This window comes from Polyodon spathula, chromosome 10 (assembly GCF_017654505.1).
Source record: "Polyodon spathula isolate WHYD16114869_AA chromosome 10, ASM1765450v1, whole genome shotgun sequence".
Classification (NCBI taxonomy): Eukaryota; Metazoa; Chordata; class Actinopteri; order Acipenseriformes; family Polyodontidae; genus Polyodon; species Polyodon spathula.
The window spans coordinates 31915767-32059945 of NC_054543.1; the positions used below are offsets into that span (position 1 = coordinate 31915767).

The 144179-nt window shown below is 38.9% G+C and overlaps 5 protein-coding genes across 11 annotated transcripts in view; 3 read left to right on the top strand and 2 right to left on the bottom strand.

The window, feature by feature from the left end:
- Window positions 1-592: 592 nt before the first annotated feature.
- LOC121322515 (cyclin-dependent kinase 15-like) lies at window positions 593-57476 on the bottom strand. 6 transcript variants are annotated; one of them, XM_041262619.1, is made up of 14 exons: window positions 57280-57476; window positions 52626-52657; window positions 47511-47660; window positions 46884-46978; window positions 46030-46109; window positions 45218-45312; window positions 43789-43851; window positions 42871-42994; window positions 42490-42610; window positions 41786-41879; window positions 39551-39614; window positions 24154-24202; window positions 16588-16730; window positions 593-1722 (listed from the first exon to the last, which is right to left on the bottom strand). In XM_041262619.1, exons 1-14 carry the CDS (start codon window positions 57323-57325, stop codon window positions 1610-1612), a joined length of 1269 nt encoding a protein of 422 aa, XP_041118553.1. In that variant the 5' UTR covers window positions 57326-57476; the 3' UTR covers window positions 593-1609. The 6 variants fall into 6 exon arrangements, with proteins under 6 accessions (XP_041118553.1, XP_041118551.1, XP_041118554.1 ...); XM_041262617.1 differs by lacking the exons at window positions 52626-52657; window positions 57280-57476 and adding an exon at window positions 49632-49850; XM_041262620.1 differs by lacking the exons at window positions 593-1722; window positions 52626-52657; window positions 57280-57476 and adding exons at window positions 13245-13284; window positions 49632-49851.
- Window positions 57477-61384: 3908 nt separating this feature from the next.
- On the top strand, window positions 61385-103889 carry LOC121322117 (alsin-like). The gene is made up of 34 exons (XM_041261645.1): window positions 61385-61545; window positions 65283-65355; window positions 67027-67181; window positions 68458-69425; window positions 70794-71127; window positions 73423-73591; window positions 74722-74818; window positions 76911-76988; window positions 77525-77710; window positions 78267-78438; window positions 79242-79431; window positions 80332-80397; window positions 80875-81037; window positions 82143-82274; window positions 82794-82922; window positions 85854-85924; window positions 88659-88725; window positions 89346-89545; window positions 89978-90043; window positions 90301-90399; window positions 91272-91436; window positions 91593-91704; window positions 91963-92040; window positions 92245-92378; window positions 92498-92662; window positions 93292-93409; window positions 93499-93656; window positions 93955-94077; window positions 98326-98502; window positions 98977-99022; window positions 99656-99717; window positions 102214-102363; window positions 102764-102860; window positions 103181-103889. The coding sequence occupies exons 2-34, from the start codon at window positions 65336-65338 to the stop codon at window positions 103217-103219; spliced, it is 4986 nt and encodes a 1661-aa protein (XP_041117579.1). The 5' UTR covers window positions 61385-61545; window positions 65283-65335; the 3' UTR covers window positions 103220-103889.
- Window positions 103890-109944: 6055 nt separating this feature from the next.
- Window positions 109945-111186, bottom strand: LOC121321937 (RING finger protein nhl-1-like). The gene has a single exon (XM_041261327.1). It carries the CDS (start codon window positions 111184-111186, stop codon window positions 110476-110478), a length of 711 nt encoding a protein of 236 aa, XP_041117261.1. The 3' UTR covers window positions 109945-110475.
- Window positions 111187-118929: 7743 nt separating this feature from the next.
- On the top strand, window positions 118930-138069 carry LOC121322119 (MAGUK p55 subfamily member 4-like). Its single transcript, XM_041261657.1, has 18 exons — window positions 118930-119036; window positions 119501-119578; window positions 119793-119873; window positions 121286-121417; window positions 127167-127248; window positions 127387-127472; window positions 128148-128219; window positions 128546-128742; window positions 129048-129112; window positions 129653-129670; window positions 130125-130166; window positions 134241-134282; window positions 134986-135132; window positions 135430-135510; window positions 135720-135813; window positions 136276-136384; window positions 136867-137001; window positions 137488-138069. The coding sequence occupies exons 1-18, from the start codon at window positions 118935-118937 to the stop codon at window positions 137677-137679; spliced, it is 1755 nt and encodes a 584-aa protein (XP_041117591.1). The 5' UTR covers window positions 118930-118934; the 3' UTR covers window positions 137680-138069.
- Window positions 138070-140145: 2076 nt separating this feature from the next.
- Window positions 140146-144179, top strand: part of tmem237a (transmembrane protein 237a) — a 15407-nt gene continuing 11373 nt past the window's right edge. Inside the window, exon 1 of one of the 2 annotated variants that reach the window (XM_041261660.1) lies at window positions 140146-140456. In XM_041261660.1, the coding sequence (XP_041117594.1) occupies window positions 140433-140456 (24 nt within the window). In that variant the 5' untranslated portion in view covers window positions 140146-140432. The remainder of the gene's footprint in view (window positions 140457-144179) is intronic. The other variant, XM_041261659.1, reaches the window with a different exon arrangement.

The window sequence follows — 144179 nt, forward strand, 5'->3', positions numbered from 1 at the left end:
CTTTGACTCTTCTGTCCAGTTCATCCCATACAAGTTCTATGGGATTGAGGTCTGGAGACTGGACAGGCCAGATCATTAGATTGAGTTGTCCTTCACTTTCCTTCTTTGCCAGATCTTGCACAACTTTGAGGTGTGATTCGGGTCATTATCTTGCTGAAGAATGAAGGACTGCCCAACTAGCTGTAATCCTGATGGAATGGCATGCCTCTGAATTATGCTATGATAGCCATGCTGGTTGAGCTTGCTATGGACTTGGTAAAGATCACCAACTCTGTTACCAGCAAAGCAACCCCAGACCATGACACTGCCTCCTCCATGCTTGACAGTGGGAACCACACACGCAGAACTCATGCACTCACCCTCTCTGTGTCTTACAAATATTCAGCAGTTGGACCCAAATATTTCAAATTTTGACTCATATTTATAGTACTCACGGACCCTCGCCTTTTAACAATAATTGGTGACAAAAGGTTAATTAGGTAACATGCTAGTTAACTCAGAGAACATCTAACAAAGACACTTTTATACTTAGGCCAGTGTTCTAACACTGTGTTATGCACATTTCAGACTTTTAACTGACAAGGGCTTCAGACTGAAATCTTCTTGCTTTGGGTGACCATTTCATTGAAATTGACAAGATTTACATTTTCATTTAAAAATTAAATTTACGAGCGATTATATTGTCAATGGTGCGGAAACTTGCAAGCTGATTGGCTAAGAAATTATTATGGAAGTAATATCCCTAGTGCCTCAAAGAGTTAAAAAAATATATTTTCAATGAACCACTTTCCCTAAAATGCATAAAGGAGAAATGTGCGTTCTCTCCACAAAAAGGTCGGTAAAAGGTCTATACATTTTTAGCTGTACCTGCATATAGAGGCAGGCACTGTTAAAAATGATCCCACAAAGAAAGAAAGAAACATATACTTTAACAGCCTCAATATCCTTCATTTGAACAGAACAGTAGTGCAGTATGTCCACTAATTTCACTGTACAATAAACAAAATCATACATAGACATCAACTGTAAAAGTTAACATACACATGATAGCTTTACTTACTGTACTACTGAAAGTGACCAGGTGAACTCTACTGGTCATAGTTCACTTTAGGATGAGCTGCCCTGAAACTGCCAGTGACACATGGCAAGTATCAAAGTGGGGAAAAGGGTAGCACAGCTAGCTCTGGGTGTTATAAGGTGCTCCCTATGATCCAAGGTGTCCCTACTATCCCTTTCCCCAAGATCTACTGGTGATACCTAAGCATGAATATGCGTTTTCTGTACAGGTATATACTGTATATAGGGAAATGGAGTAGTGTGACTGTGACCACATGGAGCAATTTACTGTTTCTTCAAAGTACCTATGCCATTCACTTGCTTTAAAAAAAAAAATCCTTCCCTGGGGTTTATTACCGGTTTCACTGACCTCATGATGTATGCGTCTGAAAAGCATGTGAAATTCTCTTTCATTTCAGCTGTTGTCCATCCCCTCAAAGCTTCTTATTCAAAAGTGTCTCCCTTGAAGTGTACTCTGGCTTTGTTTCTGAATGGATGTCTGTGTGCATGACGAAACTGGGCTTTTAATCCAGGCCTCTAGGGGTCCTCGGAGTCACCAGCACTTGGTGAGGGGGACTGCAGTGGGGCTGCACTTCCTGCTAGGGCTGAAAATATCTCGGACCTCAGGTTCCAGCCTCACCCCGGGAACCTTGAAGATGGATGTAGCTGTAGATACAAAAACAATCACGTTACACCCTCCTATTGCCGCTACTAAGGCTCTTTGGCTGATTTAGCCAGTGTTACTAATGTATTTGGCAACTGGAATTTAAGATCTGCTTCTAAATCCCAAATTATCTTATTAACTTGCTAACTAACACTAGTAGTGCTTATTGCAGACTCTTCTAAGTTTCTCAGTTCCTAAAGTTCGTACAGAGTTTGGAAAAAAGCATTCTGTTTTCTTGCTCCTTTGGAATAAACTTCAAGAAGAACCAAAACTTACTTTCCTGATACCTTGAAAGCAGTTCAAACAAAATAATGGACATATATGTAGTTGAGGGGCATGTTTTTGCTTTGGACGTGTCTCCTAAATGGTTTCTTGTAATTTGATTAACTTGTTTGTATTGGTTGTGTTCGTTTGAATTTGTGTTTTTCTTTTTTTTTTTTTTAAATGAAATGCTACCTTCTTGATCAGGTCTCCCTTGAAAAAGAGATTTTATTGTCAATGCAACTTTCCTGGTTACATGTTTAATAAAATAAATATATAAATCAAGTAAGCACAGGCTATATCGAAAACTAATTGCAATATTAACTCCTCAGAATGATTAAAATCAAAAAAGGTAAAGTAGAAAGTCATTTAATCTTCTTACTCTTTCATTCACACTTTGTACTGACTATTTTTATTTGAAACAAGAAAATAAACTCCAAATAAGGCGGCCTTACAACCCTTTTTTTTTATCAAAACAAAGGGCTTTAAACAAAATGTGCAGTAATGGCCTGATTAAAGTAATAGCAAGCTTGGTAAATACATAATATAAACACAGTGCTCTCATTTACTACAGAAAGTGTTTATAAATAGATACAAGGGATCCCAAAGAGTCAGAAGTATTAAAGGCTAGGAAGTCAAAGTTTAAGCCTCAAATCGTTTGTATCAGTTCAGTGGTAGAGGGATGCTACATACAGAAAATAACTTATATACTTACATATATACAGTATATTACTTGCATTAATATCTGTAACTTTGTAGACTGTATATGTTCACTAGAAAATATCAAAAAAGAGCTGTAAATTTCAAGAGATGTTAATTCTGACTTTGGGGCACAGCCTGCAGCTGTGATAATGCAATACTAATTATCTTGCTTTCCCAATTCCATTACATCCACAAGTCTCAAGCCTGCCATGGAGGGACCACCCTCTTTGTATAAACTAAATCAGCTTACTGTTCTGATACTTCTAAGCATTTCTTACCATGTTCTTTCCATCACTTTAGCTATTATTCCACAATGGACACAAGTTCAGTATTAGTCAGACAGTGCATTGTGAACCTGCATAACAAGAAAACATTTTATTCATTTTATTATGGTTAGGGAGGTCACATTCTTGTTGCGTTGGTTTGACATCATCCACCAAATCTCCTTTCCCTGGAGTATCACTCTCCCACTGTAATAGTCTTTCCATCTGGGACTTGCATTCCAAAACAATTGAACATAGTCTGTCACCTCAATAAGGAGAAATATAGCTGTGGCGATGCAAAATTTCTCTTCTTCTTCTTCCTTTCTCTCTCCTACACTCCCCTCCCCTGTGTGGTTAATACCTCTCTCTTTTTATTACCAAGTATTACTGTGAACGGTGATTCATCCATTAGAGCCTTGTCATGCACATTATTCCTTATATTATTTGGCTTGTATATAAAACGTTTGTATGCAAACTTCTAAAAGAATTGTATTGTTTTAGTTCCTCTGAGGAATTGCATTCTATATTAAAACAACGTAACCATGTAATGCTTATTCAGTAAGCATCCCCTCAGGACGCTTGGCACTTTTCCAGAGCTCTTTATTTGCAGGTGTTGAAGGGGCTTGCGGAGTGCGAAAAGATAAACTGTATATCCAGACAATGGTTAAAATGGTACGGTTTCCTTTGTTATTGTAAATTAATTATAAACAAAGATACATGGTGAATTGATGAACATAATCCAGATCCACCAGACACAAAATGCAGGTAACGTCATAGAAATGTTTTAATTATTGACAAACAGAACAAAACACCCACGGAAACCAAATGAAATGCTAACTGGTACTCATCCCGTAATCACAGAAAGAGCACCAGAGACAACGATTTCATTTGTGTTCTCGGTGGAGCTTTTCAGACTCTGCTGTCAATTAGGATTCAGACTGCAATTATATGATCTGACTGCTTATCGGGCGGCCTCAAGTACCCATCTAAACAGCAGAAGAGGACTTTTATGAAATACCAGAACAAGGCACTCAATTGGCTTTTTGGATATTTAAAAAACAAAAAGCAAAAAAAAAAAAAAAAACCCACATACCCATTGTGGCCATTTACCAAAAGTTTGAAAAATGAATACAGAAACAAACCTGAATATGGTGTTCATCTGCAGTATCATTTATGAAAGATATGTAGCGTTTCAGCAGAATGATGTTTGTAGTTGTTCACACGTGAAAGAGAAGCACAGCAATGAAGACAGCTCAGTGTATGTAGACTTTACATACAGTTTATAATAAGCACTGTCCCAGAGGCTTTTGCAAGCCCTTTGGATTCAGTGAGTTAATGATGCCTTGGATGCTTCACTGAAAACATCCCAATATCAGCACATAAGCAGAGCACGGCTGCCACAGACCACATTTGATTTTGAGTTTATGCAGCATAGAGGCAATTGTCTTTGCGTAGAACACTGGCCTTCACCTTCTTTCTTTAACAAGTGTTATTGCAGAGTGCGGAGTGTGATTGAGAACAACTTTATAAAAGTAAAAATGTAAGACTATTAAAACCAAGGTTTATTAGAAACCATGAAAGTTATAATGAAATCCACTGTTAGAGGCAGAGAGTGTCATGGTTTATAATAGTAATAATTACCAGTAATAATGGCAAAATTAAAACATTTATTTATGTATAAAACCAATCATAATCACTGGTAGTTATTATTAACAAACAGTATTGCAGTGCACTGACGTGGTTGAAAGGACTTTTCACAAGGAGCTTCTGGAATTATAGGATGTAATCACAGTCCCCTATCCCTCCAGAACAACTTAAACGCTTTGTAGTCATGTCATACATTATCAGCACCATCCTGTAGGTTTACATGCTGCTGTTATAGCGGGAGGTTTCTACTTTTTTGACAGAACCTCTTTAAATCTAGCGCTAAATGATATGTGTGGATAATAAATAGTGAACTGAATTGAACTACACAAAATAGCAACAAGGTGCCAGAAACAGCACGAAACCTTTGAGGACACAGAGAGTTTTGCATGACAGGTACGGCAGACTTTCGCATGCCAGCTCCACTTGGATCCCTACAGCCTTTAACAAGCGCGAGAGAGAAGAAGAAGAAAAAAAAATATCCGGCAGTCCAAAGCTAGCTGTCACTAGACTGTTCTCCCTGAAATAAACAGCGGCTCTAATGAGGCCTCATTACTTTCTAGGGTTTTTTGTTGTCTTTTTTATTATCATAATTAAGCCCAAGTTTCACCTTCTGAATAATAATTAAAAAAAAGGTGCAGTCATGCGTTGGCAGAATTAAAATGAGTTTAATCACCTTGTTTTTGTCACTGGTGAGATTTTTCATATCCTGTTCTTTTTTACTTTGAAATATAATGAGCTCCAGAGCCGTAACGATCATTCATTATACAGATTTAATTGAGTCTCGGGCAATTGACAAGCACTGACACATTAAAGGAGCATTATAGTTGAGCTACATCTTAAGGAATATTTTGCCTGCCATTTATTTATTTTTATTTACATTTTTGTAACTGTTCGTCGAGATGAGAGGTGGCATTGCTGTACAGTAGATGGGAGAATTCAAGTTTCTTTTGATCCCAGCCCAGTGCTAAAGGCTTTTGCTAGCAGGGGTATTTTATTTAGGGGGTGGTAGAGGAGTAGGTAGTACACACAGAGATCCAGCCAGGTTTAAAGAATGTTTCTCGGTGAGAATCGTTGAAAGGTCTTCAATTTGTGAATCTGAGAAACAGCTATTGAAATGCCGTTTTTTTTTTTTTTACTCACCTGTCTGGTGGTCTTCTAGCCAGGATTCATACTGTGAACAATTTTGCTGCTTGTGCTTGCTCCCTCCTCCACCCCATCTGTCCTCCTTCCACTCAGCTTCATCTCCCATTCTTCCCACCTCTCTCTGAGGAAGATGCCTTGCTCTCTTTTCTATCCTAGCTGCTGGCTGCACTGTCGTGCGTATCCTGGCTGAGGTAGCCAAGCCCCAGTGGAGTGAGATAGTGCCAAACCTTCACCTCAAACTCATTCCAGGGGTCTTGATCTTACTAACTGGGGCTGGGACCAATGCTCCCACTCCCTGCCTCACCGTTGGTAATGCAGTACTGGTGCTTGTGTGCACCACATCTATGCCGTGGTGTATGCGTTATGTATATGTATGCTCATTACTGTCCTGGAACCTATTGATAAGCGTATCAATAAATTGTATTTGCTACTTGATTTATCTAGCCACCGAAGGAGTATGTTTTGGTTCTCAAGTTAGTTCTCAGTCAAGCTTTATGAACCATCTCAGACTCTGAGCAGAGCTGTCATTATCCCTCTCGGAAAGGAAGCAGGATTTTAAAATCTTGAGACTTAAAATGGTAACATGAATCCTCTTCTACGTTCCTTTCCTGTAGATAATCTTTCATTAAGTGTCATTGTCCCCGCAGCCATTTACAGTATCTAACAATAATGACCTCTGGGTTGGACACTAATGCTTAAATACAGTGCCGCTATATGATTAGGATAATTTTCCCATGTCACGGAACTGTAACTTTTTAGTCCAAAGATAATGTTCTCAACAGCATCACTGCATTAGCAGAAGAGTCAAATGCTTTAACATTCTCGAGGACCTTTGCATCCAAATTGAACGTGGAGTTAAACAGGGAAATAGCACAGGCTCTGCATCTTCCCCAGAGTGAATAAAACAAAATATTAACAAGAGATTGCAGACATAAAGCCACCAGGGAACTATGTTCTGTCAAGAATGGATTTCTGTTTATCCTACTCAGAAATCAACACCTATTTTTTTAAACAGAACCTTGATCTGCTTAAATCTGCTACAGTGGTTACAAAAAACATACTAGTTGGTGCATTACAATATTTTGACTCAGGTGAGTTCAGGGTCTATTAGACCCCAATATCTAGAAGGGTTAAGAAAAAATAAGAAAATAAAATTAATACATTAATAAATAACCAAGGCTCTTTATTTTTACCCCCAAAATGTGGCCTGTTAAAATTGTGACTTATATAAAGATCCAGACAATCAGTAGCTATTTTTATGTAATTCATTAAATTAGTTTTTGTGCCATTTAGTGAGGCTGTCTGTTTGATGTACTGTAGTACTGATACAGGTTCACCAGCTGTACTCTTCAGACAGTATTCCAGAAAATAGTAGCAACTGGGTTGGTTTATGTTCGTCCTCCAATATAAACTCAGAAAACTGGTACATTTTGAGGATTTGCACTGATTTATTTATTTATTTATTTATTTAAGAAACACGGTGGCTGTAGATTCCTGGCTAATTTCATATAAACAAAAAAATGTAAACAAAGAGCCTTGGATAAAATCCATTATGGATCTTTGTGGTTGAGCAGATGTGAGCAGCCTAAAAAACCTTTTAGCTTCTAGGAGAAGGTTTTTTTTTTTTAACACAGATAATGCACTAGCTATTAGCAAAATGTTTTGCTTCCACAGGAGTTCTAATTCTGGAATTCATCAACTCCAAACTGTCGCACCTCTAAACATTCTTCCATTAGCATCTGGCTGGGATTTCAAACCCACTTTGCTTGATGCGAACCAAGGGGATCCTGCCTTTTCAAAGGAGTGTTGAATAACAGCCGGTGGGAATCGCCTGATGACTTTAATCTCTGGCTCGTTTGGAAATTAGAGCCTGGGTGCCCTGGTGGAAAGCTGAAGCAGGAGCTTTGTAAGAGCTGCTCTCAGGCTTCCAGATAACGAGAGAAAGGGAAATAAAAAACAAATGTTTCGTGAACTGCATTGCTCCACACACGGGAGCTGATTTTATAGGAACTTTTACAGGAGTTTTTTTTTTTTTTATTATTATTTTTCTGATGGAAAATGTACTATTTCAAAACGTGAATGCATACAGTACCATTATAGAGATATAGTACTGTAGTGCAACTGTAGCAGGGCGAGGTCTGTGCTGGCTATCGGATGCATGCATGCACCTGCAGAGGGGAGTCGATGGCCCTGTTGAACTCGTCTGGCAATCATGGCAATGGCACAGAGCAGTTGAGTGAGGGTGTGTCGCCTGGCTCTCTCTGAGTGGTCAGGAGACGGATCTTTGGGGGACGGTTGGCCAATAAAAATAACGTGCTGTGATTCCCTCTGTCTTGCCCGTGTAGGAGAGAAGCCAGCTGGAGGCAAGGAAAAGACACCCAGGAACCAGAGAAAGATGGGCAGTTTTCTAACAACACCAGGGCACGACTTAAAAAGGGAAAGGGCAAGATGGATAACGGAGAAATACAGCCGAAAGGCAGCATCATTTTACAGACCCAGACCAACAGCCAGACAGTGGCTGGGAGGTACAATCCATAGGTAGCAAGGGGGTAAACCCCATTCCAGTTTAGTGAGGGGATACCAGACCGTCTTTAATGCTTGTGCCTTGCGGAATAATGGAGGCTGCGGGCAGTGCTGGTAGCAGAACATTTGTTTGCAGTATTATTGTCAGTGTTTATTTTCTCTTTTGCTTTTTCCTTTTGTTTTTGGAATATTATTTTCAACCAATATGGTGTTAGAGGTGGGATTCACTGGTTCTGCTCAAACACGGCAGTACCATACACAGAGTGGCAGAATGGACTTGGAATGGTTTGCCGCAATGATGGACCTCCTGCACCAAACCTTGATAGTGGTCGTGCAGGGAGGTGCAAGAGCTGCGGGACCCAACTCTAGATTACAGCGGCCGACTAAGATGACAGCAGAGGATCGTCCAGAAGATTATCTGGACATCTTTGAGGCCCTGGCTCTCAGCTTGGCGGCCCCAGGCCCAATGGGTTAGTTACCTCCTGCCACAGCTGACAGGGAAGGAGCAGGTAGCAGTGAGAACTCTGACCCCGGCTGGGATGATGGACTACCCTTACTCGAGTGGGGGCTATTCCCAAGGGCTTCTGAAAAAAATTCTGGTAAGAGGTTTTTTCAGTGGAGGAACATCCCCTGACCATAGCCCATAGCCTTAACGATTATGCCATGGGCTGGCTTAACCTGGATGTAACCACCAAAGCCAGGCTGGTCGAGATAATTGTAGTCGAGAGTTTAATGGAATGCTTGGCGCTGGGTCCCCACCTCTGGGTGCAACAACAGGCACCTGAGACCTTGGACCAGGCAATGCAGTTGGCGGAATGGTACCAGGCAGAGGAACCGACACAAGCTCAGCCACCTGGAAAACCGGGTACTCCAGCATCACCCCTATGACTGGCCCAAGAAATGGCGAAGGGACTGGGGGGGAGGGGTAGCCAGGTGCTTTGGATGGGGTGTGGTGGCGGGAGCTCCCAGCCCAAGAACTGGGGCAGTGTGGGGTTAATCATGGGCTGCTGCAGTGTTGGCCCGGGGTCTCGCTCGGCCACCCTACCATCAACTCCCTTTAATGGCTCCTATTTTCCAACCTCCTGGTAAAGCTTCAGGGTGAGAAACCAGTCTACTGAAATGTTGAAGGTAGGCCACATCTCTTGGAATTGCCCCACTATGGAATGTGACCTCATTCGTCCAGGTAATTACCTCAGTGAGTCTAGCTGAGGGGTTTTGTCATTCCTGTGACAGTGCATGGTAAAGAAACCCAAACTCTCTTGGATTCAGGATGTAGTCAGTTCCTAATACAAGAAGGCTTAATCTCATCAGGGCATAGACAAGTAACAGGACAGGTTAATATTAAATACATTCATAGCAATATGCACATTTATCCAAAAGTTACTGTAAATTAAGAAATTGGCCAGCAGGTGAGGCGCATACAAGTGGGTTTGTGTCCTCGCTTGTCAGTGCCTGCCGTGGTCTTGTCATAAATTTAAACCCAGAAAAACTAAACAGGAATACCAGGCTGCTAAGAATGAGGGCTGGCAATGGAGGTAGTTCGAGAAGTTTCAGGTGTGGGCGATCGATAAACATTCTGAGGGGGTGCCATGGAGCCAGTGCAGGGGTCTAGCGTAGGTGTCTCCGCTCAGGACCAACCTGGTCCTAAGTTGAAAGCCATGGGTGCTGATTTTTTGGCTCACTCCTGTGACTTCTGCTTCGAGCAAGGGTGTGACGATGTACTGAACAGGTTCTTTGACCAAGCTGCGTGATTAATGGTTGGGTGGTTGAGCCCAAACGCTCCGCCATATACCCTCATTTTGAAATTAATCAAGATCTTTTGTATCGCATTGAACAAATACTCCAGGTGTGGGAAGTGCGTCACCAGTTGTTCATTACTCAGCCTTTTAGGGAGGACTTACTGCAGTTGGCTCACGCTATTCCCTTATCCAGAGGCCACCCCTCTCCGCTCTGCGTCTGCTAGATCTGTTGTCAATGACTAGTGAAGGTTTTCTCCCGAGTGGGAATCTTCAAAGAAATGCTGACTGACTAAGACACCAACTTTGTCTTGGCTGGTCTGCGAAACTTAACAATCTTTTGGGGATTAAGATTATCAGGACTTTGGTTTACCACACCCAGACTGATGGGCTTGTGGAATGTTTTAATAAAACCCTGAAAAGCATGTTGCATAGAGTTAGTATGAGTGACGTGCACTAGTGAGACCAGTTGATGCCTCCCCTTCTCTTTGCTGTCAGAGAAGTTCCTCAGGCTTCCACAGGGTTTTCTCCATTTGAGCTGCTGTATGGGCAGAGACCCCGAGTGTGCTTGATCTGCTCAGAGAGGGATGGGAGGAGCAGCAGGATAATTTGACTAATACTGTACGGTATGTGTTGGACCTGCGCAAATGTCTTGAGTCTGTCAGTCGGTGGGCGCATGAGAATTTGTAGCAGGTTCAATGCAGACAGGAGACCTAATATAACAGGGGGGCCCGGTTGCGCACGTTTTAGCCGGGAGATAAAGTGCTTCTATTATTACCCAGTTCGGAGTCGAAATTACTGGTGAAGTGGCAAGGATCTTTGAGGTTACACACCAGGCTGGAATTGTGGACTATGAGATCTGCCAACCAGGGCAGTGATTAGAAAAGCACATTTATCATGTAACTTTCTTAAAGCTTTGGTTGCAGCACGAAGCCTTGTTAGTGGCGTAAACAGTTGATGTCACGGACCTTGGGTCTGATCTTTCTGTTTGGTGAAAACAGGGTCGGTACAGATTGCAGTCAAGCAGAAATGTCAGGTCTAGGCGCTGGTGGTGGAATTTCCTGATGTGTTTTCTCCAGTCCCCGAGCAGACTCAACTAGCCCATCATCACATTGCAGTAGAACCGGGGGTGCAAGTTCGTCAGAGGCTGTACCGTATACGTGAACGTAAACGACAGGTGGTAAAAGCAGCGATGGATGAAATGCTTAAGCTGGGGGTAATAGAGGAGTCCCAAAGTGACTGTAGTAGTCCAATTGTTTAAGTGGATAAGCCAGATGGATCATCTTGGTTTTGCATTGACTTCAGTCGAGTCAATAAAAAATTGAAGTTTGATGCTTATCCCATGCCACAGGTAGATGAGTTGCTGGAATGACTAGGCATGGCTCACTTTATGAATTTAACAAAGTGGTACTGGCAGATACCCCTGACCCCAGAATCCTGAGAGAAGACAGCATGCGACTCCCTTTGGGCTGTACCAGTTTGGTACTATGCCCTTTGGGCTGCATGGAGCACCAGCCACTTTCCAGCGGATGATAGATTGCATTTTGTGACCCCATCAGCAGTATATCACTGCTTACATTGATGACGTGGTCATCCACAGCGAGGATTGGGCTAGTCATCTGTGTAAAATAGCGGCAGTACTGTAATCCTTGTGGGAGGCTGGGCTCACTGCTAAGCCAAAGAAGTGTGCAATTGGGAAGAGTGAGTTAGAGTATTTGGGGTATCGAGTAGTGAGTGGCCAGATCAGACCGCTGACTGCAAAGGTGAAAGCCTTGGCTGACTGGTCGATTCCTACAACTAAAACCCAGGTGTGCTTCTTCTTGGGATTAGCGGGTTACTATTGGAAGTTCATCCCGAACTTCTCCACACTCGCTGCTCCCTTGATGGACCTCACCCTGAAGGTTGCCCCAAATATGGTCCGGTAGACAGAGTTGCGTCAGAGGGCCTTTCTCGCTTTGAAGCAGAGACTGTGTAGCATTCCAGTGCTGTGCAGTCCCAATTTCAGTAGGTGGTTCACCCTGCAGACAGATGCATCAGAGACAAGTCTCAGTACATTGTTGTCACAGGAGGTACGAGGAAGTGAGGACCCGGTCCTGTATATCAGCAGGAAGCTCCTTCCCCCCGTGAAAAATTATACTACCATCGAGAAGGAGTGCTTGGCAGTAAAATGGGCAGCTGAGTGACTCTGGTACTACCTCCTGGGGCGACACTTCACCCTGGTTACGGATCATGCCCCCTTAGCATGGCTTCACTGTATAAAAGACAACAACACCAGGATCACATGGTAATATTTGCGTTGCAACCCTATGCCTTCAGGTTAGTCCACCGAGCAGGAAAACTGCATCAAAAAGCAAATTTTTTCGGGAAGGCATGGGGGTGTAGGATTTTCGAATGGACCAGTGGTGCCATTTTGAGGGGGGGGTATGTAGCAGGACGAGATCTGCATGCTCTTGCAGGGGGGAGTTGATGGCCCTGTTAGACCTGACTGCCAATCATGGCAATGACACAATGAGACTGTGTGAGGGTGTGTCGTCTAGCTCTCTCTGAGTGGTCGGGAGGTGAGACTTTGGGGGACAGTTGGCCAATAAAAATAACATGCTGTGATTACCTGTCTTGCCCATGTAGGAGAGAAGCCAACGAGGCAGGTTTGGAGAGCTGGAGTAAAGGAAAAAACACCCAGAGACAAGAGAAAGAAAGCGAGGACAGTTTTCTAACAACACTGGGGCATAGCTCAAAAAGGGAAAAAGCAAGATGGGTAGCAGAGGAATACAACCGCGAGGCAGCGCCATTTTACGGACCCAGAATGACAGCGGAATGGTGGCTGGGATATACAAACCATAGGTAGCAAGGGGGACCCTTGTAGAACTCTGTTCCGGTTTAGTGAGGGGAGATCAGACTGTCATTAATGCTCATGCCTTATGGAACAGCGGAGCCTGTGGGCATTGCTGATATTAGAACTTTTGTTTGTAGTTTTATTATCAGTGTTTAGTTTCTTTTTTGATTTCGCCTTTAGTTTTTGGAATGTTATTTTCAGCACCTGTGAGTGCAACCCGGACTGTGTTCATCCCTACCATTAATGGTAACTGTGGCGGAGTGTCCCGCCCTGTGAGGCAAGAATGTATTAAATGGAATGTCCAGACAGTAATTTATGTGTACAGAAATAAAATAATTTATTTTTATTATCTATACACAACAAAATAATTAAATAACAAAAGAAAACAAAATGGTGTGAGGGAAGGAGTGCAGGGGTGAAATCCAAAACAAACCGTGATGACTCGTCTTTAATTGTCTTCGTGGCGAACCATACATAAACAAAAGACAAAAGAAATGTTAGTGTTTTTTTGTTTTAAAAATCCCGCTGCACCAAACCAGTCTCTCCCTCCACCCGTTACTCCTCCTATTTTACTTTCGGACCAACCCCGAACACAGTAGTACGTTCCCTTTAGTATGTAATGTCCCGCCTCTGTAGTCAGTGGAACATCAATCCCCAACTGACAAGTGTCCTTATCCTTCACTTGACTCCAGTGGCTGGAATTTACATACTCGTACTTCCGCCCCTCACCAAGGTGCCGCCCCTCAAAAGATGACTTTTGCCATGGTCAAGAGATCTTGGTAAGGGAAGTCCCGAGTTGGTTTGATGCCATCTACTGTCGGGAGGCTGAATCACAGACCGAAATCCCTTTGACTCATCACACGCCCCTTTATGTTTATTAAGTGTTTTATGTTGTCTGTAGTGTGTTAATGTTGGTGGTTATGTATAAAATGCACGGTATATAAATATGAGTTACGAGCACAAGTGTTTAAAATGTATATTTGTATTTAGGCACAAGGTTTGTACAGCACTTCATGTGCAGGTAAAATAATATGTGAGCACGGGAAATTGCACTTTTATTAATTCACGTGCAGTTGTACCAAGACTCCAATTAGCAATCTAGTCTTGGCACAGCTGCATAACAGCTGCACGTTTTCACGCACTCTGGGTTGTGTGTTTGGGAAGTGGAGAACGGGTGAGAGAGAGGAGAGTTAATTTAAAAATATAGCAATTGCTACAGCGTGTTGGCTAAAACCAACACGGTACATGTTTGTTGGGTTCGTCCACTTTGTTTGTTTGTCTGTTTATTTACTTTGGCCAACGCGCCCGTTATTTTCAGTTGTGTGTTTTGTTTAAATCTTTTGTTTGTTATTATTATTTTACAATAAAACCCTGGATGCCGTAGCGTCTCAGATTCACTTACCATTCCTCATTGTTTGGGGTCTGCATTTTTGGTCTGACATCACCCCTGCAAAGCTATCTTGTTCACAGTAACACACCATTATTGATATATATGCCGTGGCTCTGCTGAAATTAATAAAGCAGCGCTGCTCAGGAATCATTTAGCAATGTACAATAACAGTGTAGGATATTTGTGCAGTCAGCCATGATCTATTTTTGTACTGAAAAATGGTGAATATACTCTCACAACTTGCTTTTGCTGCCTCCTGTGTTCTGTATATTACAGCGATTTTTTTTTTTTTTCATTGAACTGCAAATTCTGGGGGTATTTTTATCCAGATAACCAACTGATGCCTTGTGGCAGGGTGCCCCGCCCCTGTGCATTTTGTGTTTTATGTTGTCTGTTTTCTGTATTATTGTATTGGTGCAGAGAGTATGCATTATGTAGCACAGGTGATGTAAAATGTATAATTGTATTTAGGCACAATCACTTCACATGCAGATTAAAATGGCTATTTGTATGGGGGCTCATGAAGTGCACATTTAGTCCACGTGCAGACTGTGGTGAGATTCAAGTGAATGATTGATTAGCAATCGAGTCTCAGCACAGCTGTATAAAAGAATGAATGTTTCACGCACACGGGGTTGGGTGTCTTTGCTGAGGAGAGAACGAGAGTCTGGAGGTAATTTAATAAGAATTACAGTTGCTATACGTGCTGAATTAAAGCAGCATGGTACTTGTTTTGAGTTTGTCTCGCCGTGTCTATCTGCTTTGACCAATGAGCCATTTTGTTTGTGTTTGTGTTTTGTGAAAAGCGTTTAGTTTTGTTCAACCTTTTTATTTTGTTCATTTTAATAAACTCGCAAGCAGCGCATTTATCATTCCCCCAATGTGCTGTGGGTGTCTCTTCAGTACTGTGTGTGTTCTTCCGGGTCTGACTTCACCACCATCTGCCAGCCTGTTCACATGCCTGCTGAAGGAATTGGGCTCACCCACCACTCTATTTGATCAAAGATACTATCAGAAGATCCTGAATCAAAATTCCAGGATCTTTCAAAAGCGCAGCTGCATTTGTTATCCTGGAGTCTATGGCACCTTGTTTTGTGGTCCCAGAATTTCATATCACTCTTATTCTGTCTAGTCTAGCTACGTCTTACTGTCTGTAAAGATCTCAGGAAAGCGTGGAAAAAGAAACAGGAACCTTTTGATCAAACAAAGTCATTTAATGGAAAGTCATACCCTAAAATAATTAACTATAAATAGATTATTTCAAAAACAAGTACCTGGCTGGAACTTAGACTCTCTGCTAATAAAAATGAACCAGCAGAGATGTGAGTATTGCTTCAGTCATCCACGTTAACAATAGGTGATGCCATATATCGTGAAAATCACTTGGTCAGTGCATTCATGTGACGTGGTGCCAAATAATTATTGCTTGGTCCCTTTAGACAAGTTAAAACAATCTTGATAGAGAAAGACAGGTCGATCCAGGTTCTTTCAAAGATCAAACCTCAAACATCAAAGGTGGCATCCACTCCCTGTCCGGTTTTGTTTGCCCAAGTCAATGTGATCAACCAAGGTGTAGGACCGTGTGCGCTGCCCCTTGTAAGTATGTTTCTGTGGCTCAGATTCCGTTATATTAAAATATAGATGGGCTCCGGGACTTATATTATTCACAAAAGGACTTACAAAAGCAAAGGGGGTAATGTAAGAGAATTTGCATATTGCATACGATGTATGTTTCAATCAGACGTTTCAAAATCAGAAGAGGAAACTGTGGATGAATGTACTGAAAGAGAAAGTGCACCTAATTGCTGCCTGCAAACACTAGGCCAAATCAGGTTTGTAACTTGCGGGAAAGCAAATAAACTACTTAGGCTTGTAAAGAAACAAAGAAAAAAGAAGTTATAATATAAATCTAGATAATTGTGACCTATTTAAAATTGGACAGGATACCACAGTTATCACCCCTGCCCAGTCCTGTTTCTGTAATCTTTGTATTTTGGGGACTCAAACCCCACAACTCCAATTCCTGTTCTCCTTCTCTGTCCCACAAACATAATGAGCATGAGTCACTCTACCAGACAGACGATAGAGAGCAAAATAAATACATATATACATACTTAAATAAATAAATAAATCAATGAACCATCCGATACTCTGGCAGTTTTTTCTTCTTGTAGTGCTCCAGCTTTCATCATCTCCCCAGAGAAGCATACACTAACTACAGCGACTTCTTGTCATTATCTCAGGCAGCTGGCGAGGCCCCCGCTGCTTTGACAAATGTGATTTAATTGGACGGATGGTAGGTGGATTTGAGAATGAGGGGAGGATGAGCGGCAGGGAGACAGGCAGGGAGTCAGGGGAACAGTACGTACTGTCAGACAGTTGAAGCAGTGCAGAAGGCAGGCTGTTGAAACACTCGTGGCGGAGGGCCTCGTCGGCAGCTAGCCGGTCTCGCGGGACACATTGCAGCAGCTTCTTTACCAGGTCCTCAGCTTTATAGGGCAGCTGCCCGAGTCTATGAAAAAAAAAGCGGGAAATGTAAATTTTTAATCTTTATTAAAGATCTCTGTTACTCTGCCTTGAGTGACGAGTTCAGTAAGACACTCTCCTGGGACATGGGTGTGCCTAGTAAGGCAAGGTTTGCAGAAATCCACATCCGGAGAACAGAACTCTGGGTTGCAAGTGGGTCACGTGTGCATCATATTATGATAAGCAACAGAAATGCTACAATGACCAAAACCACAGAAACCTTCAACACTGGACAAGACTAACCCGCTTTTCATTTGAACAAGTCCCTTTCTAAATCAGTAATACCAGACACTGAGTAAATAAATAACTCTTTCTCCTGGGCTCTTAATTTCAGTTTCAGAAACTCACTGCAGACATCTTTTAATCATTTAAATTCCACAGCTCTCTGGTGGCTGACACTTTATCTTTGCAGACATTCTGGCTTGGCGCTTACTGGTGCTAATCTTTAAGTGTTACCTTAATTTCATTAAGCTACAAAAATAGCATAGGATCAGCAATGTATTTTTTTAAGAAGTGTGGACTAGACTGTTGAATCTCAGTCATACACAATAGAATTGGGGTAATACAGTACTTCAGTCCTTTTTATGAAGCTTCAGGGTTTTTAGTGTGCTGCCATATCTTTCTTAACCCATTAAGTGCCATTGTCCTCATTTGAAGACAGGCTACTTTGTAACATTTTAGAGCGTTTTTAGCTGGCATCTACCTGTTGTTTGAATTTTCTCTTTAACTATATTGTTATGATAACTTACTCCAGTTTTATTAACCACAAAATTTAAGTCCACAAATATAACCCTTCAGATGTTTTTATAACACTTCAATATAACATAAGAAACTGAAACCTAATCAACTTCTTGGTGTTTTCCTCCACACAATAATGATAAAGCTACATTTGTATGTGTTGAGTTTCATACCCAGCCTGATATTTCACTGGTCTGATTACGGAAATGTCTAACCTGATTGTCCTCAAAATAGGACATTGGGAATATATGACGTAAACATGCTTGCCATTTTACACATGTTTGAACATTTTTAGAATGTATCACAAGCACAGCTTGTGTTCTGATTTTTTTCCAAAGAAATGTATTTTTTACTGTGAACTAATTGACTGTTTTTTTTCTTGCAAATCAAAGACCAGAGTGGCATTTGTTCAATTGAACACCAGGGGGCAGGTTTTTTACAGGGATAAATCAAAACAAACATTCATAAAGAAAGTAAAAGTCTAACCCACTCTTTGGGGCACTAACTCACTTCTTGCATCCCTAACTAATATTTTGTGTGACTAAGCCGTACAATAAGAAACTAAACTGACAGACTTTTCTTCTTTAGGTCTCTTGACCTCAGTGTACAGGTTTGTATCTTCTCTGGATAGCTTTCCAAGGTAAGTTGCATTTAAAAAGTCCATCTAATTGCTTTTAGTATTCTGGTGTTATTTTTCCATGTTAATTCTCTTCTTTTCCAAAGGTCCTTCACTGCCTCATTCGCATCATCAGGGTTATTGTCGATATTGCAGGTAAGTGTTCCAGTTCTCTCATTCCACCCTCCGAGGACCTCTGCTGGTGGAACCTGGAATCGCACTCCTTTTGTATTCAGCTGTTAATAAAAACAATCCCAAAAGTACTGTTCACTGCGTTGTCTCCTTCTTAAATAACTGTTGCTGGTGTATTTATCACACATTCACAGGGAAGTATAATGATTCTCTATCCAGCTGTAGTCTTCTGAAACGTATCCTTTGTTTTATTTGTTTACAGTTTTTGTATTTACACACTGCTATCCCTTGTCTTTGATGCAGATACAGGTTTTTGGTCAGCTGTTTAACACCTGTATTAATCCCCACATAGGATTTCCCAGCAGGTTATGTGTACTCATGGTCTTGCTCTGTAGATTTTAGAGTCCTGCCCCTCTCCATATGTGTGGATACTCTGTGCTGTTTTCGGTATCTGTTGCAGTAATGTTGTCAGCAATGCACAGCAGCTACTTTGACATCTTTAGAAAATGACTTGTTAAAAGAAAGCAAAGTGAAAACGGTCTCCTGCCCACAGTTGCTCAAACTCGTCCTTTGCTTCTTCAGTCACGTGTACACAGTTTGTTTACCTTTCCTCCTTTTCTTTTTCTCCTCCCCTTTCCGTACCAGTTACTGGTTTATATGTCCCAGAATTCCCGCCATTCCTGTCATGTGACACCCTGAACTTCTGGGTGTTGTAGTTTTTCTTAGGCTTACACACTTCCATTAAAACCCCCTATTTTAATACATCAATTCCTGAAAACCCAGACTATTTGTCACATGTCCTCTTTCCCAGTTCAAACCTACTGGTTAGAGTGGCCTTAATACCTAACAATGTACTCTGGACAGGCCATCAGCATTAGCATTTTTTAAACCACTGCTGTGTTTTGTTTTAAACTTGTATGGCTTTAGTGCCATAACCCACCTAGTTACTTTTGTGTTCTTTTCTTTATTTTCCATCATCCATTTTGAAGATGAATGATCTGTAACTAAGGTAAATTCCCTTCCTAACAAGTAATGCTTTAGAGTTTCCAAGGCCAACCAGACTGCCAGACACTCCTTCTCAACCACTACATATCGTACCTCCCCTCGGTAGCAGTTTTCGACTTGGTTACATTATAGAGTGTTCCTCATCGTTAACTTTTGAGACAACACTGCACCTACCCCCACATCTGATACGTCTGCCTGCACGATAAAAGCTTTGGAAAAGCCAGGCACCCTTAACACTGGATCACTGCACAATATGTCTTTCATTTTTCTAAATGCCTTTTCTGTCGCAACACTCCACTTTACTGTATTTGAGGCAGCTTTATTAAATCTGTCAGGGGGGCTGCATTGATGAAAACCATCTATAATAACCAGCCAACCCAAAAAAATCCTTTACTTAAAACCTGTACCGGACAGTTATTTATTGCATCAATCTTATTTTAATTTGGTTTTACTACACCACCTCCAACCACCTATCCTAAGTATTTGGCATCTGTTAATCCTACAAAACAGTTTTCCAGATCTGTTGTTAATGATGCTTCCTTCAAACTTGTAAGACAGCTTCACCTTTCCTTAAGTGATCCGCCCATTCGTGGGAAAAAATGACCGTCATTTATATATGCAGAAGCATACTCTGCATGCGGTCTTAATGCTTTATCCATTAATCTCTGAAATGAAGCTGGAGCTCCATGTAAACAGATTGGCATAACTTTATATTGGTACAAACCATTAGGTGTTGAAAACATTGTCTTTTCTTTGGACTCGGGACTTAATGGAATTTGCCAATAACCTTTTGTCAAATCTAACATGATCAAATAGCTGTGCCTAACCTCTCAATTAGTTCATGAACCCGAGGCATCCGGTAACCATCAAATTTAGACACCAAATGTATCTGCCTAACAATAGGGCTGCTCCAGGGACTTGAAGATTCCTCAATGGCGTCTATCTTCAACATATTTTCTTTTTGCATGTCTTCCCGTTTTGCCTCTGAGATACTGTACTCCAGATGGGGTCACTATTTCATGTTGTATGACTGTCATTCTTCCTGGCACACTGGAAAACATCTTGATTATTAATAACCAAGTTATCAACATTCTCCCCCAGTTCCTTAGTTAAGTTGAGACCTACAATCACGGAGTGCTTCCTCAGTTGACTCTGCTGTACTATCAAAGCTTCTTGGTCTACCCAGGGCTTCAACAAGTAGATATGATAAATTTGTTCTTATTTTATAATTCACAAGCCCTATTGCCTCTATCACCTGTTTGATTCTTTCCTGTAGTTGTATGACGTAGTTGACCACATTTTTCCCCATAGGTTGCCCCCCCCATTTTCCTTTGCCATATCTTAGATGCCTCCTGGTTGCCTTCCATATAGCAACTCAAATGGGGAAAACCCTATGGACGACTGAGGTACTTCTCTTACAGCAAACATTAGATCGGGGAATCAATAAAGCTCAATCTTTACCATTGTTATTATTGACTTTTTGTAACATCATTTTATTAACCCTTTGAGTAGTACGAACGTACCGGTACGTTCACTGCTCTCTTGTCCCAGGAAATATGAATGTACTGGTACGTTCTGCAACTTTAAACTTAAATTACTGAGCCTACAAAATACCTGATAACATGATAATGTAACACTAGGTTTTATTAAAATTACTCGGTGAGAAAGAAGTATTTGAAATTATACTGAATTCAGATTCTGATTCAAATTCAAGTACATACAAATCTTCCACTGAATTGGATGTCAGCACGTGTGTCAGTGAAGACGTAAGTGAAGAATATTTACCATCAACATCAAGTGACAGATGTCCAGCGAAGAAGCGGTGCCAAGCTCTGCGTTGTTCCATGCTTCAAGGAGTATCGTACGCTGAAGCATTAGACACCCTCACTCCCTCCGCCCCCACCACCTGTTTACCCGGATATGATTTATTCTCTCTCTCTCTCTCTCTCTCTCTCTCTCTCTCTCTCTCTCTCTCTCTCTCTCTGTCTCATTCACCCTATTTTGTTAGGATGTGTTGTTGTGGTTGTTCCACCCCATTGTTTATTCTTTATTGCCTAGCTGTTAACCTTTCCCTATGACAAAATCAAAATCATATTTATTTGTTTTATTTATTTACGGGAAAAATGTTTGTATTTCATCAGTATTCATTACATATATACAAACATATACCTTTCAGCTTGTTTGTAAGCTGTACTTGTAATAATCAAGTGCATGCAGAAGACAGAAAAAAACCTCACTCCCGTAGGGCCGGCAGAGCATTTTAGAACTCACTAGTCAAAGGGTTAAACCATTCAACAAGACCGTCTGTTTGAGGATGGTAAACAGATGTACTATTGGTTTAATTCTCAACATAGCACACAGAAGAATGATTGATTATTTTGAGAAGAAAACAAACCTTACAGGCTTTTACACCTGCAGATCTTTGTGGTGTATTTTCTGTCCTTGCAATTGTCTGCCTGCAGGTCTTGCATTGTGTCATGAAATCTAATACCAAGTATTAGTAAGACTACTTTCTTTTGGCTATTCTGGTGCTGGCATAAAGTCTGACTGCACATCAGTACACAGCCACCTGGCACAATACTTTTAGACATTTTAATGTCATTTAGTGACATTTTAGACTTTTTTAAAAGCAATCTTGAAATTTTTTAGGTTGGGTTTAGAATACACTCAATAATGAAACAACAAAGAAGCACAGTTAAGGTGCACAGTAGACTATTATTATCCAAAGGCAGCAGTTGTCTCATTGTTGTTTACTGAGAATGTATACAGAACCCTAAGTTCATTGTGTTAACAAGCACAGGATTAATTTATGTTTGCGTAATGTATTTATACTGTATAATGTAGAATAAAGTCAGCAACCACCTTAAATCAATCACTCCTATTTAAGGGATTGCCATTGTTGGAAAAGATTGCAGAAATGCATCACACTTTCTCACACATTATTATTAAAAAAATACAATAATTAGCAACACTGCCACTGTTTTGTTGCCTCGCAACCCACTTTATAGCACAGGTTTTGCCAAACTGAATTTTAATTTAACAAAACCATAACACTTAATTAAATTTTTATGGCCTTATCCTGAATGTGATCTACTACTGTGATGTGTGTCTGTTAAATGGTTACCTGATACAGCACTGTACGAAATGACCAGCCTTATTTTTTTAGCTGTCAAAGCCACCTGGTTCTTCCTCAATTCTAGATTAAAAGTGTCGATGTAGAAACCTCTCCATCTCTCTCTACAGCATGTAAACACACACTGGCCACTTTATCAAGACTGTATGTCATAGACACGATGCCAGACAGTTTTGTGCCAGATTGTGGCACATTTCTCCAGGAGTATGGCCCGCAACTGGGTCAGTGAGGTGGATAGAGCATTTTGGCCATAGCGTTCAGCCCACAGTTCCTCAATTGGATTTAGATCAGGGGTAAGCTTGCATTGCTGAAGTCTTTCAACAGTCAGTCAAAGAAACAGTCTTTCAAATGACAAGGAGGTTTCCATTCATGAATTTTACAAATGCTATAAAGCAAACAATTTGTCTGTCCGGTTGTCAATTAAGCAACCCACCTTGTCTGTCTCCCTGCCAATATAGTCACATTATTATCCACTGACTGCCTTGTCTGCTTATCTTTATTGGAATTATCCCCCACTCTCCACATCTAAGTGCTCATATATGATTCCCTTCATTATACAGATTTATTTTTGGACAAAAGCAGCATTTGGCTTTGTTGGTTCGGGAAGTTGAGATCCGCACTCGTGTGGAATTTTGATTTGCATGCAGCAGTCCCTGGAGGACAAGAATGAACCAATTGTGTTCTCTGAAGTGTTAATAAGAATCCTCATATAGAGGACAGGTAAGGTCGGAATTCTTTTTCCTGGTGGCTCTGTCATTGAATCTCAGGAGAGAGTTACTCCGCGTCACACCAGTTAAGCAGTTTGCTGGTCCAGTAACTTAACTCAGTGCCAAATCTGGTAATGGAACGTGAGAGTTACATAGTTTTGCCAACAGAAGTAACTTTTTTTTGGGTGAGCTTAAAGGCGCCCCATTGTGAGGGGTTTGATGTCACTGCTATGGGCCTAAAGGACCAGTCGTTTTCACAAAGACCTCTCTGTTTCCATCTGCTTCTACTGTGGTTTGGGAGCTGTTCTGAAAACAGTGACTAAATGACAGATTTGTTCCATAGTGGGTCTGTGGTTTACCTTCTTGATCACAGAACCCTTTGGAGTCTGTGATATCTGGGCACACAGACACGTTCTGCAAAGATGAAGTGGTTACTGATGGCCAGAAAGGCTCAATGCAAAGTACTGCAGCGTAGAGCTCCTTGCATATTTTTCTTTTTAAAAGGGTATTATAATCCTGTGTTGAACATATCAGCTCCATAGTTAGGGTTAGGAGTAGGGTTAATTGTTTTCAGCATTTTTTTTTTTTAAACAGTATAACAAAACACCATTGGGACAATGGAGATCCCCTTTTTGCATTTACTTACTTTTTTGTTTTGCTTTGAATTAGCAAGGTCTGGTTTATGGTGAACCAGGGAGCACAGAAGGGTAATGTGGTAAATATCTGCTAAAGAATAATAGTCTTCTATAATGCTATACATTACTGTGGGACTCTGAGGCTTTACCCAGTATAACCCCATGCATCTACTGTATTAGTAAGGTTATTGGTAATTAGTTATTGGTAAGGCTGCCTAGAACCCTGTATGCAACTGCTGTTGAGCTCTTATGGCACATGCAAATAGTTGATTGTTGATAACAATGAATCACATTATTGATTCAGCAACACTATTTAAATTAGTTGCAAATATCAAGCCTACATTTTACATTGTTTGGGAAACACCAGGAGTAAATTAAAGGTTAGAGGTCATTTTACTGGACATGCCCATACCGGGTCATTTTGTTAAATACCGTTCACCTACCTTTTCCAGACATTTCGAAGTATTCTAGGCTGACAGGGCAGAAACCATTCTAGAAAGAAAGAAAATAAATATCTGAGTCTTAAAAATGTCCAACCGGTTAGACTGGCTGTCAGTTGCAGGTTGACACACTAAAGGCATGTTCTTAGACAGCACAAGGCCGCTTTGTTCCAGTTTTACCACAGAAGGAAAAAGGCGATGTCATTGAAATTCATACTTTTTAATGAAAGATAATTACTGTTTTCCAAGTCTTTTTTTTAATAACTTAAAGAAGCACACCTAGACTTCCCGTGTTACAGCGTTTCAAAGTGTAACTGTATGCCACAATGCACTTACTCATAAATGCCATGTACTGTAAATCTGAGGGCTGAAGATCGTCAAGCTCAAGCTCTGTGAAGTCTAAGTGAATTCTGGGGCTGAGTGTGAATGTTTAGATACTTGTCAAGTTGAGCTGCTGCAGGTCTGGGAATGCCTCTTGGAGGTTATTTTCGCTCCAAGCCAAACAAACAAACCTTTTAAAAAGGGTGACTTCTTTAATCTGATATGGGTAATTTTATAATAAAGTCACTACAAGCCTAAGCTTTTCTCTCTAATGCATGGCATATTTGAGATTCATTTTTTTCAGAGTTTTTTAGACATGACACTCCATTGAGGACCTCCCCATCTGATTAATCTGACTTGTGACTAATGAGACTTAATGTCTTTCACTTTAATTTACTAGAAAAGAATTCACACCAGTGGAGGAAAACACCCTAAAATGCACCAACAAACAAACATGCAATGTATTTTATGACTGATAAACATGAAACTTTACAAGATAGAAGCTGTACTGCGTTCATGTAGTATTTAGTATATAGAACAAGAAATATATAGGGGTTATTTAATGAATCATCAATATGTACCAAGAATACTCCCATGACTGAGCCGACAAGATGGTATTGTGCTGCTTACATTATTATAGAAAAATAGCCTTGTGTGTTATGCTTCCTAAATACTGATGCTGTTATGTTCATCGACTGTTAGAATCAAGTAGTTTCACAATCGGACAATGTCTCTCAGCCTCGCAGTAAAACAAATTGGAATGTTATGATGAAACAGTTAAAAGCAGTTCTGCTTCTTTTTAGTTATGCCATGTGGCAATACAGAGAATAATGCAATGGTTTTTTTTTTTTTAAAGGGGAATTTCTCAATTGTGGTATAAGAAAAATGTATTCAGTGCCAGAAATGTCTACACTTGTATGATACCCTTACAAAAATGTATCATGTTTACTACTATTTATAAAGGAACAATACTAGTAAAAAACAAAGTGGTCTGCAACTTGCTGTATTGTTGTTAATGGTAGTACATGAATGGTATTTCTTGTTTTAATTATATACCATTAGAATAGCACTTAGCACTTTCTTCCCATTGAAAATATACAGACCATTACTATGGCTTACTATTCAATGCTTACCATTCATGGTTCAGTGGTTTCCATTGGAATATCTTTGTAACAGAGGAGACAGTCTCCATTAGCAGTATAAAACCTAGCAACTTAGTTTGTGAAAAAGGTGAGTGATCCCCTATGTGGTCACATCGGGGAAAACACAAGGAGGGAATAATGTTGCATTAGCAAGGAATGTAGAGCTCCTTAGCAGACTTGAGCCCACAATGACTCAGGGAACACAGCAGAAACCAGAGGCAGGGCTAAATAGATGAGTGTAATTAAATAATCCAGTATTTAATGTTGTTAACAAAGTGGTGTGTTCAGAGTATGTCTACTTTTAAGTTTAATTGAACTGAGCCATGGAAACCAATAGCAGGTTAACTTTCAGCTACAGAGCACATTCTGATACAGTACATTGCCATGTAGGCGAGAAATGTTCTATTTACTACATTATTACACATGCTAGCACACTGTGAATATAATGAATCACTATATAATTAATCAAATATAAATAAAACAACAACACTCTTTACATCTGAATCACACTGTGTATAATCACTCTAAATAAAATCACTATGATTTTACAACAGGGATGCTTTACTGAAGTGACCAATCAGTTTAATAACTTCTGTTTTTGACATTTAATAAGTAGATTTTAATAACAGCCTTTTATTTATTATTATATATCAACTAACCAGTAACAAAAAAGCATGACTTTTGTTAATAAGTTACAAAGCCAGTTATTAACAGTGCATAAAAAATCTTGACCAAATATTTATTTATGCTGTAGAAATTGGGCTATATTGGGTGAAACATCTACAAATAAGAACGTCAACAAAACGAAATAAATAGGGTTAATTAAATATCATATTCACATGCAGAATTTACAACATTTTCCCTTAAATACTGTATGTCCTACCCTGGCCTGAAAAACCTGACTTTAATCATAATTAAATCGTGTTAAATATTTCAATACAAGCACATCATGTTTAACTATGCTTTATGAAAAACGGACTTCAAGCTGTAATAGGTCCCTAAAGGAATTTGAGTTGCTGAAGTGCTGATATGTAATATCTAATTCTTTATATTTGAGAGGGTTCAGGCCCCTGTCTTCCACATCCCTTCTACCTCCTCCATAATGATCTCACAGCATTTTGTTCTTGTGACATACAGAACTCAAGAAGGCATTTTAACATATTTCTGTTATAATATTGCAGTTAAACTATTCTGTTTCATACAAACACTAACTGGATTCAAAAACTACAAAATAAAGGAGGCTATGGTGTAGCAGATTAATGCACTTCATCCTGATTCGAAAATATTCAGTTAATTGACGACTGAAGTATATATTTTGCACTGTAGATCTGAAATATATATTTAAATATATCTATTTATATATGCATAAAATATATGCTACAATATAATTCGATATATATATTTAAATATATTTGACAATATATTTCAGTTTTTTTTTTTTAAATGGGAAACACACAATTATGATGTTCTGTATGTTCACTACACCAAGTTAGGTGAAGTTGAAAAAAAAAACAGTCTTTAAATAACTAATAAGTAGGGCTATGATTTGGCACAGTGATTTTTTTTAGTACATTTCACGGGTTCACAAACCCTAGAATTCATGGAAAGGTCACCCAGTAATGTAGCTTTAACAACATCAACATATACAAGAGTTTTTAAATAGTACACCGAAGCCAATAATATAAAAACTATTGACTTTGACTGCTAGCAAGTTTAAATGTTACTTTAGAGTACACAACTTAAAGGTCCTTCGCACCAATGTAACATTTTGTTTGTTTGTTAGTTTTTCAAATGTTGTATGATGCAGTGTTCACACCGTCCGTGTAGCGAAACAGACGTTGTCTTAAATAAACTGAGTTCCTATTTCTCTGTGAGCGTCCGGCGTAAATGTACATATATGTACAAAGTCAGCATGTCAAATAATTGTTTTTATTACTGTGTTCAAAATGAAACGGTATATATGTTTTCTTCAATAATAAAAACAAGACGTTTAAATTAGTTGTTTCTCAGTAGCCTACAGAGCACACAAAAAACAGAGAACTGAAAAGTCAAATCACACAGGCAGGCACCGTGCCCAAGAAACAGGGCAGCACAAAGATCAGAAATAAAGATGACAAAACAGATAAACCTCTCATTTTAGCTACAGTTTGCAGGAAATAAAAAAAAAAAGATGTTCAACGGCAGTCTGAAGTATTTTGTTTAGCAATGTTTAGTTTTACAGAAAGTGAGGATTTGTTTTCAACAGACTACTTGGGTACACTACATTGTATGAAACAAAGTTTCAAGAAAAGCAAGAATTCATGTTTTTTTGAAGACGCACATGTTCATGCTTGCTCAGCTACAAAATCTCATTCGCTGACCTACACGGCTACACGTAAATGCTGCATGCATACACAACCAAACAATTACAGATACTTGCAGATTTGTATTTTCAGTGCATGACATACATTTTAAAGGAAATAAAGGCAGTGCCAAACCAAATGTGTTTTTACATCGATTTCCTAGATTTCACTGACTTTTGTTCAAATTCACAATTTCCGTCACCTCTGTGACAAAATCGTAGCCTTACTAATGAGGGAAACTCTTGAGAATAGGGCTGGTATTGAGTTTACCCACCTTGGTCTATGTGAAAGTTCTCTATTTATCCTACTGTAACCTATGTGGAATGTTCTGTTTACTGTGTTCGGTGTGGAATGTATTCTAGTTATCCCACTGTGCTTTATGTGAAAGTATTCTGTTTAGCCTACTGTCTCTGAGGAATCTCTTCTGTTTATCCCCAATACACGTGACACTAGACTCTGGTTCATTGCTTCTTTAAACAATGACAGTTTCCAAGGGCGGGCATCATTATGAAGCAGCAGTTTCTAATTGGAACGAGGTGCTAGGATTGACCCATCATGACATCTGGTTAACCTAGTGGTGGTGTCACCGAACTTTACACTATAAACATGCACACACTAATTATTACACTGATCTGAAACATATGAAATGGATTCATCATATTATTTATAATAAAGAACTAAAGCACGGCGACAGAATGCCGACGATAATCTAATGTTTGTGAACTTATGAAGCACAGAGAATGTTTATTGTTCTTTTCCGGTCTCTAAAAGTTTGGCTTTTCAAGTCAGTTTAATCAAAGAAACAGTGACAGGATGACTACAGAACCATGTCAGGCTGTACATATATAAGATGCACACTTTTATAAAACACTGTTACTGCAGACTTACAGGATGATAACTAACCATTAACCACTGGGATGACTCAAAATGACCCGCACATGAGTTTAAAAACCTGTTATTTCCTTCTATTTTATTCAGTTGATAGAGTTGCTCTATTGATACCACTCTCTGTGATAACTTAAAAATGGCCAAATTCTTGTCTGTTGCTGTTATTTACCTCATTTAAAGATTGTGCAGTACAGATTGGTATTTCTTGCCCTTAGAACTGTAATGCACACCTGTCAACCGGTGCCATGCAGAGTGGTAGCCAGCCAGCACATTTTATGTACTTTTTCATTATTATCATTCAATGTTGTGGATTTAGTGCTCATAGTAAAGGAAGGACAATGGTACTGGCTACAGTACAGCATGGTGCAGGTAGGTGCCCCAAACCTCACCTGAACAATATGAGCCTGCCGATTGTGTGTGGTGGTTTTGGAATGTTGAGATTTAAACATAGGTGAAAGGTAAGAGAAGCTGGTGCATTAGCCCGCTGCACCACCTAGCAACCCAAATTCTCAGGAATAACATCTCAAAAGCTTGTATTTTAATGGGTTTTCTAGTGATAACAGTAAAACACCAGCCACAAATGTATACTGCATACCAAACAAGTATCATAAAAATATATTGCTATGGCACAGGAATTCATATGGGCTTTCTGCCCATTGTTTTTACAGTCTCAGTAACTGTAGAACTGATAACAAGCAGGACAAGATGGAGCCCTGTGTGAGACGTAAATTGTAAATGTCCAATGGAATGCACCAATACAAATGAAACCTAGAGCCTACAAATGTACATTTCTTGCCTTCAGTGATGCAAAGTCATTGATGACATGGTCATAGTTCAGAGAGTTCATAGTTCATAGTTCATGGTCATAGTTGCAAATTCAGAGGATATAATGGCTAGATTGGAGGTTCAGAGATCATTTTTAATCAATTTCAGCTTACTGAAACTACACTCACATGAAGCAACAATAACAGGTAGTGTGAGAAAGATGCGAAGTGCAATTTCAATGTTGGGATAGATGTCTTTAGTTGTAAAAGGTCTATTGGGCTTGCTTTGGCTAAGTTTGACGTCAATGAATCCGTCTGGAATTTGAAGCTCTACTTCTGAAAAAAAAATACACTGCATGAAAATAATTTGGATATTTCAATGCAAGATCAGCTGCACATTTCTTGAGATGTTCCAAAGATACAGATGACAGAGAATTCCCACTAAGAAATTCAAAGTCAGATGACAACTCAAAACACCACTTCATTTGGGTAAGAATGCTGTCAAACACAGAGCTGCATTGCCTTCCAAAAGCATCTTCAGGTATTAGCAGATGACCTTCATCTTCAGCCATTTTTGAGACCATACGCTTCACCTTTCACTTCCTTTTCTCAGGGAAGCCTGGTTTGATGCCAAGATTCCAAGCTGTTTTCTTTGCGCTCTTCAGTATGTCTCCTACTACCCTGTCACACAAAGCTATGATGGACGCCACCAATCCTTTCAGCATTTTTGTTGCTCCATCAATGGAACGGTTTTGAATTTGCAGACTGCAGTTCACTCTATCAATCAAGGTAATTATCTTACACCACAGATCAACCAGGCAGAGGAATTAAAAATCAATTTGTTTGAGAAGGTTTCAGCATTCAGACTTGGGTCATTGGAAATCTCTTCCAAAACGTGGTGAAAGTCTTCAATTTGCTGATGTGGGGTAACTGCCTGTTTCTCGGGGGACCATCAAGTTCCACAATGCCCTTTCACAGTGGTTTTCAACACTGCCATAACTTTCTCCCATCTCGTTGTTGAGACTGAGAACTATGAAGATTCTTTGGCGTATACCACAGAACGTAACCATGATTGTGGACACTTCAGCTGCATCCAACCAGATTGAGAGTGTGGGCTGCACATGGCACAAACCTTGCCAAATCCTTCAGTAGGCTAATATGTGCTTGCACTCCGTTGTACTTGCCTGCCATACTGGCACTGTTGTCGTAACCTTGTCCTCTGCAATTTTCTATTTGTAAGCCATTGTATTTCAGTTTTTCTGTGCTCTCCATGGCAAGTCCCTGGCCTGTTTTTGTGTGACTTTCAATGAAATCAATGAAACTTTCTTTGATCCTTCCATTCTATATCCTAACATACCTAATGATTTCGCTCATTTGTTCCCTGTGGGACACATCAGGAGTACAATCAAAGAAAATAGAGTAATATTTGGCTTATTTTACCCTAGAGGTGATTTCTCGCTTCACATGGCCTCCAGTAATCACAATAGCTTCGTGACAAGTAAGTTGTTGACATTTTGTTTGCTTTGATGTCTTCAATGTGTTCTGCAAGTTGAGGATGATAGTGGCTGATTAGCTCTACTGTGCTTAAGAATATTCCACAGTTAGGCTCACCAGTGACGTCAGTGGTACCTCTCAGAGTAAGGTTATTCTTTGCACAGAACATGATAGCATCAACCACTACCTTGAGAATGATTCACCACTTCTTTTTCATCACTGTTATAGCTTTCTGGAGCTCATTGTCGATGGTTTTTCCTTCTTTCAAGCATTTTTCAAGGTCTCCCGTCATGTTGTTTTTCTTTTGAATTGTTTTTGCACAAAAAAATAAAAATAATAATAATTAAAAAAAACAAACAATAAAAAAACACTTTTTGTTCATCAGCCAATTGGCGCCCCCCCCTCAGGTCAGCGCCCAGTGTGGCCGCACTGCTTGCAGCCCCCTTGGTATGGCCCTACTTGCTGTTAATGAGAAGAATTCCAGTTGGGCTCTCGAGGGAGGATAATTGTTACTGGATACTGTGCACTGGATTGGAGTAACTGTTTCAGCAGGTACACATTTACAAAGAGGCCCATTTCCTATGCCTTGATCTGCTGTTTTAAGAGTTGACAAGCACCATCCGAGACACCCCTACAATCTCAGGCCATCATAATTATCCATGCCACAACCACTTACATTATGCTTAGTATCTACAGATAACATTGGGTATTTTCAAAGAATCGAAACAGTCAGCAATAAAAACCCTGCTGTGGAATAGATCATTCAAATAGAAGCCTTTGTATTTCAAGACTCTTAATAGTCCATGGAGGTCCTTTGATGTACCTGTTGCAGAAATATTCATCTCTGTTTATCTAATCATATACAGCAGAACTTTAATTCAAGTTTCTGGCATTACGTTGTTCTTGAAGCTATCCCGCATGCATTGTCTTGCCCCACATTTTATAATATTAAAACCCGGGATTTATTTTGTGCTCTGGGAAGGCAGACCACAGAACACCAACCCTGAAACCGTGCTAGCCAGGGAACATCGACTCTCTATAGATGTGTCTCCATCACTGCCATTCTGTGTGTATGTCTGTAAGGGGGGAGTGGGAGTGAGATCCAACTGGCAGTAAATAAACGGCATTGCTAGCCGAGCGGGTTCTTTAAGCTGGTCTGCCAGACGTCTCCATTAGACGTCAAATATATAAACACCCACATACCCACATGGCCAGGTGGATCACAAGCCCTGAATCTCACATAATGGGCAGCAATACCTTTAAAAGCCTAGCCAGCCATCACACGATGCCTGGGGTGTTAGCAGTTCTGGCATATCCAGGAAATATTCTTAGTAAGAGTCAGAAGACCTGGGCTCCAGGCCAAAGTTGAATGTGTGCTACTTTAAAAGCCAAACATTCCTTCCAAATGCGTTCTTCTCCTTCTCAAAATGAGTTCCAGATTCCACTGCTTATAATGTCTCCTGTAAAAGTTGCCTAAGCCCCCCTTTCACCCCCTCCAAAAAAGTCTGACCACCCCACACACTAAACAGTTATATAACCTTGCACATAGTATTGACCAACATCCTGTTTTGCAAAAGTATGGAAAATGTTACTCCCAGTATTATAATGAAAAGTGACAAAAAAACTAATGGTTTCTGTAGCTCACACTAAAGGTAATTGGTATTGTCTTTGTAGAGAGCCCATCTTGATTATAGGCCAGAATTTCAAAGCTTTTGTTCCCACACTGGGCACAACTTTTATATTCTAAAAAGGAAAAACAAACTATTGATGCTACGGACCTAAAAAAAAAATAAAATAAAACTAGATTCAATCAAAACATTTAACTCTCGTTATTTACCTGCTCAATGATTGCTTGAAAAAGTTTCTTCTAGAGACAGCAAAGGTATCAACACCTTGTATTCATTTCAATGTTATTCTCCTTTGAGTAGCAAGAAATATTGTTTTGATTAACACTGTGTTTGATGCATCACGTTCTTGGTCAATAGCCCAGAATGCTGGATCTAGTTGAAAGGTTTGGTGAAAGCAGTATTGATCTAAGGGAGAAGAGAAGGCCAAAGAGTGACATCCCCCAGGCTTGAACATGCTATGGCTTCTAGAAACTAGAGGTCATACCAAATTTTAATAAAGAAATGCTGAACAGCGTAGTTCCCCACCCAGCCCAATCCAGACAACAGCCATGCTGAGCCATCAGGGAGGCCGCAAATAGGCTGATCCTTGAAGACTTCAGCCATCAACACAGAGTCAATAGCAAATCCACATTACCTGGAGGAAAAGTGCTGAAAGCTCATATATTACAGCAAAGCGATGTCTTGGTTGGTCCCCACTACTATTATGTAATTTTATCTTAGTGAAAGCCAAGTCCAATGTCAGCATGATATAAATTAGAGCTACTATCATACAATAAAAATCAGCAATGATGAAGACTTTTTGTTACTGTATTATTGTTTATTTGTATTTTGGACTTGATTTTTGGACAAAAAAAACAAAAAAAACAAAAAACAAAACAAAACTAGAACTAAACTTTGTATTGTGGTTGAAAGCTAATTAAGTATTTAAAGATCTAGTAGCAGCACAATTCGACAGCTAAATGATTGATTGTTTGGAAAGTGTCCCTCTGTGTCTGGAAGCTGTGTTAATAGCAGAAAAATAGCACCGGTCCTAACCGCCACTAAGTTTTTGATTTGAATCCAACCCTTCGCTGCATGTAGGGACTCTTATCCCTCCAGTTGTGAATTTGGCTACATCTGTCATACTGCCTCAAAACATAATGTTTGTGTACATAATCAGACCAAGGAAACACCAAACATGGCCGCATTCTGGTTGTCTGTGTTTATGTTCATTACCCCAAGTTTGGAAAAAAGTCCTAACATGACACGATGAAAAAATTGTAATTAAAATGTTTAGTAGGAACCTTCTGTCAGGTTAAATAGACTCGAAACATAATAGGACCAAGTTAGTGGTTTATTTATCTCTTTCAAATGTTAAACAGTGCTAACATTGCACAGATGCAGAAGCTTTGTAAATTTGGCATGTACTTAAAATATTCTAACTGCGTGTAATAAATGTATTTATTTCTCTTATGCAAGAATATTTTTTTTCTTAAATAGATTTTTCTGTCTAGAATGGAACTTGGACATCTTTATCCACAGCAATAAATTACACCATAAAGGTCATCATATCAACAGTACAAGAATATAAAGGGGATCTGTCTCTCTGTTTAAAAGAGTCCAGGTTTTCCAGAGAGACTCAAAGCTTAGTTTACTTGTTTTAATTATTGAATGGGGTGAATTAGTTAGTTTTTTTGTTTCTAAAGGCCTTTTTCTCTTCTTTTTTGTTTTGTTGTGTTTTGTACGGGCAAGTCTCAGCATCCCCAGTATGTTTTGCTCAATCAGACCACCCTCTCCCAACACTGAAACTCCAGTCCCAGTGCTTTCAAATGCAGGAGATTCCAAATCAGTATTCTCAGTCGATTTGAACCAGAACAAGACAGACTGAGCAACAGAACATGTGTTGTTACGGGATGGCCCATGGCTTCCCTCTTTCCTAATTCTGACAGAATGTAACTACTGCACATCATTTTAAATAACCTGTCCTTCCTCCAGTCTGCACTAAACAATTTCACCTGTCACTGGAATAAGGCTAGACATGAATTGACCTACACTTCCCTGGAGGTCACATTTAATGACCAGAGCAGATGCTGGAACACCCAAAACATGTTTTTAATGGCTTGTTCAGACAAGTAATGGCCAGAGATGGCAGGAGTGGCTGACATGACAAGTCTGAGAAGGTCCTAGGCAGTAAAAATGCAGCCTGACACTCCCCAGGTTAATAATGTACCCGTCCAGGTCCATCTGAGATTAGCACAGTATAATTCAGACATTAATGTGTGTTTACCACGGTTTTATTGGGGCACAGTCATTCTGAAGTTTTAACTCCCATGCTTATACTATGTTTTTGCCATGGCTTATCATAGTCAATTGTTTTTACCAAACCATATTTCTCAGTTATTTACAGCACATTAACTATGTGCAGGAATCAAAAAGAAACCAAAAGTAAATATGGACTATTTGTAAACTACATGGGACAACACACCTTCCAGGTGACACATAGAATTTTGGATTTGATGGATATACTTACAGGTACATTAACTGCACGCAGTTACACTGTATTTATTAATATTTACTACATGCACTTCTCACACAAGACATTGCTTGTTGCTGTAACAAAGACTTTTTATTGAAGGTTCAAAGCTTACTAAAAATCTTCAGCCCAAAAAGGGTTACCAGCTTGTTCTTACACATTTAAGCTATCCTACCTTGTATACACACCTTCATGCACAAACCTAAGCAGTGCCTGACCAGTGTTCTGGACGACAGATGCTGTTGTGTTTAAAGCTATCATTTTCTGCCCTCTGTTGGCCATAAATATAAAGCATGGGAAAAAATGCAAACTGCAGAAATAAATAACTGACACTAATGAACAGCTGTGTCAAGTTTCAACTGTAAGGTACGTCTGATATACAGAATTACAGACATATGACTATGGTTGCTCTAGGGATGTTTACCATGCAGGCATATGCACATTTATAAACTGTTGAAATTAGTTCTGAAGCCTACAATGTTGTGAACTGAATTGCACGCCTTAGTTGAGAGAGGTTGTATTTCCCTTTGCAAAGCACCCTCTGTTTGGCCCTCCAAAATTTAGGAAAAGAAATAGGAATATTTGAATTGACATTATCAAGATGTTTTTGTAATGTTTCTGTCTTATTATTTTGCAGAGCTCTGACACTTCATTACTTCAGATCTGTTTTGTAGGATTGTATTAATGGTGGAATCCAAGGTAAGGACATGGATGCTTTCGTTAGGAAAACACACGTTTGCACAACAAGGCATTGTGTGCTGTTTCTATACATTTTTTTGGATGGCTGTTTGGAGGTGTATTTCTATGAATGGCTACGACTCTTACCACTTCTGAACGGCTTGTTTGATTGATTTGAAAATGCATATCCATCTGAATAGTGACGTTTGAGCAATTGTAGATATAACAAAGCATTGCCCCCAAAACACTATCATCCACTATGAGCATAGTCCTTTGTAAGCGCACATTGGCATGATTTGCAAACATACATAGTTTTAAAAACTGTTTTTAATACATGGTGACTAAAATGGGTAACATTAATTGTCTCTAATTACTGTGTATTTACATAGTAGTTACTTAGTAAATACATCTGTACTTACACATAAAACAATGCTATTATCCATAGTTACAATGTAGTTAATGTGGAAATCTTTTGCAAGATACAGGTAAGTGCACAATTGTATCAGAACAGGGCTAGGGTTAGTACACATGTATTTACTACATAACTACTATGTAAATACACAGTGGCTAGAGACCATGAACGTGCACATTACTTGAGTTATACTTTTCTCCTCTGTATCCATGTCCTGTTTTTAGTTTTGTATATTCAGCTGGCAAAATCCAAACACATGTGAGTGATGTTGAGAGCTGAATCCGGAGAATTACTTTCCTAAGATCAGGCTTTAAATATGCTTAGCAGTGCAGTGTTGTTGTTTAGCATTGGATTTTATGAATGCAAAGAGATTTCAAAAATATCATATTCCCATTCACCACTCAAGTCTTGTTTTGGAGACTCTAAAATCCAACACCCATCTGCCTAATACTGCCTTGATTTGCACTTCAAGACAGTTATTAAACTATCACTATATTTGTAATGAACTGCTGATTGAGTAAACCTAATTTAAGAGGTTGAGATTGCATCACATGGAGATTTAAATGGAGAATTAACATTGAAAGATAACAACAGTACCCCCATTCATCAATAGTCCACAAATCATCCTAGGCATACAAATTAAACTCAGAAAGATTTTCACAGATTCCAGAGAAGTATTTAAATGGTGTTGTGCAAAAAAGAGGACTCTAAAAACAGTGTTCAGTGTTTCTTTAATTTTTACAGGCAAGTCAACTGACATTAGATGCCTTGAAAAACGCTTCAAGGGTAAACTGCTGTGTGAGTTTAAAATGAAGGCTCAGTGCCAATCTTTTTCTAAAAATAAAAGGCTATAATAAAACCTATATAGACTCTGCTGTAGCCAATAGTGGTCCATTCCCTTATAACCCACTCTGCTGGCAATATCTTTCTAACGCAGCTTTCTGTGTTATTACTTTGCAAGTGTGATTTGCTGCAGTAGCATTGATGCTTTAAATCTGTCATATATTTTATGAGGGACTGTTTGGAGCAAGAAAATCAATGGTATTGCTCATTTCATATGTTAGTGGAGACATCAATTAAATCACACTGGGGGAAAAGGGACACTCAGCACATCCCATCAAAGCTGTGCCAGTGGACAACATTGCACCCTCGAAACACACCCATTAATTTACCAAACCAAAAATAAACAACTCACATATTTAATTAGGAGCTTGGGAGTAGTTTGTAGCTGTTTCTTATTCGTTTTGGAATTGTAAATAGTGACTAATGACAGTTTACAGAAATATCTCTTTGAGAATCTCGCCCATAATTTCAAACTAAGTTGGTTATGTTTCACCTAACCCAATGGTTCTCAATCCTGGTCCTTGGGGACCACTGCCCTGCTGGTTTTTGTTCCAGCCAAGTGCTCAATTACATAATTGAAGCCTTAATTGAACTGACAATTTGCCTAATCTGAGATTTTTAATTGTTTTAAACAGATGGAGTTTCAGTTTAGGTATAAAATTGTATAAGGAGAGAGAGAGAGAGAGAGAGAGAGAGAGAGAGAGAGAGAGAGAGAGAGAGAGAGAGAAAGAACCAGGTTAAAGACTGGGGTTAGGACCAACTGAGCCAAAGTTTTTTTTTTTAACTTGCATTCAATATGAAATAGAGTGACCAGTAAATGTGTGTATATTTAAAATAAAACAAAACCAAATAAAAACGCGACTTTGACTCTGATACACATACTGTGCAGGCCATTGTGGAAAAGCAGCACACATTGCCAGTGCTTGTGCTACTGACACTGATGAGGGCTTTAGCTACAATGTTTGTGTCTTATAGTTTTGTCTCTTGTGCTATCCCAGCTCTAAAGAGAGAATACTTTAGCCAGATCAGCACTTTTCACAAGCGCACAAAAAAAAAAATGATCACAAACAAAAATAGAGAAGAAAAAAACTTTGAAATCTATGAAGTTCAGGACGAAAGGCCAAAGATTTGTCCTTGTCCTGAAGCTGATTAGTGACTATGGAGAATGCCTCCTTTGCTAATTGTCATCAGAAAAGGGGAGAACTGAATTGAAAACAGCTTGGCCATTGTGTCACAGACGCGGGGAACCCACATTTGCGTGTGAAAAGAGAGGGAGGGAGGAAGGGGGGCACCACTATGACTCTGAATAGAAAAAGCTGCAGATTTAGCCTGGGTCAAAGACCAACACCCACATCTTTGCAGAGGCAGTTTAATATGCTCAGATAAACCCTAGCAGACTGGTTGTATGAAAGGGGATTTAGTAGCCTTGTTCTGCTGTGCTGCATCCCTTCACAATATCTGATTTATTAAACACGAGAGATAGACATTTGCCTTGGGGAACTACCATAGTTTAGTGGTTAGAGACGTGGACATCAGCCAGGAGATGCAGGCTTTGAATTTAAGAGACTGGCTGTCACTGTGTGATACTGGGTTGGGCAATGACAGCCGTCAGCTAAATCTACAGTATCTTTAAAACAAGGACCTTGTTTTAAACAAACAAAATGTAATGCCAGTACTGTTCTGAAAAAAATAAAGCATATTTAAATTACTTAAAGGGAGACTTAGCTAATAAAACCCTCTGGTCACACATTTCCCTTCTTCAAATAAACACTTTAGCCACAGGATGCCAGGAAGTGCCGTAGCGTGCGTTTATTATTTACAATGAAAAGAAAATAAACAAAACAAAACCTAACCAATCTCGGGCCCTACCTAAACAGTTCTTTCTCTAAGCCTGTTCCCTCGTCGTCAAACACAATTCACAATCCAAAGCCATAGACCAAATACCTTTTCCAATAGTTTGTTTTTCCAGTTTCACAACAGTCACACTTATCCGCTTGCTCTCCAACTCTCCCAACCAAACTCCCACTATCACCCAAGCGAAACAAGAACACTCACACCCTTTTAAACGTTCTTAATTAATCTGCTAATTAGTCCATTAAGTAAACCTGGAGTTGGTCCTGACTCCTGTATCCACAAGAAGCACACCCAACATACTAATAGCTGTCATTATCATTATTAACACTGCAGTGACTTTATCAGGATATTTCATGTGATAACTGGGAAAACATACTTTGTCACAGCAATGTCTAATATATAAAATGCTGAATATTTTAAAAGGCAGAGAGTCTGATTGAATCTAGTAAAACTAGACTCAAGAGAGTCATCAGCTGCAGTTTAGATTTGAGAATCATCGAAACAGAACATTGAAAAACAAACCTGGTTTGTAGTTTGGCAGTTGAGTAACTCCAGGCCATGTTTTCTCAGTAGGAACCCCTAATACCTGCAGATGAGAAACACAGCACTCATTTAAGATCCAGCAGAGACAGTTTCTTCATATTAAACTGTGTGTTCCTTTTTAAAATGCAAACTTCTCAAATCCATCTTTACCCTATGAGGGGACCTTGAAAGTTGTATGTTTAAAAAAAATCAACTTGTGTCATGTACCAGCATGTCCATTAAACATTTTTAAGTTGCCTTTGTACAATAGTGAGGTGTAGTAAATGCCAGCAACTCTCCAGTGAGTGGCTAAGTTCAGACTATCAAATACATATTTGCTTAACGTTTGAAACTGTGATAATAATACAGTGTATTACCTAAAGCAAAACCTTGCAGAACCATAATCTGACCACAGCATCTTCAGAATGTGCTGCACAGTGGTCCTTATATGGAAGCACACCTACATGGTACCATGGTAATGCAGTGGATTACCAATGTATATTGCTACACATTATTGTGATGCCAATGGAATGTTAAATTATGAAGTCACTACTGCTGTACCCGCCTACCAATTGCTTATTCTCTACATTCAGTAAGCTCCTGTACAAAACAAATTTAATCTGAGACCTCCAGAGGCGAAAACCCCACTACAGTATGTCAACACACACTGTCCTGACTCCCACCAATGTGCCTCAACTGCAGAGGTTCCTAAACTGGGGTCTGGGCTCCCCTGTGGTCCAAAGAGGTTGCACATGGAGTCTCCAGAAAATACTTGAAATTGTGACAGGCCTTGTGATTTTGACCGTCAATATAGATTACTGCAGTTACTGTTACTGCATTACAGCTTTGCTCTCTTGTTTGCAATTAGCTTTTTCAATTGGGCGATTTGGGGGTCTCGATTCGAAATCATTTTTAAAAAGGGGTTGCCCAAACAAAACAAAAGTGGGCCTCTGCTTCTCTGTGCCCTGGAAGAATTACCCTCCCGGGCCTCCCTGACAGGCTGCTAACAAACATACTCCCTACATTGGAATTGAACCAGAGACCTAGCGTGAACAGCCTCCCCCTGTCAATCCAATTAGACTCCTAGCCTGTCCATTGTGATTTTGGTGTTTGTCAAAGGGAAGGCTGTTTGATAGAGTTTTCAATTAGGGGTTAGGACAAAGACTCTATTCTCCTCAGGGACTTGACCCACCTAGGCAGCTGGAAAACACTTTAATAAAACTATTGGAAACACTTCAAAGTGCAGGTGCACGACCGATATGTATTCAGTTTCACTGTAGTTACCTTCCATATGTATTGAGTAATGCACAGTATCCATAAATGCAGTCACTGTAATTGTGAAAACAATATATACTGGTTCAATAATAGTTCTTTGGTTATTTTTTTGATTATGCATTGGTTAAAAAATTGTGCATTTTCAATTACACTATTACCTGCATCACCCAGTCTCTGCTCATCACAAGGAAAGAGTGGGAGTAACTATATTAAGATGATGGTAAGCATGTTTAATAAGAGGCAAGGCTGTTTGTTAGTATATTACAATAACCTAAAGAAAGCCACATGCAATATGGTGAGATGATTTAGATACTCATTAGGCTGAGAATTTCTCATGGCTTCTCAGGGACTGTCCAGTGCAGGATTTCTGGATGCCAACCCCACTATTGTCTCATGGCCTGTATGCATATTATATAAAGAGGCTTTTTACATTGACATTTACTTGCTGACATCTTGAGGGTGTGCCAGAAATCCCCAGATCAGTATCTGTGACTGGTTTTGCTATAAAACCGCATATGAAAGCCATCAAATACAGCCGTGCAAGGAATTAAAAGTAATTAATCACTGATTTAAAAAAAAAACCTAATTAATTATTAGTTCATTATAAAATACTGTATATAAAAAAAAAAATATTAAAAAATCTAAAAATGATGAGTGGATAGATGTGCCAACCTAAGTAGTTTTTTTTTTGTTTTGTTTTTTTTTACTGATTTTGTAACATTAACCATTGTCCCCTTTTACAAAGAAAAAGCAAATGAACAACCTGAATATATCTTACCAAATTTTGTGAAGTTTGAACACCTGTTTGAAATGGATACTGTATAGAGGCAGAGGCAAATCCTTTGAAGTCGCTTAGTGCCCATAGTATGCCACATCTTTGCATAATATTAATCAGACAATGCATGCTTTGTCACATCACAGTCCCATGTTGAGAGCCTGTTGCTCAGCCTTTTCACTTACTGCCCAGATCTTCTGCAGTTGTTCAACGATATCTGTGACACCAGGGAAAGCTGGGGATCCTTGTAGCATCTCGATAAATATACAGCCCACGCCCCTGGGAATGCAGTGACAAAGAAGATTGAAACTGAAAAATGATATACAAAGTCATTCAGAAGAACAACTAGAATAGACAAGCATCTTGCCATTCAACTAAAGAGCAAGCTCTGTAGTTGAGAGGTAAGTACGGGTCTTTGCTGATGTCAGCATAATGAACTCAGTGTAGAGATTCATTACATTCTCCTCCTGCTTAATCAAATCTCATCCTCGATCGTAAACACAAGTGCGTATCCACCTGAATCAGGGAGGGAGCGACTTTACTGAATCATGTGTCTCGCAAGCCAGAATACATGCTATAGCTTATAATAATGCAAAGAACACAGACATTTAAATACCTGTTTCAACAACAGGGGTCAAGATTATTTTCCATAGGGCACCACTGTGAATTTGACATCTCAGACCATTGAGTTGAAAGGAAAGGTTCAAGACAAACGCCTTACCATTCAATAAAGAGCAAATCGAGAAGTAAGTACATGTTTTGTGCTTATGTCAGAATTATTAACTCATCCGCCGCTAACAGGAGATTCATTACAATGTGACTGGATGACAGTGGTGGTGTACACAGCTATACCCTGCCTGGGTCTCTTTCAGATTGCAGTGGCTCTCACCACATGTCCAGTCCAGTGGAGTAGTCCGTGGCTCCTAGAAGAGCATCAGGTGGCCGGTACCACAGCGTCACCACCTCTGAGGAGTAGGTTTGACTGGGGATAGACTTGGCCCGTGCCAGACCTGCCAAACAACAAATCGTTACAATGGAGTGCTCGCTATATTTTAACATTACTTGATTTAGAGGTTATGGGTCATCTCAATTTTAACATTTTATTCTTGTGCAAAGGTTTCTCGGTAGAAAAAAAACAACATTGAAACCAAAGAAACCTTGATGGTTGATCACTCGCTCCAAACTTTCAGAGTTAATTTTGGTTCAAACTGTGCAGTGAAGCAGAAGCGTACAAGTAAATGCGGTGGCTGGTTTCTGGTCCTGAACTCACCAAAATCTGCGAGCTTGAGCTCCCCCAGGTAGCTGATCAGCAGGTTCTGTGGTTTGAGGTCTCGGTGCAGAATCCTCTGGCGGTGGATATACGACAGACCCCTCAGCAATTGAAACAGTAAGATCTGCGAGAGAGACATCAAGACTGTGAGTCACTTCACATGACACACTCCTTGCCAAGCACCAATTATCTGTAATGCAAGATCATATTGTGCACAACCATGTGTCATGTTTGCTATTTTCCAGACTTTATATGTCATAGATTGTATTTAATAAGTCCCAGTAATTGGACTATATGGAAACACTTTTAGAGTGATCGACATTTCTAGAAATTAATTAACCTGGAATTATTGGCGATAACCAAAAAATGGCAGTCATTTCTAATGTCTAAATTTATACTTTCGGTTTTTACATATGGTACTAATTTTCATACTTTTTTTTAACACATTGCATTTGCTGCTAAATGTCTGATTGCTGTCAATTAGACATTTTTTAGAAATCTGCTGCTTTGCGATTTTGTAGTTTCCCATGCTTCTACTATGCCCAACCGTGGTTAACTGTGTTATTTACCATGCACTGACTGCTCTTTGATTCACCACAGTATATCATATTGAACTTCTGTTGGGAAACAGTAATATGAAACATGCAACATCATATTTTTAACCTTTACTGTCTCACTCATTCAGAAAGTTAACATTAAAGGTAGGAGCTTACTGTGACCTTTCCTGACACTTGGGATTTTGTAGACAAGTTAAAGGCAGATTTAGAGACTATTGATAATAGCTCTGTATTGGAACAGCAGAACCACTGTGAATAATTGCAAACACAACTAGGACAATGCACTTTAACTCTAAAATACCAATAGAGGTATCGCCACTCTTTCAGTCTGAATGGATATTATATATTCAGTAACTGTTACCTTTACATTGTATGAATGCAGGCCCCCAGGGTGCTGAATCATATATTGTGCAAGATCAGTTTGCTAGAGAGAGAGAGAGAGAGAGAGAGAGAGAGAGAGAGAGAGAGAGAGAGAGAGAGAGAGAGAGGGGAGGGGAGGGGTTGTTGACAAGAACAAGCTGTTAACACATAATATACAGCGGATGTAGGGGTTTTTAGCATTGCCCAACATTATAGCTGTTGTTTTTCTAATAAGTATATCTTGGGAGTGATAACCAAGGGTTAATATCCGGTTTTTACTGCTGCGGTTTACAGTATATTTATATACTGATATGTGTTCCTTTCAAAACTGCACCTGTGAGACCTATATAGCAAGTAGAAGTGCACAACAGGTAGGATTTATGAAACTGAGTTGTGAACTGTAACTCCTTTTAATCTGCAATTTTGAGTGGAGCAGTGTTTCTTAGACCTCTATACAGGCCTGCTGTGCCATGGCAGAACAATGAGATTTGGCTTGCCTTTCAGAGAATTCTTTTTAGTGCTATCATGCGATTTGACCACTAGGTGGCATCACACACAAATACTGCAAAGGGAAAATATTTTTTACTCCAATTCTATTTTTTTTTAGCTGACAATTTTGCCCTTTTAAAAGAGTAGTTGACCCACATCAGATAAACAATCTCATCTCAGCATTTTGAAGAAAAAGTAAAAACTTGGCAGAGTGAAATTCGGCAAAAAATTTATTTTCTGCTTTTAGTTTTATTTCTATTTAGAAAGGCTGTATTTAAAAGAAAGGATGAAAGTAAAACATGTAGCCCTCAAACCTCACTTGCCTCATACTTCATTCAGTACATTATAAATAAAAGCACCTTTTTAGTGACTGCTATGCTGAAGACATGTATTCTGTGCGACTGTAGCATCGGAACAGCTGTAATTCAATTCCAGGCAAATTTCAGGTTTGTTTACCATTAATCACCAGGTGCAAATGTTTCAATGACTCTGTACAGTTCTGCTTCTGAGCAGCTGGTAAATCTTTATAAATTGCTGTGTAATATTTCTACCTTTGTCTGGGGCCCATTTTAGTTTGTTACCATACCAATGGAGAGCGATATGGTGAGACCAGAAGTATATGCTCTCCAAGCAGTATTGGGAAAGATTAATGTATGCACAGTGATCCGGTATAAAATGGATATCCATATATATATATATATATATATATATATATATATATATATATATATATATATATATATATATATATATATATATATATATTGATTTAGTAAGAGCTGTGGTATCCCAGATAGTTTGTAAGCATGGCAAATAATGATCTACACAGAACCAATAATAGAGAATCATACAGAACAACCCTACTGTTATAACAGGACACTAAATGGGTAAGAAATGAATTATTACTAGACAAATGATGAACCGGGAATGATATAACTCACCACATACTCAAAAACGAATGTCAGGGTCTCTCGTGTGTGAATGATGTCATGGAGAAGGACAATGTTGGCATGTTTCAGGCCCTTCAGCAACGAGGCTGAAATTTCACAACAGAAAATGATTGTTAGGCAACAGAACAGAACCATGATAAGAAGTCAGTTAGTAGAATGATCTCAAGATCTGGAGACTTCCCAGTGTGTTAATGTGTTATCTCCCAAAGGAAAGCAGCTAAATACCAAGAAAATAGTTTTAGTTGTAAGCCCAGTTGTATTTGGAGCAGGTTGCTGCAAGTATGGGTGAACCAAATTCATCATCCCAGCAGCCACTGGCACTTCTACTGCGATTGCTGTGTCACCTAGTGAGTATGTATCCCATGCTAAGAGCAGCTAGCAAACCTTGTAGCAGGTAAAATCATCATCACACCGTAATAAATTCACAATCCAATCATTAATCATTTTAAAGTAATAGAAAAATGGTTCTCAATCTGGGGTCCAGGCCTCCAGGGGATCCACTGAGATTGTTCAGGGGGTCCTCAGTTAAAAAGAAATAATTTTAATGAAAAAATATAATATATGTAATGTATGTAATGTTTGAATAGTGATATTGCACTATTTACAGTATATATTGAATATGCGTACAATAACAACTGTCTTCATTATCTTTATAGTGGAATACAGCCCCTGATACTTCCACAGATTTGAAATGCTTTGGTGTCACTGGATTGTTTAGCCTTTTCCTCACTTTTACAGCTTCTCTATTCAGACTTGCAGCAGAGGATTAAAACAACAAATTAAGTTGTGTAAAAGGCCCCTACCTTCTCTAATAGCTGTGAATGGCACTCCTTCTTCTGTCTTCATCCTAATCACTTTTAAAGCAACAAGGTGTCCATTTATCCTACAGTTAACCCATAAATAAAAGCATCACTCGACTGAATCCGTGCTCAGACAGTCTGGCTTTAATGAACAGCAGGGCAGTGCAATGACTGTCCGGCTGTATCTTGCCCTTGCCTGAATTTCCTTAGTTATTTACAATATTTGGAGCACAAGCAGGGCTTTTTGATATTTCAGCTGTTAAACTTTACCACAGTACAGATTAGCATGTTTGGAAGCCTTAAATTATCATCACCGTGGCAACAGTTTTATAAAAGCTCAGCCAGGAAAAATATATTAATTATTTGTACATTTGGTATCACAAATTATTTGCAGTGTGGGTTACCGTTTCTGCTTAACTGTCCACACACATATAGCAGCCCAATTTTACTGCCAACAGACTGACAAGCAACCTGTGTAACTTTTAATGAAGAATAAAGATACACCCTGACTGTGTCCAAAGGGTGGGAGAGTCAAATTCCCTGTGGGACACACTTCTTAAAGCACTCCTCCAAACACACACAAACACATGCACACACAGACACATGCACACACAGACAGATATAGTGATGCACTGCAGTATCCAAACACCCCAGAGGCAAGCAAATCACCAAGATATGGTAACTTATGGTAAATTTCACGTTTCACCAATTTAGCCCAATATGTAACCTGCAAAATTACTGAGCAAATATACCACTGTAAACATATACAGTATAAGGTTGGTTTTAAGAAGTATTTCCATATTTTTTAGGTGTAAAATGTTCAGAAACCAGGGTTTGCATGCAAAGCCTACACTGACCGGCTGATTCCTTTATAAACAGTGGCGTAGGAACCCTCTCCCAGCTTCTCCAGGTTCAGGTAGGAGGTGGCTGTCCCAAACTGGAGACCAGTTCTCTAAATGCAAGGATTGATTACAGTTAGCTCTGCTCTTTATCGGGAAGAATAGAAAGCACCATCCAATTATGTTGTCATTATAAACTATCAATGGGAATTCCCAATTAGTACAATTCCGAACAGTTCTCTGCTAGCCATTGGTAGAACTGAACCAACATTTTCAGACTTTGACATTATAATAGTAGGATATGTCAAAAAAAACAATAGTAGTGTGCTACCATATACAAACCACAGTGCAATATTTGTTATTGATTGTTTTGCCATTACTGGTAATGATGAAATCTGCTGTATAATAATGGTACCCCACAGTGTTTTTTGGGGGGGCTAGATTCTTTCCTCCTGCACCCAAATACATGCAGGACAGAAAGATGAATTAGTTAATAGTAGGGACTGCCTTCTACTGTATATAATGCCGGCATATATAATTTGTAGCAAATTCTTCCAATAGCTTTTTTTGCTTCCTCAGGATATATAAATAAATGAAGCTCACATTCCCACCTTTCCTGTGGAAACAATTTCAATAGGTCCTCACCCATTGGAATCCTTCTTCGAAGCTCTTTTCACCCAAGGGGTCACTGTTGCTCCTTGTCCTTTGAACTGTCAACCTCCTGACCTGTAGGGTGTGGAACCAATGGGGCTGGATCTCCTCTGAAGGAAATGCAGAATCGGTGAGGTCAGTCAGCTGGAAAACATTAACATAGAAAAAGACGATTAAAATGACTGCAGAGAGTTTTAGGATATGCTGCGGGCCCAGTTTACAAAGTTAGTTCATGAGTTATTTAAAACCATTCTTCTTCATGTATAATGCATGTTTCATATGCGTGCAATGTTTATAAACCGTTGTTGGCTTCTTTAAACTAGAGCGGGTTTCTGTGTACAACATTTTATTGATTTTTTTTTTTTTTTTATGTTTTATTTAAAATATGCATTCATGCAAAGGCCCAGAGGAACAGCACGGTTTCTGTTTTTATGTATCTCTAATTATAGCCACCAATCTAAACAAAGATCCATGATTGCAGAACAACTAGGCTGGGGGCATTTGTTGCCAGATTAAAAAATGTTGGTATGCAAAAACTGATTATCATCCCATCTGTAAATACAGACAAAATATTTAAATGAGCAATCTGTCCCTCAGGTGCTTTAGTTCTCTGCATAAAAAAGAGGTTTGTGTCATTGTAACTGTCCTACTAGTCTTGGCAGCCAGTCACCTAAGCAAAAGCACATTTCTGGGGGTAAAATAAAGAATAAATTACTTTTCATCTATTCCGGTATTTGTGGAACATCTTTGACTTTTAGACAAAACAACCTTCACAATATCAATTCAATTGTAAGGAAACTTCCTTGTCACCTAAACTGGATTTGAACCTGAGGTGAAAGGTTGATGTTCTAATCCACCTCAATGCCTAGTTCTGTTTCAATGATCTAGTAATGCTAGAGAATGAGTTTAGATACAGACAAGGTTGTCCCACCAGTAGTAGGATTCTTCATATTGTTTCTTCAGCGTGCCTCAGCTGCTATGCTATCTAGTCAATCATACACAGCCTCTGAACTGCAGTGACATGAACTGTTGTGTCAAATTGCATGGTCTTTTAACAATAACAGCAGTCGACAGAGCATTGATCATGGGTCTCCACAATACAAACCCAGAGCCTTTGACTACACTGCCAGGCAGCACCCGGACTGATGTTCTTGCTTAATCTTGTGACAGGGAGCAGGGAACAACATAACAAACTGTCTTCAGGCAATAATTAGACAGGCTGGAGAGTTCCTGGTGGAAAGGAGGGGGTGGTTCAGTGCCTGTAGCGCCAGCAATGTCAGCAACAAAGACTGCAGGAATGAAGGAAAACTATCATTCTGGATGGTTGAATCAGGACAGTCATTCAAGGTTAAACCCATAATAAACATTTGTAGCAAGCAATATAGAGAGCAACCTGAGATGCTCTACATGTTTGTACATGGCAAATGGATTACTGCATAGGATGCTGTACGATACAAACTGACATCCAGCTTGTATCTTACATAGCAACCTATACAATATATTTGTATAAATATATAGTAAATAAGAATAACTAGACAGTTATTTTAACATGACGTCATTTCAAACTGATAGATACAGTATGAAACAAGCCATCTAATAAAAACTGTCTGATACAAAGGTATTTCAGATGGCTGCATCACATCAATGTCAGGGTCTTCTACATATTATATACATTACCTTCAAAAAAATAAACAACAGAGATTCTGCTGTCAGAACTTTAGACTAGTGATGACATTTCCCTGTGGTCTAAACTAAGATCGTTTTAAAAATAGAACCCAGCTAAAAATATTAAGACCATCTCAACAGAAGTATAGACAGTTTGTAGGTGAAGCGGTCCTGGGATACTAGCTTACAGAAGCACTTTGTATCTCTATTGAGTTACTGTGAGTGGTCTTTTCCATTTAATTCTGTGAGAAATCACATTGGTTTGGTGACCGCTGCAGCCAAGCCAAGGTTAATTGTGTCACGAGTGATGTGAGGTCACATCTCACAGGCTATAGATAAGGCTATTAACTCAGTCCCACAAAGCAGAATCTCAGAAGTAATATGTATGCTAATCCAACACACAGGCAAGTCCAGTCTAAGCCCAGGCGGTTCTCCACATTGATACAGTACCTCCATGGCAGGGAGTTCATCTAGACTTTTGCTGTCCTCCTGTGTGCCCTCCTCTTCTGTTTTGTCTGGGAAACAGCAGCAGAAGCAACGTCCACACACCTCCCTCAAAGAGCTGACACACAGGGCCCGGTCCACCATACTCCTTACTGTCTCTTTGTGAAACTCTTTCATTTGTTAGCAGCACAACCAAGGTTTCCAAAACGCTTCAATGCTCATATGACTTGCATGAGCCCTGCTTCAAGTAAAGTCCCATGACTTTGTCTTTTTTCTATTTCTTTCCTACTGTGAAACAAGCTCAGCTATTCAAACACAGTGACAGTTCAAGCATGGGGGAGTCAGTTGTGTACAAAGTGTGGAGCTCTTGTGTTTTTATGGTGAGAGCTGCGATTTTGCTTCTTCTCTGCTTGTAATGACAGTGTTGTTTCACTTGTCTCCAAAGTAGTTAGATTTTGCTCTTGCATTTATAGGTTACCTGTGCTTGTCTACCTTTATTTTTAAAAACAATTACATTTTTCTATCCAATTTGATATGCTCAATTTGAATGCTGCCTCACCACTGCAACCCAGTTACCAATCAACAGGACTGAAACGCTTTTTACCCCTCAGTATTGAACCCTGGAGGCCTAGCCCAGGAAGTCTGCACCTGGATTCTTTTGGTACCTGACCAGTAGGGGTCACTGAAGTGCCATGGTGTGCAATATCCTGACAATTTTCATATCTAACCACACTTAGGATGCAAACCACACTTGTATGACAACCTGAACTCCAAGTGGCTGTGCTTTTACAGGGTGAGCTACTTGGGGCACCGTCTATATTTTTATAAAAGTTTACTAAAATATACAGGTTCCGTTGTGAAAGTATGGTAAAGCACAGTGATTAATGGTTGTTAAAAATGCCACAAATGCATACAATACAGTACATTGTATACAATGATGGAATATAATACTAATATTGTCACAGTTCCCCTTGCAGTATTTTACATTATTTACATGGATCTTTCTCTCCTGAGCTCGTTGTATTCACTGTGTGTCGGTCTATGAATCTGCACCAGAAAAAAAAAAAAAAACTGGCCAACTGGAGGAAACAAATGAGTGATCATTTAGTGTTTTGAAAATTTAACATTGCAACCTGTTAATTACTGTGCAAATGTACTAAGAGAAAACAGGTTTAGAATTAATATATGCAGCAGGAAAAAAGCAAAGCTATTCTATTTCCCCTAGAACTCCAGGGAGAGATTTTAGTTTTGACTTTGTTTTCATCAAGCTAAAACAATAAATACTGGAATTTTTGTAGGCTCATTTAGTTTTGTTTTTCTAATGAAGAACATGTGGAAGCAATGGGATATTGAGAGTAATCTGCATTCCCTGAATATTTATTACAGATTCAATTAATTCAAGTGTTTGCCCCCTATCTGAGGTAAGTTTGCATGAGTGTGCCGTAGGTAGGTAAATGTTAGTTGTTAAGTTCAGCGTATTTCAGAGTTTTGCCAGGATAACCTGCATGGCTGCTACAGAACAGTTGTGATGCAAGAGCCCACACAAAGACCTGGCCCAGCCACTAGCAGGACCCAGCTAGGTCACGTGCTCCAGCAAACCTACGACAAGTCCAGTAGCAATATTTATTGCCGTCGTTTTGAATGGTAATATGTCAACTTAAGCAAAATAAGTGTTTCTGTTTGATGAACTAAATGACAATAGTTCAGTTTTGCAAAGGTATAAACCTTATTCATTTTGGGTGACAATATTTGTTTTTCTTTCTTTATTGTGTTCTGACAGGAATATACTGAACTGTATGTAAAGCTTCAATGGGTTTTAAATGCACATCTACAGCATAACCCCAAAGCTCAACAATACGCCTCATGATGATTCTGACTGCCAGCATTTAAACACAGAGGTTGATTATTCTAGTGGATTATACCCCAACAGAGAGTCCACTTCAAGCAGAAACATTAGATGTGCTTCATGGCTTGTGGCTAATTGCCTGAACACCATTTATTTAATTGTTTGCCTTTTGTTTATTTATTTAGCTTGCAAAGCTGTTAAATTCAAATACCCTCCTCAAGCATAATGCCATTAATTAAACTTTGTAACACCTAATTAAAATTCTTAGCAATTAAGCATGTTATCAGAAAAATTCAGAAAAGCCGCGTTTTTTATAAATTCTGTTTCCTTCTTAAGACCGCACTTTGGATCCATTTAAGGAAGATCGCTACAATAAGAGGAATTCCGAGAAACAAAAATGAATGGGTTTCTAAAGCCTTCTTCAAGGATGTATGAAGCTAACAACTGATATGTTTGTAGTGACAGGCTCTCTGTAACACAGTTTGCATGTTGGTTTTCATTTGTTATCATCATGGCACCACATGGTGCTTGTTTAAGAGTGAAAACACCATTTGATGCACAACACAGTTTTTCAATGTGTCTGTAATCATGCTGTATTTGACTGCAGTTGTTTTACAGGTAATGTGTGTTTACAATAATCCCTTCTCAATCACCAGTATAGTGGTCATAATGGAGCCTTTATAAAAGTTTATCAGAGTATGTTTGTAGTTTTGCAATGCTTTTCCCATGGTTTTCCTATGCATTTACCATAGTTTACCATGGATTGTCGTGTTTATTAATACCTCACTATTCTTTACCATGCTGACCTAAGCTTTACTGTGCTTTATTACACTTTGCTATTCTTTTTCTAGGGTACACTTTTATAAGGGAGAGTTGGAGAGAAACATTCAGAAGTTGCACTGAAAGATACTGATACATTGAGTGATCTGAATGATAAAGAGGTCTTTATATGGATCTGGTCATTTGGGAGCTACTATGCTAGCGGTCACAGAAAAGAATAGTTCATGACACATGTTATATTTATTTTATGAACCTGAAGTTATGGATGGATTGTAAAACTGTAGAATCTGAGCAATACGTTTTCATACAGGCAGATAATACAGTTGTGTTCACCACAAAATACTGTACCAGAAGTGTCATGCTGAGGTCCTTACCTCCTCATAGCCCAAGTGTCTCTGCTTCAGACCTATTAAAAATAAAGGATGCTTACATGTTAGTTCCATTGATAACACCTAGAGCCTGTAACACATCATGCCTGCTCTAATATCTCATTCTGTAATGTGCTGTTGTTACATTATCTATAAAGATGGATAAAGTGATCGCCTCAGCTACATTTAGGCATTGTTTGTGTATGCTCTTTGGCTCCCTGTTTTGCATTATTTCATTTTTATTTAGAAAACTAAACTGCAGACAGGTACTAAAAATGTTTTTAATATCAATATTTATTGACAGTTTTGCGTAGGTGGGAATTTGGAGTTTGCTTTTTGTGATGAAAGGAAAAGGTCCTGGGCTGGAATCTGACCTCCCGACGCTAGAGGACTCTGGGTCAACACTCAGAACCCCTTACAAAGATCACGTGACCGCGATGTACGTCGCGCTTCCCAGGGACTCCATCTTTGTATGGGTTATCAGTATGGGCATACGATTCCCTGTCACTCAGGTCAAGTGTATATTGAGAACACCTGCAGGGCACTGACTGGTGTTCCATTGATCTCAGGGGCTGGGTTTAGAGTAGAAAAGGGAACCCAGCTGTTGTACTCGTTTGTTGGTTGTTTGGAAGCCAGTGAGTGTGAACCAGGGAGAGACAAAGGGAGTTTATGATACAGATTTAGCGTTGCTAATTATTTATTGCACATAGTACGAAGAAGACTGAGACTTGAGAGAGTACATGCAGAAGGACTGCAGCGGAACCTGGGACTATTGTCCTGCCACCCAGTCCTTGGCTTTTCTTAAGCCGAGACCCTCTCCCAGACTATTGTGGTAAGCTGTTAGGTAGTTTTGTTCAATTTAGACCACCAATGTTTCATTTGTGTTTTAGGCAGCTTTTGCCCTATAGCTGTTTTAATGATAAGCAAAACAGCCTCTGACTAACACCAGCATCTAGATCATTTTACACCTGCAGGTGCAATTGGTGCTACAACATTTTTAGTAGCAAATTATTCTTTTCAAGCCTGCTTTCTTGTGAAGGAAAATATTTTATTAAAAGAAACAATATTAGCTGGCACTTAGAAAATAAAAATAGGGTACATGGAGTTTGGGAATTTGTGACAGAGATCGAATGAGTCTTGGTGTTAGATCTCCCTCCGGATCTGGGAGGGCACTGTGTAAAAGGAACAAAGTAACCTGGACTAAATGGCATGACAGTTTATTCCTTGACTTAGGTGGAAGTCGGTCATCTAGAAAAGGGGTGGAACTACGGTACCCAAACCCAATGACCTGGACCGGGAACGGTGTGGCATCCGCGGATTGAAGGAGCGGATGCGCTCATTAACCTAGGGGTCATGAGGGAGAGTATATAAGGGGTCATAGTGAAAGTAATCTGTTCCTTTGTAAATGGTTAGAAACAACCTAAAAGGAGACCCTGTGTACAAAGAAACCTGAGTGTTGTGTTTTGTTAGTTTGTCTCGTTAACTGTCTGTCTGTTTTCTAACAACTATCCAGAGCTGTCGCCGCAGGCCAGCATTAAACCCGGACACCAGTACTTCCCTTTCACGGAGAAAACTGTCTTTGCATCACGAGCACTAAATCACTCACTGTAGGAACTGTGTTTGTGTTGTATTACGTATTGGTGTAAAATGCCACTGTATCACTTTATAACATTTATTATTTACAGTTGTTTGGCATAAGGCTCTGGACACTGTTAAACAATAAACCCCCTTGCACCTGGAAATCATTGAGGGTCTGTTCTTTCTACCCTGCTGCATTGCCTTCACCTGCACTCACTCACTCACTTGTCCACAGGATTATAGAAAACTGAAGGTCAATTCGATGTAAGGTTGTATTCCCAGCAATACTGTTGTTTAGGGTGCAAAAGCAAAGACAAATTTGCTTGGAGGAATACACAATTTATAAAGTATAAAAACAACAAAGAAACGACACAATAAACTGTATGAGCTACTCAACCTGCAACTCAGTTGTTTACTGCTAGGATTATACTGTTAACATTGTTTTATTTTTTTTCTCTTGTCTTTGTTGCAATGGCTTACAAATATGTCCCACACTATCTATACTGGTAGAACTTAATCATTTTTTTTTTACTCCATTGGTCATATAAATCTAAGCTTCAAGATCACTGACATAAAATCTATAAGAAATGCAATTTCGCTGGACTGTGGCTGCATTAGATGTGACCTCAGTAAGTGCCTCAGTAAAGATTGCTGCTGCCACTTTATATTTACGAGGAGGTATGGGATGACTGTAGCTCCTTTCCCTTTGAATTACTACCAGGCTGCATACAGATTTAATTTGAGTCTCTTCCAGTGTTTCACCTCATTGCAACTCAGCATTCAGCACACGATCACACATAATGTAAAACAACTTGGGATCCTGTCTGAAGCATTATCTCTGTACAGTAATGCTTTTATCAGGATATGAGAAAAGCATGACTGAGCAACAGCATATACCAGATTTATCTGTAAAACATCAGGTAAGTAGATAAAAACCTGAAAAGTTATCTTGTAACCTTGTAAAATTATGAATTCAGTCACCAATTATTTTTTAATTTCCTTATCTGAAGTTAAAGTAAAAGAGATTTTACTCCACAAAGAAATGTTTTCATGTAGGATAACAAAAGAAAAAAAAAAACTTCAAACAGATTTGAAAGGTTAGTCAGGAAATTAAGGCCAGCGCAGGAGTGAATATTTTGAACAAATCTCTTTGAGAGATCACTGGACTGTCCCTTTAAATGTCTCCAGCCAAATGGCAGCTCAAAATGACAGCTTTATTTTAATTGTCGTCTACAGTATGTAGCATCCATAGCACCTTCAAAAAGACTACTTAACCCTGCAGCACTGTGCACAGTCCTTTGGATGAGAAGAAAAATAGAGGTCCTGTTGTAAGTGATTCTGCAGCAGTTGTGATGCATTGTTCATCCTCAAGTCTCTAAGATGTTTTGGATAAAAGTATCTGCTAAGTAATAATAATAATAATAATAATAATAATAATAAATAATAATAATAATAATAATAATAATAATAATCATCCATTATCAATAACCGCTTAATCCTTTGACAGGGTTGCATAATAATAATAATAATAATAATAATAATAATAATAATAATAATAATAATCACTTTGAAAACCAAGATGAGATTGAGAACAAAAACTTAATAACAATAAACTTGCAAAACTCCCCAAATTAGAAAAAAGCACCAGCATTTCTGTTTTATGTAATTAAAATATATAAAATGTTATGAATACTTATATGTGAGTCTAATGGATTACACACATAGGCACAGAGTTATGAAGCCTTTATGATGGTGTGATCATACCCAATTAGAATAATAATACCGAAAGAGGTGTCTGCTGTACAAAGCAGCCTTCAAAGGAGACTACCTTCCAATTTGTTTCTGTCTGTGCAGAGGACTGTGTACACATGAGGAATCAAACCCCACTCATATGCCATCATTTGATCTGCTTGAGTGAAGATGTTCAGCCCAACCCCAAAACATAGAAAAAATCTACCAAATTGTGCCTGTACAATTATTCAGTTATGTTCAGTTATGAAATCTGAAGTGTTCCAAAGTCTTGTTAGTTGAATTGTTTGCGGAAATTTTAAGTTTCCATCTAGCATAATTGCAATTTATCACAGTTTCTGATTATTATTTGGTACTTTAGGCTGCTATAACCCTAGCTGTGCCATTATTCAAATTTAATCACAGCCAAATAAACAGGCAGGCTCTTGCTATAAGGTTATGGATGCCATATATGCAAGCACTAGTGTAGCTCAATGAAGCTAAACTAATGTTAACACTGGAAAAAAAAAGGTTTTCAGTTTACCATAAAAGGCTCAGTGTTATGATTGTTGAATTGCAGTACAATCACACGTACACACACCCTACACACACGCACACGCACACGCACACACACACACACGTTTGCATTCCTATATCTGTGGGGACTTCTCATTCACTCTCACTATGTTTTTATTTTCTATTTCTAACTCCAGTCAGACAAAACTCCACACAGAGTGAAAGTCAAAAACAAACTAAATATTTTGCCACTTTTTTTTTTTTTTTTAAAGGCATATTTAGTTCTTTATAAACATGTTTTACAAAATGGTGACGTCCCCAGAACGTCGTTTTTTTCAGGAGTTACTATCTTTGTGGGGACATTTTCTTAAATTTTGTCCGCACATTGATAGTAATACCTGCCCACACACACACACACACACACGCACACACACACACACACACACACACACACACACACACACACACACGTTTTGCACTACTGACTAAGCATGCAGTAATAATGAAAGATTAAATTACACCTACCATCCTACATTATGATCACACTATTATTCATCATATACTTTTATGAATTTATAATGTACATAGTACCTCACAGACATGTTTAATAGCAGTGCCTGTTGTGTGTTAAAATATAAACAGTCAACAATGCTCACTATTGCATAACAATGCATCTAGGATAACAAATATTGATAACTGCCCCAGCATGTATGTAAGTATATCAGTAGCACAATGAAAAAATGCAACCTCTGCAAAAAATTGCAAGACATTTACTGGTAATGGCACTTGCTGTACTACAGTACCCTCTTGTTAAGTTTTCAAAAGGTATTTTACTCACCTAAACGGTTGAAAGCATCTGATGCAGCTTGCCTGAGGTTCTGCATTCTGTAGCTGTTGAATCCTTTTTTTTAACAGAGCTTGCTAGTACAGTCCTCTTGTCATGATCAGCAGTTCTGCTACATGTATTCACATAGCCAGCAGGTTAATCATTTGTACCGTCTATTGAAACGGCAGCAACACATTTTCGTTTGAGTGGTTCAGCAGAGTCTTAGTAATATCCTGAATCTACAGGGGGGGGGGGGTGGGGGGGTGGGTGGTGGGGGGGGGGGGGGGGGGGGGGGGGGGGGGGGGGGGGGGGGGGGGGGGGGGGGGGGGGGGGGGGGGGGGGGGGGGGGGGGGGGGGGGGGGGGGGGGGGGGGTGGGGGGGGGGGGGGGGGGGGGGGGGGGGTGGGGGGGGGGGGGGGGGGGGCTGCCACTGCTGCTGCTGGAGAGCTGAAATCCAATTAGTGTTAACTGTAGGGGGTTCTGGCTGTTTCAAATGAATTGTCCTCAGGGAGCTGGCACAGAGCATGTATTATGATCAAGAAGCATAAAGTGCAAGTGGAGTGCTTTTGCTACTGTATGAAAAAAACTTAATGTTAGTGGTTTTATTTATTTATTTATTTTCGGATTTTATTTAAAAAAAAAAAAAAAATACACACACACACACAAATAATATCTCAATGAGTTACTAAAATATGATTCCCAGTTTATATTCTTCCATAGCTTAAACTTCTGTGCACTCAACTTCATTGGAAACCAGACATCGATGACTCACTTTAAATTACAATTACATTTTTTTTTTAAATTCGCCCTTACCTTTTTCTGGTGCTTGCAATTAAAAAAAAAAAAAAAAAAAAAAAAAGTTTCTTATTGCAATTACTTAACTATCTTTTTTTTTTTTTTTTTATGTCTGTGTTAAGGTCTAAGCTTTCGAAGTTTAGGAGCTGTTCTTTAAGAAATTGCCTGCCATAGACATACAGTACATCATGTATTATGTTTGATCAGACAAAATTGTCTTTTTATTAATAAAGTTTGATTTATTGCGATAAACAATGCTCAAAATTATAACACCATAAAGGAAAAGGGAAAAAAATAGCCCTGATATATCGCAACTAAATACTCAAAGAAAAAAAAAATCCCATTTAAATGCATCTTCAGGTTTTCAGGAGTTTCAGGAGAGGGAAGAGGGAGTTACAGAGGAGGGAGATTCAGAGGAGGGAGATTCAGAGATTCAGAGGGAGTTTCAGAGAATGGAGGAGGGAGTTTCAGAGGAGGGAAGAGGGAGTTACAGAGGAGGGAGATTCAGAGGAGGGAGTTTCAGAGAATGGAGGAGGGAGTTTCAGAGGAGGGAAGAGGGAGTTACAGAGGAGGGAGATTCAGAGGAGGGAGATTCAGAGGAGGGAGTTTCAGAGAATGGAGGAGGGAGTTTCAGAAGAGGGAAGAGGGAGATTCAGAGGAGGGAGATTCAGAGGAGGGAGTTTCAGAGGAGTGAGTTTCAGAGAAGAGAGTTTCAGAGAATGGAGGAGGGAGTTTCAGAGGAGGGAAGAGGGAGTTTCAGAGAAGAGAGTTTCAGAGAATGGAGGAGGGAGTTTCAGAAGAGGGAAGAGAGGAGGGAGATTCAGAGGAGGGAGTTTCAGAGGAGGGGAGGAGGGAGTTTCAGAGGAGGGAAGAGGGAGTTTCAGAGGAGGGAGGGGAGATTCAGAGGAGGGAGTTTCAGAGGAGTGAGTTTCAGAGAAGAGAGTTTCAGAGAATGGAGGAGGGAGTTTCAGAGGAGGGAAGAGGGAGTTTTCAGAGGAGGGAGTTTCAGAGAATGGAGGAGTGAGTTTCAGAGGAGGATGCTTCAGGACGGAGGGAGTTTCAGAGGAAGAAGGAGGGAGTTTCAGAGGAGGGAGGAGGGAGTTACAGAGGAAGGAGGAGGGAGTTACAGAGGAGGGAGGAGGGAGATTCAGAGGAGGGAGTTTCAGAGGAGGAAAGAGGGAGTTTCAGAGGAAGGAGAAGGGAGTTATAGAGGAGGGAAGAGGGAGTTTCAGAGGAAGGAGGAGGGAGTTACAGAGGAGGGAGGAGGGAGAAGACAGAGGAGGGAGTTTCAGAGGAGGAGGAGGAAGTTTCAGAGGGAGTCGTCTTCCTCCTCCCTCATGGTTTATGCCTGAGTACAAACCTCTGTCTCCTTGCTTAGACAGGAATTACTGCCGCTACCTGTGGTCTTGTGGCGCTATCTGCGAAAACAGCATGAGAACACTTTTGTATGCAATGGCTCTTGCATATACGTCCTCCTTAAACTTTCCGCTTCATATTTGAATGCTGTTCTAGTGAAAACGTACGGGTCCTTACTTTTGTCCCGGGAAAACTCCAACTGAGATTTGAAACCGAAATGTATTTGGTTCAGCTGGCAACGCATAACCCAGTAGCTGCACGCACTAAAGCTGAGAGAGAGTTCCAGAGAGTCGGGGCCATGAAGCTAAAAGCACTCTCCGAGTGTGGTGCACTCTTGCTCGGGTATAAGAAGCAAGCCTGAGTCAGAGGACCTCAGCTTGCATGTAGGGACATAGCAGGTCAGCAGGTTGGAGGGATACTCTGGACCTGTGTGATGAAGGGCCTTGTAGGCAAGCAGGAGAATTTTGAAAGTAATCAGAGTTGGTTCCCGGGGTTCCCATCCTAATATGTTTCCTTAAGGTTACAGGTAGCCAGTACAGCTGGGCAAGACAGTAGCAATCTACATAATACACAAAGTACAAAAATGTAGAACCATTCCTAGGATTGTCACCGAAAAAACTTGGTCGACGTTAACCAAATGCTCGCACCTGTCTTCTGGTGGTATCACTCTCAAAGTTGTAATCAACTTAGAAGGGAAAGGTAGGGAAGATCCTTTGAGATGCTTCGGAGATGGTAGAATGAGGATTTGACTACAACAAAGCTTCGTACAGTGGAGGAAGGCAGCAGCAGACAGTTTCCAAGGTTCAAGAAAGCAATATTGAGATTCTTGAGTTGAGTTTTCGATCCTACTAGAAGTAGTTCAGATATGTTAGTGTTGAGCTGAAGAAAATTGGCAGACATTCAGGCCTTGATGTCTTGGATGCAAGCTGAGAGCTGGACCGTGGTAGAGGGTTAGCACTCCTTTAAGTAAAAATATGTTAACAGAGACTCTTATGGTATAACTAGCAGGTGTCAGTATTTTGTTATTGGGAACATCAGCTGCAGCATTAGACTTGCACTTGCATGACCCCTGTAAAAACAAGCTCTCTATTAATATGCAATAAAGTACAAAAAAATTTGCCAACAAATTATGTTTTAGGAAAGCTGTTTTAGAGCATCTGAAAAAGCCATGTGATTAATAAATGACTTTTCAGTAACTGCCAATAGGTCTCAATAAAATACATTAATCTTTTCCATCATTTTAATTATATATATATAGCGGTATCGGTGCTATGCTTTGTGAGAGAGGTTCACGGTTTCTCCGGCCGCCCTCCGCCTGTGTGTGGATTGCCTCGCGTTGTGTAATGCGCCTGCCTGCGTTAACCTAGATTGCTACATTGGTGTCAGTAGTGGCACGCACTCGTCGGACGTGTAGCCTGGTAGGTGACGTAATCATACATGAAGACAAGCCCGATATATGCCGGTACCGCTGTACAATAGAGCCGGCTCCTTTGCAAGTAGCGTACAACAGGCTTATGTCTTTGTATGTGATTACGTCACCTACCAGGCCTGCTGCTGTCCTCCCCCCCGTGCACGCTAATACAAGGGCGGTAAAACGCGACTGACTTGTATCTGGGATATGTATGCGTTATAATACGTGTGATTATCCCTATAGTCATCAAATGTATAATTTAATAACCCTCGCTTTACTAAACCAACCTGCACGTCAGTGAATTTGCAACAATTAGTCTTGATAGCACGTACAAAAAAGAGAAGATATTCACACGTATTTGAGATATTTTATTTGAGATTTTTTTTTATATATTAAGAATAGCACGGGCCTAAAGACAATTACAACAGACCAGCATAAACGCCTAACCCGTTTTCTCCAAGATACAGTAAAAAAGCGTTTAAAAAGTCTTACGTTCAGCAATGAATTTAGACCTGAGTCGGCTGCCGTTGCCGCACTGATTACAACATAACTGTTTGTAGTCTTACTATCCTTCAGTGGCAGTTGATTGCAACAAATCATCCAAACCGTTTCAATTTCTCGTCTTTTTTATTCAATTTTGTTTCTCAACAAATTTTCGTTGGCAAGGGAGAAGCAGCCAGAGAACACAGAGATCTTGAAGAATCCGACAGTGTTAATGTAAGAAAAGCAGTACACTGCCTAAGTTACTATTATGTATCGAATGTATTGCTAAAGAGATGAAATCCTCTTGTAATTTGACATGTAGTATTAAATAACTATTTCCATGTGTTAATTATTAATATAGTTCTTTACTGTACGTATTCATTTAGCTCGCCGAGAAGTAGTGTGTTTATTCAGTACGCAACGTCGGCAGCAGATATATTATTAGCAAGTGTAACTGGTAGGCTGTCGTTACTGGTATATTATTGTATGTTGAATTGACATTATGTGTGCTTGATGTTGCTGCTGTCATTGTCTGGCCATTGGCTGTCACATTATTTTGCTTACACGCTACATGCTAGTACACATTGTCATTTGATGTGTTGGTGGAACTTTGTGCACCCAAGTACTATACACCCAACATACAAAATATATTATTTATGGGAAAATGCTAAGCTTTCTGATGATTGAGTATTCCAAACACTTCCCTCACCCCTAACACTTTTACTTCTGCATGCCGTTCATACCCAAAATAGCAATCTCGCGCATGCCAGCAGGCTAGCTACAGTCAGCGACAATAACACCAGTATGATTTGGTTGAATTTAAGTAATTGTTGGCAGGGGTAGCACATTTTGTTCCCGTGTTGCTAGATCAGCTTAATTAATACATTATTAGCCAATAGATAATTTGCAAAGCAAATTAAAGCAAAAGGAAAAGGATACAAAAGTACTGCATTTATTTATTTGTTTGAGGTTAGCGTCTTTTGCCAGTAGTCACCTCTTGTTTTAGACCATGAAGTTTTAACTTTCCTTTTAGGCCTATTATCTCCATTGTGAATGCATATCCCAGGTGAAGGGGAGATAGCGTCACACATTAGAGGTTTACATATACTGCAGAACCACTCCTATTGGGATGGAACTTGGTAAGGACATTCTTTATCATACATTACTAGAATAACACATTAGCTACAAAATCATTATAAAAACCATTATAACAAATTGAAATGCAGCTTTACATACTGTATAAGAACAGACAGCAGTAAGAGTTTTATTCCTACAAAACAAACAAAAACAGTATGTACAATCAAAGTGTATTAATTAGCACATTACATTGGTCTAATGTTACAGTTTATCCCCAAATAACAGGTATTAAATAGCCACCTGTCCACTGTCTAGTAAAATATTGTTTTTGTTCCAATAATATAAAAATATCTTTATTTTTATATAGCGCCTTTCATAGTGGACCACCATCACAAAGCGCTTTACAGAGGTAGGCTGTGAACTGTTAGTTATATGCAGAGTCACTTACAATAGGACATTTATTTAATATCTCATCCGCAGGATGGAGAACAAGGAGGTTAAGTGACTTGCTCAGGGTCACACAGAGAGCTAGTCAGTGGCAGAGGTAGGATTTGCGAGGATCCCCACTGATCAGAAGTCATACTACGTCCCATTAAAGTGAATGTTATCTGGTTACAAGCCCAGGACTTTAATTGCTGTTCAGTAGTTCTGGTTCCAGGCAACATGATGAATTATTGCAGCTCGAACTTTTTTGGGGATACTTTGCTTTTAACACGTCATCATCAATTTGACTTGGAAATTTTGTTTAGTTTTGTCTTGTGATTTATGCAAAGCAAGACTTTTTTTGGCTAGGATAAAGTCAACGGGTGATAATTTAGATCATTTTTTCTCTGAATCGCCTTTTAGAAGAGGGTGAAATTGGATACTATTAACAAAGAAAACATAATGTACTTGCACGAATGCACTCATTTCAAAAGGAAATCACTTTTAGATTTTTGGTGAGGTGCATCTTTGATCTCTAACACAGGAGCAACATTAATTAAATAATCTATGAGGTTAATGATAACTAAATTCATTACACCATTTTGACAAAATCAGGTTTATCCCAATTTGAATATTTCATTCATAAGGTAGAAATTGGGCGTTGTTGGGTTTAACCATAAAATCTGAACCCCTAATGTAAGTATATACAATTAAAAAATAAAGCCCTCCCTGGCACACAGTTCTTTAAAGACATAAATACAGTAAAGAGATTTGCTCTTGCTCAGACTGTTGTTTTCACAGACCTGACTCTCTGAAGAGTATTGACAGTATTTTGATTTAACACAGTTTACATCAGTTCAAAAGACCTCAGAATTTCAATTTCAAGACCACTTCCGAATGTTACTATATTTTCAGCAGTCAGGTAATTTTATATAATATTAATTGAACTGTGAATCCTCTGGTTCAGATAACCAGATCTGTTGGTAGTGGAGTTTTGTCAGGCAGGATGTATGTTTATTAATGGCTTGGTTTACATGCACTTGAAAATTGAGTCTACAGTCATGACTGTGTGATAAGTCATGATTACATCATGAAACAGGAAAAGGACGTCCTTTTGGCAGCGCAACTTTAAGGACAGGGCTAATCGCTTTCTCTCCATAAAAATAACTATAAAAACCCATGTAAACCGGAGCAGGACTCATGCTCATGGCTGATGAGGTTTCAGCAGTCAAGATCAAGGAAGGGTCAATCGCTTTCTGACTTAGAAAAATAGCTGTAATTATACACAGTGGGAACACACACTTTCAATTTATGGACTACTTCAACACTAGAACTGCCACGGCTATACTCATACCTGCTGACGGTACATTTTAAACATCATCACTATTAAAATGAAAGATGAACTATCGGATACAACTCAAAAGTTATATGTCAAACCTCCCACCGTATTTAAATGAGCACATGTTTTATTTTCTAACTTGCCACATATAAAGCGCTACTTAGAAAAATGAAAAAAACTATAATACAGTAAACATTTCAAAATAAACTAGTGTGTAAACAGGTATATGCACGTATAAAACTGTAAAAACAAAAGTAGTTTTTAATCTCAAAAGTAACACATGATTTATCTTGCGTGTGTGTCACTCGCAGCACACAATCCAGGTTGAGCTGCTGCAGCCTGCAGCTTTGCAGTTTTCTGATCGAAATGTTTCTGCTGAAGTGCCGTGGCTAGCTTCAAGATGAAATCTCTACTACATTGTACAAAACAAAGGAATTGATGGCTGCCAGGTCCAGTAGCGGTAACAACAGGCTTGTGTGTACGTATGTGTGTATATAATTATATATGGAATATTGTAGGTTATATTCAAAATAAAAACATGTATTGTAAAGGTGGTTCTAGTGTTAATGAAATGTAACTTTTAGATGTTCCACAAACGCACACACAAATATAAATTCTAAGTAGTAAAACTTGTAGAAATTATATTTTATATAATTTTGTGTGTGTGTGTGTGTGTTGGAAAGGTAACCAGACAAACAAGTAGCTAATGCGCGGCGTAATTCAGAATGTGCGCGGCAACAGGTGAATTAACTTCTCTTGTTAAATGTTTTTATCTTCATGGCAACGCGTGAAGCTCTCCTCACGATATTCAGAGTCGTTCTTTTCCTGCTCAGTAAGCAGACATGGACATTTCAATATCCCCTCTCCTCAATGACTATGAATTGAGTAATCTGCATTGGTATAGCTGATTTATTTTTCCTAAATCAGAACTGCATAGCAACGCATTCCCTGAAAAGTACGGCAAAAAGGTCATGAGGAAAGCTGTCATGGCTTGTACATGTAAACTCCACCAATGTTATAAGCAATAAGCAGGGCTTCATTATTTTGGTCAACACATGAGGAGCCTATTGCCACTCCACCACTATGCATTTGTAATGAACCTCCCATTCAGTGTTTTTCTTTTGTTTCATAGGGTTCAGACTGTCAACTGACACGCTGTGGTGGTAATATGGAGAGGGCCTTTTAATGGAAGAACTTGAGGAGGAGTAAGTGATGAAGTACATGGACCAATTGAGACTACTTAACCTGCACACTAGTGACATTTAAAAGACTTCTAACCCATTGCCTCATTTCAGCACTATTAATGTACGGAAATGGATTTTAAACCATTGGTTAGTACTTTACAGATCAACTGTTTCTGCAAAAGGCATTCATAGCCAAAAAAAAGAACTAGAGTAGGGGTCTATTTCATAATCTACTCGGTTCCTATTTCATTATCTATTCAGTTTTATTATCTGTATCTGTTCCTGTGTGACCAGTAAAAATTATGTAACAGTTGTGTCATGTTATGTTAACTTCTGATACTGATCCAGTTAGGCTGAAGGATAAAAAGCGCACCATTAGTTAGCTGATTGGCATCCAGGCTCAGACAACTTTTCACACTTGAGCAAAATTAATTTTTTGATCTGCACATCTGGAAAGCTCATCTTCACGTGCATGACACTTGCGCAATCATAAAAGTATGTTGCATTATTTTTTTATGTGGCTTAGTTTGATTACACACACTAGTGCAGGGTCGCATTACTATCGTAGTCCTTGAATCAGACTCAAAACTACCCCAGGAGCTGGATGAGTTAGTCCAGTAGTCAGTCGCACTTAGACACATTAAGGGAAGTGTGAACAAAACAGGTTGCAAGCCTTGCTTCAGTGTGCAGTCTATACTGCTTTAAAGAGCCAGTTTAAAAACAGTGTTAGATGCTCACATATTTGCACCCAGTTGATTGCTGAGGTTTCAAAAGGCGGTGTTGCACCTCTCTTTGCATCCATGCACTGTATGTTTCCCCCAATGGGTTATTTTTATAAAGTAACTCAACATAAAAGGGTATAAAGTGTGCTCTGCTGCCTTTTAGCAGAATAATGTGCAGCATTTTTTTCATCTCAGCAGCTGTTATTACCCTCTCAAGCTACAGCCACAACATAGTCTACAGAAGTAGGGCTTGTCAAATGATTCCATGTGGCACAGGAAACAAATAAATGTCAGTGTTGTTTATTGAAGGTTAATGGAGATGCCTCGTACTGTATGTTTGACAGCATGGTTTTTTATTATGCCCCATTATGGGTCTAGTGTCAGTGACCTCTCATAAATTCCCACAGTAATTCAGTGGCTGAGATTAGTGTGAATCTTGTAGCTTCCAGGCCTCATCTCCAGTTGCTTCTCTCTCCCACCAGTTTTGCCTTGCTTTGTCTACAGGATGACCCAAGTGCCACCAGGTTGAGAGCATAATTCTTACAACCTACAGTATGCGGAATGCATGACATACTGTATTCGAAACTGATACTCCTTTCTATACTATATATGGTTTCATTGGCCCCTTTATACTGAATACAGTAAACAGAGGTACTACAAATTAGAAACACTCTCACTGTAAGTATTATGCAAAGGATTTAAATAGTCATAGAAGGGATAAATGACTTTTTCTCTGCTTACAACCATTTAATTATTTTAGTTAAGTTACTGTAGGGTTGGTAATCTGCGCCAGTCTTATCTCTAGAACGAGTGACCTATAGAATCATCACTTTGGAGATTTTTCATGGTGAAACATCAGTAATTGTGTGTAGCATGAATACAGAAGCACCATTTATACAAATGTGTATGTTATATATTGCAAGTGTTTAATGTTTGTCTAAATATTTAGGATATTGTTTTGTTTGTTTAGCTCGGTGGAGGAAGAGGGACCTGGGGAGAGAGGCTTGCTCCATATATGGAAGGGCTACTCCTGTTCAGTAACACCACAAAGAGTGCTCGGACTTGGGTCAAAGACTATCCTGCAAGCTGCTCTGGGTACACGACACGGAGTTTTTCTCACAGAAAGTAAGGAATCTGTGGTATTATGAATTGTAGCCACTGATGGCAGGGTGGCAAAATCCAGTTAGCTTGATCTTTCAAGTCCTCAAGTGTGGAGGCACACATTACATGTGTGACTTAGAATGTGTGCATCATTCAGAGAAACATGTGACACAAATCTGCAGTGTTGGTAACTCATTTAAAAATTACTGGAATAATTTTGTTTGTATTTTTTGTACTTTAATAATAAAGAAACATGAGTTGAACTCTGTCATGTGTGTACTAGTTTCATGATCTGCAGGTCAATAGTGTACTTTGTTGAGAGACCGAGCAGTTTGGTGTACAGTAAGTCAAATATTTATTCCTCTTTGAAATTGTAACCTAAAACTATAAAAAGCTGCTGTAAGTCAAGCTGGGCCTTCTTTATTGAAACTACTGGACTAGTTTTAAATAAAGTAGCCCAACTCGGGTAACAGAGACTTGCCCAAAGTAATTTAGTGAGTCAGTTGGTGAGCAGTGCACCTTGCTTCTAAGACCCGGGCATGTATCAAAGTCATAGCATTAGAGAGCAGAGTTGATGTTAAGTCATGAGGCTTAATACGTTGAGGCAGCGAGGCATGCTTTTTTTTTTTCAGAGAACCAGATGTCTGGTTTTAACAGAACCTTCAAATTTGACCAGCTGGCCACATTGAACATCAAAGTTTTGAAACAAAAGTGATGCCAGTTTTGCAAAAGCGTTGAAAAATTGGGTCCTAAGGGTATTTATTAAACCCATTTAAAATATTCTTTAAATAGTTGTCTGTTATTTTAGCCATTCATTGCAGAATTTGGTGCTTTCCAAATGTAGGTAGTTACACTGCTCTGTAGTGTGTGAAATTGTATTGACTCTGCACACAGGTCCCTCTGGTTTGACTGGTCCAGTGTCGCAATCACAGGTATATGTAGCACACCACTATTAAAATATTCTGTTCTCCCTGAGAATGAACAACTTTATAGTTTGTGCTGTATTTTCCTTTATACTGCTAACCAGAAGAAACTGTCCATGCAGGAGTTAATGTTGGACCAATCTGAAAGTTACTACACTGTAACACAGTCTTGTCTTGCATACGACTGGAACAAGTTAGTTTACCAACAGACTGCAGTCTGCTTGTCAATAAGTCATTATTTTTACATTTTGGAAAGAAGACCTTAGCACAAACCAAATTTCAAGATTTTTTAAATTAGAGATATTGATTTTATACAAAAACTCACACTTGTAAATTAGGTTTAATTTTTTTTTTTTTTGGTTTGTGTTTTTTCACAGGTGGTGAGGTGTACAGCTTTGGAGAGTTGCCTTGGAGACAGGGTTCAGCCAATCCTGCTCCAGTTCAGCCCATCCTGGAGCAGGCTCTGATTGGACAGCGGGTTGTTGCTGTCGCTGCTGGGAGCTTCCACAGTGGGGCGATCTCTGAAGATGGCACAGCGTATATGTGGGGTGAGAACTCCTCTGGCCAGTGCGGCATGGCAAGTAAAAACTTGGTCCCAGAACCTGTTGCCATCAGCATTGCAGACCCAGAGGCAAGCCCACCTCAACAGATCCAGATTAAACAGTTAGCGTGTGGGGAGCAGCACACAATAGCTCTGTCTGTTCACAGTGAGGTCTGGGCTTGGGGCAGTGGCTGCCAGCTGGGCCTAGTCACCAGTGTTTTCCCAGTATCCAAGCCCCAGAAGGTGGAACATTTAGCAGGTAGGCGCGTGCTTCAAATAGCCTGTGGGGCCTTCCACAGCCTGGCACTTGTCCAGCGGCTCCCCCCACAGGAGGCCAAGATTGCCCCAGACAAATGCAACCACTGTAATCAGCTGCTGATCACCATGACTGACAAGGAGGACCACGTCATCATCTCGGACAGCCACTACTGCCCGCTGGGTGTGGAGCTGACAGACTCTGAGCAAAGACAGGGCTCTCCCTTACAGAAATTTAGACAGTCCCCTTCAGAACCTTCACTGGGCAGCACTGTTACAGAGCCCAGCGGTAAAGACTCTCCTGCGGTGGTCTGCAGGGATGAGAAAGACCCGGGCAATACTGGACTTCCTTCTGAGGAGAAGGAGATGAGTGAACACTCAGATAGGGGGGATCTGAAAGAACCGGACACCAAGGCCAATGGGGCAGTGGCCAACCAGCAGGTGAAGAATTCCCCTTACCCCGACGAGCAGGCTGTCAAAGAGTACCTCAAGAGACTGTCAGACCATTCCCTGGCTGAGCAAACAACTAAAAATGCACAGTGTCCACAGGTGAGAGGCTTCCATTCTCACCGGCCCCATGAGGGGAGCAGAAAGTACCCTGTTTTTAAAGTTTAGAAATTAGCTGAGATTTTGCAAAATCCACAAACACTTGGAGGTTGATTTGATCAACAAATTTTGCAGCACGGTGGCGTGGTGGTTAGCACTGCTGCCTCACAGCTCCAGGGTCCTGGGTTCGATTCCTTCCTCAGGGGTCTGTCTGTGTTGAGTTTGCATGTTTTCCCCGCGTTCGCGTGGGTTTTCTCTATGTACTCTGGTTTCCTCCCACAGTCCAAAGACATGCTGGCTAGGTGGATTGACCTCTCTAAATTGTCCTTTAGTTGCAGTGATGAACTGGCGTACCGTGCAAGGTGTAGTCCCGCCTTGCGCCCTATGTCTGCCAGGTTAAGCTCTGGGTCACTGCAACCCTCTATTAAGCAGTTATAGATAATGGATGGATGGATTTGCTAGATACTGATTCAAGAGACCACATCTCAAAATAAGACCTGCTATGTCTCTTTTTCTAATAGAGATGTTATCTCATGCAGGGTGAGAGAACTGCAAAGGCAGGTTGCTCAAACTATATAAAATCTTTTAGACAACTTATTAACTTATTATAAATTACAGAAATGAAGACCTTTTGAGGAATTTGTATTAAACATAACAAGTATGCTGCGGTATGTGTGATAAGATTCACTGCAATTTTGAATTCTTATAAATGATTTATAATAATTACCAATATCAGACTACTGGCAACAGCAGACTTTGTGATGATCAATGTTCTGTATATATTAGGAAAGACCTTTTACCACAGAAATCTCAGGCATCAGGCAAGTCATGTAACAACTGTACCGTGTAATCAGACAGAGTCAATTAATCACCTGTTTTCTGTGCACATTTCTAAGGGAGATTTTTTTTTCAGGCACTTTGCTTAATACGTTTTTTTCCTCAACAAATAATTTATAGCCCTGCTTCATATGCAACCTCTAGAATTATCCTGCTTGTGAATTTACCAAACCAATTTACTTATTAAAGCAGCCTCAAAAGCTGGAAAGACATTTCTTAGAACTGTAAGTCATTTTGTTGATTGTGAGCTTTGCAAACTTAAATATTTAAAAAGATCTTTAAAAAATATTTTTTAAATTAGCAAACCTAGTCCTAACACTAGCTGATTGGCACCAGTCCCTCAAGCTTTGCTCTGGTGTGCCACATTTACTCAAGCATGCCTGGAATGCTTTATAGCCTGTATAATTATTAAAAGGCATACAGAAATCATTTAAAAAAAAAATATCATAACTGTTGTTGCATTTCAAAGGCTACCACTACCTTCTTGTTATATTACAATAATATTACATTTTAGTTTTTAACTTTATTTGACAGGCTGCAGATGAACCTGTAGATGATGACCCTGTGCCTCCGCCGACTACAGTGTCCTCCACTCTGAACAGCATGGTGGTCTCTTGTGCCTCCGCCGTGGGGGAGAAGGTAGCCTCCACCTACGAGGGTCTGTCCCTGAAGAAGGTGATGAGCTATTACTACCCTCCCCCAGGGGGCTGCCCAGTCCCTGCAGAGGGGCTCAAGGAGACCCGTGAGGGGCAGGTCCGACTGGAGGAGTCCATGCAGGGCAAGAAGAGCTCCAGCCTCGGGGACATCCGAGAGGAGGAGGCTGAGGGGGTGATCCGCAGACTCTCCCTGCCAGGCCTGCTTTCTCAAGGTAATAGATACGCCTTTTATGTTTTTTTTTGGTTTCCTGTTCTGCTTACAGTTGTAACAGTGTAAAAGGCTTTAAACTTTAAACACTTACTGCATGGTGGCTTGGATATTATCTGTTTTAACACTTTGTTTTCATTAAAAAAAAAAAAAAAGTAAAATAATTAAATACTGTGAATTTGCCAATTGTCCAAATGGAGAAAGTTTGGGACAGTAGTGAATCTTCCCAGGAGTTGACGTCCTGCCAAAATCGTCCAGGAAGTCACAAAGAACCCTAGAACAACATCCATGGATCTGCAGGCGTTTCTAGCCTCGGCTAAGGTCAGTATTCATGACTCCACCATTAGAAAGACACTGGGCAAAAATGGGATTCATGGCACAGTAGCAAGGCGGAAACCACTGTTTACTAAGAAGAACATGAATGATCGTCTCAAGTTTGCCAAAAAGCACCTGGATGATCCTCAAGAGTTCTAGAACAATGTTCTATGGACAGATTAGTCAGAAGTGAAACTTTTTGGCCAACATGAGTTCTGTTATGTCTGGCGAAAACCAAACACTGCATTCCACAGTAAGAACCTCATACCAGTGGTCAAGCATGGTGGTGGTAGTGTCATGATTTGGGGATGCTTTGCTACATCAGGACCTGGACGACTTGCCATCATTGAAGGAACCATGAATTCTGCTCTGTATCGGAGAATTCTACAGGAGAATGTCAGGCCATCCATCCGGGAGCTGAACCTGAAGTGCAGCTGGGTCACGCAGCAAGACAATGATCCGAAACACACAAGCAAGTCTACATCAGAATGCTTGAAGAACAAGAAATTTAAAGCTTTGGAATGGCCTAGTCAAAGTCCAGACCTAAACCTCATTGAGATGTTGTGGCAGGACCTGAAACGAGCATTTTATGCTCGAAAACCCACAAATGTCACTGAGTTGAAGCAGTTCTGCATGATGCCAAAATTCCTCTAGGGCTCTGTGAGAGACTGATCAATGCTGAATTCCAGCTCCCTGAAGCATGTGATAGTTGTGTAATGGAGGAGCCCTTCTTAACGAGGTAAAGTTCACTCCAGTATGCAGTATGCTGCCAAACACAGTGAAAAACAATGGCATTTCAATTCTTAGTTTAGCTCACACTAAAATGCTGGAAGGTACACATTGCTTTTGCAACCAGAGAGTGTGGTGGCAAGAGAAGAGTTTATGCTTCTTTTCATGCCCATAGCTTTCTGAGGCTTTCCATGGTTTTTCAGAAAGAGGAGTCTTTTGAAAATGAGTGTGTAAGAAAACAAGGCCTAATATTTTCTTAATATCTGTTAAGACATGAGAGTAAACATGATCAGACAACTAACAATTTCAAATCACAGTAATCACATACAGGTATAATTATGCAGAGAAATTCACTACTTCTAGAGGGGTATGCATCCCCAGCTGATGATAAAAAATTGGAAGACATTCATTTTTCTGATTAATATGTTTCTATAATTAAAATAGTTGTTCATAAAACACCGAAGATAAATGAAATCTATATACATGCTACTCTGGACCCTGTTGCTCTGATATGGAATTAATATGATATACTTCTCTCCTTCCCCTATACCTACTCTCCCTGCAGTTAATTGAACTGTAAGTAATCAATATCTGCAGTCCATCTTCTTCTGACATATTGACACAGCAGCAGTCTGGGTTGTTTTTAAGACAAGCAAGTATCGCGCTTGCTGTTTAACAGTCAGAGACAAATGCGGATACTCCTATTTATATTCAGTGCATGTTATGTTTTAATCATGGGGATTTGTGTTCACTATTCAGTGGGGGAGTATTCTCAAAGCATTTTACTCCATCTTCGTTCTCCTTCCAGTTAAGTGATTGCCTGCAGTGAATATTAGAAAATGATAACTGCAGTGTAATGCATGAGGAGATTTTTTCATGGGAGTCGGGAGAGGGACCTTGAATAAGCAGCCACCTCTCTTTAGCAGGTTAATTCGGGTATCACTTTTGCTACTGCTTCTGTTTAAGATTCTGCAGAAATAAGTATTTTTATAGCCCTGTAAGCTACCTTTCTCTTAACCAGAAACTCATTTAAAATATATGCTGAAAGATATTTTATTAAAAAGTTTAAAATAAGTTATGATTTAGGTCACTATTGAGATACATTGATACACAGCTGGTGATACAAAATATTATCTTTTAAAACGATTTGGTAGTTAAGAAATGGCTGTAACAAAGCAGACACAAAGTCATGTGCAAAGACTGAGATGTTCTTTTAATGACAAGTCACTGCTTGAACTTTATGCATATTTTCCAGTTTCTCCAAGACTTCTTCGAAAGGCAAGCCGACCACGAATGCAGACTGTGGTTCTGACCCCCCCGTTTGGCAGTGAGGCTGACGCCTACCTCCCCTCCCTACAGACCGAGGTGTGGAGCTGGGGCAGAGGCAAGGAGGGGCAGCTGGGCCATGGCGACATTCTCCCCAGGTAAGGGCAGCTGGAGCTTTCTTAGTGCATGTACACATCATAAGAGCCTTGGTAGGCCCATATATATATAAAAACATAAACAAAACAGAAAACAAAAACCTAGCTCTATACGAGCACTAACTACCACAGACGGGAACCTAAATTATAAAACAGGACAGCTAAGCTGTTTACCTGCTAAACAAAAATAAACAAACAAAACACACACTGTTTCACACATCAAAAGGTTTTTACACTAACTTTCTTTTTTCTACCAGACCAGACTACTAGACCACCCTGCACCTGGCTCTAATTTACAATTATAGCCAGATGCAAGGGATAATTACTAATACAACAATTAAACAAATGTGCATTTGCACATTTTTTTTTCAGCAGGGAGGGGGGGGGGGGGGGATTTTAAACTCCCTGGGAAATTCAGGGGGGGGTATATATATATATATATATATATATATATATATATATATATATATATATATATATATATATAGTACCTTTAAACCTCACTCTCCTTTAAAAGCAGACCCAGACACTGAACTTGAGATTAGAAGCGCTTACGCTCTATTTTTAATCAACACAATAAACAAAACAAACGAAAACAAAATCCTAGCTCCAGCTTGGACTGCTGACTGCACACGTCAGGAACCTGTCTAACAAACCGGACAGCTAAGCTGTTTACCGGTTGAAATAATATACACAAACAGACGAACAGCAAAAACACACAGTACCTTTTTGTTTTGATACGACTGATCGCACACACAGTCGGGCTCTCCACGCAGCAGCCCCGACTAATCTGACTGCTCACTTTTTAAACCCTGCACCTGGCTTCAATTTACAATACCTGACACGCGCAGGTGACAATTTAACAATTAACACATTTTAAACATTAAAATTTGTACATGTTTTTGACAGGGAAGATTTTAACTCCCTCCCTGCTCTGTTACTTATATATATATATTCAGAAAAACAGACTGAAAACTTCCTTCAAATTAAAGCTTTGTGATAGAGACCATTGTTTTAATATTTAACACACCTCTATCTGCAGTATTCTCTCTGTGAAGGTATTGTTATGTAGAAATGAATTTTACATTGTTTAACACAAATGAGTGGGTCTGAGGGGTTGTGTTGTATTGCAGGTTACAGCCTTTGTGCATCAAGAGTTTGAGCAGCAAAGAGGTGATTCAGGTGGCTTCAGGGGCACATCATTCACTGGCTCTGACTGCCCAGTCACAGGTGGGTTGCAATGATGTCCAGTCATTGAGATACATTTGCAATCCATTGTCTAATTAGGGTTAACAATCATCTACACTTGGCTGTTATTCTGGTGTATTTGTATATATTCTGTTGGAGTATAGGGATGCTATCTCTTCTGCTAGATCTACTTATTTCTCCAATCTTATTGAGAGTGGCCATGACAATCCTAGGCTTTTATTTTCTACAATAAGCAGAATGCTAGAGCCAAATAGCTCCTCTGCATTATTGGCCTCTCAAGGTCTTTGCAATAATTTATTGGAATTTTTTACTACCAAGATTGACAATATTAGATGCCAATTCCAAGACCTTCCGCCACCTACCTCACTTTATCATCAACATGTCTTTACCGGCACGCCACTGGCTAGTTTCACTCCTGTTACTGTCATTGGGCTTACCAAATTGGTTTTTACAATGAAGCCGACTACCTGCTTGCTAGACCCAATTCCTACTTTACTCATTCGTTCCTGTTTCCAGACTGTTCCTGTTTCCGTCCGTTTGTGACTATAATAATTAACGAGTCCTTGAGTTCTGGAATTGTACCCTCTGCATTTAAAACTGCTGCTGTCCAACCAGTATTGAAAAAATCTAATCTTCCCACTGATAATATGGGCAGCTATAGCCTATTTCAAACCTCCCTTTCCTGTCTAAAGTTCTGGAGCTGCTTAGGACATGATGAACCATAATATCCTTCTTGACCGGCTGGAGAACATGCTCGGTATATCTGGTACTGCCCATGGTTGGTTTAACTTGTATCTCCTGGAGAGAAAGCATTTTGTCTCTTTGGGTGGTTTTAGATCGACTACTGGGTTGGTTTCTTCCGGTGTTCATCAGGGCTCCATACTGGAACCAATTTTATTTTGCATATATATGCTTCCAATCGGCCAAATTTTTAGAAATCACAGTGTAAATTTCCATATTTATGCTGATGATACTGAGATTTATCTGTGAACCACACCTGATATTGACTTGGTTGTTTCTGTGCTTACCAACTGTTTTGCTGACATTAAGCTCTGGATGAAACAGAATTTTCTGCATCTCAACAGCGACAAGACTGAAGTGATGCTATTAGGAACCATGCATCAACTGTTGAAATCCAGTTTTCAAAACATGACCATTGACGGGGTGCTAACGGAGTTTTGTTCTAAAATGAGAAACTTGGGGGTCATTTTTGACCCTAGCTTAACCTTTGAGCCACATGTTAGGAATATTACCAAGTTGTCCTTTTTCCATCTAAACAACGTTGCTCGGCTGCGCCCTGTCTTGTCGCTGTCTGCTGCGGAAAAGCTTGTCCATGCGTTTGTATCCTCCAGGCTTGACTACTGTAATGCCTTACTTACTAGGGTGTCAAAGAATACCCTTCAGAAGCTCCAGTATGTTCAGAATTCTGCTGCTAGAGTGCTTACGAGGTCTTGCTCTGGTGGTCACATAACCCCCATAACTGAAATCATTACACTGGTTACCGGTCAAATACCGCATTGACTACACAGTACTGCTGCTGACTTTTAAAGCCAGTAGAGGTACCTCTCCCTCTTACATTTCTGAGTTAGTTACCACCTACACTCCTAGTCGTGCTTTGCGGTCCTCCGATGCCGGCCTTATGGTTGTTCCCCTGACTAAACTGCGTACAGTGGATGACACGGCTTTTCCCTCCTATGCTCCTAAGCTGTGGAGCACACTTCCTTCTGAGATCCGTGATTCTCTGTCTATTTTTAAATCCCGCCTCAAAACTGATTTGTTTAAATTGGCATTCTTATGACTTTTACTGTCATTGCATTTTTAATTCCAACTGTTTTAATATATTTTGTATGTTTTATTTATTTATTTATTTTTTGTTTTCACTTTTGTTAAGCGCTTTGCGATATTTATTTATGAAAGGCGCTTTATAAAATAAAGATTATTATTATTATTATTATTATTATTATTATTATTATTATTATTATTATTATATTTTGTATGTATCCAAGTAATGTCCATGAGAATTTTAGATACAAAATAAATGACAATTGTGTTTATTCCTACACTGTTTTGATGTAACCTAGAAAATGCTCAAACATTTTAATTGTACTGACAGGTGTTTTCATGGGGTAGCAACAACTCTGGACAGCTTGGGCACATGGAGTTACCCAGCACAATGCCACGACTGGCCAAGGTATTTGTTTCTACAGTTCTGTCGATATTGAGGGAAAGTGTATTATGTATTGGATAGTTTGGCAAGTCTTGCAAAATGGAAATGCGTTTTACCCCCAGAAATCGCTACAGGGGATTATACAAAGTGCAGCCACTTTATTAAGAACAATGAGGAAATAAAATCCAATATAAACATCTTAAGCATTTCTGTGCAAAGGAGCTGAACCATGTGACGCATAACATGCTCAACAGTGCATTGTATAAGACCTAGAGCAGTTAGCTAGCAGGAAAACGATTACCAGACTAGTAAATGCATCTGTATATTTCTTTCAGGAACCACATATAAAAGGTATAGACTTTATTGATGTGAATGGAGGTGATCAGCTACTGTTATGATCAGTTCCGGTATGTGAAGTCAATATAGCTGCACCTGCAATCTGAGTTTGACATGAGAAAGGGGCTTTGTCTGGCTAAGTAGAAAGAGCTCCATTTATAATTTGTAATGTAAAATGTGGGCGTTGGGTTCTCATGGCTCCCCCCCCCCCCCCCCCCCCCCAGATGTCCGAGGGTATACGTGTGTGGGACATCGCTGCTGGTCAGGAGCACACCCTCTTATTAGCAGATGGAGATTGCTTTCAGCCCATACTGTACTACAGCGGCAAGCAGGTTACTCAGGAGGGAAGCAGTCCACAGACAAACGGGGTGTACACCCAGCAGCCTGTACTGCTGCCTTTCTGCATGAATGTGAGCACCCTTATGTATTAACATGACCTGATGCTTTCCCAGCCTCACGCTCACTCTCTTTCTGTGCTGCACGTAAGACTGAAGGTAGGCTCTTACTACCTGCTGTACAGGAAGAGAATGCATAGTGTGGTATAAATCAGACCGCTCAAGATAAAGCCGTTTGGAAATGTGTCTTCATTCACACACTAGCCCAGGAGAAATGCATTTTTCTGGTCATCTGTCATCTACCATCTGGTATAGCAAAGCTGTCTCAGCAAGCAAATCACAATTGCTTTTTATACCTTTTTTATTATGCGTACTGATAAGTGAGAGAAGTTTTGTGCTAAATATGTCAAACAGTACTGCATTTAGCTTATTATCTACTGTCTTGAGAGGGAAGGGGAAAGTATGTATTATGGTATATGGGGGTAGGTTTGAGTTAGTTCCCTGCCTTAAAAACCTAACATAAGAGTAACAGTTCAAAGTAGAATAAAATAATAATAATCACATTAATCTAAATTAAATCATGTACTCCCAAACCCCACAGAGAAAGGACATTGATTTTCCTGTGTTGCAGCTGGGCTATGTCAGCAGTGTGTTTTCAGGGGGGCAGAGCTGCCTGGCGCTTGCAGACAGGAACATCATGGGCTACATAGCCAGCCTCCATGAGCTGGCATCGGCGGAGAGGAAATACTACTGCAGGCTGAGCAGCATCAAGTCTCAGATCCTGCGTCCACTGCTGGGGCTCGGTACAATACACACTGCTTCAATAAACATTTGTACAGGCTGGGATACTGGGCCACATTCAGATCTGATATATGATTCCTGGGCTAGATCATGCTCCCCCTGCAACAATGCTAGTACTCTGATTTCATATTTTTGGCTATTGTGGGAACAGAAGGAGCTTTGATCTAGATACACTAAGCTCATGTGTTTCTCTGTCTCCTGATATACGCTCCCAGATAAAACATATACCGGTAATTTAGACCCTGTCTCAGAAGAACTTTGACGTCTCTTCTGTTTATGCAAGATTTTTTTATCATACCTCTGTTTTAATGATTGATGTTAATGTATTTCAGTACATTCCACATAATTAGAGCAAGAAAGCAAGAAAAGATAAATAATTTGGACTGAAAATGTAAATAATAAATGCCTTCGCTTCCTGTAAAAACAAACAAAGAGGAAATAGATTCAGACTTCATGTCATAAATGATTAGTCTTTGAACTCTAGATACCAGGTCTCCTACATTTTGAGATGATACACAAAACTATTAATAGCAATTCTTTTCCAGGCCTGTAGGAAGTGGGGGACTGAAATGTGATATTATTACACATGACTTAATTAAAAACACTTGAATTTGTACTAGAATATTGAAAGGGATTTTGATAATAGATTTGGGGTAATTGATAATAGATTTGAATAGTTGATATTATTGATTAGATTAACTGTAGTATATGAATGATATAGTGTAACTATGATATATGTTTGTATATCATAGCTGTACAGTACTAGCATGTTATAATCTCCTCTCCCTTGTTTTTCCCCTAACAGAGAACCTGTGCACAACTCTTGGTAGTGCCTGTAGCCTGCTGCTGCAGACCATGGCTAGCCAGTTCAGCAAACTCTGTTACCTGACTGGTCAGCATGTAGCCTCTCTCAACTTGTTTCTCCACAGTACCAAGGAGGTGAAGGGCCTGGAGATGCTGGAGCACTCTGTGATATTTGTGGACATTTACAAAGAGCAAGTACACAACATTGGACCCTTAGCTGGGAAGAGCTTACAAACAACAGCATGGTTACTTAACCGCTGTCGCTCGTCACTACTGCAGGATGTTTTGCGGTGGTGTTGCACGTTCTAATTGAAGCCATCACTGCATTCTTATTACATGCTGAAAATTTAAGACGGGCTGCAACGCATTCAGCTTCATGTTTAAGCCTGTTAAAGCCTAAGAAAACCCCAAATGCAAGCCAAATTAAGAATAAGCATTACCTCAATACACACAGCGTTTATTATGTGCTTCTGGAAATGTGGAATGCCAGGAAGTACTAGGCTTCATGTAGCACGGCCGTGTTGTCGACTTCACTGCAAAATCACTCTGTAAGAATGGGGTACACATGCATCCCCAGACTGATATAAAATGAAACACAATGCCATGTGGGATAGATTTCATAAGACTGATGGTTTTATTTATTTTTGTATTTATTTATTTTTTGGCATATAGTAGGATTCTAAATGACCAATAATGCTGTTTTTTTCATTTCCTTTAAGACATTATTGTAGATGGAACTGATGGCTTCAGTTATTTTGTCTGTAGGTTACCTTATTGTAGAAAACTTGAACAATGAGTTATCCCAGAATGCCTGTTCACAGTGACAGAAATGGTATTGCGTAGTAAGAAGCAGGTATTCAGAATTGCTTACCAATATCATGCATTAGTGCCAGTGCCCCAGTTGGTAATCAGTCTGAGTCAACACTACAAAGACCTTGTAGATTCCTGTTTCGAGTTAACATTTTTGTTTCAATGTAGTAACTGTTGTGCAAGCAGTGATATATAAGTGATCTGCAGTGCTGCTATGATTTGCTCTATGAGACTCAGCTGCTAGTTAGTTTTTTCAGTGATGGTTCTTTCATCTCTTTCAGGTACTGGAAGACTGTGGGGGATTTCCTGGTGATGGGGGGATTTCAGGCCCTGGTTAAACCCTCACTGTGAGTAAAACAAAACAGCTTTTAACCAACTATTCCAGCTGCAGTTTTTTTATTACCCTGCTGGTATTTTATATCTGCACAGTATTCATTTCCACAAATGTAAATGTTTGTTGAGCAATTATTTTATCCTGTTTCTGTATTTACTGGTGGAAGGTAGCATTTAACTGCAGTGGAATTTCTAATGAAATCTTAAGACGCAGCTCTTCTTATACTGAAATGGTGAGGCTTGGCATTACCATGTGGCTGCAAATAAAAAGCCATGGACTGTGGGTTTCACATAATAGGTCTTACTTGACATGTGAGATAGAGCCGAAGGTCTGAACTGCTGTATTGCCTTATTAAAATCTGAGGGGCAGGTGCTCTACAAAGCTGTGTGGATTTCTTGCGTTCTCCAAATGCTCCATTATTACTAGTGTCAGTATTCGAAATAGTTTCAGCGTCTTTTATGGAACTGTTTGATGCTTTGTTTTCTCCCAGTGATTTCTTTGGCAAAAGCCCGAAGCTCTTGCAGAGACTGGCAGAAATAAATGACGAAAGTGTGCCATTATCGGACTTGCTGCTTGCCTTGTTCGCCCTGCCAATAAAACATCTGCACGAGTATGGCAGGGTGCTTCTCAAGCTGGCCACCTGCTTTGAAGTGGTATGTTACAAAAGTGTGTATGTGCATATTCAGTATCCCAAGCTGAACTTGAGACCAAAGTCAGATCCATTTGCTTCCCCATGCATTACAGCTATCCATGTTACTTACTGTCAACCCAGAAATTAGTCAGATAGTCTGTTGACAGTGTGACAGTGTTTCAAATGTGTTCGTTCTCCAGGTCCGGAATACAGTGATTTTAAAAAATGTTTTAACACTTCATCCTGTCAGATGACTATTCCAGCAGGGTTAGGAGCCTACATCAAAGCTGCTTTCACAAAGGGTCTTCTAATCTAGCATACCATGATTGCTGTGAAAGAGGTGAGCTGGTTTTACTTGCTTGAGAACAGGGAACCATAGACATCACAATATGAAAGGTCATTCTTTTGCCAGGAACCTTCATCTTTTCAAATCACTGTTTATTTTCCAGTTTCTGGTTTGGTCTACTTCTCATATTCCTGTACATCTCTCTGATCTAAAACCAGTGCACTGTAGAAACAACATGGTCCCTGTCTAAAAGCAGGAGAGGGAGTGAAAGGCCACACACAAGTAAAGCTCTAGTAATTTGGTTAATCCCAAAGAGAAGAGTTTCAGTGCACAGTGTTTGTTCATGAAATCTCATTTGGGGGTTAAGTACGTCTACAGACAGACAATTCTGCATGAAAAAAGGCATTTGCTTTATTAATGGAAGGCATCTTCAAATCGCATTATTTTTCCCCCTTAGAACTAATTCTACAGACAAAGCCGTAGACACGCATAAATCCATTATTTATCGTGAAGGATATATTGTCAACTACTAGTTGACACAAATCATTTGGCTCAATGAAGTGAGTTAAACATTTGGCAGCAGTCATGTGACAAAGCTAACATTAACACACTCAGCATCTTGAATGTATTAAAAAAATATATATATATTTTTGGTACAGATATTTGCAAGGTTATATAAACACCTCTTGTGCCTAATAAGTGTTCCATGTTATGTTCATGTGGCTGTTTGTTATCTTGTATGTAGAAACAGTACTTTCAACTAGCATTCAAATGACTCTGTGCCCCGGGGGAATGTAAAAAACTCAACTCTAGTAATTTAGTGCCTCCTTTTTGTCCCAAGTCCACTGCAGATTATCAGAAGCTTCAGGATGGCAGTTCAAAGTTTGAAGCTCTTGCCATACATCTAAAGAGGAAAAGGAAAGAGGCCGAGTATACATACCACTTCTGGAAGAGGTTCCCTGGGAAAATGACGGTGTGTGTGTGAGAGAGAGAGACAGATACCCTCATGTTTTGAATAATGATAAACTCAGTAAATTATAAATCATCAAGTCGGATGATTCACTTTAATCAACTTTCCTCTACGTGCATCTTATATTGGCAAAGATAATATAAAAAGACCAGAACTTAGAATTGTTAACAAACACATTTTCTGTTTTTGTTTCAATTAAAGATGGTTTGTAATTACTGTAAAAACTGATGTATAAGTCGCACTGGTGTATAAGTCATCCTACCCCCACCCCCCTTTTGAGCCAACAGTTTCATTAAGCAGTTTATATGTCACACAGGTGTATGTCGCTCCCCCCTTTTTAGGACCCCCTAAAAATACCTAGAAAATAGACTTATACAAAGGTTTTTACAGTAGGTGATAACATGAAGTGTGCATGAAGATAACAGTTTTCCGAGTGGATAAAATCCAAGATGGTGTTGTAGCGGCTCAGTAGGGAGGTTGTAGAGAAAAGTGTAAAAGACTTTCCTTTGTTGCCATGTGAAGGGTTCTTTGAGGAAGCCCACTCGACGACTCATCTGTGAGAGCAGTAACAAAGCACTGACGCTGCAGAGCGCAGGGAGATTCTCTGTCAACTGGTTCATCCTTTTCAATGACGCTCTGGTTCACGCACAGGTAAGTGAGAGCTACATGAGAAATGTGGAATAACAGGTCCAGAATGATAAATGGATGGAAAACAGGTTGGGGAGATTCTAAAGGAGCCTGAATGTTCCTGATTTACAAGATTCTGCACAGCCTGGTGCATAGTGAGAACCCCCCTCAAAGAAATGCTGTGAAAATGATCTGCCTGCATACAAGGGTGGAGCTTTTTCAAGGCTGTGTAGAACCCCAATATGCCTCATTTCACTGCATGATCACCTCTAAATTATTGAAAGGTAAAGTTGGTAAAGTTAGCCTAGGAAGCTGACCAATTCATTTTATTTGAACAGTTTGTTGAGGTCTGTAACTGAATAAAAAGTTGTGTCATGTAGGCTTGTTTTCAAATGTTATTGTTTTTCCTATCAGGGCTTGCGTCTGTTTAAGAATTTTGTAAGTATGCTCCAGTTGCAGGACAGATCCGAGCAGTAGTGCAGTGTGATGTATTTTTGCAGGGCTTGGCCTGGCACTGTCACAGGTACCACAGTTTCTCGCAACTCCATAATTCAACATTTACCCAATAATAAAAAAAAACAAAAAAAACACACACTTTACATTATATCACTGGTCATGCATAACCATGTAATAACATGATAATAACTGGCCAGCAATGCCACTTATTTTTTCGTGGTAAATACCAGCGAATAAGTATGAAGTTACATGGAAATACGAAATGTACATTATAAATATCATATGGGAGATACTGAAATTGGAGAAGGAATCTATGAAAAAGACCTAGGAGTTTTTGTTGACTCAGAAATGTCTTCATCTAGACAATGTGGGGAAGCTATAAACAAGGCTAACAAGATGCTCAGATACATTGTGAAAAGTGTTGAATTTAAATCAAGGGAAGTAATGTTAAAACTGTACTATGCACTGGTAAGACCTCATCTTGAATATTGTGTGCAGTTCTGGTCACCTCGCTATAAAAAAGATATTGCTGCTCTAGAAAGAGTGCAAAGAAGAACGACCAGAATTATTCCGGGCTTAAAAGGCATGTCATATGCAGACAGGCTAAAAGAATTGAATCTGTTCAGTCTTGAACAAAGAAGACTACGTGGCGACCTAATTCAAGCATTCCAAATTCTAAAAGGTATTGACAGTGTCGACCCAAGGGACTTTTTCAGCCTGAAAAAAGAAACAAGGACCAGGGGTCGCAAATGGAGATTAGACAGAGGGGCATTCAGAACAGAAAATAGGAGGCACTTTTTTACACAGACAATTGTGAGGGTCTGGAATCAACTCCCCAGTAATGTTGTTGAAGCTGACACCCTGGGATCCTTCAAGAAGCTGCTTGATGAGATTCTGGGATCAATAAGCTAATAACAACCAAACGAGCAAGATGGGCCGAATGGCCTCCTCTCGTTTGTAAAGTTTCTTATGTTCTTATGAAATACAGTAGGCAACAAAATATTGTTCACAAGGCTATTTCCATAATTTTAAACAGCAGTTACTGTGTAAGAGTAGTAACCATTGGTAGTTATCCAGTTATTACAATGTAATTACATGGTTATTCACGCACCGAAAACCTCAGCCATTGTAGTGAGAATTTACTAACAGCCACGTTCAGAAACAACACCTAAGTGTTAATGATAACTTAAGTGTGCTTTCTTATATGAACAACTGTAAACTTGGCACACTTCAGTGAAGACTAACACTTACGTGTTGTATTTTATTCATAGAAACAGACTTAAATAACTTGAGATATAACAATATAACGTGAGATTGCGGTTTTAATTATTTTCTTTTGATGAGATACCTTTATCTCTGAAATGTCTTATTGACCAGAAGGCTGTTTAGTGCAGTTCTTTAGCAGCAGATTGCTGCTGCTATAGAAACTCTGTGAAGAAGAGCTTGAGAAGACAGTGGCTGTACACTGAAAGACATTGTAGCATAGTGACTGCCACAGCTTAATGAGCTCCAGTGACAAAGCCCTCATTTTAAGAATGGCCTCTACCAGGCCAAGCCCTGCGTTCCCTGTTAGTGTGACGGCATGGTTTGTAACGAAAAGTTACTGTGAGTTTGTAGAACAATTCTTAATTCACGTTCCAGCCTTAATCTAGTAACCTGTCTTCCCTACAACATGTTTGCATTGTTGTTTTTTTGTGTTTTTCTTTGTTTTACTTACCACTGAATGTATTTATCATTTTATTTTAAACCTTTATTAGTACTTGTATTCCTGATGTGTTTCTCATATACATTCCGCTTCTAACTTTCTTTTCTTTGTACCATTTTTTTACTCTGTTCTTTTCTTTATCCTGATACTCAACCAGCAAAGAAGCACTAATAGTCAGTGTGGACTGAAGTGGAGTACTTGGGTCGTCTTTTTCTAGTGCCAGTGTTTTGTGGGTTTTTTTGTACTCAGTAAGAGTGCTGTAAGGTCCTGTATCACTGTGCTTGGTAAATGGCCAAGAGAAGGAGTTAGACTTTAGCCAAAGCAGACAGTATTTATCCTGATAGAGATTTGTTTTATTTAGACTAATGTGTCTGCCAAATTTGCTGAATCTTCCTAGTTTTCATATGTAAATCTTTACAAAATCGAACCTCAATACTATAAAAAGTGTTCATTTTGGAAAACGCCCTTCTGTGCAATCTGGCAGATCCGTGAACTACTTGGGGCTATGAGGAATCACCCAGCACCTTGTTGTATTTGAGCTGGTACTGAAAAATAATATTTCCAGTGTTTGGTTAATACATCACCCTCATTGGCAACAGTTCGTTTTTAGAACTGTTTGTATTTTTTTTTATTCAATTAATAAGTGACTAGACTTTCGAATGTAATTGCATGAATGAGAAGAGTTCATATCGGCACTGGTGTGATTTCATTAAGAGTGTCTCGATTCAGCGTGGCCTGGAGGGAAGTGATCTGAGGATGTGTATTTCATTCAGTTATACTTTTTCCCCTTGCAGTTTTCAACCCACCATGTATTCCCTCTGTCCACCCTTTGGGTTGAACCCATCTCTGAAGAATCCAGTGGAGTGTGAGTATAAAGTTATTTTTAATAATTGTATAAACTTTCAGTTTATCCACACAACAGGGACTGAAAGCACAGACTGTGACAATGTGATTCACCCTGCGCCACAAGCCTGTCCTGGATAAAACATCCTCATAGAGGGTGAGGGAGTGGGTTTTGCCTCCATACCCTTGTAGTCCTTGGCACCCTTGTCTAAGGTGTTTAAAGGGTAAAGTCCTGATTGAAAAGCTGAAATGATTCAATGTCAGCATCTGATGGTGCATTTAGAAGCTGTACAGCTATACGTTCTCTTTCCGTAGAACAGTTATTATCTACTTTAACCCTTTGCAGTCCATTTATTCAGCGCTTGTCAGGCGTGTCAGGTCCAATTTATTTTCACCCGCGCTGTTTATTTTACATGCGCTGTTTTAAAATATATTTTTTTCATAGTAAAACGGGTTTAAAAGGCATTGAATCGCAAAAGGAAACCCAGGACTGTATCTCTAACCAAGCCCCACCCCTTGTTCGCTGTATTTTTCACATACCTCTTTGTAGGCGTGCATACTGATAAATTCTCTCCTGATCACTGGTTTTGTCACCAAACTCCTCAATAATGTGATCCAAGTCATTATTTTATTACTATAACATCTCAAAAAGCTCTGCGCATGTCTGTGATATTCTTTGAGTGCTGGATGCAGAAGCAGCTATCTCCTTTGTTTATGTCCGTGTTATCTCTGTGGTGCATGGGGCTATCAGATAGGCCCCTTTTTTTGCGGCTTCATTCGGTTCCTACTGGTCTCAGTCGGCCATTGAAAGGTTTTCTCGGCTTTTTCCAGAGAAAAAAACGACTAGAGACCTGTGCTTTACGTCCTTTTGACTGGAAAGGGAAAATTGTAATATTGGACCTGGTCCGACATAGGACCGCAGAAGGTTAATGATTCTCAAGGTCCGTTGGCAGTTGCCAGATGTCTAGAGTAGGGGAATTTGTTTAGACATAGGAACCTTTGTGGTCCATTGAAAATATGCTGCTGTATATAATACTGAAACAGTTAGGGGAAGTTTAAGGGAACATGGCAGATGTGTAAGGAAATATCAATAGCTGTTTTATATGCAGTTTAAGTCGTAGTATCTTTGTGCTTTAGCAGGTGCCACACAACTGTTTTAGAGTAAATTACATAATTCTTTTTGAACTTCCCTGTGAACTTTGCTTTGATCATTTTTAAGCCCAGGGAACCATATTTTTACCTTTTATATAAAGTAACCATAAGAATCACATTATCAGATGTTTCTGTGTAATATGTCATCACTTGGAATAATACCATTAATGGAAATCATCTTAATTCATATTCTGACTGCACTAAAAAAAAAAATGTGCACACAAAAATGCAATTAGCACCATGTTTCTATACACCCCTATATTCGGTTCAAGTCCAAGTGCATGTCAGATGTAAGCCAGTATGTACTGACAGACAAACGGGGGGCCTCCACATACCCCCGGATCGTGAAACTTGATTAATAGAGAATGTCCTTTTCTTTTTTTATCATAACTGAATGAGCAGTTAGCTACCATGGATACATTTAACACTATCCATATACCCCCAGATTAAGTGTGGCATACGGACAGACGATAATAAGAGACACCCTACACGCAACGTGTAATTATTTCTCCTTTGAATGCTGTAGCAATTGAAAGTGTTTTTAGCTTTCTGTCAAATAAACCTTCTTAATTGATCTTTTCAGAACTGTCAGAAGATTGTTAAAAGTCCTATTTTGGGTTGTTTACTTTGTTAAAAGTATTAGCAAAATATAGATTTCAATCTCAGATACTAACGGTTTTTCAGTATTTGTCGACTTCAGCCTCAAAGATGTCATTGAGTAATGGTGCATATGGCTAAGAAATAGAATATAAATGAAACTGGATACAATCTGGATATCATCATTTTTTTCTTATCCTTCGGTCATTATATAAAAGAAAACATTTCTACCTAAAAAAAACATGAAACAGTGAAGGTGAAACGTTTTTTAGAATTAGATTTTCAAGGTTATTTCTCAGCTTTGACAGTCATAGCTGTGAAATGTTAATTATATTCAGACATGTCAAGGCTTTACGTGTGACAGTGGGATTAGCATCAATATAATTACCTGTGTATTTGAGTTATGAACAACAAATCCATAATTTCAGTTTGAGGTTGCTTTAGAATCATATTCTGAACACGACGTGTTATGTGTTCGTCATTGTGAGGATATGCAAGTGCCAGCACAAATCTAGGGCATTGGCATCAAGGAACATTTACTTACAGCTTGTGCTGTTTTATTTAAAATGGGAAATTGGTTAACTGCTATGCAACTAGATATGAAAACATACACAACAAAGGTTATTTTCCAAAGCTATGACAACGTTAAACAAAATACGGTATCTATGTGTAACATAATTAACCCTTTTGATGCCAGGACACTAGGGAAGGGAATCATATTACCTGGAACTTTTAGAAGCTGTTGTTCAGAGCTATGTACCAAAACACGATGGAGATAATATATTACATAATATTATATAATAGAATATTATATATGGTGCTGTACAATCTAAGCTAATATCCACCTCTTGTGTCCTACGCAATTTAGATATCATTTTTTCAGTTTAGATCTGTTTTGATACAGTAATTAGTAAATTGTCAGTACTTCGCAATTTCATGCAAAAGAAGAGTCATGAAAAAAATTCAAATGTTTCAATCTGTTTATTTATTTTCTTTCATTTCAACAGGTATGGGCTGAAAATCACCTCGCCAGAAGAACAGTTTTCTCTGTTGGCTTCATCCCCCGTGGAAAAGGTAGGCAGCCTTCCAGCACTTCCAGTGCTTTCACAGATGGTCAAAGATGACTAAGAATACCAACGTCATGGCCACAGCTAAGAAGTCCCAAAGGGATTTGTGTTATAACTATCTGATGTTAACCCTTGTTATTTCAACGTCCACTTTTGAAGCCTGTACAAACGTTTTCTGAAAGGAATAAAACAAATTTAACAAAATAAATTTAGCAAGAAACTACTCATTCTGTACCTGCAACTGTTCTATTTTCTTGCTAGCGTAAGCAGTTAATCATATCTTGACCCATAGTATTTTTTAACAGCTAAGGAAAATTACATTTTATAGATTGCATGGTATTACATGTTGGGACACGAAAGACATTAAATGGTTAAGCAAGAGAGATGCTGTGTAGTATTCTTTACAAGAAGATTAGAGTCACTTGTGCTAGTGTGTTTGAATGAGCAGACTCACATTAAACTCCAGACAAAAATTACTTTGGCATTTTATTATTTTTATATTATTGAGAAGTTTTGTTTAGACTTCTCAATAACCCCCCATGTAGTCTTTGTTGGTCAAAATGACCCCATTAGAAAGTGGCGCTCTTAGAAAGCATCTTCTGGCTCTAACATTTTTATTACCTTTAGGCTAAGTGGCTGAGAGCAATCAACCAGGCAGTGGACCAGGATCTGAATGGCTGTCCAGATTTCCTGATGCCTGGCTCTGGGAGTGTTCAGAGACCAGAGCCCCCAATCTCCAGGACAGCCAAATATACCTTTTACAAGGACAGTCGGCTCAAGGAGGCTACCTACGAAGGACGGTGGCTAGCTGGAAAGCCCAACGGAAAGTGAGTAAAAGCACTTCACTTCATTTGACAACACGATTTTGGTAAAAATATGCATCCACACGACAGGTAGCTGCAGCTTGAACATACAGGCTGGTAACCAGGTTACAAAAGACTATGCTTAAATATAAATATGCCCACCAGCATTTGGCAGTAGTCTAAAAAACATAAGGTAAGGAATGTTGCCTTAACAACAATTGCCATGGGAATTGTTTGAATTACGAGCAAATGTAGCGTACTTCACATAGTGATAACTAGAAATATCACCAATGCTTCACATGCTTCTGATAACTATTTTTGTATCTTGTGACACATGGCAAATAATAGCCTTGTATGTTTCTTTCTCTGAAGCATGGATTCGCTGTTGTATTCCCAATCCATTACTAATGTCTACAGGGTAGTTCACGTCATAACCAGTATTTTTTCCTACTTCAGGGGTGTGCTAAAATGGCAGGATGGCAGGATGTACACTGGAACGTTCAAGAATGGTTTAGAGGATGGGTAAGTGCATAACAAAATGCTGCCTTTTACAAATAAAGATGAGAAAATAATATTTTATAAATAGAGACAATAAGTTAATACTATATTAAAAAAAACACAATAGTTATTTTTGCATGTGAGGAGGGCTGTAAATAACAAATTTCGCCTCATACCATTCATCCTTGCTCATGAAGATAATGTAGTTTACTTCTTCAGGTTTAAACTACTGGACATCACCTTAGTCCATATAACTTTTTTTTTTTTTTTTTTTTTTACAGTTTTGGGGAGTATATTGTACCAAACAGGGCACTGGGTAAAGAAGATCATTACCAAGGCCACTGGAAAGAAGGAAAAATGCATGGTTATGGTACTTACAAGTAAGTGAGAAAACAGTGGAAATAATTATCAAAATACAACACACTCACAATAGACACATTTTAACACTACATATACTGTAACAGGATGGTAGAGTAGATTGTCCTTAGTGGCTCATCTAGTAAAAGCACTACCTCTTACAGTGCTGGGTGAGTTATGCATGCTTTGTAGTCCATCCTCGCCAAATTGGTGATCTTGGTTTGGGGCCCACAGGGAGCTAGCATTGGCATTGAATTGGGCCACAGTATGGTGCTGGAAGTACAGAGGTTGGACAGATGATTAGAACCTGCCACAGCCAGGATTAATGTTCAGTGTCCTGGAATTTTATGAGATCATTCTGCAGTGATTACTGTTCTATTCTCCAGACGGTTCCATAGCAACATCAGTACAAATGGCTGCAAGTAGCTTTCTCTCTATCAGGCTGAGAGTAATTTGCAACACGGAGATGCATCTTTTATATATTTCTGTGATCTGTGATGCACAGCTCTGATCCTCGAGGGATGCTGATTTGCATGTTAGGGGCGTCTCATTTACATAAAGGTGTGTGCTACATGTAACAGTTTATAATTTGATTTTTTATTTTTTTGTGCTGAGCCTTGCACTTTGTGTGGAATGTAAAATTATTCACTGCCAGCAGCAGTGTTTATACAGAGACGGGGGACTGAACTCTAAATCAATAGAAAAATAGTTGACTAAAATCCTTTTTAACTCACCTGACTAATTAAAACTGACGTTAATAATGTTTATTTTTTAGTTCTTGTGGCCTGTCTTTTTGGCACATTTGCCTGTCTGTGAATTTGACTACGGTTTCAGTGTGATTTGCAGTAAGTCCTACTCCAGTCAGTGAACAGAGGCCTGCCGTTTGTGTGTTTAGATATGCTACAGGAGAGGTGTATGAGGGCTCGTTTCAGGACAACATGCGGCACGGACATGGCATTCTCCGCAGTGGCAAGCTGACATCATCCTCCCCCAGCATGTTCATTGGGCAGTGGGTACAGGACAAGAAGACAGGCTACGGGGTGTTTGACGACATCACAAGGTAATTCTAGCAATTTAAATGTCTAATACTATGTACTTCCTTAATCAGTGGAAAAGTATGAATATCTCATTTCAACACAGTTGCCATTGTACCCTAACATTCATTCATGACCTCTTCTTGCTGTGGACGCTTACTTGTAGTGAATCTGAATTTCAGGGGAGAGAAATACATGGGGATGTGGCAAGACGACCTCCGTCAGGGAAATGGAGTTATTGTCACCCAGTTTGGACTGTACTATGAAGGTGCCTTCAGCAGCAATAAAATGATTGTGAGTGCTGCTTTCATAATGGGAGTACTGAGTATTCCTTTGTGCATGATGTATGATTTGCGTTACCTCTATAGTATGTCCTTAACTATGAAACACTAAGTGGTAGAATATGTAGTAATACTAAAAAAAACTTCAAAGTAAGATAAACTATTTGCGCTGAAGTTCCCTTTTTTCTTCCCCTTCAAATTGATTGTTGTGTCCAACCAATTTGCTTTCCTCACAGTGAGCGGCAGACCTAACTTGGGTTTCTATTGATAGGGTTCTGGGATTCTCCTCTCTGAAGAAGACACCCGCTACGAGGGAGAGTTTATAGATGACTGGACTCTCAACGGAAAGGTAGCAATGATGAATAATCTGTGTACATCTACAGACTATATATAAAACTAACCAGCGATCCATCTTCGGGGGTACAGGTTGAGCGTGCTTACAATATAGTAGCATATTGTATTAGTAGCCCAGGCTATCAGTTCTTGCTATTATTTTTGTCCCAGGCTCTTAGAACATTAGTAGCCTTGCATTTACAAAGCCTTGCCCCTCCAGGGAACTCTGACCATTCCCAACGGAGATTACTTTGAGGGAACCTTTAGCGGCGAGTGGGGCACGGGGCTGAAAGTGGCCGGCACATACTTCAAGCCAAACATGTATGATAGTGACAAGGAGAAGACAGAAACTCTGTAAGTATCTGATCCGAGGGAGAGATAGAAATTCAAACTGCATCTTAGCTTAATTTCCTGAACGGCGTGTTTATGGCAGTTCTGCTATTCTAATGCTGAGTCTGTGATTGCCGGAGCAGGAAGCTGGGTGTCCTGGCCGTGGCTCCGGATGAGAAGTGGAGGGCAGTGTTTGATGAGTGCTGGAGTCAATTAGGATGTGAGAACCCTGGGCAAGGAGAGAACTGGAGAGCCTGGGAGAATATTGCAGTTGCCTTGACGACCAGCAGAAGACAACATAAGGACAGGTATATGCACATGTTTTTGGTTTCATTTATATTTATATACTGCCCCCTAATGTTCCAAGTGGTTATTTTAAGACTGCAGCTGTAACTAAGAATTATTTAAGCTCCTAATGAATTGGCTGTTTAGCCCTGAGCTCTTGTTTTGGTTTTGTGACAGGCCATCCTGGTTTTTAAAGGACATTCCAGGCCATGTTTAAGTGTTTTAAACGGTAGAATTTTAACTGTTTCTGCTCTGTTGCAGACCTAATGTTTCTGTGTTTAACAGCTACATGTACAGGGATTCAAGAGCATGTCCAGGCCAGGGTTAGAGCTTTTAACACTTTGACCCAGTACTTATGCAACAAGACAGGAGAGTGCATAGGTTGCAAAATGTAAACTGCATGCTATTATTACATCAACTAAACTTTGCTACAGTATAAATATTTACATTATTAGCATGTGCGTATGCATTAGGAAGCTAAGGTGTGCATGATTGAATGGTAGTGGAGTTATTCTTTTAAAGCAAAATGCAAAGGGTTTATATTGAGGTTTTAATGTTGTCAACTTTATCATATGATTGTTTATTTATTTTTGTAGCTATACTGACAACAGCTGGGATATGTTACCAACTAATCTGATCTGTTTGGTTTTAGTCTTGAAATTATGAGTCAGTCTCACAACAAAACACTGGAGGGCTTGGAAGTTATTCCTCAGCATGCTGGCCCTGTGACCCTGGAGAAATATGAAAACATCCGAAAATATTTAATAAAGGTACATTTTTATTAATCTGAGTCCAAGATCAGTGCTAATCTAGGATCTGTGAAAGCAGATGTTGCTCTCTGACGCTGTGGCTCTTTCAGGCTTGTGACACCCCGCTGCACCCCTTGGGGAAGCTGGTGGAGACGCTGGTGGCTGTCTACAGAATGACCTATGTGGGAGTGGGTGCCAATCGGCGCTTACTGGAGCAGGCTGTCAATGAGATCCAGTCCTACTTGAAACGGATCTTCCAGCTAGTTAGGCAAGGCCATTTTCTGGGTTTTCAACTGAGTCAATTTCTTGTAGTTCTGACAACATTTAAAAGGGGGCCCAGGGACAGCAGTATAGACACTGCTTGTTCTGCAGTTCATAATCCTTTTGACCCTGTGCAATATAATACAGTGATGATCTCTAAAAGTGCCAAACAAGACACATGTGTAGAAAGACATCATTGCTATTGGCACTCAAGGAAGCTAGAGAGCAGTGAAAAGTGAAAAACATCACTGCTGAGAAGATCTGTAACAATCCCCGGTTGTAAGTGGAGCTGTTTCTGGCTTTAGGTTCCTTTTCCCCGATCTCCCAGAAGAGGGCAGTGTGATCCCAAGCCCCAGTGCTGCTTCACATGACAAGAGGCCACATTGTGAAAAGGAAACAGACTCCAGATCAGAATCAACACAACCTGGGTATGACTCTATAATTCTGAATCTTAATATTTCTGAAAATTACAGTGTATATGTTCACCACCCTTCCAAACATGCATTGGAACAGATGAAAAAAAGCAGAATGACTGCAGATGCCGATTTGTTGTTCATTTCACCCTCTCGGACCCCTTGATTACTAAATAGGTAATTAGGTAATAGGTAACCACTGAATAGGTAATCGCCTCTTTTTCAACCATATGAAAAATAGCTTTTTGAGTGCAATGTCTCACAAGTGCAGTGCTTCCCCCAAATTATGTACATTTTTCAGGATTGCATGCCCCACTCAGCTCTCTTAATATCCCTGAATCGATAATCATATTGAATGTGTTACCGGATACCGAGATATTTAAGTGAGGTGTAAAGTTATTTTACAAGAAGTATTCAAGAAAATACTTAATTTGGTTACAGCAAAAAACAATCAGAACATGTTTCACAAGAAGGTTTATTAGGAGGAAACAGTGCCGAGAAAAAGATTGTGAACCCCTTAGGATTTTCACATATTTCAAACCTAACATGTTATTAGATCTTAATCTAAGTCCTAATAATAGATAAAGATAACCTGATTAAACAAATGATAGAAAAACATGATATTTTTTCAACATTTATTTATCCAAATGATTCAACATGCAATATCCATGTGTGAAAAAGTATGTGAACCTTTAGAGTCAGTAACTGGTGGCACCCCTTGAGCAGCAATGACTTCAAATAAGCATTTCTTGTAACTGTTGGTCAGTCTCCCACATCGGTTTTGAGGAATTTTGGCCCATTCCTCCTTATAGAACTGCTTCAACTCGGTGACATTTGAGGGCTTCCTTGCATGGACAGCTCACTTCAGGTCCTGCCACAACATTTCGATGGGGTTTAGGTCAGGCCATTCTAAAACATGGTATTTCTTCTTCTGCAGCCATTCTTTTGTAGATCTGCTTGTTTGTTTCGGATCATTGTCTTGCTGCATGACCCACTTTTGGTTCAGCTTCAGCTCACGGACGGATGGCCTGACATTCCCCTCTAGAATCTTGTGATATAATGATGTGTCAATGATGGTAAGCTGTCCAGGTTCCCAGGCAGCAAAGCCGCCCCAAACCATCACACTCCCACCCCCATGCTTGACGGCTGGGATGAGGTTCTTCTGTTCGAACGCAGTGTTTGGTTTTCGCCAAACATAACGTTTCTCATTAAAGCCAAAAAGTTCTACCTTTGACTTGTCTGACCAGAGAACATTGTTCCAGAAGTCTTGTGGATCATCTATGTGCTCATTGGCGAACTTCAGACAGGCAACAATGTTCTTTTTAGAGAGCAGTGGTTTCTTCCTGGCTATCCTTCTAGGAACACCATTCTTGTTCAGTCTTTTTCTGACAGTTGAGTCATAAACACTCAAATTAGCCAATACAAGAGTGGACTGCAGGTCCTTGGATGATACTCTGGGGTTCTTTGTGACTTCCTTGATGAATAGGTTAATATAAACGCTATTGGATAACTAAGAAAAGAAGGCTCTCGTGGTAAAACTATGGAATTTCCATAATTATCATTGGGGTTTCATAAACTTTTTCTCGGCGCTGTATATAACGGATACAGAAGGTACTAACATCTTGAAATATAACCGCTCAAAGAAATTGTGCTTTATGTAATATTATTTGTCTATTTATTTATATAAAATGTGGGCGCAGTTGTCTTTGTCAATTAAACTATTCTGATCTTCTGACTTCTCCCCCCCCTTAAAGCAGCGAATGGAGCATCTGATCATGTTGTTAAAGAAAGTAGCTAGAGACAAGTGCATGTGACCGTGATTAAGAGCAAAGTCTTAAAATAGATTGTTCTGCATCAGTGTAGGCTGTATATAGAAGAGTAAACACAGTAAATAGCAATAACAAATTAGCCAGCTGAAAGGGTTTCATGTTGTTTATTGAGACATGATTTTTATTAATTGGGCGATGTTACTGCTGTTTGCTGTGTTGTGTTTTTTTCTGTATAGGGTCACAAATTTTATAACCACCTTTGTAAACACATGACAGATTTGTCTGACAGGACCCACTTTGCTGACATAGGGCTCAATTCTGATAAAAACCCAGCAAAAGCGGGTTTAGTGACGCAGTGACAGCACCCAGCCAATCAATGCTGAGTAGGTTGGGGGATCTACTATTCAATCACTGCCAGGCAATAATCCCTGAAAGAGACAGAATGCGCTTGCGTCACTGCAAGGCTCTGTTTTGAATGTAGAAGTGGAGATCATGTCGAGCGTCAGTAGCACAGAGCAAGGAAAACAGCGCAAGTCAGAACAACAAGTAGTAGGTCACTCGCCGAGAGAATACGTAACCGTGCTTTACGACACAGTAGATTGCTACATTAATAGAAGAGGTAGAGGCACGCAGGGCAATCATTTATTATTTTTAATAGTTATACAATGTACAATTGTGCATTGACATTACTTTATTTAAAGTGTAAAATACTACCCTTCCTGATCTGTCTACCAGTAGCAGCAGCCTATTAATTTTCTAGCGGGGCATGAAGTTCAGCATCACGTTCCCTCTGAGCTTGTACTGTACTAGAGTTTCAGTATAACCAGGACTTCTCATGGAATATTTTCCAGAGCCCAACCGTCCCGTTCCGTCCCCCCGTTTGTGAAAAGATCATGTAAAGAATAAAAGTACAGCTAACTTTTTTTTTACATTTGAGTACATGTTCGGGCATTTGTTTCAGTATTAAAGATACTGTTAGGTCCTAGCATTTATTAGCAAAATAATGAAAATAAAAAAGTTTTAGTAATTAAAAAATAATCTAGTTATCTGCACTATGTGCTAATCCTGATCGTGCTGTTTTTTCAGTTACTTGTTCACATGTGTGTTCATAAAGTCAAAGCCGTCTTCCCCTGGCTTTAGAAGAGATGCGACGTGCCTGCGTTGTTACTGTGATATCCTTAAATAAAGCTGCTGAAACTAATCAGACTGCGTGCAGTTGTTTGATTTCAACTCTTCATTCAAAACGGAGACTAGTTGCTGTAGTGTTGTGGTTACTGCATTGCCACTGACAAACACTTTCTCGATTAATTTTTTCAATTATCTTTATTTGCCATACAAAATTTAAATAGATAGGACAGCAAGGAATATTTTACGTTGACAGACCACATTCAGAGGGCAAGTGCACTACAATGCTCGGAAACAAAGCAAATACATTGTGTTAAGTTTACACAGCAGTTAACTCGTTTAAAGTTGCACATGATACACACAGCACTTGCCACAACCAGGGAAAGAAACGACAGACGTACACATACAGATACAAAAGTGGTGCTATGCTCTATTTATTGTACATAAATATTCTCACTTGTAATAATTGCCATGAAAATTGCTACAGTCCTTGTGAAAATAAATGTAGTACTCCATTGTATGTGCAAAGTAGTATTTTTTTTTTTAGTCATATATTTGTTTATTATTAATTTACGAATAATATTGTTAGTTTCTTACGTTTTGTTGTTTCTTTTCATCTTAGGTTCTTTTTCTTTTACTTTTTTTTCTTTGATTTCCTCTTTCTATGTCAGCCCAGACACACACAGTTGTTACTTAAGACTACTTTGCTTTTTATAGTGTATTCAATTCTTAAAGTTCCTGATTGCACCACTAAATAAACCTGGTTTCAGCATGTCTTAACGCAGTGCTCAGTTGTCTATTTGTAACCTCATTGTGTTGTCATCAGAATCACTTCGGTGAATATGTTAATCATACCACGCCCCGAAATTTATGCGGTCATGTGGTGGTGGGGCAGGCGCTATATAACAGCGCAGGACATGTCTTCATAATATATTTTCCGGCAGTCTCCGCTCCATTTTTGTGGCACAGAATCGGGGGCAAGCGTGTTCACTTAGACAGCAGGAGAGACATGTAGGGTGCTGCCAGTTTGAATCAACATTTAATATGATACCAGTCTTGGCTGTCACCATTGCAAAAAACCCCTTTTTGGGGGTAGACCACGTGGTCGTTCTGCGTGGGTAGTAAACCATTTCGGGGGCAACTGTGCTTGTGAGGCGTCATGCTTAATAAAATCTGTTTGCGGATAGGGGAAGATTATCCATCAAGAATACAAAGATATTAAGAAGGCAAAGATAGTTTAGACCAGTGTAAGTTCAGTGCAATATTAATAGTCGTTATGAAGAATGTGATTGAAATTATATAAAGGTTGTTCAGTTAAATGAGATGTTTGTTAAGTTCACCCTGTGTCCCTGGTGTCTGTGTTTTTCAGCTGCTTGGTGAGCAGCTCTGGCCTGCTCCTCCCGGTGCTGCTGCCCCGCCTGTACCCGCCGCTGTTCACCCTGTACGCGCTGGAGAACGAGCGGGAGGAGGACGTGTACTGGGACTGCGTGCTGAGACTCAACAAGCAGCCCGACCTGGCACTGCTCAACTTCCTGGGAGTGCAACAGTATGATCCCCCGTATTCCTGACTGTTAGCTACATTATCAGCAGCATGCCTTTCACTGTGCTCAGTATCTTTTAGATTATTTGCTTGTTTTTAAAATGTATTTAATAGTGGGTGTATTTCTGAATGCATTGCTTCCCATCACTTCCTGTGCTGTAGGTCACATGGTCTGACTGTAGCTATTGAGGAGAGCCTAATTTTACAGTGGACAGGAAACAATTCGGTAGTTTAAACATATTGTCTATGGTGAGTTATAGTAGTCTAATCTACAATCTGCAAGCCAGTCTTGATCAAAAGTTCTGTGGCCTCAGCAGTCCCCAATACACAATTGAAAAAATGAGAGGCCAAGGATGCCCTAGAGGTTTGACACATGTTAGAGTGGCAATGGGGGTGGTTGTCTTTGCTTCTGCCTGTGCTAGCAATTTTACAGTGACTTAGGCCACCAAAGTCTGTAGTCTTTTCTCTGTCTTTTTGCAGGAAATTCTGGCCTGTTTGCGTCTCTAATTTGGGAAAGAACAAAAAGGTATTGTTTTAGTTTTTCTTTAAAGTCAGAAAATAAAAATTGATTTCTGTAACATTATTTGGCTTGAAGACAGATAAAGTGCACTGCTGCTACTGTAGAGGATCTTTGAAGTTTTGAACTAGGAGATTACGTTTGTACAATAAGTTTTAAAACTTAGTGTCTGCTGCCCCTCTCTTTTATAACCTTAAATAACATGTTAAAATGTGTTTTTTAGGAGCTGCATTGTTAACAGCCAGTATCTGAATTCATAAAATACATATTTTTTATGTTTTGGTAGGCCATTATATGTATCATAAAATGTTATTAAATAAATAGGTTTTAAAAAGCATAATTAAGTGCATTTCAGTGACACAAGAGCCTTAGCTTCACCAGAGCACTGGAGCAATTACATGACTATCGATGTCAACCAGCAATGCGCCATTTTCCATGGGTATACAGGAGCTCAAGGGATCAGCTGACCCCTCACTGCTACACACATTCAAAAGAGCATGCTTCATTATTAGGAGGCAAGCCACTCATTTATGAGATATTGCTGCCTTTGTATATTCTATGCTGTCTGTTCTCTTTGGAAACAAGATTACTTTGTAGTGCATGTGCTATGTGAGATATCTTTAAATAGCTCTATTTCTGTAGGTGCTGCCAAGCACAAAGGACATCTGCTTTGCCTCAGCTGTGGAAAGTTTACAACAAATCAGGTAAGATGTCTTCTATAGGTGAGGTGATAGTTTGTCTAAATTATGCTGTTTTGCTTGTTTTTTTGCCCCCAGAATCTCTTTAGTCAAAACCTGGAATCAGCTCACTGTTGTCTCTGAACTAGCTCTATTAGTTTAGGCAGGCATCCCCAAGGGATGGAAAGCTACAGTGGCTTGCGAAAGTATTGACCCCCCTTGGCATTTTTCCTATTTTGTTGCCTTACAACCTGGAATTAAAATGGATTTTTTGGGGGGTTTGTATCATTTGATTTACACAGCATGCCTACCACTTTGAAGATGCAAAATATTTTTTATTATGAAACAAACAAGAAATAAGACAAAAAAACAGAACACTTGAGCGTGCATAAGTATTCACCCCCCCCCAAAGTCAATACTTTGTAGAGCCACCTTTTGAAGCAAGTACAGCTGCAAGTCTCTTGGGGTATGTATCTATAAGCTTGGCACATCTAGCCACTGGGATTTTTGCCCATTATTCAAGGCAAAACTGCTCCAGCTCCTTCAAGTTGGATGGGTTCCGCTGGTGTACAGCAATCTTTAAGTCATATCACAGATTCTCAATTGGATTGAGGTCTGGGCTTTGACTAGGCCATTCCAAGATATTTAAATGTTTCCCCTTAAACCACTCGAGTGTTGCTTTAGCAGTATGCTTAGGGTCATTGTCCGGCTGGAAGGTGAACCTCCGTCCCAGTCTCAAATCTCTGGAAGACTGAAACAGGTTTCTGTCAAGAATTTCCCTGTATTTAGCGCCATACATCATTCCTTCAATTCTGACCAGTTTCCCAGTCCCTGCCGATGAAAAACATCCCCACAGCTGCCATGATGGTGTTCTCGGGGTGATGAGAGGTGTTGGGGTTGCGCCAGACATAGCGTTTTCCTTGATGGCCAAAAAGCTCAATTTTAGTCTCATCTGACCAGAGTACCTTCTTCCGTATGTTTGGGGAGTTTCCCACATGCCTTTTGGCGAACGCCAAACGTGTTTGCTTATTTTTTTCTTTAAGCAATGGCTTTTTTCTGGCCACTCTTCCGTAAAGCCCAGCTCTGTGGAGTGTACGGCTTAAAGTGGTCCTATGGACAGATACTCCAATCTCCGCTGTGGAGCTTTGCAGCTCCTTCAGGGTTATCTTTGGTCTCTTTGTTGCCTCTCTGATTAATGTCCTCTTTGCCTGGTTCGTGAGTTTTGGTGGGCGGCCCTCTCTTGCCAGGTTTGTTGTGGTGCCATATTCTTTCCATTTTTTAATAATGGCTTTAATGGTGCTTTGTGGGAAGTTCAAAGTTTCGGATATTTTTTTATAACCCAACCCTGATCTGTACTTCTCCACAACTTTGTCCCTGACCTGTTTGGAGAGCTCCTTGGTCTTCATTGTGCTGCTTGCTTGGTGGTGCCCCTTGCTTGGTGTTGCAGACTCTGGGGCCTTTCAGAACAGCTGTATATATACTGAGATCATGTGACAGATCACGTGACACTTAGATTGCACACAGGTGGACTTTACTTAACTTATTATGTGACTTCTGAAGGTAATTGGTTGCACCAGATCTTATTTAGAGGCTTAATAGCAAAGGGAGTGAATACATATGCACGCACCACTTTTCCGTTATTTATTTTTTAGAATTTTTTGTAACCAAGTTATTTTTTTCATTTCACTTCACCAATTTGGACTATTTTGTGTATGTCCATTACATGAAATCCAAATAAAAATCAATTTTAATTCCAGGTTGTAAGGCAACAAAATAGGAAAAATGCCAAGGGGGGTCAATACTTTTGCAAGCCACTGTATGAGCTGGCAGATGCCTGAATACCCAGGACAGCTATTAGTTTATATTGCTTTGATATTGGAAGCTAGATGAGAAGAACTTCAGTGTTGACCTGTGTTTTCACTAATCTAACCTCACTGTGTTAGTATGAGCTTGCTGAGAAACAGAAATCATATCCCTATATTGTCATGTTTCTTCCAGATAATATAATATATAAACTGTAACATTCATCAAGTTGTTTTCAGACTACTCTCACGAGGTATAGCCTTGGAAATTGTTCTTGTGCGTGGTCTTTGCAAGATGTTATAAACAGTAAAAGGAGAGCTAACCATGTATTACAGTTCATTTATTCTAATTAAACAATCAATTTTCTTTGAACTGTTATCACTAGTCCCCCTTTCTTCTGTTGAAGATCTTGTGGTTCTTTGCTTTATTTATACTTCCTGTGATGTAGCTCAGTTTCACTCCAATGGTCTAGCACCAAAAAACTATATATATATTTCCCGAATTATGAAAACCAGTCCAAAATTGCAAAAATAAAAAAAGATCTTAACACAAGAAAAGTGGGACCAGTGATAATTCTGTTTCTCCTAATATTTTATAATCTTGGTTTAAGTGAATTATCTGGATGATTTATCCTAAAGAAATACCAGTGTATATTAAAAGCGATAGGTATCCTGGAAATCGCTTTAACGAATGCAGTGCTGTTTCTTGTGTGTTGTACAGCACAACCTTTACCCCCTCTGACAAACTGCATGTGATTCAGCAAACGTTTGAGGAGATCACCCAAGAAGTGCTTTCACTGCTGAAAAAGGACTTCCTGTGGTCTATGGACGATCTGTTCCCTGTGTTCCTGTATGTGGTTCTACGAGCACGGTAAGCCATGGGGATACAGCTGAGCTCACAAATATTGACCCCTGTGGATACAGATACTCAAAATTGGAAGTGGAATCAGTCATCCTGCGACAGGCTGGGCTGTAGATGGGAACATTTGTGACATTTGTTTATTGAAACCACACCTTGTTTTGTTACCTCAGAAGAAACTTAGAATCCCAATTAAAGTAAATGACAGAGAGATTCTACATGTTATATAACATTGAATTCAATTACTACATAGTCCAAAATGAAAAGCAACAACAGCAGTTAGGTGTTAAAATATGTCAAAGGTATAACCCTTGAACCCTTTAAACTAAATATGACATATTGATAACTTTTAGTTCATAACGCTCATTCATAGTAAAGGCTGGCTTTTGTATCCTGCATTCTTTAAAACCAGAATAAGGAATCTGGGCTCCGAGGTGCACCTCATTGAAGATTTGATGGATCCCAGTGTTCAAAACGGGGAGCAGGGGATCATGTTTACAACACTTAAAGTGAGTATCAAAGTGATATTTTAGTTCTGCTACTTCATACAGTAAATTGAAAAGTTCAGAAATAAAATGATATGTCTGAATACTAGAGCAGTGCATTACATCATAGCTCCTAATGGTTGTGATGGGCAACTCTTAATAAGTTATGTTGTTTATAGGATGGTGGGTGCAACTGGACTGGATTTCCAGCAGTTTACTTGTCATTGGCATTAATTTCTTCCGCATACGCAGCCATAAAAGAAACTGAAGTCCCTGCCCCCAAATGCACAGCCTAAAGTTTCTGGATGTCGGTAATGTTAATACAGGTTTTTCTTTCTTTGCAGGCTTCCTATTATCAGATTCAACATGAGAAGATCACATAAGAGAAAGCTTTGGCCTCAGGAGGGCTAGTATGAATCAAAGCAGTCAGATTAGGTGCTACATGAAGTGCCGTCAATGCTGGATTGGTTATAAAGCTCAAATAGGAAGGCATGGTTTGTTACTGCAATTTAAACAGAGTCTGTGTCTCTGCCAGTGCTGCACCTGTGCTCAGGGATATTTTATTGCAGAGTTTTGAATGGCAAGTATTTGATTGACAGTTCATCTGTTCTTCACCTAAATAGGTTGGTTACCAGTTCAGTGACCCACTCAAACAAAAGTTCTTAAATGTTAAATCACCAAGGCAACGGGTAGATTTTGATGTTTTACAGCAATTTGATTGGCAATCTGTATCCCAGATTGAATACCACAGTAGATTTTGTGGAAACTGTCTACATTGGCGCATTATTTTTTTAAAGCAAAACTTTAAACTGTCTTAAAACTTACCTTTTAACTAAAGAGATTTTATCCTTGACCAAACTGTGTTTAAACACACTTAAAAGACTACTTGATTTATTAAGATTCTTCTACAGCAGTGGTCCTCAAAGTAATTTGGGCACGGGCATAAATTGATCCTACTTGGCTGTTTGCGGGCACGCTGACTATTGCATGGGTTCTTATCGTAAACATTACCTTCCTGCGACATATACAGTATGTGTGTGTGTGTGTGTGTGTGTGTGTATAATATATATAAAGAGTTTTAGTGGGAGTTGTTCTTGGCTCACTCTAAGGCCAAGTCTCAGGTAGTAACTGTGCATGATCGTCACAGATAACCATGAATAAACTAAAATAAATGAGGATAGATAGCGTCTCGTTTTGTTTCAATTTGGCAAATTTGTCAACACTACTCTGTTTTAAAGATCGCTCATCTCCAGTACAATTATTCAGAGAAAGCGGATTTGTAACTAAATCTACTACGGTGTTTCCCTTGTCTGGGAGAAGAAAAATTTAATTCTAAATACTGAAATGTATTATTTTTCTTAATAACAGTCGGCAAAATTCAGTGCTTATCCGACATGTTAACACACCGCCTCTACTCACAAATGATTGGACAGCTGTCAGATCTTTCACTTTCCCATTGGCTACTCAACCGCCTTCAATTTTCATGCAGAATACCGTAAACAGCCTCTGCTTGCTTATGATTGGACAGTTGCGGAAAACTTTGCAGATATTTGACTCTACTATTGATTTATTCTTACTGTCAGTATCTGCAACTGAAACAGACACAGTTTATGTCCCATCCAGCTAATTTATGATTGGGCTACCACAGAGAAAATGCAGATATTCAGTTGGTTGATCGTATTGCAGAGGCCCTTCAGGAAAAAAAATATGTATATGTCGAGTACGTACAAGCACAGCATAAGCGAGCAGCACTGCCAACAGACTGCTGTGATGCTTTTGCTGGAAAACGTGTTTAAAGCTTTATTTATTTTTCCTCGCTACGACCCACCAGAAATGTGCTCAAAACCCATAATTTAAGAACAGCTGCCGCGGGCACGATGGCCTGGCTTCGCGGACACCACTTTGAGTATCGCTGTCCTACAGAAACCATTTTGTTGATAGGCTCCTGCAGAGAGAGTTTTGCAATGCTGACAGAAATGTAACTTATTTGCACTGTGCTCCAATTTCACTCGGAGGCTTGACATCAGTGTTGCAAAGCCAGTATCTATATATATATATATATATATATATATATATATATATATATATATATATATATATATATATATATATACACAACCACAGTTAGATTATTGTTAAGATTCAAAAGGGGCACTTATAATAAATTGGCATCTCAGTACATTGAATTGAATGGCTAGGCATGGGCTGGACATGAACAGCAAACCACATGGTTCAAAGAGCAAGCTCTGTAGTCCAGAGGTAAGTACGTATCTTATGCTGATGTCAGTATTATCTCATCATTTGCTGTTAAGAGACTTATTACACACCCCATTCAGTATGTGTCTAGTTTATTGTGATTTATATTATAGCTGAGCTTGTGTGACGGTGAGTTTACACTTAAAGCACTTGGTTGATTGTAGTGTGTTTGTTGTTTTAAGAATGGCAGTAGCATCTTAACCTTCCAGCATCATCAACTGATAAAACAATCAAGTCAAGATGGCACACATTTAGGCTAATGCACTAATGAAGGCAGAGTTCTTAGTTCTAGCTCAAAATCGTTTATGAGAAGCCATCTTTTATTAATTATTGATGATAAAAATCATCAAAATCACTCACATTTGCAGCAACACATACATTATAGATAGGGCTTGAATTCAATTTTTGATTTGGTCCGGGGATGGTGTTTCTTTTCTATTATTGTTAATCGGTAATTGGTTACTTTTGGGGATAAAAAATAAACACCACTCAAATACAGTAAATTTCAGTTTCTATCACTCGTCATCACACACATCTATAATATGTCCGCTTAGTAGGACTGAGGAAAGAAAACCCAAGATCCATTGCAAACTGAACTACTGTAAACAGATCCCTAAGCTAAGTATAGTTGTGTACATTTTCTGAAGAATTTCAACTCCGCAGCGCTGTACTTGCATAACATCTGTGCCTTTCCTTTTATGGTTTCTTCTATCGAATCCTCATTTTCCTTTACGTGCTGGAGAACTGATTTAGTGTTACGCCCCCATGTAGCGTCACAAAACACACGTTTAGGTTTTCAAACCGACATTAAGCACGCCTGTGTTCCAGTCACACACAGATGTGGTGTACCAACTGCACAGTGCAAACCTAATGACGACTGTTCCAGTTCCTTTCCATACTGCCTCACTTCTGCAAACAATGTTCAATGACAACGTGAGTGGTGTTTTTTTTTTTTTTTTTTAAATTAAATTACAAAGATTTTTATCGCTTAAAACTGAAAAGTGTAGGCCCTAAGCAGAACATATTTCCAGAATTTAAAGTTCTTGCCTATTCAAAATTCTTCAATATCATTGCCATACAGTGTTCCATAGACGGTGTTAAAAATAACATCATGTGGTCATCAAGAAATGTAAAAATGTGGTTAGATCATTCAAACAAAACAATTGCCTCTTACCAAACAAATATGTTTGTTCCCATCGGGTGGTAGTCTTGCATTTGTGTTTTATTTTTATTGGCACAGCTTGCTAAATATATCTTAAATATATATAAAAGATATATATTGAAGATGCTGTAGCTAATATCTGAGTGATTTACACACACAGTACAAGAAACATTGTATGCCGTGGGATTGGTACTGTGTACCTGGTTGTAAACCTGTATTCTGTGGTGTTTCAGTTCCTATGTATATTTGTGTAGAAGATCCCATGTCATTCAAACAGCTGTTAAGGTATGGTGTTATATATTGGTGTGTTGCTGTGGGTATCAGTGAGTGTCCACTATTTAAACATTGCAGTATTACACCATTATGAAGTTACTAATCACTGAATAGTACAATATTTAACAAAAAACTGATCTTTCAACATAGATCACCCAATTGCAAAGCTCCCACATTAAACAGTGACCAAAAAAACCAAACTAAAAACTATACAACATACTAATAAAAGGTGCCTCTAATCTTGAACGAGCTGCTATTATTGTAAACTGTATTAAACCATCACTTAACACTGCAGAACCTAAAATAGTCATTTTAAAAAACTACTTGTATTTAAATATGTCTGACCACGGTTATGTTTTATTGAATTGTTATAACAAGATCTTATATTCCTTTTTATAAATATAAGCACACATGGAAATGCATGTTTTATTAAGCTGCAAGGGGTATGATAACCACATGAGTTCAATGCCATGGCTCTGTATTGCACAGGTCGCTGGTCGGGTAACCCCAGAGTTATAATATTATCATTATTATTACAGAGATTGAATCAGTTATATTATGATTTGTAAGGTATTTAGTGATATACTGTAAGTAAGCACAATTCATGAGCAGTAGCGCTAGCTATTTGCACTGATTAGATAATATTTAATAGGTGTTCTGTGGGCTATGGTTTCTACTGTTTGTTTAAATTGCTTCCCTTTACACAAATGAAACTGCAGTAGCCACAGATTTTGCTATAACTGGTAGGTTTGTAAAGAAGATAAGGGCAGATTTTCTCAATGGTTGTAACCCACTATTATTGCATATGTTTTTAAAACAGGAAATATATTAGCCTTTATAAAATGTTGTTTTTGATCCACTGTATTGAACAGATTTAAACGATTTAACTGCATTTTGTTGGTGGTCTCACGGATTACGTTGGTTGATTAGTTAAAACTGTGTTTGCAGTGTGATCAAAAAATACTAACAGAGAAGTGCCATGTGAGTCGACTGAAATAGTTCTGGAACACCTTTGGCGTGCTAAGTTTACCGCAGCAGTGTAATATTACTCTTGTGAGTGGGGTGAAGTCCCCGTGAATAAAGGGTGGGTTACGTTTAATTTGTTTTTTAACCTAGACATTTTTAGCAGACATGGTTTAGTCTTGCATGTTTTTTCAGTAATGGTTTTCAGATTCTGCTATTCCCAATTTGGTAACCAGTAAATTACTAGGAGGGATTTTAATTTTTAGCTGATATTTTGTCTGTGGAGACTACAACAGTCTGGTTACAATGTTTAGTTTAGGAAAAAGTTTCATTGCAATCATTTGTATGAATTGTCTTAAGATTTTATTATTTTTAGGACGTTTAGTGGTTTTATGAAGGTTTACAAGTTAACTGGTAATTAACTGTATGTCCCACTGATAAGATAATAATGAAGAAGTATGTTTGTGAAACATCTAAATGGTTAGTCTGTTGTCCTAAATGAAGTATTTACATAGGATGTCTCAATACGATTGTAATAACCAGTTACAGCAATAATATTATAAGGCCTACACGTCCTTGGCAGTGCCATAAAATAACCATGGTAACATGGTGTGGCGGAGTGTCTTTATGTTGTCTGTAGTGTGTTCATGTTGGTGTTTATGTATAAAATACACGGGATATAAATAAAAGCACAAGTGTTATAAAGTGTAATTTGTATTTAGACACGAGGGTGGCACAACTCACGCCACGTGCATATTTAAGTGGGTATTGATATGTGAGCACGGGAGTACACAGATTGGTTCACATACTGGGATTCAGGTGAATAATGAATTGGTAACTGAATTCCAGCACAATTGTACATGTAGATGCACGAAGCACTCACTCAGGGTTTTGTGTTTGTTAATGGAGAACGGGTGGAGATAGGAGAGAATTAAAAAGTAAACAATTGCTACAGCGTGCTGGAAGTGCCAGCGCGGTACTTGTTGGGTTCGTCCACGTCTGTTTGTTTGGCCAACGCACCCTTTATTTTCAGTGTTGTGTGTTTTGTTTAAACTCTTTTTGTTTGCATTATTATTTAATAAATAAACTGAGCGCCACGGCTCAGTTTTCATCCGCCATTCATTGTTTGGAGTCTGTTGTTCCGGGTCTGAGGTCACCACTACAGCCATCCCTTTCACACATGGTCACTAAGAAATAAATAAACCTTTTAAAATGATGCCAATAACAAGTGTACATTAAATACTTCTTCAATACTTCTCAAAGTCCTAACTTTTTAAATTACTAGTTTACATAACTGCACTAAAGTCTCAGTGTATTTAGGCAGGTAATTTAGTCTTAACTTGTTAGATTTAATGTTTAAGTAAATTCTGAATACAAGCACTGTTGTGACTTCGACTCTACTATCCTTCCCCACAAAATCTCCCAGGCTTTGTGTGCTGCTCTGATTATTGTTTAAATGGGAGACTTGGTTACTTTTCTCAAATGTGACGACTCTGTTAACAATGTTATTACTTGAATGGTGCACTGCATTACTTTGCATACTGTAAGAAGCCCATCTTTTTGTACAGTGTACATGCTTATGTTTTTACCCATGTCTTCAGTGCAGTCATTGCTAATTACTGATTTAGTATTTTGGCATCCTTCAAATACTATTAATTTCTATTTTTCATGGTTGAATGTGTTTTACAAGTAAAACAATTGCCTATGGAGGAAAATGTATATATCACAACTTAAGTACTAACAGGCTTAATATGAACCAGGGTAAATAAATGCAATTAAAAAACAGTTGTCTTATTATTATTGTTTTTATTATTATTATTATATATTTTGACATGTTACTTATAATAAAGTTTTATATATCTCTGACATGGAGCAAATTAATCTGATTTCACTGCTATTTATAATAACTGTATATTTTTGGTTGCTGTTTTAATGGGTTTTAGCACAGGGCAATGCTCATGTGATGACACAATATACATACTGCAATTCATAAACTGTCCAACAAAAGAATGTATGTTTCCTTAGGGGTTAATTCTATAAATATCAGTAAAAGCAAGTATGACTGTAGATTATTTCTTAATTGCTGTGCAGGCAATTGATTACTCCAATGGATGTACTTCATAATGTGACAAAGGTGCCTTAAGTGAAATGTGGAGATTCAATGGTTAGTCACACTATTAAAAAAAAAAAGATAAATAAATAATTCAGTGTTAATTTGTTCAGAAACCTCCACAGCGTATAAGTTATATACATGCATGCAGGGTGAGTAAATTACATCTGCAAAGCATTGTCTGCGGGTCTGATGAATCTGAAAACATCAATACACAAAAAAGACCAAAAAGTGTATTTATTGTAATCCACAACTTTAAAAGTTGTCTAACCCGTGGAGTTCATAGCTTTGAAGACAAATGCACACTATCCACGAGGATGTCTAGAGTCCAACTTAGCCTTGAATCTAACCTAGAAAAAAAAACCTTAAATGTAATTAATCTGTTCTTTGTTCATAAATAATGCAGAAGTCAGCAAGTATTCAAAACACTTCTGAAAAACAATCTGTCAATTAACAAATATTATGTCTGCATTAATAAATATCATGTAAAGTCACATGCTAATAATTTTAGACTGCAAATTTTACTGTCTTTGCTCCAAAATTGCGCCAGGAAAACCAAACATCAATTACAAATAATATGGAAAGAATTTGAGGAATCACAAGGATGCCTAAGTTAGGAGGTCCCAAATGGCCTAACTCACTAGCCTCCGATTCCTTTCACCTCTTGAGGCCTGACTTCAAATATGTCTCAACCTGGGGCCGATCACCACGGATGTTTAAAGCAATGCAGGGTAATCCCCAGTTCAAATCTAGCTGTGTATAAATCAATAACACCATACAATCCAGCACAATTGACGTTTTCCTGGTCCTACTTTTAGCACCCAGTTTTACATCTGGCAAAATAAGTGCTCAAAATAATTAGGTGGATACAAGAGTTAGAATATCTGGATTCGGTGGTTCTCTCGATCACTGACGATTATATTCCCATTTTGCAAAGCCAGCCCCTCCAGGCCCTTTAACTGCCCATCCCCTGTGCCCCAGCTGCCAAACGCTTTCAAGAAGGTGCCATCACGGTGAAAAATCTGTATCCTGTTATTCCCACTGTCCCCAACTATTATGTTTCCTTTGCAATCCACTGCAACGCCTCGCGGGTACTTGAACTGACCTGTAGCTGTGCCTTCCGATCCAATCTTTAGCAAGAACCGTCCATCCTTATCATACACCACTATCCTGTGGTTTCCACTGTCGCTTATAACGATCTTCTGCTCAGGAGAGAAGGCCAGGTAGTGCGGATGCTCTAGCTGGTCCTCCCTGTTGCCTAGCTGGCCGAACTTCCGTACGTAACACCCATCCAAAGTGAAGACTTGGACACGATGGTTGTCCTTGTCACAGATGTAAATAAGCCCAAGCCGATCGGTGGCCACTCCCCAGGGATAACTGAGCTGGCCGTCGCCTGCACCTTCCTGGCCAAACTTACGGATGAAACGCCCTTCGTTATCAAAGATCTGAATCCTGTGATTGTACCGGTCTGCGATGATGATCCATCCTTGGCTGTTGACTGTGACACCAGCCAAGCAGTCAAATTCTCCTTCACTGTTGCCATAGGAACCAAACGCTCTCAGAAAACTGCCTTCACGATCAAACATCTAGGGGAAGAAATAATAAAAATAAACTTTTAGGTAGCATCAACAAATACTTTAAGTATAAAGTGATTATCAAAGGTTAAAATTGTTTCCATTATTATAAAATTGATAGCTATTTTGTTTTGTTCAGTACATTCTAATGACAATACTAAACAGCCAATAGCCGGTATAGATTTAGATTTACAAAAAAATTAAAAAAAAAAAAAAAAAAAAGAAAAGCAGTACAAATCTTGTTCTCCTTTTTTAGAAAATTACATGTGAGCACATGCTCAAAATATGGGGCCAAGTTAGTCTAATTTATGTCACATTTATTTTGTTGCTAAGGGTTTGTAGATATCACGTTATCATTTTTGTACAGCTGATCTTTTGTACATGTTAAACATTTTTGTTGAAAGTGTTCCATAATATTTAAAATTATAAGTGTTCGACATCATTCTTTAAACTATACAATTACCAACACCCTATTGCAATAGAAATTGAAGGCCATTAAAAAAAAAAAAAAAAAAACCTGTTTGTTCTAATCTGTCCCAACCCATCATTTTCTCACATTTTAAATACAAAGAAACAGCCTGTACAGGCAGTTTCTTCCAGTGCAGGTTTCAATATTTCAGCCGAGACAGAAAACATTATCTTCACACAATCTCCTACCTGCCCAACTTCAGGTTACAGCAAACCAACAATATTTCTGTCACTGATCCATTAACTTCTAGAGGGCTGCTTTGTTTTGAATTATTCTTACTCTAAAGACATACGTGCCTGAACCCTGTGGTTACTGCTATCAGCAACAACAATGTTTCCCTCTGGGGTCACTGCAACTCCCCTGGGCCAGGTGAAATGCCCAAGGTCACTTCCTCTGGAGCCAAACGTGCACCTCATTGCGCCTTTAAGCTGGTAAAGCAGAAGGAGCTGGTGTCCGTAGAGAGGAAGTCCAAGCCTAGGTCTTTCACTGTCGAGGCTCTCTGTAACCAAAGCCTGGGCATTCACAAGGTATAAATTGGTAGGCCTCAGCCTTGCTTGTCTGCCTGAAAAGTAGTTGTTGCCGGTTGTCATTGGAAGGAAGGCAGCAGTATTCCCAGATTGTAATGGCAGAACCTTCGTTGAACTTGAGCCACTTTGGCCAAAGGTGTCAGAAACTCGATACCTGTATGTTCTATTAGGTGAGGGCTCCAATTTATTTGCCCAAGATACTGACCCATATTTGTTTGTGTCTGAATGTATATCTGCATGGTTTGCTGTGAACTTCAATAGTTTAAATTGGTCTTCTTCGGGCTGTCCTAAGATTTCTACCTGTTCTGACCAGTTCTTAGATTGTGTCTTTAGCTCCACAAGTTCTAAGGCAAGAGGGTTTCTTTGAAGGTCATTAAGCTGGTTTTCAATGCAGCCACAGTGGCTGGAAATACTAGCCAACATGAACTCTAAATGTTCCTGCTTGAACCTTAAAGTCCTTAGTTCAGACTGCATCAAGTTTTCAGCTTCCAAAATCAAACCTTTCTCTCTCGCTCGGAGACTGGTGATCAATTTTTCAAAGCTTCTCTCCACCTCAGCTTTGATCGCCTCTTGGTTTTGTCTCATCGAGAATGACTTTTGCTCCAGAGTTCCTAGAGCTTTCGATATCTTAGGTATTGCACCTCGTAGTTTAGTGGCAATCTTCCTAAGGTCCATCTTCAAATCCTCAACATGAAGGTGCTGACAAGAATCGCAGACTGACTTATCACAGTGGGTGCAACTGGTCAATTCTTTTGTCACACCACAAATCTGGCAAGGTTGCGAGGGACTACCTTGCAAAGTCTGGATAAGCTCAACAGGTAGCTCCAGGAAACCAAGGATGGTCCTGTTGCTTGGAAACGCCCCAAGCCCCTCAGCAGGAATCTTATGAACCGCTCTGCACTCTGGACATTTCACATTCCTGCTGATCTCATCAGCTATTCCCTTCAGGCACGGTTCCTGGCAAAAGGTGTGCTGGCAAGGGAGAAGCTTGGGGCTCCGGTACCGATCCAGACAGACTGAACAGGTTAGCAGCAGCTCAATTGCAGGGTGGTTCATGATCCTGAAATTGTAGAGCTTTTTTTTCAGCAGGTTCAAATCCTGGAATAAGGCAGAGATTCATAGTTAGTGCTTTTAATTCACAGATGTTAAGAACCATTGATGGCTTACAGATTGAAAGTGTAGACCTCCTGAAAAGATTTATGTTCAATTAGTACAATTATGGGCTCCCGAGTGGCACATCCGGTAAAGGCACTCTGCTGGAGATCGCCGGTTGGAATTCAAGCTATGCCACTGCCGACTGTTGACGGGAGTTCCCAGGGAGAGGTGCACAATTGGCGAAATGCTGCCCGGGAAGGACGGGTTAGGTTGACTGGGGAGTCCTTGGCTCACCACACACCTGTGACGCTGGTGGCTGGCTGGCGCCTGCTGGCTGGCCTGCACACAATTCAGAACTGCAGGGTCCTCCGACGCTGCAAGTTCTGAATACGGCTGCATGGCGGGATTGAAGAGCGAAAAAAAGCGGCTGGCTGACGGCACTCGTTTTGGAGAAAGCGAGTGCTCGTCTTCATCTCTCCCGAGGTAGTTCAGGGGTTGCAGCAGTGAGCCAGGTTGAATAATAATTGGACATTCCAAAAATTAGGAGAGAAATTGGAAAAAGAATAAAAATAATTGTTCAAAAAATAGTGTACAACTATACTTGTTTCACATTTGTCACAGGATTAGCTGTCTGTAAGACCATGGCCATTTGAAGATAAATATCATGCTGCACTGTCCAATGTACTGTCATTTATTCAGAGCAGCAATGTATACTTTTGATGCAAGAAACTTAAAAAAAAAAATGTTTGCCCTCCACTTAGCAGAAACATGCATCTATATTCTGAATAATTTGAACACTTTAAGGTGCTGTGTCCTGTACTGTTCTGAAAATAGTTGCCACTTTAAAAGACTGAAATAACTGGTCCTCCTGTAAGTGTTTCCTAAATGATATAACAAAACATAATTTTTGTCCTTTGTCTTTTTTTGACATCCATAATTTTTGACACAATCATAAACAATGTACTGTAATTGTGTGTGTGTGTGTGTGTATATATATATATATATATATATATATATATATATATATATATATATATATATATATATATATATATATATATATATAATACTAAAAAGACGTCCAAATGCCTTGATGCAAGTAGAAGCACGTGAATTCCAATATGGATAATTAAGTGAGATAATGTGGCCAGCAGTGTTTTGGGGAATGTAAATAAACTGCTTTCTGACAAATACTGGGGAAATGTTAGTCAAACTTACGGTGTAAAACTGAACTAAAGTTAAATCAAATACAATGCATTTTCAGATTCGAATTTATAATTTACAGCTGCATGTGATTAAGACACATAAACGTGAGCTGGGGAAAACAAAGTTTAATCTACGTGTTTCAAATTAAATTCTACAAACATGTTTTAAAATAATGCTCCAGATAGCTGTACATCTAATGTCTGCTGCAGCATACGGGATAAAAGAAAGGGTAAAAGCAACAGCATCATATGATGTCATGGTAATATGTTGGGTAAAATGCACAAACCAGTGGTAATGGGAAAAGCTTATATTATTGTAACCACAAACTTACAATGTATTGTAATCTTTTATAAGGAAAACTATTGGCTACGGCCTGTCGCCACCCCACTTTCTATAAAGTAACAATGTAAATACAAATCCTTAAGCTTGGAACAAACCTGCAAACCGCTGATCTGAGAACCTCCTCCGAAGTGACTCAATACATTTTTGTTGTTAGTCCCTGCGCGTAAAAAAATTCAAAACGTCTCTATCTTACACCGCCACACACTACACTTCTCTCACAGGCAGGTCCTTTGTACGCTACCGGCGGAAGCAAATCGCCTTGAATGTAAATGTAATTAACCTGCATTACTTCCTGCTCGCTTGTATTTGTGTTGAGCTTTGCATTTATACAATATCTACAGTTGTTATTGCTGTTCAATAAAGGTGTCCTTATGTTTGAAAAATAAAACCGTGCAACCTAGTAGTTTCAATGCATGTTTGTTTTTGTACATCCTGCAGAGCTACTGCTGGATCTTGTTGCACCTGCTGGGCGGCTGACAGGGCGTGATGCCAGTAAGACGAAGAAGATGGGTTCATGTACTGTAAACTATGCTGCAAACCAAATGTATTATGCATCAGCAGCACGCCTCGTCATGTTTCACTGCTAGACTCGGTTTGTTAGATCTTCAGTTTTAGTGATGTTTCCTTCAAGACATGATGCCAACACTGAAAACGTTTTATAAACGATCTGCAGTGCAACAAGTCACAGCATTGTCAAAGTACCATAATATTTTAATTTTTCGAAAAAAAAAAATATATATTTATAGATATATATATATTATAATATATATATATATATAATATATGTTAAGAATACCTCTTATAGGTATATCGAATAATTATAATAACATTTAACTACGTCTGCTAAGTTATCTATTTCCTTTGTCTGGACTGCAATTACTATTAATGTCAAAGAAACAGATGTTTAAGTTTCACTATGTACTGAAAACCAAGTTTCAGGGTAATTATGCCTGTGCTGCACCTACTCTGAGTTTTATATATATATATATATATATATATATATATATATATATATATATATATATATATATATATATATATATATATTCTGTAGCTGGATACATTTAAAATAAGGGTTAATATATATATTCTGTAGCTGGATACATTTAAAATAAGGGTTAATCTTTTCGGCCTTTGCTGTTTTTTTTTTTCTGCTTTATTTTCAATGCCACAGATTTAAAAAAAAATGACATTGTTGCCATCTGGTACCTAGTCACTTTCTGTTATGTAAATCACATGGTATGGTTGTACTATGACTATTTGTATCAACAAATGACTGACAGCACAGGAACTGATTAGATACCAGGAACTACAGCAACTTTTAATTACATAGGGTTATATTTCAAATATCTGCATTACAGTGTAATACTTTTTTTTTTTTAAATAAAAAAAAAAACATATATGTATTCAACATGATAAAAAGCAGTCCAGTAGCAAGTTGCTAGAGCTAATTAGAAAATTTAGTTTTGAATCTTGGTTGTCTCACAAACCATAAAGAGTTAAGAAGCTTTGAAGCTCTGGTCTGTCAGTCGAGTGCTCTTGAGAAGAGGTTGTTGTGGATTAAGAGGGATGTATCAGGATTAAATTGACTGTTTAATCCTGAAACTGACTGAATGTAGTAAAACTGCTTATGGTACTGGTGCTGGAGAAGGCCCACTAAAAAGGAATCTCCACAATATTGAAGTAAAACGAGACCTTCCTTCACATTATCAAAGTGATATACCTGCACTAGCTGGTGAGGTAAGGAACACTGGTTATTAGGCTTCTTTGTAAAAGGAGTCAGAAAAGCTGGGTCGGTCTGCCTGAATGAACAAGCTGATGGACTTCTTTACTCAGTTGCTCAGACTGAGGTAGCATTGTAGTTCAGTGTAGTTCAATTCTGGAAAATTACCAACTGTTGTCAAAGGTAACTGGTGTAGAATTGTGTATTTGTTAATTAATAATAATAATAATAATAATAATAATAATAATAATAATAATAATACCACTTGAATCACAGAATTATAATAAGAGTGATTTCAGCTTGTGCACGTATAGCACAAGAGCTAAGAAGAAATCCGTGATTATGTAACATTTGTGTTCATGTTGTGTAAAACATGCAAGCTTAGTTTTTAGCAGAGTTAAAAAAAAAAAAAAGCAATTTTCTTTTATAGATTTGATTGAGAAAATAAATAAGCAATGAAAATAACCTTTTTTGTAATGCTGTACTTGACATGCTTTAGGTTGAATTTAAGTAAGATGCTCCACTCAGAACTGTTCCTAAGTACTGTATGGAGTTCTAAGGAGGCTAAGGTGACATTGCCCAGTACGACTAACTCCTGACAGATTAATAACTGCACTAGAATAAACCCACTTGCACTTCGCTATATACCATATAGATAAAGTCTTTCTGATACTGCATTCTGTACCATCATGAAATGCATGTGCTAATTCCATATTCCATAGTTTCTATTGTTGATTTTCAGACCTTGCAGAATGGATATTTTACTGCACAAAACTGTATCCCATGGCTCTTTATTGAGTATGTGTGTGTATGCATAGGGCTGTAGTAAATTATAAGAAAAACAATTGCTCTTGTTGGTTATACAGCCCCCCCATGGAATGCTTTTCTTATAGTTCAGTACAATCGATTTATTATTATTATTTTCTTTTACACAGTACTTTAATTTTACACTGTATGAACAAGGAAAATGATAATCACTGAAAGATTGACGTTATAGACAAATTCTTATTTTATTTTCTGTCGCGCTTGCGGTCAGACCTGGGGTCAGCTATTGTTTTGCTATTGCAATGTAATTTGGAATACATAGAGTAAACATGTTAAAATGCATAGCTGTTTATGTCACTTTTGAGTATATTTGTAGTTATAATTGTAATTACTGCAGCGTAATTGTAATTACAATTTGTAATTGAATATACTAGCATTGTAATTGTAATTGCAATTTCAACTGACCCTAGGTCTGTTTACGGTGCTCTCATGAAAAGTGAAAGACAGTGGTACCAGTAAGGGGTGATGAGAGCAGTAAGGGGTGATGAGAGCTTCACCCAGTGAGCGCACCTCAATCCTGACCTGAATATTTCGCTAGTCCTGGGCCTTAGCAGAGACTTCTGATTGTGTCGAATTGTGTGGTGGTTTATTGATGTGGACAGGGAGCTGGGTTGAGAAGACTCAAACTCATTTTACTTTTGATATGAGCATGATTAAAACTCCTAGTGGTGCAAGGCATACAAAGTTAATGAATCAACTCACTACAGCACCAACTGTAGATACTCCAATTTTGAGATGAGTGGCTTTCTCTTATTGCAGTTTCTAAGGTGGGAAGGGTTACAAAGCTGTTTTGGCATCGATTGATCGCACTGTTAGGATTACAGATAAAGCACTACCTTTACTGTATTACAACAATTTGAACTTAGCACCAGAGTTCCATTATATTTAATTAAGACCACCTTCAGCAAAAGTTACATTCATCGTATTTAAAACATGTAGAATTGTTGCTCCCAGCTCTCTCTCTTTCTTATCAGGAATTGCCTTTTTTTATATTATTATAGACTTGGTTCCATTACAATGGCTCAACCAACATTTTTATAGTGACGTTTCATTCAACCAACATATTTTATAAATTATATAGATATAAATATATATATATTATTATATAGATATATATATATATATATAATAACTTTATCTATGTATCAGGTACCATGTTCTTTTTTAGCAGCCTGGATCTCTGCAATATTTTAGCAGCCTGGATTTTTTCAGTATTCAGAATGATGCGGTCAATAGAGGTGGAGCCTTCAGCACCAACGACACTGAATGTAAATGGTAAGGGGACAACATCTTTTCCACACCAAGCTTAGTGCTCAATGAAATTAGCCTTTTAGCTTGAAAAAAAGCTGCAATAAACTAAAAATAGATTGTACTGTATTTGGAGGAGCTGTAATTATCTACTTCTATTCATTATGTATTAATACAACAAAAGTAAATATGTGTCCACATTATGTTTATTGTTATTGTTAAAACTGTTCCAGTTAATTGAATTTGACCCTTATGTGCAAGTGTTTCATGCCAAAGTATGTGTATCCTGTGCCTGTGCTTTCCAGGTCTTTCAACGATTTTGGCAATGGTGCTGGAGGAGGTCCAGTTATCGATAAGCCGGAACGTAAACGGAGCTGACCTGCTGTATAGCCTGCTCAATGCCCCCTGGCTACAGTCACTGCTGAAGGTAACTGAGAGATATCTCCACACAGACAGCAGGGTCCAGTGAACTGCCTGAACAACAAGAACCTTCTAACTTTAACCAGTATATTACATTCTCTGACATCTAAAAATCACGGCTTAGGATACCTTTCATCACAACTAATGACCTTGTTGTGTACTTTCCGAAGGAGCCTTGTGTTTTTCCTTCCAAATTCTCACGTGAAAATGTCAAATCCCCTGGTAAACCTGATTTGAAAGGTGAGCACGATAAGATTAGCATACAGGTCTAAAGACAAATCCAAGTCTTTAAATACCCCCTCCCACATTTGCATTGCATAGTGTTGTGAGAAATAACAACTTGAATATTGTCACAACTGAACATCAGCCTGATTATTGCCATATAAAATCTAAATGTATAATAACACAGATGGTTAGCCTTTTTGCCAGCAGTGAGCTACACAGCCTCAGTACATCTCTATGTTTCTCCAGGTATATGTGTGTCTGCAGCAGTACCTGGCAAGGAGCCCCACACCTTTCCTACCTTCTGCATCTACACTCTCACAAGAGGTACGATAGCGCAGGCTGTACCTGCTAAACATCTTTAGAATAACCCTGAAATGATAAGGCTAAAAAAAGGTTTTATTCCAATTTAGTGAATACTGTACAACTTAAAACAAATGGAATTACTGGGACTATCTGCACAGCCCTGATTTTGATTATAATGTTCTCTTTACTATCAACAATGTGGATTTCTGGTTGTAATCTTTTCCTTCACGCTCAGGTTGTCTCTGACCTCAGAACAGCCTCCCCCTCTCCTGAAGTGAAAGAACTCCACACACTGCTGAGAAACCCACACATGCAGGCAAGTGTCAAGTACTAGACAAGCCTTTCTTTTCCTCAATGTCTCCCTGAAGGTTCTAAAGACTTTACCAGTAGGAAACCTACCCTGCTATCTGTTGTATCCGGAGGTTCATTTATGCCAGATTGCACTGGATCCTAGATCTGGTACTTTTTTTGTAAGATCTGAACCTTTTTTTGTTGAAAAAAAAGTAACTATGTACAGAACATGTACAAAAAAAAACAAAAAAAAACACCTTTCCTGTCTCATGAATGAAATTACCAAAGTGTACTGTAACAACAAATTTTAGGATGCAACATCTAGGAGTAAGAAAGTGTGTTGTTTTTTTGCACTCCAAGCTGCGGAATGCTAAAAAAAACGCAATGGTTTTAACAACAGTCTCATTGTTCTTGTTCATCAGATTGTGGTTCCACCACTGCTATTGTTCAGACATGAAGATTATGTTTAAACATGGGTGGGCAAAGGTCGGCATGCAGCTACCAGCACCAACAATAAGACATGAATCCCACAAGCAGTTGAGAACCGGAAGCATATGCGCAAGCTACTGCAAGTCAAGGCCAGCACATTAGGCCTACAAACAAAAACACTATCCCGCTTCCTTATTATAAGATCTGGTACCTTTGTGTTAGCAGGTGAACCCCTGGTTGTATCTGTATCCCTATGCAGAATTACATTTTTCAAGTTGTTTTACAGTTCACTGACCTTTTGATATTAAGGTTACAATCATTCTGAGTGGTTCTTTGACGTATTGACACTACATTGTAGTGCATTGCAATAAGAAATGATTGCATGCCTCACAGTAATGGGTGCTTTTGCATCTGCACTCTCATCTTACATACATTATCACAAGCCCCTTGTCATTTGGCTTTGGATGGTTGTTTTCAACTCAGCAGTGTTTTCAGAATCAGTGTTTCAGTCCTGAAGGGAACCAAATGATAATGACAGGAAAGAAGGCATTGAAGGGCTGGAGAGAAATTCTCTCCCTACGTAAAATAACCTATGAAGTGTGCCGCTGAAAGAGACTACCTGAAAGTTAGCAAGGCATGCAAAATGAGAGGTTTCTCCAACCTAGTGGAGTACTAGATTTAACATGCCTCTCTCAAAACTACACACGTGAAATCTACAAGCTCTAACATTAGCTATAATCCTTTGACCCAATAGGCCATATTTTCAAAGCGTTTGCTCAGGTCTTATTTAATTCCTATTTTTTTTAAAGAGGTAAAACGTCTGTTCATTTTACAAAACCAAGAACTAAACAACTAAGTAATATAATCCAAGCCTCTCTTCCGCACTCTCAAGGTGTTTGTTTCTCATTTTGTAACATTTGCATGATTTTTTTCTCCTTTTAAAAATAAGAGTTAATTAAAGACTGGAGGTAACAATTTGAAAATATAGCCCATTATTTTTTAATGTAGGCTTTGCTTTCTGCTCATGATACGGTGGCCCAGAAGGACTATGAACCGATCCTGCCACCCCTGCCTGACAACCTACCAGATGAGGAGGAGGCAATGAGGATCGTGTGCCTGGTGAAGAACAAGCAGACGCTGGTAAGGATGAACACACCCTGCGTTCTCTTCACACCTTAAATGGCACTGGGGGTCTGAAGAGGATATTAAGACTCGCTCTGTGATACCTGTCAAGAGGATGTGTTCCAGAGGGTTTGTTCCACTCAGATCAGAAACTGTGCTAAAGAAGTTTCATCCCAAAGTTGTTTTTTAAAAAAAAAAGATTTGTCCTGTTACGTCCCATCAAAATATCCGGCTATAATTATTTGTGTTACATGTTTTGTTTTCTAATCCTTTTTTCATTGATATTGATAAAAAAAAACAATCACCTTAATCTTCCTATATATAACGAGCAAGAAACAACTTCTGTTCAGATAGGAGTAGTTGTTTCTGGCTAGGTTTCAAATTCTAATTGTGATTTCTAGGAAGTTTTTGTTCAATAATCCACAGTGCTTTGGTATCTCTATCTTTTTATACAGAGATACCAAAAGTACCTTCCCCCTTACCTGAATGGCGCCATTTCATTGACTAAGCTTTCTGCCTACAAGACCAGCCAATCACCACCAAACCCTCTATTGTACAGAGGATGGTACATTGAAAAGCTACTGCTCCCCTACAGGCAGCAGCCCTCAGTACACACCTCAGAATACCAGGAATACAATTTAGCCCAGATACCATCCCTCCTGAATCAGTTGAACAGTCCTCCACCAGGCTGAGAACGTGATCATCTTGTCAATTTACATACAACATTCATTTAAATATCACAAACCTAAGACTGGTAACATAAAATATAAAAAGGACTACCTATGAAACAGAACACCCTCAAACCTAGTATGTTTAGTTCTGTTTCATTCTTATTATAATTTTCAAGTTGATTGTGTAATTAATTCAAGTACCCCCAGTTTCATGTTTAACACATTCTAAATTCCTCTACATTATTCATTAAATAACGTGCAAACTTCAGTTTCACCGCACAAAGCAGAATAATTATACTCGCTTTAAAACATATCATTCATGCATCACTACAATTTCAAATCATTTTCTTTAACACAAGATCTTTATAGCTCATAATGTATAAGAGTTACATACAATATCCCTTTACTCAAGTAACTAGGTCCAGTAATATAATACTGAATGTGCTTCCTCGTTATCGACGACACATGGTCTGCAACCTGAATGAACAAACAAGCACCAGCTTTGTGCCCTCTACGTCCTCTCTCTCCTTTCTGGTTTGTTGGTTTTAAGAGAGCTGCAGGCGGAAATTGATTCAATCAATGCTTCTGATGCCATCTTACTACTGTTCGGAGGACAACTGTCAATCACTAAAAAAGTAGTATCATTGACACAAGGAGGGTGCAGGGGGAGGAGCACAAAACTAATTAAATAGTTACACACTTTTTATGCCGTGATCAAACAATAATTCAGTAGTGAATAAACAAAACCAACACTCACAGTAAATCAGAATAATCCAAGTGATACTAAATGACAAACTATATGACCTTGTGAACGAGCAAATAAAAATACATTAAAATAACACAGTGTTACACCTCCATATTCACACTCCACCCTACCAAACAATTCTTATTTCCTGGTTTCCGAGAGCTTGACGGAGTGTGAGTATGCATTATAGTATTACTGAAACTAGTATTGGATTGTTTTTATATAAAGTAGGTGATGCAAATCTTCCTGCCATCAGTGAGTAAAAGTTGTTTGCCTCATGGCTGTTGGGGGACCTGTTTTTGTCTCAACCCGGGTTTCCAATCGACAAAATTTCATAATTGGTGCCAATAGGCAACTGTGCAGGCAGCTTCTTTAAAAGGCTGAGGATTGGCTGGTATGAAGACTGAACAACACCTGCAACCCCCCCAAAGACAGTGGTCCCTTCAGGGCACGGCTAAGGGACATTGCAGACCTGCTCTGTGTGTGGATAAACAGAGGACTTCAGTTTAAAGAGCCACCAATCCAGGACCATTTAAATTAAATATTTTAATAAGTTCAGAGGCAGACGTGGGTTGGGCTTGGGGAAAACGTTAACGTAGTCTCTCCTACAAAGAAAAACTTCAAGGGAATTAAGAAGAGGTGGGACGACCTGAAGAGAAGAACTAAAGAGAAGCTGGCCCGGAAGCCATCAGGAAGGAGCAGCAAAGGGGCTGCGTTCCTCTCCGACCCGACCATGAGCTCCCAAAGAAAGACAGCCAGACTGAGGGAGAACGAAGTTAACCTGTCAGCCCCTTCTCTTCACACTTCTGTTGTGATTGGTAAGACTTGGACTTTCTAATGCCCAAAAAGAACATATAAAATTACATAAAGTGTGATTGTAGAAAAATTTGTTGACAGTAGTAAATTAAATTAATCATGCCTTATCATAACAGTACACTTTAAAATACTGGTCTGTGGCCAGCACAGTGGACAAGACCTCACGTGACGTCAAGCTGCTCGGAGAGAAGGTCATTGCTGCCACCGAGTTGATGTCAGAGACAATGCAAGAGAACACCCAGGCCTTGGACCTGTTGATGGATGTGTTGGAGAGGATGCAGGACCTCCTTTTGTCTCCGAAATCGCCTCAGTCTGCACTCTCCAACCTGTCTGCTAGGTCTTCTGCCACTGGTTTGTTCAGTGAATTCATGGAAGGGGTCTCGAGTCACCAGCCAGTGCCACTTCATTCCTCATGTGAGGTCCCGGTTGAGCAGTGCTGTTCGGCAGTGGCTAGGACCACTCCTCCCAATGGAACGCAGAGGAGGGCTGGCTTATCAGTCAAAAAAAAAGAAAATATAGGTTCTTGGCCGCTATTTTTTCTTCCACATGCAGACAGAATCATTGGCATTCTCTATTGAAACAGATGGGGGCATTGATCAAAGTGATGGGCAGTTTTTTTTTTTTTTTACTGTGCAGTGCTTCCTCATTTTTTCCCTGTTTTATCTTGAGGGCAGTAAATTAGCTAAGGGCCCTTATTCAGCACAGTACATATACAACGATACTTTCAACGTGGAAGCAATGTATCTATTGCCTTCATTTTTTCATTTTAAAATCTGGAATATTGTAAAAATCAGGAGTCTATTCAATCCTTGGTCCATCCCATAAAATCACAGTGAAATCTTTCCCTTGACAGTATGTGCATCCGAATAGCTAAAAACAAAATAAAGTAGTCTGGTCTCCTTCGTGATTTCTCAAATATGCAGAATCCCTCCTGAATCATTTATTGACAGTTTTTAAAAGGGTGTAATCTAGTAACATGTAAAGCATTAGAAAACAGTATTGACTGTTATAATACTACAGTTTAAAATGGAAAACATAAACATGCAAAAGTGTTGCCGGTGTACCTCCTGGTTTTTGTTTCAACTGTACCCTGAATTACTTAATTGGACCAATCAACTGCTTATTAGAAGTTTAATTGGTCAGTTGGAACAAACACCAGGAGGGACACCGTCCCTCAGGACTGGAATTGCCCACCCCTGGTATAGAGGCTAACGCTCTGTGGTGGTGACCTGAGAGCTACACATGGTGTGATCGGCTTTTGCATGTTTACTGTGCTTTATCTACCAGAGTCTTCTGATCTACGTTTACAGGCCTACTTCATAATAGTAGCTAAGAATGCACCACATACCTTTATATATATTAGTATTACACCACAAGAGGGCAACGTGGAGTTTCTAGCTTCTCTGTCCTCAAATGGTGAGCACCAGTTTGTATTCATCACCATAAATGCAGGTGTTTCCATTACACTGGCATATGTGACCACTAATATATATATATATATATATATATATATATATATATATATATATATATATATATATATATATATATATATATATATATAGGATGTCTTTCCCTGTGCACAAAGTTTAATAGTATCAGACAAGGAAGTCCTTCAGGTTTTAAAAAGATTATTAAATAATTAACTGGTTACATTTGTTCGTTTAACTAATTTAGGGGACCGGAATTACTGAGTAGTGCAATGGAGCAAAAAATTAGTTTTTCACAAGCATGATGTCATTATTGTACGTGAATCGAAGATATTTTAATTTATTTATGTACAAATACCAAAAGAAAAGGCCTTATCGTTTTTAAAAACCTTGAAAAAGTAATATTTAATTTTTTTTTTTATCGCAAACTCAATGTATTCTACTTTTTTTCCTTCCAAGAAGTCCTCAAACTTTGAGTTCATTAATGCGGTTTAGCAGCAACTGCACGGCAAAACTCCAAAGCCTTATGCAATGAAACAGGAGTGCACTATCAGAAACTATTCCTGGATATTGCAATATCAATACTACGAAAAAGCACTGCAGTACACCATTGCCAAAAAATGGTGCAGTACGCATATATCTTGGTAATATCTAAGTAAAGCATTTTTGGCTATTCTATGGAATATAGAATACTGTGGTATTGTTTGTCATACGGGGCTCATATAAATTGCAATCTTGTCGTGTCATTTGTGTCATATTCCAGCAACCACTCTGTGGACTGGTTGTTTATTGTCATACCTGTGCATGCTTGGCTATGAGGCTTCACTGAGTTGGGTTTGCAGTAACCTGCAATGTACTCATTGTTATCTTCTGAAGCACTATTTCAAAAACTCTTTAGAATCAAATGTAAATAAAATAACATCTGAAAGAATATTCATCACATCCCTAATAGGCATTCAAACGTTCTCCCTTTTTGCTACAGTGATCCCTGCATTGCAATGTCAGTCAAAGTATACTCTTTACCTGATCAAGCTGTGCAGAAAGTAAGGTACATGCTGTGGCATCTGTGCCTCAACATACATTTTATTTTTGCCAAGTTTTACGGCAGAGGAGGAGGGTTCAAAATACAAATCAGAATATCTATGTGTTCAACTATCCAGCACTACCTTTGTGCCTTTGCTGCTTTGGTACTATATATTTACATTGCAATATCTATGTGCAGTCCTCACTGAAAACTTTGTAAGGATTCCCCTTATGTTTAGTCTTTTTTAAGAATTTGATCTAAGATGGTTACATACCAGTAGTTAGGGTTCCTCACATCCTAGGGTGCACCTTTTCCTTTATCACCTGTACTTGGACCAGCCTAGGCTCTCAATTCCTGCGATATTGCAATTTGGCCAGATTCTGGTGTCCTTTTCAACAAGTTTACACTTGATGGCTGTCCACTTGTTTTTGTTTGGACATAGCGATGGCTAAGAATTCTGCCTCCATGTGGATGAGGATAAAAGACTTGGAGAACTGTGAGTAAAAGGTGAGTAGCTCAACATTATAACAGAGTGCCTGAAAGTCCCTCTGCTCACCTGAATCTATGGATGAATTATGTACCAGAAGAGTACTGGTCCTCCTCTGCTCTGTAAAAATGAAGGCTGGGATCACAGAAAGGTACTGCATTGAAAAAACTGGAGATTGAAGTGCCATTGTGAGCACCTGCTCTGAGGGGAGTTGAGGGAACAGTTCAGTCTCCTAGCCTATCCAGTTATTGGCCTAATTCTAATTCTTGACTGCCTGAAAGGGTGCTGAGAGCCAATTGTGTTAAATTGTGTGGTGGTTTTGTGATGTGGACAACGGCAGTATAATTTTGAAGGGATTGCTGCTTTGTAAGCCTCCATACTGTTTTCATGCATTTGGTTTTCAGCATAAGGACCAAAGTTGGGTTTAGGAGAAGCCCCAAAGCCAAATGAAAAGAAAGCTGTGCTATAAATAAAGTACACATACAAACATGGAAAAATACTGCAGCCTTGACAAATAACATTGATAAACTCTGTTGAATAGACACAGAACTCATCTTTACAGCAAGAAGCATACATTTTCATGTTTTGTTGTAGGGTGCTACAATAAAGAGGAATGAGGTAACTGGAGATATCGTGGTTGCCCGGGTGATGCATGGAGGCCTAGCGGATCACAGTGGTAAGTGCAAGCCTAACCCAAGCCACCCAACCATGTGGGAAGTGTTTCTATGCTTGTTTGTTTCAGAGGTTAAAAGTAATTTCTAGCATGTTTTTCCTCAGCTGAGTTGTCTCGCCCGTGTTTAACTTGTGATTGCAGGGCTGCTGTACGCCGGTGATAAGCTGGTGGAGGTGAATGGAGTTGCTGTGCACGGGCTGGACCCCGAACAAGTCATCCAGGTTCTGGTGAGTTTAACATATTTGTTAGCAGCTTAACTCTGTTTGCATTTCATATTATCAGTAACAGGCAATTATAACTGCATAGATGCTTTCTTACTTGGAAACTGGTAATTGACAACTTTCCCTAACATACCCTGTACTTTAGATTAGGGAAAACGTATCTTAATACTAGGAACGTTTATTGTCGGGATGTGGGGTCCAAGTAGGTAAATTGTGACCACGCAAAAAAAGGCTTTATAGAGCAGGAGTAAGTGATACATTTGTTTTATAATGCTTTATTAACACACTTTACATGACCCCAAATGCTGCACTGATTATAATACAGCGGTTAACATTTGGGGATATATATATATATATATATATATATATATATATATATATATATATATATATATATATATATATATATATATATATATATATTCCATTTCCATAAGGTCAGTTTAAAGCAATGCAGATTTTGGTAATCTACCCTCACTTTTGGATTATTGATTTTAGCAGCCCAAATGCTATTTAATGTTGTTCCCAAAACTTTGGTCAACAGGCATTGACAGGCGTACCAATGGTTATTGGAGGTTAAAGACAGTGGCCAGTGGAGTTAAAATGCTATTTCAATTATATTTTTCTGTGATATATTTTTGGTTTCTGTTAAGTTAAACCTCCTTTCTGTCATCCATTAAGGCCCGGTCTGCTGACAAGATTGTGTTCAAACTGGTTCCCATCTCTGACAGGCCAGTCAACAGCCAGACAACAGTAAGTTACATCAACAAATGAGAAAAGTAGACCTGATTGATCTTGTAAGCCTTGGCCTCAGTTAAACGCATTGCATTGGAAATCAAGATGTGCTCCATTGTATTGGAGCGATGTGCTGCTGATCCGTTAGTCGTCATTTTGGAAAATCTAAACTTGATTACATTGTTGTGGTTGTACCTCTGTCAAATAACAAAAGTACATTTACTGAAACATACTTGTTTGTGTCAATGTCAAATTAAAATGGTAGAAAATGATCATGTTTTTTCATTATTATTTTAAAATGAACGCAGCACTCTGTAACGCTTTATCTCCTCTGTTCTCTGCAGCTGTATGTACGAGCCATGACTAACTACTGCCCCCAGCAGGACCCTGCCATCCCCTGCGCCGACGCCGGCATGTCGTTCCAAAAGGGAGACATCCTGGAAATCGTGGACCAGACTGACGCCCTCTGGTGGCAGGCGAGGAAATTACCCAACACATCCACGTGTGCAGGCCTGATCCCCTCTAGCAATCTCCTCAAGAGGTATCTCTAAGGCTGGACCCAGCCAGCAAGCATTCCCTGATAATTCATAAAAGCCGCATAGGAAAGGCTATTCTTCACTAATTAAAAAGGTAGTAGGCAAGTGTTCGAAAGGGTTGACCTTTATCCTTTCGTCAAAACAGAAGCACTGTAGTCAGGTGCAGTTCTTAAACAGTTTGTATGGAATTTAAATCCGTTACAGAAATATCTTTAAACATTGATGGTATCATCCCAATCCTATTTGCGCTGTTGTAGTGTGGTTAGTACTGTGTTATACAAAAAGTATTTTACTTTTTCTTCACCCTCAGAAAACAGATAGAAATCTGGTGGTCACAGCCCTTACAGTCCCATGACTGCATCAAAAGTACAATATGTAAGTGCTTGCCAAATGACCTGTCTACTTTTAAAACCTTCCTGAGGTATAGTAATTTCTATTATTCCAGCAAACCTAATCCATTTTGTACAGTTTCAGAAACTGCAATTGATGAAGGTCCCTCAGACTTAGAGGTGGTATGCACATGCATGTGTTTTATTCTGAGGCAAATGCACAACATACTGTGCTGTCGATTTCAAATACTCTGCGGTCATGTTTTACAGAAGTAGTACATAACTGCTCTAGAGACTGGATAAGGTGCCAACCGATTTGATGAGTTTTAGTCTCTGTTTATCTGGTGCTATGCCATTTGAGTTTGTTAGGTTTGCTTTAAATCCCATCTCTCCCACCTCCAGAGAGAGAGAAAGAGCAATGTTAGTCCTATGGGTACTGTATCACTCTTTACAAAACTTCACACGTGCTTTAAAACACAAGACAGTATTTGGCGAATGGAAGATGAATCTCGTTTCAATATTTATAAGTGCTTTTCATTTTAACACATTGAAAATCCTTCCTTTCTTTGTCTCCTGCTTTCCCCAGTGAGTACTGTGGAAGAAGGTAGGTCTTTATATATGTATTATAGTGTAATATAAAGTACTTTTGTAAAATTCAATAAATGTTTTATTTTTTTCCTACAAAAAATAAATAAATACAACCATTTACCTATTCCAAAATGAAACATACATAATAAAACACTGACAGAACAGTTTGGTTCATTTTGAGAAGCTACTCAGTCGCAAGCAGGGTTTCCACCCGTTGCTAGGAGAGGAGAAGTAAGAGGATGAGTTTCTGTGTGATGAGAGGTGAGGTACAGCAAAACAGGCCACAAACATTTGATAATAATTTACATCTTAAAATCTGATGTACAGTAAACTGGGGTTCTTTGTAAAGTTATTTTTTTGTCGCTGTTTGACAAAACAGCCTTAGAAATATTGCCTAAGAGCTGTACTGCTCAGACAATGAAAAAAAAAAAAATATTTTTAATGATTAATGTTTTTTTTTTTTCTTTCAGAGGAGGACATGATAACAATTGATGAGAGATGTGTTGAAACAGGTAATAAAATTGGTCCGATTCTGTTTGCCAGACTTTCTCACAGTTGCAGCATAGCAACCTGCAATAGCACATGATCTGGATTACATGTACGTTCTTTATAATTGAGCAGGGTGAGAGTGGAGTGGCTCCTAGCTGCACCTGGAATTGCTTTAACTGGATACATTCTCCTGGAACCTCAATCATAAGAACATCCCTCCTCTTTAAGATGGAGGTTCTCATGGCACATTAAGCAAGAACTATGAAAATACAGCACAGGCATTTTTTACACATGGCTGAGAAACAGGTTAGGTAAAATAACTGCCAGTAATCCTGTCACTCTTGATTTTCTATTGATGTGCCTGTGTCACTCCCGGCTCATAAAAACCCCAGTTCAAGGCCAAGCAATAGGTGTGTAGTATATTTTGAGGAATAGTTTGGGGGAGACATAAATTATAGTTAGTCATGTTAGCAGTACAGGTGGGCCTAATCTATTCTTTACATTACACTTCCATTTAAACTGTCAGATTTTTCAAATAGAAAAACTGAACAGTTTTATTTGATGTTCATGGGAAAAAAAAAAATATTGTTAAAGGCTTTATATCAAATGGCAGGGAAGTAGATGTGCTCACATTCCTGGTTTTACCATAAGTTTAATAGTTAAGCCCACTTGAGTTAAATTAGAAAAACTAAGGTGGGACTAATTTTGGAACACAGTAAAACCTGGAACGACTTAAACTGCTATGCAATGGAAGCCTTACTGTATTTACATTATTGTGTTGTCATTGCAACTTATTAATTACACTAAGGTATATAGCTACCATGATTTTGAAATCCTTTAGTTAGGAATGCAGTTATTTTTTAATATTGCGTTATCATTTGTTGCTGGCTACAACATTGGTGGCAGCATTTTAGATTAGAACTCAAACTTTACATAACCATGTAATAACATGGTAATAACTGTAACTTCCACATGTCTGCTCTTACAGTATGTGATAACTTTTGTGTGTAAGTACATGGAAATGTCATTTTCCTTAGTACAACAATGTAATTCCATCAGATAACAAATATGTTTAAAAATGACAGAGTACTTATTGTTTAAAAGCAAAAACCATTGTTATAGACCCAGTTATTATAATGTAATTACATGGCTGTTCTTGTCTAAAGTACCACCAAATGATCTTTGCTGTTGTAAGTCTTATAGTTTTTCAGATCTTGTGCAAAGGTTATAGAATAAGTCCCTCAGTGTGACTAATCCATACTGTATTTTGTTTTGGCAGATGAAGAAGATTTTGAATCTGGTAGGTAAGTCTTTAGTTGAACTGTTAAATCACACAATAGATTATATCCGCTCATTATTGTATTTAAAGTGCTTAAATAGATGTCATTTAGAAGTTTTAAACAGAGCAGGTTAACAGCACGATTTAGTCATTCAGTGCAGATGGAGCATGTTCTGTTTAGCTGGGAAGTTAATATCATAAGCCTTTGTAAAAAGCAAACTGTAAAAATAGTCAAATATCATCTGTAGAGGAAGCCCACTGTACAGTATACCAGAGTTGTGACTTGACTCGACTCGGAATTGAATTTTTCATGACTCTACTCGAGTTATTACCATCAAATGAATTGACTTGACTCGAGTCCCTGCTCAAAAGGTTTTGTTAGCACACAAATAATAGGTATTTAATGTATGGACAACGTTTCTAATAAGTAAAATGTTGCCTAGTGAAAGCTTGAAAAGTAAATAATTTGGGAAGTATTTGGGCTCAGTATTCTCTTTTGATTTAATGTATGTATGGTTGTATGTATTTTATATATTTAGCTTTGTAGCTATTTTTAAATTTCCCTTTAAATTTCTGAATAAAACATTGTTTACAGTACACATTTGTTAAGATAATGCAAACTAATAAAAACTACAAACATTTGGAAGCTTACCTAAACTAATATTGGGCAGTCCAAGGTCAATGCTGATCAGGGTCTACAGGTTTATGTTTAAAGTCTCAGTTAAAGACTTTAAGGCTTAAAACGTTTTTTTTTTTTTTTCTTTTCCGGTCACATCTTATACTTGAAACAAGTATACTTTTATACTAAAACTTAAAGCTTTGTTTTATGTGATTAATTTGTTTCTTTACTTTTTTCAGTACAGTATTATGTTTTGCTATGCCATTAGGACTCCAACAGACACCTTTTTATTATGTTTTATGCTTTTGTGAAACAGTATCTGTTACAAAAATGTCTAGTTGACATTTAATAGAAAAAGACACTCCATAGCTCAGCTTACACTAAGAGAAGAGATATGTAGTACATGTTGTATATTGCCTGTGAATTGTGTAAAACTATTATATAAAATGTTGCCTCAGTTTCTTTATTTTTCTATTTGTCTCCTGTGTGTAAAGACCTTGAAGTAATATCTCAACATGAAATTAAATGCCACCACATTTCCTTTCATTTGGTTAATGCATCTGAAACAAAACAGTAAGGAAGTGTCAGTGTTGAAGAGAGAAAATATTTAGATGTGTTCTTTGTTTTGTGGTATTATTCATTACTAAACACCCAACCAAACTGAGCACAGACAAAGTGGTCTTTATATAGTGGCAAAATGTGCTTATAAATAGATCAATGAATCAAATTCATTAAAATGGAAAGACGAAAACAAAACAGAAACCGTGCACTTTTAATGGTGAACAAAAGTGGGGCAAGTTTGACCACATTATTGTGCATCCTAATTGTATATTTAACATTTTTATATGTATAGATTGCTAATCTTCTGTAAAACTAATCCTGTTTAAATCAAGATATCTTGAACTGTCAGAACTAATGACGCAAAGTGACTCGAACCAGATTAAAGTGACTCGAGCCAGATTCGTGACTCGACTCGAGCAGTTTAGTGACTCAGCTCGTCTCGAGCTTGGCAATTTTGATGAATCGTTACAACTCTTCTGTATACTTAACTTTAAAAAAAAAAAAAAAAAAAGCATATCTTTTCTTTAGTATGTATTACACTGATGAAGGCATTAACTGAAACATGTGTTTACTTTATTGATTTAGTGATACAAGTTATGGATAAATTATACCACAATTAAACATTTGTGTTCAATGTTACATTCATTTTCTATTATTATTATCTTTCTATTTCTTGTTTGCTTTTAAGATGAGCTGAGAGCAGGTACTGTATATTGTATTGTGTATTTATATGTCAATCTATTGATTTATGTCTGTCTCTCTGTCAATTTATTTATCAAATCAAATGATGTTAATGCTTGTCCAGACAGTGTTAGTTATGGTGCATCACAATAAAAGTATAGAATAAGGTAGATAAACTATATAAAACAAAGACATGCAGGTTTTACATTGGCTTGCCTAAAGTCGATTTAAAGGTCACACAACAATACAATGGATGGAACATGCATGTGGCTTAGCTGAAGAACATCTGAGGATAATAATACTTTTAGAGGTATAGTGGCCCATACAATACTGAATTATTACCAGCATAACAATTAATACATTGGGAATTCACAGGAAGGTATTACTGACATAAAGTTGAACAGGATAGTGGTGGAATGCAGATTTAAAAGTGTAACAGTCAAAGCTTTGATACACATGTTCTTATCGTTCATTAGAGCCATATCTCCTTCTCAAATTAGTATTTTTACCAGATTTGATTTGAAGTTTGACCACATTATAATTTCACCACCTGTTTAGTATAGAACGAGAAACCTCTGTGAAGGCCAGGTGGGGTCCTGCTACCTGCTATGCAGGGAGTGAATTTATAGTGGTATTGATTAAGATCAGAACATTACCAAGACCCCTTAACAAGCTTGAGTGTATCTCATAATAAACTGTGCTTATTTAGCAGGGCAAGCAGTAAGACAGTTGCAGTACTGCAGTTGCTGAGTTCAATCAATAAAACATACGGCTCAGTTTTATCTTAAAAGCTTAATAAGACGCTGTAAATAAGACATTGAGTTCTGAGCAAAAGACTTCTGAAGCAAACCGGTCATTTGAGCAGAAAATAATCTTTACGTATACTTTTACATGTCTTTTACGTTGTGTGTTTTTTTTCCCTTACTTTTCTGATCTATGTTTTTTTCCCAAATGCAGAAGAGGTTGAATTTAATGGATACAATCGAGGCTTTTATGTAGGTATGTTAAACTTTTTCTAAAATAAAAATGGAGACGTTATAGTGTTTTTTTTTTTTGTTTGTTTTTTTGTTTTGGGACAAATTTGTGGCACACTACCATAAAATAATGCTGCAAAAAAGTTTAGCACATTGCTGGAACACAGGGTATTTTTTTTTTATATTCCAAGATATGTGGCATGTGCATCCCTTCAGCACTGTCCCAATAGTATGAAATAGTATGAAAGAATAAAATCTGGTCAGTGATAACATTGTCCAGGCAAAATATAATCTATTAAATCTTTCCGACATTGCCCAAGCAATGTCATTATTAACCTGACCCATTACAATAATTGAATACAGCAGTTTTCAAACATTTTACTCTGTTGAATTTACTTGTACCACTAACTAGAGGAGCATCAGGCTATCACATGCTCAAGTCACTGTATACATTATAAATTACATTTGTTACCAGAGATCCAATCAACAGGAAGTATTCCAATAATAAAAATACCAAATATATCGCATGCCACTTTACAAAGATTACTTTGCTCTGTTCTAGGGGTAACAAGAGGAGTTAATGCAGAACCTGAATGATTAGTGTAGTTATAGGTTCAGTCTGCTTGATACCTAGTGTAGCTGTCTGTTGTACCAAACACCCTAATATTAGTATTCCAGCCATCATGAATTGGAGCCTTTCAACTGTAAGCGCAATAATTGTGTTCCAGCTGGTTTCCGCAGAAGCATGCGTCTGTGCCGCAGGAAGTCCCAGGGCTCCCAGCAGTCCTGCTCCAGCTCTGTAGCCTCCCCCTACGAGGAAGTGGTGAGATACCAGCGCCACCCAGAGGACGGACACCACCTCATTGTGCTTGTTGGTAAGTAATGGTTGCCGTTCAAAACCATTACTTCGAGACTGCTTTCGTTTATGGATTCGAACTGGATTCAAAGTGAATGTGTATGATACTTTTGATATTCAAAATGCATCCAGGAGAGAAAACTGCAAATTAGGTTTAATGTGGATAAAAAAAATATATATAATATATATATATATTATATATAGTATAATTATATATATATATAAATATGTATGTGTAAAGAGTGCTTCTTGTGCCTGTTGTAAGTCCTGCTCTGTGATTGCAGGACTGTGATTTTGATTTTGCTATATCTCGTAGGTTCTTCTGGAGTTGGGGTGAATGAGTTGCGGAAAAGACTTATTGAAATCAACCCCAAAATTGTCCAAGGCCCAGTCCCACGTATGTAGAGATTCTTTTTTAACCCTAAATGTAAGTGCTAGGAAAAGCAGTACATTACTGAACTTTTTTGTCTGGATTAGTAAAAGCTGTTTCTTTCTGCAGATAACTTGTTTCTTGCTAGTTTTATACAGTTATACTAGTTATTTTATTCCTCTCAGAATAGGGCTCTAAGATAATATTTCTAGTCAGCAGAAAGTTTTCTTCCACAGATACTACTCGTCCTTCTAAGAGCTATGAAGAGGCTGGGAGAGAGTATCACTTCGTATCCAAGGAAACATTTGAACAGATGGTTTACAATCACAGGTACCTTTGTACATTTCATTAGACTATAGAGCCCCATAAAGCCCACGTTCTACCACAAAACATATATGATGCTATTTAAGTAATGTAGTTTTAAATAAATAATACTGTTTGGTTGATATCTGTAATCTTCTCTACAGCCAACACAGAGGATTTCTCATGGTTGTTTAGGACTGCCCATCATAACTTTTGTTGACGTCAATCTGTTCACTTTTCTAGCATATTATGTGAAGGTATGCACCAGACTACCCCAAACAGCCTGAAGAACTGCAGCAAAATCAACAACAAATGTTATTATTGGTTTGGTGTTTATTAATCAAATGTACCTACCAAAACTGTGCTGGGTTACAACAGCTTCATGAATATAAAACAACATTTCTGCAAACAATCTTTGAGGTAAAGCTTGGTGAATAAGGCCCAATGTTTTATATTTGGCGTACCTAATAGCATTTCTCTTCTTCATAGGTTCCTAGAATATGGAGAATATAAGAAACATTTGTATGGTACCAGCATTGAATCGGTAAATGCTGTTCTACAGAGTGGGAAAATCTGTATCGTTGACATGGAACCACAAGTAAGATTTCGTGGCACATTTACATGCATTTGCTTATGTGTGCTGATACCTCAAAGATAAAAGAAATATACAAAGCTGTCTAGATATTTGGCTGGGGGAGTTACCACATGAGGAATGAGGAATCATTATATTTAACAGGTTAGTCATGTTCAGCACAGACAGTATGCTGACCTTTGAACAGAAAATAAACCTCAGACACACGTATTATGCCAACAAGATCAATGATATTGCAGCTTTAAGAGCTCATGACCATGAATCAGGCATTACACAAGTCTATGGCAGTGATGATGCACTAATCAGCTGTTTACAGTATCCTGCCAAGAACTGAAGTGACTAGAAAACACATTGAACCAAGTTATGTCTGCGTTCCTCCAGTGTACATGGATTTATTTGTGTTAATTTTAGCAGATGGGAGCATTCTTATCTTAACATGACTTTTTTCACAGCACTCTCATTTGTAATAAAGTTGCCTACTTTTACAGGGAATCCAAGGTGTGAGAACACATGAGCTCAAGCCATTTATTATATTCATCAAACCACCCAGCAACAATCGAATGAGAGAGACTAGAAAGAATGCACAAATCATCACAGAATATTACATCAACCGACCTTTTAAAGTTAGTTTTTTTTTTGTGTTGTTTTTTTTATCATTTAAATCACAATAATACATAAAGATTTTGTCTCTAAAGAATTGACATTGTTTCAGCATTAAAAAAAAAAAAAAAAAAGCATTTGCTTTTGCCCCAGTACATCATTAGCCAAACAGACAACTTTCCCATAAAATTTCTCTTTAAGTTTTTGAATTAAGGCCCATTTGTACCCCATATAAAAGTTTACCTTGGTATTTTTGCACAGTATTTTTGCAGTTTTACCATTTTTTAAACCATGGTTATACTATGCATAGTTACTCTGGTTTGCTATGTTTATTAATATGCTTTACCATACCTTGTTATTCTTCACAATGCTTACCTATGCTTTACCATGCTTTCACTAGGCTTTATTACACTTGGCTATGCTTTTACTGTGGTATTATAAGGTACACTGTTGTCAGAACAACTCCTAATGATCAATACCATGTGTTGGACCCCCCTCATCCCTACTAGGATGAAGACTTCCAGGAGATTGAGGAGAACACAAAGAAGATGGAAGCCCAATACAGACAGTTTTTTGACCATGTGATAGTGAACGAGAATCTCCAGGACTCATGTGTGCAGCTGCTCAGCACAGTGAGGAGAGCTCAGGATGAGCCCCAGTGGGTTCCAACTACCTGGCTAAGGCCAGCCACCCAGTCCTAGAAGCACCGGAGCTCCACAACAGAGCCAGGAGACAGCAGGCAACCACGCTCTGCACAACAGCTTGAAGAGAACTGTCTCAAGCTGGGAGATGTATAAATGTTCAGGGCTGTGCAAGCAAAGTGTGTGCTCATATAATCTGGCAAGACAACACAGTATATCTTTTGATTTATTTTTGAGCAACACCAGATCATTAATGGGATATTACTTTTTCTGTGGTCTGAGTCCCTAAATTGAAATTAACCTTATGACATGTGTTTGTTACTAGTTTTGTAACATTGGGGTTTGTTTTAGTATATAAAGGTGGTGTATTGTAGACAGGTGCAAGGGTGATTCAGTGTGTGAATAAAGCAGACAGAGATAATTGTAATCTACTTTTAGAAATGTTTTTATTGTATTTCCAGGTCTGGTGACCAAACAATAGGTCCCCGGCAGTACACACCAATGTGTAGAGAACAGGGTATATAATAAGAACAAACAGTCCCCAATAATGAACAAATATTCGTACCACAATAATACAAACACAGTCACCAGTCCTGGGTGCGTGCAGTAGAACTCGTAGTGGGTGACACAGTTTTATGTTTGTGACAAAGGTGCAGTGCTGTCTGGTTTAGTGCTTGCCCTTGGCAACAGCTCCGGAACTGTGTTAACTGTCTGGTAACATATAAGACGAGACAATTACAAACAAACAAAAAGACAACACTCACAATTTCAATTCTCAATACACTGTTACTGTCCTTCTGGTTCTTACTCACTACAAACCAATGCGAAGGAACAGATTACGATACTCTGTCCCCTTTATATGCTGTCACGCATGACGTCTTGGTAAATGAGTGTAGCTGCCTTTACAATCTGCGGCTGCTAAATCGTTTCCCTTCCGGGTCAATACATTCTTGCAACGGAGTCTCGTCTTCTTCCAGAATGACCGACTTCCCGACCCAGGGAAAGAACTGTCAGGCCAGCCCATCCAAAGAACTCTGTCCTTGCTGCTTAGCGCCCTCACAGATTAGGAGGGAGATTTACAACTAAGATTCATTGTATTTCTGTCACACCCACCTATTAACATTACTACACACAATAAAAAAAAAAAAAGTTAAGTGTTATGATCTGCCACAGTTGAGATCTTGAAAACAGACAGTTTGATTTTCCTTTGTTTTGAAGCCCTTGATAAACCTTTCTCTCTGTGTTAGCCTGATGCCTAAAACCCAGACGACTGTATTGGAATGTCATTGCGTATGCTGGGATGTCACGGAGAGTAAAACGTTTGTGACAAAAGGAATATAATATTTTTTTTAGTCTCTTCGTTTATCATATTTATTAGCTGGGTGTAATATATTCAACTGTTACACAGGCCAATAAGAGTAAACTATGCAAAATAAACACCTTTTATATTGAATACTGTTTTACATAAATAGAACAAATGTTTCTTTGTGAGCTGGGTTTTTAATACTGATACTGTATTTGTATTTGTTTTTCCCATTTCTTGTTTACTCTGGTCCTTCAGCACACAACTCTGCAATAATAAAACTTGTATTAGCAACCTGGGGAGGGAGTTGCACATTTTGAAGGATATGTTGAGCTCAGCATAGAGCTGAATTAAGCAGTCTAGCAAAAGTCAATCTTACTTACAAAATTTTTGCATTCCCAATAAACTATGGAGAGATAGTTACATGTATTAAACCCAATACTTGCATTGCTGGTCATTCGGGTAGGTTTACAATATGACTCCATGTACACTAGGGCAGTTTGGGACTATTTTAATGCACTCTGATAAGTGTAGTCCTGCTGTAACAGGTACCTAAGACAGCCTGCACTGTCCCAAACGTTCCTAGTGTACATGGAGTCATATGATAACCCTACATTTGGGACAATAAGGTCACTGTTTCTTTGTTGTTTCTGGAAATACACAACTGTGCATTATAGGGCACTGAAACAATATGAAGCTATTCACCAAGATATTCTTTAAAATTTTGAAAATATGCATTAGTGTCCCTGGCTCCCCCTGGTGGCCTTACACCCTATTGAGACTGTTATGGCAGGTGTTTTTTATTTTTTAGTACACTTGCAGATGTACAACACACAAATCTAAAGGTTACACCAAATGCTGACAATTAAATGCAAGCACTCCACATTTATTATTAGGAAAGTGTAAACGTCTGCACGAAAAAAACTGGTGCATTGCAAAGAGTGACGTCAGTTTGGTATTTTATCAAAACTAGTTTATGTCTGCTGTTCAGAATTTCTGTATACATTACAATTGTGTCTTTTCCTTACCAAGAGTGCTGACCGACAGTCTATCGCTACAGAACGAAGGCTCTCGCTGGGAGCCCACACTGTGCAACTCGTAATTTATATCAAGCTTCAATCACCCGCAACACCCCTACCACGTGACCATAAACCAGTTGTGGGAAGCGGAAAACACTAAACATAGTGATTACCCAGTGAAAGTTGATTGGGATCCACGACCAATACCCCACGAACCTTAGGTTTAGGGTTAGGTTACTGTACCTAAATTCATCACCCTCATCATGTGATCGGGCTGTAGAGTATAATAACGTCTTTACGAGTTGCGCACGCAGCACTAACCTGCGTAAGCTACGCTGTGCGAGTCTGAGAGGAGCTACAAACGGAAGTAAAAAAAAAAACCTCTGACCTCTCATCGTATTAGCAGCAACGAACGGCATCATGGATGGAAACCAGAGTCTTGCCTAGCAACCATTGAGTCGTGTAACGTGATTTTATTTACAGTTTGAAATATGGCTACAGAAAGCAACAAACGGGTAAGTAAATGATCAAGTAAAAGTGAATGAAAAAAGTGGGTGTATGTTTTACAATGTAGAAAAAAACAGGACATTGTACACCAGTAAAATGTGCAACTTGTACAAATAAGAAAACTAACCCTTGAATTATGTGTGTGTGTGTGTATATATATATATATATATATATATATATATATATATATATATATATATATATATAATATATATATATAGTTTTGTTTTAGTTTTTTATCAACACTATATATATAGATATATATATATATATATATATATATATATATATATATATATATATATATATATAATAATACCAAGATGCGTCATACGTAGGCACTACAGTAGCAATCGCAGTAACAACATTTTTGTTTAGTTCAGTGATTTTTTTTGATCCAATGTGACCAACTTCCAACGGGGGCAACAGTTGTCTGCAGCTGTAGACTGTACAAGTACTATACTGTAACATGAATTGCATTTTAAAGTAGAACTTGGACAGCTTTGAATTCTTAATGCCTCTGTAAATGTTCTGTTAAGGTTATATAAGCCTAGTGTAATTTATAACAAGAGCATACAATATTAACATAAAATACGTGTGGAGCAGTTGAATGAATATCAAACTAACAAAACTCGTTGTTTACAAAGTGTATAGTATTGACCATTTTGCAAGGAGTAGGGCATACCACCATTCCAATTCAAGTGAGAGTACAAGTGTGCTGCGTGACATGATATAGGAAAAAGCCAAATTATCAACTTCCTCTGTCTAAATAGGTTAGTGGGATATGACTAACACGACAAAGCTTGCGTTTTGTAGTAGTCGTGGCTACAGTTTTTATTTGTTGCAAATAGTGTCTAAATTATCTGTTCAAACATGCAAACTTGGTTCTGTTTGAAATAACATAATATCAGTGTGTTTTAAAAATTCACAAAAACGTTACGGCAGTTTACACTGTGGATTGGGATCTATCTTTAGGTCGTAACCATATATATATATATATATATATATATATATATATATATATATATATATATATATATATATATATATATATATATATATATATTTGCTTTAAATAAATGCAGTGCACTGCAGCAGAGTGAATTACTGTAATTGAGCACTTTACTTTCCCAGCTGCCTTACTTAAAGTTTTAATAGTGGCTAATAGTGCTCAATGCAAGGGTAATACAGTAGCTGATGCAAATGGATATTGTAGAGGCACCTTTACTTATGACTGCTGATACATATCTGTCACTTGGTTGGGGCATCCTCATTAAGTCTAAAGTCAAATAGGATGGTGTAGTACAACTTGTTTGTATCGTCTTAAATAAGGCACACTAATACATTTGTAGAAAAAAGGACCTTTATCAAGCACATATCCTTAACCCAGGAAGGACTGCATATTTGTGACAACTTCTACAAGGTACCTTATTTATTTATTTTTAAATCGCATTTCATTCTGGTGTTTGCAGGTTTGCAAGAACAGGGTACCAGTTTTTTTAAGCAGACATTAATGCAGCTTTACTGTATTGATTTACAACTGAGACTTACAGAACAAACAAGCTAATGTCATAGATGTTCTAATACTTACATAGTGTAGTGTTATGTACTGTAAGTGGGCCATTAATAACAGTGCATTTTCTTCATCAACATGAGTTCTTATTGATATCTACATGTAGTGTTAACAAAATAGCTCTTGTACTGTGTGAAAAGGAATTAGAAACAGCAGACTCATCCGTCATTGTCAAGCATTGTTGTGATCAGTCCCTGATGAACTCATGAGATTCATGTCACTGGTCTTGTCCTTCCAATAGTCCACATACACTCTGGCCAGTGTCTGATGTTATTTTCCCAGGATCCTGCTTGAATATAAACATGCCCTTTCTACACCCTGTATGACATATGCCTTGATAATCCCAGGGCAGCAGATGTGCTTTTGTACGGATTTAGAGTCGGATTAGGGTGACGCAGTGCTGTAACCAACTGCCTTGTAATTATAGACAGTCCATTCTATACATTCTGAGTCTTGATGCAATGGGGAGAAAAGGGGTAAGTGTGGACTGTTTCACTGAATAACTTATGAAACTGTGTTGTGTGCAAGGCAGTTTATTGGCATATATAACTTTGTATGAAAACAGACATTTGTGTACTGATTCTAGTTAATGTTGCATTTGTATTAGTACCTTTTCTAAGAAAACACAATAGTATGTTACTGTAATTTTACTTTTTATGTATATGTATAGTATACACACATTTGTTTAATAGACGCACAGTATTCTTCTTAAATTAGAATAGCCTGGGCCATTGAATTGAGGCCTGAGGTAAATGCTCTATAGCTGTGCTTTGCTGATGTATGCATATTGGAGTTTCACTCCTTGTTTTGTCTGAGTCCCCATAATAGGCTAATATATGTAATATACATCCCCTCTCCGCCTCCACTTAGACTGCGCCATGTCTATTATGGTTGCCTTTTCAAATTCTTTACCCTTGTGTACAAATCTCTCCATGGTCTTGCCCCACCTTATCTGGCTGCACTGATCACCTGCTATGTTCCTCCACGTCCCTTACATTCCCAGTCCCTCTCTGTCCCACCCTCACCCTGTGCCCAATCTCATTTCCGTTCCTTTTCCCTTCTTGCTGCCCTCATTGGAATAAACTCCCACTTATCATAAAACAGTCACCCACACTGTGTAGTTTCCGCCCCTCCTTAAAAACGCATCTTTTCTCCCTAGCCCATCCTACTGATACTCCTGGCCCCTGACCTGCTCTTATGACCCTGCTTGCCTGACCCTGACCTAGCCCTCTGCTTTCATATTAGCAACTAATTTGTATCTCCCCACCCTAGCCCAATAACTTAAATTCTTTCTTCTCCTATTTTTTCTTGATTGTACCATTTTGTTTACATTTGTAAAGTGCCTTGGTTAAAGGCACCATAAAAATGTAAATAAATAAATAAATAAAGCCTCATACATTTAAAACCTCATAGTTCAAAGCGTTGCTGCTGCCATTAACTTACTTGATGTATCCAGCATCTGAAGAATCCTTAAATCGTTTCATTTGTTTTTGTTTAACCAATTGGCTATTAGGTCATACAGCAGATGGTCTCCTTTCAATGCATTTTCTTGTGGCCCACTCAGGGGCCTTCAATTGGCCTTTAACTTGAGGCCTGAAAGAAGTCCAGTATTTTTTGTTTGACAATATAACAATTGTGCTGTAAACCAGTTTATATCTACAACCTATTTGAAGTGTGTTTTTTTTTTTTAATTTATTTTTTTAAGAAACTCAAATTCAGATTACAATTATTGTTGGGGCTGGTTAGTACTTGGATAGGGGACCTCGAAGGAGCATCAGGATCTGATCTGCAGGGTGTTGTTTGAGATTGTCTGGAGATTTTCTTTTGTCTCAATTCAGCCAGTTCCCCACAGTGGTGTTTGGAGCTTTGTGGTGCCACAGTAGGATTTTTTTTTTTTATCCCTTTGAGCTTGTGATACAGTAGAGGCAGGCATTAATCCCAGTGTCCAGGCAAAATTCTAAAATGGGCCTTCATTTCCTTGTTAAATTCCATTTGGCGTTGCTAATTTATTTGCCTAATAACATAAAAGTGTTAAAATCACCTTTACATGTCGCTAAAACTTGGATGTTTTGTCATTCCACGCCAACTCAACCTCCCCGCCCCCTTTTGATCTGTGACCTGACAAAGGTCACCCTAAAGTGAAAAAACTAGAAATCAC

Bases quoted from the DNA above. Each gene is read 5' to 3' on its own strand.
- LOC121322515 (XM_041262616.1), bottom strand. From the start codon at position 49,802: ATGAAAGAGTTTCACAAAGAGACAGTAAGGAGTATGGTGGACCGGGCC. The intron at 42,611-42,870 runs GTGAGTTCAGGA...GTTGTTTGGCAG, and splicing joins GCTCAAGCTCGCAGATTTTG to GTCTGGCACGGGCCAAGTCT. The intron at 41,880-42,489 runs GTGAGAGCCACT...CTGCATTCCCAG, and splicing joins TCCACTGGACTGGACATGTG to GGGCGTGGGCTGTATATTTA.
- LOC121322117 (XM_041261645.1), top strand. From the start codon at position 65,336: ATGGAAGAACTTGAGGAGGA. The intron at 78,439-79,241 runs GTACAATACACA...TTCCCCTAACAG, and splicing joins GCGTCCACTGCTGGGGCTCG to AGAACCTGTGCACAACTCTT. The intron at 94,078-98,325 runs GTATGACTCTAT...TGTGTTTTTCAG, and splicing joins TCAGAATCAACACAACCTGG to CTGCTTGGTGAGCAGCTCTG.
- LOC121321937 (XM_041261327.1), bottom strand. From the start codon at position 111,186: ATGTTTGATCGTGAAGGCAGTTTTCTGAGAGCGTTTGGTTCCTATGGC.
- LOC121322119 (XM_041261657.1), top strand. From the start codon at position 118,935: ATGGTGCTGGAGGAGGTCCAGTTATCGATAAGCCGGAACGTAAACGGA. The intron at 135,133-135,429 runs GTAAGTAATGGT...TATATCTCGTAG, and splicing joins CCACCTCATTGTGCTTGTTG to GTTCTTCTGGAGTTGGGGTG. The intron at 137,002-137,487 runs GTTAGTTTTTTT...CATCCCTACTAG, and splicing joins ACATCAACCGACCTTTTAAA to GATGAAGACTTCCAGGAGAT.